The 144179-nt window shown below is 35.4% G+C and overlaps 5 protein-coding genes across 9 annotated transcripts in view; 2 read left to right on the top strand and 3 right to left on the bottom strand.

Moving 5' to 3' along the window:
• The window catches only part of LOC119085127 (calpain-11-like), a 42280-nt gene extending 18169 nt beyond the window's left edge, over positions 1-24111 (bottom strand). The window contains exons 1-2 of one of the 3 annotated variants that reach the window (XM_037195395.1): positions 23748-24111; positions 18630-18862 (exon numbers count right to left, since the gene is read on the bottom strand). In XM_037195395.1, the coding sequence (XP_037051290.1) occupies positions 18630-18684 (55 nt within the window). In that variant the 5' untranslated portion in view covers positions 18685-18862; positions 23748-24111. The remainder of the gene's footprint in view (positions 1-18629; positions 18863-23747) is intronic. The other 2 variants (XM_037195396.1, XM_037195397.1) reach the window with 2 other exon arrangements.
• On the bottom strand, positions 3419-4336 carry LOC119085128. The gene is made up of 2 exons (XM_037195398.1): positions 3806-4336; positions 3419-3742 (listed from the first exon to the last, which is right to left on the bottom strand). The coding sequence occupies exons 1-2, from the start codon at positions 4296-4298 to the stop codon at positions 3435-3437; spliced, it is 801 nt and encodes a 266-aa protein (XP_037051293.1). The 5' UTR covers positions 4299-4336; the 3' UTR covers positions 3419-3434.
• Positions 24112-33350: 9239 nt separating the features above from the next.
• On the top strand, positions 33351-47496 carry LOC119085126. Of its 2 annotated transcripts, none has more exons than XM_037195394.1 (9): positions 33351-33910; positions 43961-44655; positions 44719-45272; positions 45331-45806; positions 45871-46053; positions 46116-46258; positions 46342-46734; positions 46793-47030; positions 47101-47496. In XM_037195394.1, exons 2-9 carry the CDS (start codon positions 44037-44039, stop codon positions 47159-47161), a joined length of 2667 nt encoding a protein of 888 aa, XP_037051289.1. In that variant the 5' UTR covers positions 33351-33910; positions 43961-44036; the 3' UTR covers positions 47162-47496. The 2 variants fall into 2 exon arrangements, with proteins under 2 accessions (XP_037051289.1, XP_037051288.1); XM_037195393.1 differs by having other exon boundaries at positions 33351-33914.
• Positions 47497-54447: 6951 nt separating this feature from the next.
• On the top strand, positions 54448-56385 carry LOC119085125. Its single transcript, XM_037195392.1, has 2 exons — positions 54448-54716; positions 54797-56385. Exons 1-2 carry the CDS (start codon positions 54582-54584, stop codon positions 56213-56215), a joined length of 1554 nt encoding a protein of 517 aa, XP_037051287.1. The 5' UTR covers positions 54448-54581; the 3' UTR covers positions 56216-56385.
• A 22370-nt stretch (positions 56386-78755) lies between these two features.
• Positions 78756-141392, bottom strand: LOC119085124 (RNA-binding protein fusilli). 2 transcript variants are annotated; one of them, XM_037195389.1, is made up of 15 exons: positions 141102-141392; positions 139332-139682; positions 122090-122299; positions 111023-111320; positions 106070-106159; positions 105940-105994; positions 96655-96765; positions 94244-94514; positions 93959-94174; positions 93689-93784; positions 93482-93628; positions 93211-93421; positions 80064-80269; positions 79098-79619; positions 78756-79059 (listed from the first exon to the last, which is right to left on the bottom strand). In XM_037195389.1, exons 2-14 carry the CDS (start codon positions 139458-139460, stop codon positions 79176-79178), a joined length of 2484 nt encoding a protein of 827 aa, XP_037051284.1. In that variant the 5' UTR covers positions 139461-139682; positions 141102-141392; the 3' UTR covers positions 78756-79059; positions 79098-79175. The 2 variants fall into 2 exon arrangements, with proteins under 2 accessions (XP_037051284.1, XP_037051285.1); XM_037195390.1 differs by lacking the exons at positions 78756-79059; positions 79098-79619; positions 80064-80269; positions 141102-141392 and adding an exon at positions 141001-141018 and having other exon boundaries at positions 91833-93421.
• Positions 141393-144179: the final 2787 nt, after the last annotated feature.

Genomic DNA, 144179 nt, shown 5'->3' with positions numbered 1-144179 from the left:
TGAGATGCAACCTTTTACTATTGGTCATCTGTTATTGACAGCGACGTCATCAGAGAATGATGACCTCCAGCTGGGGTTATTATAGCAAATCTTATAGTAAAACTAAAGAAGTACAAGATTTGGCGCCGAAATGATTGGGAGTAACAGATTGAACGGGTGAAGCGGTCACTGAAACTGTAACATGGGGAGGGAGTCTGATAATGGCTCAAATATATTTGATTTGTTTAGAGACCTCACAAACAGACTCTTACGGCCACACACAAGTGCAGTTTGGACCAACGGATAAACGTGACTTCCGAAACACGCCTCAAAGTATGCAAATATTCTTTGAAAAAAGTTAGGTGCTAATTGATGTTACGTCTAAATGTAGGCTAGAAATATGAAATCGGATCATTTTGGTGGAAGGCTAGTACGTAACCACTGAGCCATCCCGTCGATCGATTCATGAAAAGGGAAAGACTCAACAAAAATCTTTGCAATGTACTGTGTTGCTACTCAAAACTATAAGTAGAAATCCTCGTATGCAATGAACTTCTACCTAATTGATGCTTTGTTGAACGAATTTTTTGTTCGGTAATTCACACTAAAGCTAACTCATTAACTTTAATTAGAAGAAGCGGTAGTTAGCCGAGCAGTTTCTTTCGTTAAAAATGAATTTGTCCCTAATTCCATAATTTAATCGCCAACTAAACCTATACCGGAACGCATTCACTTTAATGCGCTAAGTGAAAATTGAAATACGGTGAGTCATTGCGCTGAACAATGCATGGTGTAAAAATTCATTATTTAGATCGAGATGTCGACAATCAACGTACAACATAGGACTATAATGGATTCTATAAACCGTATAATATCTGGTATCACAAGTAGGAGGTATATTGTGTATGGATACGTATTTTCACATCGCATGTGAATGCATACATTTCCATATTGGTTGCATTCAGTTTTGATTCAAGTAATATTACAGTACAGTGCGCATATAGATGTTGTTTACCTATATCCATTCAACATTCAACATGAGCTTGTAATCTTGAACATCAAACATCATAGCAATTCTCCTTCAACAAAACTATTTTTTTCTATTTCTTCAATACATGTTGTATATATCCATACATATGTAGTCCGCGCGACTGCGACATACTGCACTATCTTGATATATAAATATTTTCTAGCTCGTAAATAATGAATATTTAAAATGTCATAACCGGCATCATGTTATTATACCAATAATAGGCAAAGACTATGATTGTAAAAAAAAAGAACTGGCGAACATATTCGTTTTTTGTTGGCTTCGTTCGACACAAAGGTATTTGCATCGTAAAATATGTGTAAAACCTTTTTAGGCAACTTGTTTGACGAAAGAAGAGACATTTATTCACTTATCCGATTGAGTGGTGTAATTCGTTGATTGATTACGTCTACGATACATATGGAGTTAAAGTATGGAGTACAGCTATTCATTTTAAATAAACAATATCATGTAATAACGGAAAAAGCGCCATAATGGCATTTCGTAGAAGTAGAAATATTCCCCAGACTACATTGTTCCACCCTTTTAAAATCGCTTTGCATTTGTTGTCGATAACCACATGACAAAGTTGGAAAACTATCGACCCATAAGTCTCTTATCAACACTCTACAAGTTGTTCATGAAAATAGTTACGAAGAGGAACACCAAGAAGCTCGACTTCTACCAACCTGTTGAACAAGCTGCATTTAGATCAGGATTCAGCACAAACGACCACTTACATGTGATGAGAACGCTAATTGAGAAATGCAATGAATACAAGATTGCTGTGGTCTTGATATTCATAGACTTTGAAAAAGCTTTTGATTCAGTGGAAACCTGGTCGATATTGGACTCATTAGACGAGTGCAGAGTAGACTCAAGATACTCCAACACAATTCGATACGTTTATAAAAACGCTACGTCGTGTATAAAACTTCATAAAAGCACTGAAAAATTCAGAATCGGCCGAGGTGTACGACAGGGTGACACCACCTAAGTCACCTAAGTTATTCACATCGATTCTGGAGAGTGTTTTTAAGAAATTAGACTGGAGTGAAATGGGTATCAACATAAATGGAGAGTACCTGAGTAATCTCCGTTTCGCAGATGACATCTCCCTGATGGCAGCTGATCTATATCATGCGCAAATTATGTTGCAACAGCTGAATGAGGAGTCAAACAAAGTCGGCCTCAAGATGAATTTGTCAAAAACGAAAATCATGACAAACATTGACGACGACAGAGACATTAAAATCGGTGATACTGTCATTGAACGAGTCGACAGTTATGTGTACCTAGGTCACAAATTGAAGTTGGGTCTAGACAACCAAAGAAGTAAAACGTAGAATTGGTCTTGCATGGGCAGCGTTCGGAAAACTCAGGCTAATTTTCAAAAGCAAAATGAACAATAGTCTGAAACGTAAAGTGTTCGATACGTGTGTCCTTCCTGTGCTCACATATGGAGCGGAAACGTTAACGTTAACAAAAGCTTCCGAAAATAAATTAAGAGTGGCACAAAGAGCTATGGAACGAAGAATACTTGGAATTACGCTCAGAGATAGAATGACAAATCAATGGATTCGACAACAAACAAAAGTCGTTGATGTCATGGAAAGAATAGCATCTTTAAAGTGGAGCTGGGCGGGACATATTGCAAGAAGGACGGACGAACGTTGGACCAAAAAGATCATGAACTGGAGACCACCTAAAACACGACCTAGAGGTAGACCACCAGAGAGATGGAGTAATGGTATAAAGAGAATTGCAGGCGCAAATTGGCAACAAGTGGCAACTAATCGTTCGGAATGGAAAAGTATTGGGGAGGCCTACGTCCAGCAGTGGACAGAAACAGGCTGAAAAAGAAGAAGAAGAACCACATGACAATGTATAAACGATGAGCTCTCGCTAGAGTGCTATATATAGCAAATTATATGCCATAACAAATGAAGTAGCAGATCAAACAGTAGTCGACGAGGTAACAGATTCAATGAATTCGTATTTGTAGTAACTTTGTCCAAGGTAGTTGTTTTTCAAAGCGTCAGTTTTTTACATTTAGCGACTTATATGGAGACGAAAATCCTTTTGCAGGAAAATATTTTTTTTATTTTCTTGGACAGAGACTCTCCAAACTGTCAGATCAACAAAAAAACGATCGGGCCTTTTGGGCTTAGACAAGCATTTTGAATTGCACTGGTGTTAAAAAATTTGCATAATAATCAGATAAATGATAACAGATGGCACTGATGTGGCAACAATGCCATCTGGTATCATTTCTCTGATAATAATTTGAAAATGTGATTCAAATGGAAAACGGAGAATGAATTTGCTAGCAGTACCTTCTGCTATCAGTTCTGCAACTCGTTCAACAGCGTGCTCTGTATCGCTTATTTTAAAATAAAACAGTTTGACACATCAGAAGTGTACACTACACTTGTATTTTATCTAAAGCTCTCCAGCCAGATCTTACAGCACCAATTACCGAAAAAACGGTTGTTACCGCAGCAATTGCGTACAGTGAATATTCCACTTCAATCGAATCGAATGCACCATGGTCTGCACCATACGGATAGCCGAAACACAAACTTATCATACCGAAAACAAAACATAATAGCGCTACGAGATTGTGCAAGAACCGGCTAGTGACTGGCTTCATGTACGTGCGTAAATCATAGGCAAAATATGCCCACACTCCTTGCAGTATTGTCATAGCCAACAGTATCATCGAGATTAGACCTTAAAGAGTAATTCGTTTAATGCATTCTGACAAAACGGTGATCATGCATCTTGCATGCAAACCTGCAACAGAATGAATTGATAGATTTCCGTAGTGATTGGTGAAGTGGGGCGTTGTCCTTATAACGCTGATCAGTACATTTCCGGAGATTATGAAAATGGCACCGATCGTATGCAATATCCAGTGTAAATGTCTTTTCACTTTGTACGAAAGGAAATATGACCACGAATTTGGTGCGTAGTATACGAGTATTGCTTCGGCCATAAATACCTGGTAGCCGATAGTGCATAGCCATGCATGCAACGGAAATGTGTCATTCGTGCTTGGCCAATCATTTCGTACTTCCCGTATGAGGTAAAGAGTCATTACACAAGCAACGACCCCGTTTAAAATGTGGACAACCGTATTGAAATAGCTTTGCACTTTAAAGGATGTTGTGTAGTTTTTCGTTGGCCTTTTAGATTCGATTTCGGTTACTTTTTCTTCCTCGAAGTCCGTCCCATTTTCTGGCTCGATTTGTGTTACTTTTTCTGCTCCAAGTTCTACTTCAGTCATAGTTCAACAGATGTTGGGGACGTACACGAACAAACTGAAGTAAATCATTTCAAAACCGACCTGCAATAGCTTTATCTTATCATTTTGTAAATAACTCCAATTTATGATCTGCCTTATTCGAATCGGATGAGATTTTCCCAGCGTTGTGTAACAAGTATCGATCCATATCTCTAACCACAATCGACTACGGCTAATACCGTTCCTCGTTGTACAATTTTGGTTGGTCTGCCTCGTTTACGAGGCTAATCGTAGTCACAATTCCATACCTTAGTCGTTCGGGCCCAACATAGCAATACAAGCACTTTACAATGAATTAAATCCAATTCAATTTGTTGAAGATAAGTGTGTAATTACTCGATTATTTTCCACTATAAACTCGAATATTATAGATATGTGATTGTATATCAGAGACACGACAGATAAAAAAACCTGTCCGATAAGAGTGGACCACAACAATGCTATAGCCAAGCGAACAATAATCACAAATTTCATGAGTATTCAATATGTTTTGCACACGACCCCAATGAAGAGAGCCAGCTCAAAGCCAATTAAATGCCTCTGTTGTTTTAGTGCGAATTGTTGCAGACGGCACCAGCAATTTTAAACGAAATTTTGCTAGGGAGGTTGCGATTTTCACTCATGTATTCGACGTATAACTTGAAAATTATCGATTACAGTAAAAATTAGAATTTCCATTTATGCAAAAACGTGAGGTAAAGTTAACTTTACTGCACGGATCCAAAACTTTACCTCAAGTTTTTGAATAAAATACCTTACAATGGGGTAAATGATGGAAATGGTACTTCTTGTGCGAAATTTACCGATCGAGGCGACCAAACGACTCCAGTTATTTTCATGCAAAATAACCAAACGAAAACTATTTCACTCTCTTGCAAAAAGAATCTAACCGATTCCTGTCACCCACAGTCTGAGAACCTATCATAGACATAGCAATAGGTACCATTTCCATCTTTTGCCCCATTGGTAAGTAATGTACTATTAATATGTTTGATACAAAATCTTGTACTTCATTTAACATAAACGTTGAGATTAGAACTTTCAGCCCACGCGAAAATTGAACATTACATAGTCCCATGCGAAAATGATCGATTACATGTGGAATAATTTTGGTTCATTTTCGTGAATTTGTATCAATAATTTAACTTTTGTAAGTGGTAGGCAGTAAAACGGAATACATTGGATACTCATAATTGGGAATTCAATAATTCGGAAACAGATTCGTGATACTCGTGTATTTTGTGCAACTTGTTTCGGTAACTCTGAAACAAACTATACTAGGCAAACTCTAATCTTGTCGAAAAGCAGTGCCTATTTTAAGGAATTATAAGGAATTCCAAAAAAATCCATAAAATTTCCAATCATTCATTCATTTAAAAAATGTTGAATCTTAAGGAATTTTCTGGAATTTAATTCCCTAATATAGGCCCCGATTTTCGAAAAGTTTATATTTTGACTGTCCGAGCCGAAGGCGAGTTGCCAAAACAAGTTACAACAAAAAATACACGAGTTTACGAGTACCACGAATCTCCTTTAAGATGAACGAATTTTCCTAAAGAAAAGTAAGATATTTTATGCAACAAAGCAAGAAACCCGAACAAAAAAATTTGGCAGAACGACGTAATGTACTTTTTACCTCCCTAACGTCACACTGCGGTGTATAATATTGCTTACGTCACCGAGTGATAATAGTATATTACTGCACAAGGGAAGGAATTTGATATTTCGTATCCAGATGAGTAAAAGTGTCCGAGGGCTTTAGCCCATAATTTTTCTTTACAATGTAGGGAAAGACTTTTCCCTAGGGACGGAAAGTCCATTTTCCCTCCCTAGTAAAGAAAAAGCTTTTTTAGGCGCTAGATGCATAGATGTGACAATACACTTCGTGTGCCTAAAAATTATAGATGTACATGCCATACTAGGCATGGCTTATTCTTCAAAATCTGTCGATTTATCTTGAACGCACTGATTATTTTTGGATACTAATAAACGACCGATAAATTAATTCAAAACTACCGATAGAAAATAATAAATTATCGATAGACAAATTCACAAGTACCGATGAAAATATTCAAAACTACCGATAACTTTTTACCGATGCGAAAAAAAAGACTGCTCGCATACGGCGCAGTCAATAAAAAAACGATCTTTTCAATCAACAAATATTACAATAAATAAAAATCATCCGCTCTATTACTTCCTAAAGTTCCAAGAATACATGCCGCATTGCCTCTTTGTATAGCAATAGAAATTTTCTGCAACAGATAATCTTTGGAACGTGGCTCCCCTGATGCTCTCTTCATCAACGATCCCAACTTGTCAATAAATTTCCTTGTTTCTGGACCCATGCAACCTAATGATTCAAAGGCAAAATAAATAGTTTTCTTTAAGACGTATATAATGATTATGCTTAAATCTCTCCGCTTTATCTGCAATAGACCCTGCTTTCTTAGAGGATTCACTGATGTATGAAGGAGCCAAAGTATCACGTATTGTTACATCCCATAAAAGTGATTTTCCATGACTCCACGGAACTACTGTCATACCATCAGGTCTTTTACCGTCGTCTCTAGAAATACCAGGTGGTTGCAAAATATTGGGAAATCCTGCAGAGGAAAATGCATGACCAAAAACATTATTGACAGAATCGTGTTTAGCAATAATCCCTATCTTTAATTTGCACGATAAACCATGCAAACCGTCCTTCTTAACCACAGCACCACAATTACACTTGTACTCTTCACACAACTGGGATCCTAAACGAAGACCAACAGCAATTCTCGCTGCATTGTTATCTAATAGTAAACCTAGTTGACTCGATGGGACAACCTGCAGCCACTTTGAAGATTCTTTTGTAGATGACGCAAGTAGTCTAGCACGAGTAACAGGTTCACTAGAATCTAACATCTCGCTAAAACTGCTCCTAATTTTATCGATAAAAAATACTAAAGTACCGATAAACTGGTCGTTTTATCGATCATTTATCATTTACTATCGGTAGTTTATTACTTTCTATCTATCATTCATTATTTTTTATCGGTAGTTTATTACTTTTTATCGGTAATTCATTATTTTCTATCTGTAGTTTATTATCAGTCAAAAAACCCCTAAAGGGTAAATGTGACGCAAGGCCTTCATCTTACTTACAAAATAACTGATATCATTGTGCGCCGTACGCAAAAGTTTTATCAACAAAAAATTGACACAAAAAATTTGAGAAAGAAAATTTTACAAAAAGAAGTTTGCGTCACAAGTGGCACATGATTCGGTTTTCTTCCGTTTAAATTTCATGTCGAAAATAACCCAAATCCATCAAAAAATCCGATAGAAGTTAGGAAGTTTCAGAGGAATCATCTGTCGTCCCAAAATTTAGGAACCAACCTTGGAACACCTCTAGCTCCCAAAAACGCTTGCGTACCCCCATTTTTCCACAGTTTTCCGATCGAAAACAACAATTGACCATTAACGTTATGTATTATAAACTGCCGATAGAAAAAATAAAAGTACTGATAGAAAATTATGAATTACCGATAGAAAATAATGAACTACCGATAGAAAGTAATAAACTACCGATAGAAAATAATGAATGATCGATAGAACGTAATAAACTACCAATCGAAAATGATAAATGATCGATAAAACGACCAGTTTATCGGTACTTTAGTACTTTTTATCGGTAAAAAGTTATCGGTAGTTTTAAATATTTGTATCGGTACTTGTGAATTTCGCTATCGGTAATTTACTATTTTTTATCGGTAGCGAGTTTATTTAAAATAATATGAAAATGGGTGAGCTAGAATCTGTTTTTAAAATTGTTATTTCCTCCGAGGTGACATTAGACTATACCTGGGTGTTTTATATAGATTGCCTAAAAAAACCATTTATCACCGAGTTGCATACAACATTTTTCTCAAAAAAAAAAAAAAAAAAAAAATGGAAAAGCTCTACTCGCTCTACTTCTCGTCATTGAGTTGAGAAATAGTTTTTTGTGCTTGAAGACTGGAATTCGACGGATTTTGAGACTCAAACTATGATCGAAAAGTTCAATTTTTCTGTACTTCTCAGAGAGAGGTATTTCGGCCAAGAAAGTACTTTCTCGGCCGCACTCTCCTGTGGTCAACCTACGCAGATTTTGCAGTAGTTTGGAACTCGTGATGAAAGCGGAATTTTTAGGCCACGTAAGCTTTTCACCACTCGTAACGAAAAATACTATTTATATGTTCTTGAACGGTAAGGTACGGTACACCTTATACATTAAATAGATACATCATTTCCAACCTGACCTGATTTCACATACAAACTTGACTAAGCCCTAAAAACGACACAGCTAAATTATCGTATTCTAAACCTATCGTATAGTGCGACAAAAGCCACTGCTACTCACAACTCTCAATTAAAAGCGTAAAACATAATTCCAATCCGTTAAAAATGTTATTTTATTTGTACAGTTGCCCACATTTTCAGGAATTTCATTCTATGCGTATGGTGTTTTGAAATTCTTATGTCTATATACAACGCTCATATAAACATGCGAATCATCATTAAGTTGAAACGTAACGTTACATCCTCATTTGTCTTGAAGATTTAACTTCTAATAATTATTGACATGCACATTTCGAAAAGGTTTCTCTAAATATTGGTTTTGTAATTATGTTAAAACGTTCAATTACAAGTCGTGCTTTTTTCTCTCTCGACCTATGCAAACACGTGCTACATGCAGAGTCTAAATTTAAGTACTTCACATATAGGCATTGGATGATAATTACTTCGAAATTCAATGATAATAATTAGACGGAAAGAAGTATATTTTAACAGGCGATGTACTGGATGCACTTTGCGAAGAACACGAAAAATAAATAAATAAAACAAAACGAAAAATTTTATGTAATCAGCCTTGACTGAGCAAGTTATCTTTAATTCATGAACATCGGCAGAATGAAAATGTATATTAATATTAAGCTGCAGATAAAAGATATGCATGATGTGAATATTAAACACGAATTAGAAGAAAAATAGAATCAAATAAATACAACGAGAAATACCTTTGCATTAGACTGCATAAACATAATCTAGGCATTTGGAGACGGAGTGTATATATACAATAATATACGTATAAATGTATAGATATATAGAGACGGAATATGGATGGCTGTGTTGTTAGTTAGTTGTTTGTTTGTTGGTTTGATAGTATAATATGTTGTTGCATTACAGCTGGTTTTCTTAAATGGTAAATGTTATCTCAAAGATAAATCCAAATGAAATGGGAAACGAACTAAAAATAACATTAAATTCCAAACAATTTATTAAATGAAAAGAACCGCTATGATTCACCTGTATTTTATTGTATGTTTTCGCTGGAAGTGCAATTCATTGTCCACCATTCGAAGTGTTAACAGAAACTTATGTAATGTATGGCAAAAGGTTTTACAGTTGGAATTTAATTAATTTAATTTTGATAGGAAAATAACTCTAGTCTAATAGGTTCTGAAATTATAAGCTTCGGCTTATCATTTTTCAGACCAACAAATAGTTTTTTTATGTATTAATCAAGATCGCCTGACAACGCATATCATTGTCACAAAACACAAATGTATAATAATGGAGTAAAACAGGGTCGATAGACGATATTGACCCCTGGATACCGACTCATTTGTACATTTTGTCTAAAGGAACATTATCTAAAATAGTCTCTTGGAAGTTAGATTTATCAGTTTTGGACGACCAGTGAAGATTATCAAGAAAAAACAACCCCTCAACCTCAACTGTTTTAAACTGTTCGAAAAAATTTGAAGACGTATGCTTATAACAGTTTGCAACAGTTGAGACGGTGCTTTTCATCGATGACTTTCTTAATTTCCAAGATCCCTTGAAGAAATGAGTTGCTATCCAGAAGTCAGTATCTTCTAGCTATGGCCCTGGTAAAAGATTTTCCATCGCTTCGTTAAAAGCTAATAATAGATCCGGTAATCATAATTGTGAAATTTAAATTTCTAAACGTTTGCTTGTCATCTGTAAAAGATTCAACAAATTGTTGTCAAATTGAGTTCAGGAATTTACGGTCTACTTGAAGAACCAAGCAATTTCATCAGTAGAACTCGCTACAGATTCCATCAATGAACTGTAAACATAAAAAAATTCATCCGAAAATGAATTCTATACAGGCCATTGCTGGAATCCCTTAGCTCTTATTAAAGTTCCGTAAACTTTGCGTCAAAATAGATTCATGTGGTCTTGTTGTTTCACCTTGTCAAGGGGATGTATATAATTGCATAGAACCAAGCTATAATTTTCACTTTTAATAAGTACAGTCTCTATTGTATAATTTGCATATAATTCTGTTGGCTCAATTATGTGCCCTCCGCTCCTTTACCTGACAAAAAATCATTCTAAGCGGTCCCATTGGCAATTGACAATTTCAAACCAAATTATATGATTTCTACACCAATGAAAGTCTAGAACAGGTATGGTCGATCGGCGAATTCGTCTTAAACGCACTCACATTTTATGTCAAAATAATATGAAAATGAGTGCGTTTAAGTACGAAAATCAATTTTTTATGTCCTCCGGGCGGACAATAGACCACACTTGTTTTACACTTTCATTGTTCTACACGAACTCCGTTTGCTTTGCATAGAACTGACAAATGTCACATTATAAGTTGATCGAAAATCTAGTACTTCATAAATTTTGACAGACATTTCGCTTGATATAAAACCACATAACCAGAGTTTTTCGCTTATTTGTGTCATCACTGCCGATGGCAGATGGACAGATAAACTGAAAAAATGAATTCTGGTCTCACCCAGGCAGAGAAATTAACCAGGCAGTAGCGCTGATTTGACTAGGGACCTGAATAATCTAGTACTTCAATATTTTTTAGCGAATAAAATTTTTTATACAGTGTATTAGGTCCCTTATTTGACGTTTCGTAAATGAATCGCTCCTGCCTGGTTTATTTTACTCTGCCGTGGTCTCACTCAACTACGATTTTTTACAAAGCTTTTTTACAAGCTGTCTCAAAAAGTGTTGGTGGAATAGTAAACTTTCTTCCCGCGACCAAAATAACCATTAAAATTTAAAATATTGGTCGCCTTCGGCGAACCCAAATTTCACATGTTTCATGGTTTTACAAACAAATTGAAGATCTGATCTAAGTAATGACACAGACATGATAATGTATTGGATTGTATGTTAGTGTGTGGACGGAAAAATAAAAATTAAATTCTATCGTCTCGTCATTCTGTCACAAAGTATATAGAAATTCTTTTCTACATAAATTTCTAATGTACATTCACTCATAATTTCATATCCGATATACCTTTCTAAACGCGTCGAACGGAAACAATAATCGTTTAAATATAAGCCCATCGTAACTGCGAGTTGCATATTAATTACAAATTATGCCGGTCCAAAAGCAGAATTTAAAAAAAAAATGTTTCGAATTAAAAGTATGTGTTCCAGTCTATAGGTTATTATCACGTTGCGTTTTGAGTGATTTGAAAGTTACCATTTTGAAATGAAATTGATTTACTTGATTGAAGATTATAACAAAAATCTGATTTTTTTTTTCCTCATAGTTATGTAAGACGAAGCATTACTGAAAAAAAAATCTTTGAAAATATTTTCATTTGGAATTTCATAGTTTTGAAGTGAGCCAAAAATCTGTGCATGAAATGAATCATTTTTGCCTAATACTAAATGCACGAATTTTTCAAGACATTTGTCATTCAAATAAGATAAATCTAACGACTGCATTACGAAAAACCCAAAAAAAAAATCATTTCGCCATATGCGTCCTAATTCGGCTAAAAACTTCGGAATTATTCATATTTTTATGGAAGTTGTGATGCTCTTTGCACGAAATCCTATCAAGAAGTGAATGAAACGTTTACAGCGGAAAGAAATCCAAACTGCTAATCATCTGTTATCAACAACGGCAACAAAATGAGCGATCACCTCTTACAATCTTGCATGTATAGTAAAATGTATGTTAAATCAAATGAAGTAGTAGATGATCAAAGATTAGACACAATAAACAAAAGAGCAAAAGATTCAATGTAAACTTTTAACGATTCATTTGCTGTTTCCGAAAAGGTTAATCTCAGTTCAATTCAAATCCCGTGCCTTGTCGTTTATCACCACTTGTACAGTATGCAACGCTACATCCAAGAAATATTCTGAATTAAATTCAATTAACACATTTAATCGAATCTATAACGAGGTGTGAAAAGACAATACTGTTCACCAAAACATGTCATTAGGATCTCATGCATAACTATTTGTGAGCCAAACTTTACCTATAGATTGCTCTAAATCTAAAAGAGATTGCAGTTTTTCGAGAAGATGAGTCAAAGATAATAACAATTTCTCATACAGTAAAACACAGTCGGTTAGTTCCCCTACATCAGACTTCAAATTTGAAGGTTCGGTTCGTTCGGTTCCACAAAAATCGTGTACAGAACGGGCCGTACGTACTTATGACGACCGTAACACTGATCCAAGTACAAGATTTTTTAAGGGGAGTAGTCAAAATTTCTTATAAACATTAACTGTGTAAGGTTGGTATAATTCTACTGCTTCGCAATTTTATATATAAGGGGTCGATTTTCCGTTAAAAAATCTATTCTTGTGCTTAGTTCAGCGCTATGAAACTATTAATCGAATACTAAAATAAATGGCATGATGAGACGAACTTCCATAAAAAATAGAGCTAACCACAGCGATACCAAAAATTAAACAAAAGAAAATGAATTTTTAATTGTTTCGAGATGTTAATCACAATTTAAATCTTCAAGGATCGTAATTAGTCACGAAAAATTGCAATAATCGGAGTATCTGTTAACCTATAGTCTTGTTACTTGAATATCTAGAAAATCCTAACAGCAAATTGAACCATTTGATTCCCTTAAAATTACCTAAAATATATGCCCTAGATGAAGTCGGTGAGTCATCAACATTTTCTGCCACAATCTACATTTTTTTTTCAAATTCACACACAGAGAGTCCACATATTCATACAGTAAGGTCGGGTAGGAAGTTTTCTTAGCATGAAAAAATCTTTCATAACATAAAAGAATCTTCAAAACACTTGCTGTTTTGTAAAATAGAGTAGACCTTAAGTAGAGTAAAATGTTATTTGATCAACTGTGTTAATAAGTTGACGCCATAAACTATAACGAAACAAGAAAAAACACAGGCCTGTAAGTGCAAACTTTGTTAAGTAGTATGTTCGGTATGTTACACAATATTTTAAGCGAGATTATCAAACTTATTAGCAATTCATAATCATTGAATATAACTAGAAATTTCCATTCCACTTCTGTAAAAATCTACACTGCAATCTGCTATCAATAATGAGATGTTTCAATGTTGCAATATAAAATTTAAAGAAGAAGAATGGAAGAATATAGCGACACTTTTCGAAATTATCTGGCATGTAATAACCTAACTTTGTAGACTTTTATTCCTTGGCATCCATTCTAATATCCTCTGATCTCATTTCTGTTTTCGAGTTATGCTTTCGTATTTTTAACAATCACAAATTTATAACAAAATCATGACTATGTTGCGATAAATACGATAAAATCGACCAAACATTACACAGAGCAGAGATATGTTGGTTTTTTCTTTCTTCATTTCATTCATGCTGTTCTACCTATATGAACTCATAAATTTTCATAAAGTGATTTAATAGATCACTTTGTATAAAATTCGTTTCCTTTCAGAACCGTACAAAGTAATAAAATAAAATGAAACTTTAAACTGACATCGCATCATACTTTCTATAGATCATGATCACGATTAGAATTTATTATCATTAAACGGAATGGCGAGATCTCATCTTTGGAAAAAAATTTATTATTTTAAAATATTCTACTCCCAGAAGCTCCGATCCATCAAAATACACATTTTTATTTGCGGACACAAGTTTTCGGTCAGCAAATTTGTGGTCGGTGGAATTTTTGGTCTATGTGGTTTCGTCTGTTAGGAATCAATGGAAATAAAACCAAAATTGAACACTTGTCTTGTCCATTTTAGACATTATTTGTATGACGGGTCGTCTGTCAATGGAAGGGTCTAAATTCTTTGATGAACAATGGATGTCATTGATGGTCGTTCTCTTAGTCCTCAGTTGAGACATTATGTAAAATGTGGAATATAAATTGTGGAATGTGGAATATAAATTGTGGAATATGAATTTTGGAATGTGGAATATAATTTATGGAATATAAATTGTGGAATGTGGAATATAATTTGTGGAATATAAATTGTGGAATGTGGAATATAATTTGTGGAATATAAATTTTGGAATGTGGAATATAAATTTTGGAATGTGGAATATAATTTGTGGAATATAAATTGTGGAATGTGGAATATAATTTGTGAAATAGAAATTGTGGAATGTGAAATATAAATTGTGCAATAAGAATTGTGGAATTTGGAATCTAATTTGTAAAATGTGGAATAATTTTTGGACTGTGAAATATAAACGTTTGGAATGTGAAATTGGCTACGCAAAAAATCGTCCTATTAAACATGTATGTAAGGACAATATGTAGGCTTATCGCAATGAATTAATCATTAACTCTTCTACTTCTTTGTTCAAAGTGCTGTCTACCCCTTCATACAGAATCTATTACTTTACTGGTTTTAACATCAATTTTTCTATATTACCACACAGTACCTAGAGACATCGCCTATTTTCGTCGACGTTGTCGATAACATATGAATGGCAGTAGTTTCGAAATATAAAAAAAATTAAATTCAATTACTGTCCGAAAAGTACATGCTATTACATTTCCATCATATTTTTTTTTCTGTTGCATTAACTTATTTTTTCTGCTCTTGAAATATTTCGATGTAATGCGAAATGCCCATTACATGTTAAAACTTAATGATTTGTTTGTGTATGCCTTCATTTGAAACCACTGTTAACCGTATTTTCTTCTTTGCTCATTTTTTGTTACTTCCACATTTCTTAATTAGAATATAAATTACACGATTTATTATATTATTATATAGATCGTGAATTTATTCTACATCATATGGTACACACAATATAATAAGTGAATTTCTTTTAGATATGCCTTGGATGGATGTATATATATGGTTCTTCATAATTCTTTTTTTTTGCTGCCACAGAAAGAAGAGGAAAAAAACGTTCGAACATTTCTATTTTTATATATAGAAGTTCCAGTATACAGTGTATGTGAATATATACTGTAATGTAGGTAAAACACTCATATAGATACCCAAAACAATTACATGGCATGAGAGAAAATTCATCTTCTTTATAGCATAATAACCGGTTCAAAAACCTAATTGTTTTTTTAACGATTCTCATGAATTAATTAGAAATATGTAGTTCAAGTTGTTCGAGTTAGACAAAATATCTTATTGTGTTAAACACATACAACATTCGTAATCTCATGTTGACGATGAAAAATAACTTCCTTGAACGTACAAAAATTATCAAATTTTACATAAACTAGCAATGTAAATAATTAGTAAGCCAAAATTGCTAAAGAATTTGCGGCAATATTTTCTGCAAGACACGTTTAGATCTGTTTCTGTTACTATTTCGATTAACATTTAAGACGAAAAATATTGTTTCATTAGCATCGTGTATCGCTTGTTATCATTCATTTTGCTATTGAAGATACCGAGAAATCGATTCATGTTTCATTTTACGGTTCGTAATAAATCCATCGGTAATATGAGAATCACATCCAATGATTGTTAGACATGGATTTATGTAATAAGATGATTTTAATTGACAAACAAAAATATTTTGTTTCCAATTACAATCACGTAACAGGGAGAAGGAGCTGCCATATCTATCAGCAGCATCTTAGGTTTTACCTAGAGACAGATGAAATTACCGGTTAAATGTAAAATTTGTGGATCAGATTTTGTCAGTCATGTAAATCTGTGGAAAATATGGATTCCATCAATGTCTGAGGCCGTTACCACTGGAGGCTAGTGTATCATTACCTGATGTGTACTAGGAGCACAGGTGCCAAATGTTACTTCTGTAGTTACGAAGTAAACCCATCATCTATCGCACTATGGCCTGAACAGAAGACGAGCTTGACGATACATGTAATCGATGGAAATCAGCTAATGAGTCACGATTCCCTCTAAACTTTTACAGACGGCAATTTCATCTGTTAACTACCCGACAACAGAGTGGGTAATGTCATTTTTATGACGAAATCTGTACTAGGTGGCTCTGCTAGGTGTAGTGAAGTATATATCTGTTGAAAGGAAAATATATGACAATCACCAGTATAAGTGCTGGCCTCTGTGAAAAGTTAATTGAGATACTATCGTAGGAGTTTTGATCGCGTTATTAATAAGCAAAGTTCTACTCGAACAGTCCTTTAATGGTTTTCCCCATAAGTTGATAGTTGCATAGCATAACATAGGTGTCATTTTAGTGGAAAATTAAACTGTTTTTTGAAAAACATTCTTATTTTCTTGAATTTTTCGACATCTTTCTTAATTTTCCTAAAAAATTATTTTGGGAAAACTTGGAAAAATTTAGGAAAATTCTGAAAAATTTCGAAAAAGTATGGGAAACCACAGGAAAACGTTTTCCAAAAAAAACAGGTGACAGGTTAACCTGACACATACGGCCATTCATCTGTTATCGATAACGACGACAAAAATAATGACAAGGTCTGGGTGATATGGTCCTTTATATAGTAAAATGCATGTCAAAAAAATTGAAGTACAAGATTTGAAAAACAGATTAAAGCTACTTTGATCGATGGAAGTACATAATCTGCGGCAAAACTCAGAAAGAAAAAAGAAATTTGTCTTGAGCTATTCCGACAACCTGAATATTCACTAATCAGCTCACAAAAAATTGAAATTGTCACAGTCGGTTAAGGCCGGTCATTGGGAAATGACAGGACAGTTTTCCGAAAATAGAATGAATGTTTGCTGTGTTCACTTCGGCTGTAAAATATTTTCATTCGTCGGACATAAAGTGTCGGACATATTATAAAAATCATCAAACAGTTGACAAAAGGTAGCGTATACAGTTAATAATGCTCATCGACCATTTTTTAAAGCTTTACGAGAGCTCAGCGGACATTCTTTCAACGATGGGAGAGCATTTATTAAAAATTTAGCCTCTCGTAAGACTGCACTGAGCGTAAATAAATGTTCGTTCCTCTTTAGTAAGCTAAGAAGACTTCGCAAAGTCTAATTATGCCACCTCTTTGAATGAAAATATCGGCTGAGTTCTAATAACTCTTCGCTGAGCTCTTATGATTCTTCGCTGAGCTTTAACAAACCTCCGCTGAGCTCTAATAATTCTCCGCTTGGCTTCAGGAAGTGTCCGTTAGGCCTAAGCAAGTTGCAGGAAGGCTTAATGGAGCAAATCGGACACTCAGCGGAGATCTGCCAAAGCTAAGTGGAGTCTTATTAAATCATAGCAACAATTATTAGGTATCCGCTGATGCTTATTGAGTGTTCGCTTAGCTTCATTGCCATACTACAACGTGCTAAGGTCTGACGGACTCTTACTGAAGCCTAGCTGAGAATTATTAGAGCTCATTAGAGGTTTGTCAAAGCTTAGCGGAGAATATTAGACCTCAGCGGAGGTTTGTTAAAGCTCAGCGGAGAATTATTCGGCCTCAGCCGATATTTTTATTCAAAGAGTTGACATAATTGGACTCAGCGAAGTCTTGTTAGCTTACTAAAGAAGTGGGAGAGGTTACAATTTTAATAAATGTCTACCATCGTTGAAGTGTCGGACACTTTTTTGAATGAAAATATTTTACCGCCGAAGTGAACACAGCAAACATTCATTCTAGTACTTATAATAGCGGAGTGTCACAGTTGTGTCGAAATATTTCCTGTGTTTTTGTCGCGACAAAACAAAAAAAAACTTTTTGTTTTTGCATCGAGTAAAAAGTGTTTAGTGTTCAAATATGCCTTGGCGACCTAAAGAGACTTTGTCCGAATACAATGGAAAGCATAAGACGTAAGTCTCTTTAAATTTTTTCGGTGAATTTTTGTGATAGAATTTTCCATACATTTTCGGGAAACTGTCCTGTCATTTCCCAATGACGGGCCTTAAAAGTATGATGAGATCAGTATAGAAAACGTTGAAAATTCAAAAATTGTATATTTGAAGTACTAGACTTTGAGTAGCCATCTAAATTACTGCACATTTTCGGTGCATACTTTAGACCATGTTTTTACTGAGAATGAAGAGTTGCATCGTTTAAAAAAACACGAAAATATCGGTCGTGGAACATTACGACATATATAATTCCCTAAAATTAATATTTTACTTACTCAGGTGATTTTGTGGTGATTTTAATCCTCCGTTTTGTCTGTATCCAGTTGGCATCTTTTTCTATTTTTCTATTATGTTATCAACACTTCACTTATACAGTTATGTCCTGTCGAACAGTTCAATGAATATTCATTTTTAACTTCCACAGTCACACTACACACAACCGTTAAGAATTGTCTCCTATTTTTTATCGGCTAACGCATTTTTTGTGTTCATTTTCATCATAATTCATCTAATTGGCGTACATCGATTGAAGGTTTTTTTTTGATTATTATTTTTTTGTTATTGTAATGAAATTAACATATGTGATATTCAAATTACCCGCTGATTTTTTAATATCTTGAACCACAGTTATTTTTTAATAATAATTTGTTGTTTTTTTTGGGAGAACAATAAATAATAAAATTATTGCAAAATAACGACAATAATTCAACCCAACCATCATTCAAGTTCAGTTACCTATTTCTAACTATGAAGAATTTATTAGAGGTTTTTTTGTTGCCTTCCTTATTATATTGAGTGTATCTTATATAAAGTTGGATTGAAATTACACCTATATGACGAAAATCAATCATAAGAACAACTGCTATTTTTGTAATTCAAGCGGAACAATCCGATAAAACTGATCATCATAAGGCATTTTTTTGAGTGAATTGTTGGAGTTGTTGTTGTTGGTTTTTTTTGTATTGTTAGACTATATATATTTCAAGTCATTCGTCATAGTCGCTTAACTATATATTCATTTTGCATGCAAACCTAAAAGTTGGGTGAGCAAAAAAATAAATCATTTAATATAATTTGCTTTGTATATCGAATGGTTTTGGTTTCTGTTAATGTATACAAACAACATTGTTAAGTTTATTAGATTTCTAAAAAAAAGAGAAAAAATTTATAGCAGAAAATTGAAAATTTCTTCAGATAAGTGATGTGCTTCAACACAACACCATATTGAATACTACACTTTATTCGCAATAATAATACAAAAAAAAAGATAGAAAAGTTCAAGGAACTAAAACATATTATTGTTACACTGTCGAATAAACCACATCAGTTTTTAGATTTTTATTTTAACCCATAATGTACGTTATGTAATACATATATCTACGAACGGTGTTACTACCTTTTTGTATTATATATAAATATTCTGCTGGTGTGGGCATTGCAGCGCATTAAATACTATATTTTTGTTGTGTGCCAAAGAAGCATAAAGCATAATGATCGCTTTAATTATTTAATCATGATACGGCGTATATTTTCAATTAAAATTATTTCAAACGTTATTCAGTAGTCACATAAAAGCATTTCTTTCAATTTTAAAGTTAAAGAAAAAAAAACATAAAGAAACAGTTCAGAATGTAGCAGATGCTACGACTTTACGGCCCCGTACGAGCCCATATAGCACGAATTTAATGTGAGTGCTTGCGTAGATCCTACGTAATATACTAGGGGTCGTTCTCACTAAGTGCAAATAGTGCAAAATGTACACATATTGCTGTAAAATATCAGAGAACTGATAACAGATGGCGTTGCTGTCGCATCACTAGTAGCAACGCCATCTATTATCATTTCTCTTGAAAATATTTACAAAACTATGGCGCCATTAAGAGAATCTGTACGAAGTGCTGCAATTTATGAAATAAAACTAAAAATCAAAAAACTAAACACTTTTCCAGCATAGGTCATTTTAGGTCATTTTTGTTATAGACAAAGTACATTTCGTACCAAGGACTAAAAGTCTTTTTTAGCGTGTTTCGCCTTCGGCTCTGTCTGGAATCGAATACGCTAAAAAAGACTTTTAGTCCGTGGTACGAATAGTATTTTTCATATTAGGCCCCTTAGGCCCCTTCGGGTCCTAGGTATGAAAAAAATTATAACTGTCCCTTCGGAGCCAATTCTCCATGGGCCATACTTAAATTTACTAGATTTACATGCAAAAACATGCTAGTAGCACTTCTGTGTCCAGCTGCTAAAATAACGCATCGTATTTGTGTCTCTGCTTTTGGGAAGCTTTGAGCTTCCTTCCACTGAAATCTTCCGAAAATATATTTGAAATCTGCACTCAAGTTATGTCTTTTACACTGTAAAATTTACAGACAGTTATTTTTGAGAAAGTGGTATCTACAGGCCGGTCTAAGCGTATGCCTTTGCTCTTACTAGCCTATATGACTATGGGGTTTCACACTATGTGATGACTATTTGTGAAAAAACATTTTTCATATTTTCCAACATTTTTTCGACTTTTCCTCCATTTTTTGATTTCTTCCAAATAAATGTTTTTTTGGGAAAATTAAGGAAGATTCAAGAAAATATGAGAAATGTGTTCCCTGCATATAGTAACCATTAGTACCATTCGTACTGGTCTAAAAATTATTTTAATTATTAAATCAAAAATCAATTCGGCGAACAAAATGCAAGGATCCCGGGATCCATACAAGGATTATAAATCAATCGCCCGATACTCTTCCTGTTTAATTTATGGCCGTTTCTGGAACTGCCAAGTTCATCCATATCAGAACAATTCCTTAAAAATGCTAAGTGGAAACGAGTTTTTATTTAACAGTTTTTGGAATGACATTAATTAAACAAACTTTTGGATTGAAGAAAAATGTTTGACTCGATTAATATGCGTCAATGTAATTAAAATAATGTAAAGTTTATTCAAATTTCGATTATAATTCTCGTAGAGAAAAAACAACGAATTGTATAATCAACCAATTAGTAACTTCAATTTTATCGATATCGTTTGTGAGCGTGGGTGTCAACAAAGGAAACCTTTTCATTATTTTCGGATTAATCAAATTGTTTGACACTCTTACTCTAGCAAATTACCGAATGGATGAATGCTTTTGAAAATGAGGTATTTCTATCCAACTGATATCGGTGGAGTATCAAACGGCTGTAATAGAGCAGCAATTACGACGAACCTTCTTGTGGGTGAAGTTATATCACAACTTACAACTCACTCAAGAAAACATACTGTTTCAAGCTCCAGAAATTTTTTAACCTGTTACAGACGGCAAGCATACGAACAGTATTATTATCGGGTCTATTACTTCCATCGATCATAGTATTTTTAATCTGTCGATTTCAAATCTTGTACTTCAATTTTTTGAACATGCATTTAACATGTACATACATACATAACGGACCATATTACTTAGATCTTGTCATTATTTTTGTCGTCTTTATCGATAACAGATGAATAGCGGTATGTAATAGATTAAAGTTTTTATCAATGCGCTATTTTATAGTTAAAATTCTTGAAAGTCCTGGAAAGTACTGGTCGTCGCTTCAATTGATTTTTTTTTCTGAGAAATTCTTTTAAAAACAGCCTGCCGAAATCGGACTCATTTTCCAGTGGAATTTTTTATATGTGAAAGGTTTAATCATTTTCGTTTCTTTCGACCTCAATATCAGGGCTTATTTTGGAGAATTTTAATTCCGAAAAATTCTGAAAAAATTCAAAAAAATTTCTGAAAAAAGTTCCGAAAACAATTCTTCCGAATTTTTCGGAATTTTTTCGGATATTTTCTCAACTTTCAGAATTTTTCGGAATTAAAATTCTTCAAAATAAGCCCTGCTCAATATAGATCTCCACATATTTTTCTACGATTTACGTAACATTGCCAAATAATATTCAAAGTTTTCGTTCCACCAGATGGAATTTTTAACCTTTCACAAGCAAACAATAACCGTCTTTCGATCTAGGCTTTTTATAAACAACAATGTACAATGTAACAATGTAACAATGTAACACAATCTATTACTTCATTAGGGTTAACATGGAATTGATCAGACCATAAGTGATATTTCATAACCAGACTACCGATATCGGACAGAAGGTATTCCACCCTAGAAATTAAAATCCAATAAAAAAAACCTCGACTCTTGTGTGTCTTGAAGACCGAAAAGATTCACTTTTCTTATGGAAATTTCTCCAGATATGCTAAACGTACAGGTTCGTATGTGGTGTATATGGATAATTACATGTTCTTTCAGGGGAAATAAGGTCTTATGGAGGCTTGGAAGCATCGACGAAGAATTATGAGCACTTAGACACATCAACTTCTCATAGTTCATATTAGATACAATAAGACCATAATTTCCCAGGAAGTGTATGAAATTACCGTTCTAATGACGCTCCACACGACCATTTATGTTTTTTGTACATCGAGAAATTTTCATAAGAGAAACACATATTTTCGGTGGACTTTGAGGATTTTAATTTTTTTTTTTTTGAAAGTGGTAGTTGCTTTCAGGGTAGAATACCTTTCTTGACACATATAAAACAAAAGTCCACTGGAAAATGCCTTCGACTTCCATTGGATCCCTCATGGTCGCTTCAAAATACAAGTTAAGCCTGATGAAGTAATAGATGTAGCTTAAATGTTTACAAAAATCCTAGACCAAAAGAAGTAGCAGACGGCTATTGATTGCTGGCGAACCATTAAGAATTCCATCTGGTGACAACCAAATCTTTAAAAATTCCTCGATAATGTTTCGTAAATCGTAGAAAAATATGTGGAGGTCTATATGGACTATGGAGGTCCACGCTCGAACGAAACGAAAATGATTAAATTTCGATTAAATCATAAATGGTGCAACCTATATATATTTTACAATACGGACAGTCTAAATCTGACTTCCCCGGCACACCAATAAATTATTCAGTTGGAATGTTCAAAATAATAATAAGTACAAAAAAAGGCAACAATCTTATACAACGAATTTTTTTTTTGTTCAGATCGTTCGTTCGTTCATATTTCATTGTTATAAATTCCATATTCCATTTGAAGTCGATATTATCTTCATCATTACATTATACCAAACCTACTATTATAAGATAAATTTTCGTTCCGAGAGGTTCAGCGAATGTAAATAGAAATTACACAACAAATGGACATTTTCGTTTCATGAGTATATATGAATAACACATCTTCTCTCAATACGAAAAACCCATTCGAAAGCACTTCCACTTTATCTTATGGGATTGTTTTAATTCAATTTTTCTATTTATTTTTATTAGGTTTTTATACTCCAAAAAACTGACAAATGGCCACAGTCAGCGACAAAATTCTATTTAAATTTGTCAAACATTTTAAACAACAAAACATCACCATGAGTAAAACTGAATGTTGAAACGAAATTTCGGTCGTTGTTGCATTCATTTAATACTCTACTGGTCCATTCAGTTAATATTTTATCTATTCCCAGCAATTCCGTGCGTTTTAACTTAACAACAAAATTGTGTCTTATGGACATTTGCACTTTACACACAATTCATACCGTCCGTACCGTAATCCAATTTTGTAATTAAAATTTTTGTGTGTGATTTACAACAATCTCGTGAATGTGGTAAGTAAGTAACCAGAATATGTTAGAGAAATAAACAAAAAAAAAACTACAAAATTGACTGCGCGCACGGCAATCATGCACATATATTATCCACACACACAACAGTGTAGTTATCGCTTCAAAGACTTCAAACGAACTGATGAGACTGAATTGAAAATTCAGCGCAAATGGATTTAACAATTTTCTCCTCTATTCTATCATTTTTGTATATAATTCTTTCGATTGACTCACGCTCACCTTAAAAGACAGGTATGTACTTGTAAAATATATATGTACGCGGAGTGGAGAGCTCATTCAGTTATTACGAATGCACTCGTTATTGTTATTATAGACGAATTATTGTTGAAGCAGACGAATGTCCAGACTTTGTTACGAAGAGGTTTTGGCTTGTCTAATTTGTGTGGTGGGAATGAGTATCGTGCTCTTTGGTATATTCACCTGGTTTGAGGAGAATGTTTGGTATGAATGATAAGTAACTGAAATTCTTTTCGTTTTTTTTTTCGTTTTTCCTAGGAAATTTATCAATAGAGTAAATATATGTTGGAGTATCTATATGGATGTAATGAGAACGTCATTATCAAATAGGTCGGAAAGACGACATTTTATGCTAAGAGAATTATTTGAGTCTAGGTCGAAGATTTTGATTTTTCTTAATGTTATTTTTATTTTTATTTTATTTTTCAACGTTTTACGACCAACTAACAGGCCGAAGCCCAATAGCAAGTCAGTCGAACATAAGTTAAAACTAAAATCATACAAATCAGTTAACAGAGAATAGAATAATCCGATACAACAAGCCAAAAATCGCATTTCAAAAAAGAAAGATTAGTTACAAAAGAAGACGTTTCACCATTCAAAATTCAAAGTAGTCTCGGACCAGCTTTTTGTAGGAGTGCAGGGTCGATCCAGTAACCTCCAGTTCACGGAAATAGACATCATGGTTCAGTTGAATTCTGTTCAGTGGAGCATTCCTTTGGTAGTTTGCCGTCATTTTCGGTAGGTAAAATGTCGATCCTTGTCTCGTCGACCTCGTTGGACGGTGGAATGAAAGCATGCGGCAGAGCGGCGTATCAACGTGATTGTGGACACTTTTGTACAGCATAATTTCATCATTTTCTAATCGTCGGGTCTCGAGTGAATGCATCTTCAAATGTTTAAGTCTTTGATCATATTCGGGACGGGGATGAGCAATGCGAAATTTGTAATACAGCAACCTTGTAAATTTTTTTTGAACTCTCTCGATTTGGTCACACGCATTGGCATAGAAGGGGTTCCAGACCGTCGAGCAGTATTCAAGTCGGCTCCTGGCTAGTGATGCAAAAAGTAGACGCATTGTAGATTCCTTTGAGAAGTACTTTCCACAACGGAAAATAAATCCAATCAATGTGGTTCATAAACGACAGCTTATCATCAATGATAACTCCAAGATCTTTTTTAAAGTCTACCCTCTTCAACACTTGGTTCTCAACGTTGTACTGGAACAGCACTTTGTTCCGGCTATGGGTCGTCGACATCACTGCACACTTATCAATGTTGAGGAACATATTGTTACTTTTACACCAATCAACTACCTTCGTGACATCATCTTGGAGTAGCTGACAGTCGTATACACCGTTAATAGCCCTATATAGTTTTAAGTCATCCGCGAAGCCAGAGCAAGACGTGAGCGATGCCATCAGGTTGTTTATAAAGATTGTGGTAAGTCTTTCTAGAATATTTTAACACCACGCTTAAGTAGGTAAGAAACTGATTCTAGTAAGGATTGTGGTCAAGTTGAGTCCTTGAAGTCCTTTAATTTTCAGTATTTAATGCTGCATCCACAATAGACGGATTACACCTTTTTTAGCTCAGTACGAACCATATAAGGATCTGTAGATCGTGAGTGGGCGCTAGAAGTTAAAGGCTGCTTTGTACCATTTGACTTTGTCAATTATTTGTAAAATAAATGAATAACGAACAGAATGTGGTCAATTTTCTTTTTTTTGAATTTGTGCCTCCGGACACAGGCACCTACTCGGCTGTAAGTCCTTTTTGTTAATTTTTGAAAAGGCACTTCGTACGGTAGACTTATACGGGTAATGGAGTCAAAAGTATGTATTAGGGTTAAGACACACCAAGTTTACGGACGCACTAGGATCACCTAACGCAATAGATATATGGATACGTGTACTACGTCCTCCACTTGTTTTAAAGTATACTTTCAGTAAAACAATTAATTTATTTTAATAATTCCAGTTTTGAATTCATTGATGACAAAAAAAATTGTATTTGTTCACGATAATAAACTAGTAGGGTGTAACGATCTGAGTTTATCATATTTTTTTTAAATTTTAAATGGCTTATTCTAAAATCAATTAAGGTCTGATCTAATTTTTTTTTAATAACCTGAACGAAAAAACCGTGGGCCGTCATTAAATCTATTACTTCTGTTGTCTAGATTTCGACACAAAGTCTTTTAGTTCAAAGTTTTAAGATAAGTGTTTCTATATAAGCAAATAATAGCCAGATCTGATCGTTTTTTTGTCGTCGCTTTCGATAACAGATGGGAATCTAAATCAGCCAGAATTCCCTCTGTGAATTCTTTTTTTTTTGCTAAATATCATATACTAGGAATCACGTAATTGACTAAGGAACGTCGAAGACTTTTAAAACTACAAAAATGTGTTTTCTAAAAATTTTCATGAAATGTCCAATCTTTTATATTTAGATATCAAACTTGTTATGCCAAACCGAATCTTGTCCTTCAATCCAAATCTATCTATTCACTAAACATGCGTTACCACCTTGGTTACCAAACTATGACACTTACTGGTGTTTATGTAACGGTTATATCACATGTGGAATGCACAGTATGCACTGAAGTGAAATTGTGCTCTCGAAATTAAAGAATCGTAAAACTTACTGCAGCAACACACACAGCAACGCGAAAGAGTCCTAATTCAAATCTATTCTTTGCTCTTCTGCCACATTTGACAGTAAAACAAAGGATAAATTTGAATGAGGTCTCTTTCGCCTTGCTATGTGTAGCTGGAGTTAATGTCTTATTGCCACCACCTTTTTGATGACTTTCCACCAATTGAAAAATTGATTTCCTAAATCTGGGATTTTTTTAGCAAAAGGAAAATTTAGGAAGTTTTCAGCTTGGTTTTGGAAAATTTTTGCAAATCAATTTTCTATAAATAGGCTCTGGCCATGATCGAGTGATTCAGCAAGTAACACTTTCCGTCACTAGTTTTTTTTAGTTTTAATGAAATAATAAATTATCGATAAACCTTGCCTCAAGGTGGTACTATATTTCAACCCAGGTGTCTTGAGACTTAACTTATGACACTGATCGATTTTTTACGTGTCAATATAACTCACGAGGAATAAACGTTTTCATGCAATTTTTCATTTACAATTTTCTTCCTGGAGCGACCTCAGATCGTCCATTTAAAAATGTAATTACCAAATTGCTGCACCCTAAACATTAAAATTTGTTATTTAAAAATTCATAAATTATTCATAAACAATAGCTTCAAATTTTGCTGCTCAATCGAGCATATCGTCAATCTTCATTCACTTTATATTCGTGTGTGACTCATCATCCAGAAGATTCATACATTTGTGATCTATACGTCTGCTAACCATATGCTGTACGGTGTAATATGAATGCTTAAAAAGTGCAAACCTACCCCACGATTCACTTTATTTAGGTCATGATGTTTTATGCATTCAACTAAAAGCGCACATATAGTGTGATATTGAACTTGAAATCTCTGTTGGTGTTGGTGTTCGTCAGCTTTCCATAAGAGATTCGTTCAACAATATAGCTTCTCCCTAGAAATCTATTTGTTATTTTGAGTGTGTATATAAGTATAGTGGAAGCCCGTGTCGATGTAACGTTACAGTCTCATCAACATTTCAAATAAAAGGACTGTTAATTTGGAGTATGCGCATCTCGCCATTTACGGTCACATTCACTTTAATATTGAGATGTATTGACACAAACATTGACCCGATTTTTGGTGTAATTTCGATAAAACCAATTTCGTGTGAGATAAGTTTCTGAGTTTGGAAAATAAAACGACGAAAAAAAGTTTTAATTCAATTTTTTTTCGAGTAAACAATACCTTTGTTCGACAATGTGCTTTGTAGATGCCAAGCCTCAATCGTAAATGTTTGTTTTGTTTAGTAAATGGTCCATGAAAATTGTAGAAATAAAACGTTCATAAACCAAATCTAGGTATTGTTATGTGAACACAGGGTGTTCCGATTCAAGATAATGAAATTGAAGGCAGGTCAGTTACTTTTGGTAATTGGTTTTAATGTCGAGAAGTCAAGATGATTTTTCAAGAACATTCCATCGAATGAAGTATTAATTAGGGAGTATCAGCTGCTAATGTCAGTAAATTAGTAGTTTTCCGAATTGAAAAGATGAAACATCTTCCGCAACACAAGAAAATACGACTGAGCGATTTTGGTTAAACAGAAACATGTTACATGTTACGAGTGATATCGCCAAATCTTCAGGTGATTGGGAAACAAGCGGTCTCCGATTTTAATGAGTGATAGCTCGTTGGATTCGTCTTTCAATTCTAGGAAACACGTGTCTTTCACTTTTTCTTTAAAAAAAATTGTTTTCTGTGAAAAGCGCTCAAAAGTGAAGACATGTCAGAGGGTACCGAAAACAGTTTTTCGGCAATAACTCAACAAAAAAATATTTTAAATTGTTGTAATGTTGTACGATTGTCGGCCTTGAAAAGACCTACAGGTGGAGTATACGCACCGCTTGGTGCTAGTTGATCCACTAGAGTTATGACTAGAAATATAGTGAATGTTCGGAGAGTCCGCCTTTTCTGCAGCTTCGATGTACCACGGAGTTGAGTATGGGGTGTTGTAGCTGGCCTCACCCACTATCGTTGCACATATAAATGAACCCAGTACTTTTGGGCTGCAAGCCTACAGAAGTCTTGAAAAAAAAGTTGGTGCCAAAATGTAGATTTTTTCCTTCTTTCTGAGGGCCCAACTGCCAGAAGAGCATCTGGAACGGTACTACGGCAATCATTTTTTATTGTCTACTATTCTTTCACCTTATCAATAGAAAAACGCTTCGCTATGTCGCGAATATATCAGATCCACTATTAGTAATATTAAGAGAAAAATCATTAAAGTTTTCTCCGAGGATTTTAGTCAAATAAAGTGTTAGCGTATAGCAAATGACCTCAGGACTACGGAACAGTAATTAGTTTTTCAATTGGACCAATATTTGCTACGTGACAGGAGTTTGGAAAACCGTTTGCTCCCACTTGATCGTTTCGTTTTTCCAAACTCCTGGAAACTGGATATGTTGTAACGACCTATATTCGAGTCAAAGTGAAGCGTATACGGTAAGGGAATAGTAGACGATACAAAATTACTCACGTAGAACCGTTCCAGACGCTGTTCTGGCAGTTGGGCCCTCAGACAGAAGGAAAAAATCTGCATTTTGGCACCAACTTTTTTTTCAAGACTTCTGTAGGCTTGCAGCCCAAAAGTACTGGATTCATTTATATGTGCAACGATAGTGGGTGAGGCCAGCTACAACACCCCATACTCAACTCCGTGGTACATCGAAGCTGCAGAAAAGGCGGACTCTCCGAACATTCACTATATTTCTAGTCATAACTCTAGTGGATCAACTAGCACCAAGCGGTGCGTATACTCCACCTGTAGGTCTTTTCAAGGCCGACAATCGTACAACATTACAACAATTTAAAATATTTTTTTGTTGAGTTATTGCCGAAAAACTGTTTTCGGTACCCTCTGACATGTCTTCACTTTTGAGCGCTTTTCACAGAAAACAATTTTTTTTAAAGAAAAAGTGAAAGACACGTGTTTCCTAGAATTGAAAGACGAATCCAACGAGCTATCACTCATTAAAATCGGAGACCGCTTGTTTCCAAAGTTAAAAAAATCACCTGAAGATTTGGCGATATCACTCTTACATATTGAAAAATTTCATAAGAAGCGGCTATAGTCATTATTTGTTATTGACAACAACTACAAAAATAAACGATGAGCTCTGTCTAGTGTTCTCTTATAAAGCGAAACGTATAGTCAAAGTAAGGAAGTAATAGATTTTGTGTCTAAAATCTGGTGAAGATTTAAACAAATGGAGTAACAGATTTAATCGTAATGTGGAACTACGCTTTCCAGTAATAAAAGGCTTAAAGCGTTCACTACCAGAAACTACTTATCCCAGCCCAGCAAACATTTACTAATCAATATTTGAGGTAAATGACTCAAAAATATTCCTTTAAAAAAATCTTGAAAATTATCTGTATTTTATAACCTTTCTGGTTCTTCAATCATAAGAAGCTTCATTCAAAGTTATGCCACAAATACCAGCGCACTAACACGTGAGCCTCGACGTTAGTGAAAAACCAAAACGATTTTATATTTACCGACGCATTTTTTCACTTTGTTCTTTTCTTTGTTAATCTATTCAATGCAGAAGGTTAAAAGGTGCATAAGTTCGAACTATTTTCGTCCATACACGTGTTACCTGGATATTCAACATAATTCTTTGACGACACCAGCCTCACTTCCTTGACCCAAATAACACGGTATAATCACAAATACGATTCATATTCATATCGCTGCTATTTGAAGTATTTCAATGACCTGACATGAGAAAAGGCAATCGGAGACGCGCGTTTTATTCATTACAAAAATATGTTGCGTTGATCTTCAAAGATATTGTCAATGAAGAATATTGAAAGAATTTTTATTTACCTTTTGAAGAAGGCACATAACATAGTGAGTAACAAATTTGTCAAAGAAAATACTTTTCAACAAATCGGAAAATGAGCTTTCGTGTACCATATAAATAAAACTAGGTGTCACCTTTCGGGTGGGTCAGGTCCCTTGACTGAGTAATTTTCTCGTTAGATTTTTGCAATTCTTACAAACGAACCATAAAATGGTTTTATTTTATCATTAATCAAAACAAATTTTCGCGATAAACAAAGCGAACTTATTCTTACATTTGCAAACGAGAGTTGCTTAAACCTTGTCGTCGTTAAGGCACTGAAAAGAGGGCGTGTTTCTTGTTTACATCTCGAATAGACTTGTGTTAATTACAGCACTTGCTTCGTTCTGATCGCAAAGTGCACACTCGTTGAAATTTTCTATTTTGTGTACCTAAAAAAAGCATTTATCACCGAGTTTCATGCAACGTTTTTCTAAAAACGCTAACGAAATTTTCACTGAATTGACAAAAAAACTATTTTTCTTTCATAGAAACCAAAAAAATTATATTCGGAGGAACCACGGCAAAGTAAAATAAACCAGGCAGGAGCGGTTCAATTTCGAAACGTCAAATAATGGACCAAATACACTGTATGAAAATGAACTCAAATGAACACTGATGTAAATTGAAAAATTTTATTCGCAAAAAATGTAGGGCTACTAGATTATTCAGGTCCCTAGTCAAACAAGCGCTCCTGCCTGGTTAACTTTACTCTGTCGTGGGAGGAACTCGTAGATACTCTGATACCCAAAAAAAAAGTTCTACGTTTCAATCGCCCAAAAACACGATAAGACCAATGGTTTACTTATCCGCACTCCATGTACATTTAAAACGTACAGCAAATGTCAGACAGGCAATGACGTTGAAATGTTTATTTAAGAATAAATGCAACTTAATTGATGATTCGTCATATCCACGGCAGAGTAAAGTTAACCAGTCAGGAGCGCTGATTTGACTCGGGACCTGAATAATCTAGTAGCCCTACATTTTTTGCGAATAAAATTTTTTCAATTTATGTCAGTGTTCATTTGTGTTCATTTTCATGCAGTGTATTAGGTCCCTTATTTGACGTTTCGAAAAAGAACCGCTCCTGCCTGGTTTATTTTACTCTGCCGTGGTCATATCACATCATCTGCTTTTATGGTTTTTGACGAGAAAATAAGCAAAAATAAATAAATAAAAAAGTTTGCACTGGATTTGAACCCGTTACCTCTTACTTGCCAGGCTCAGACGTACTAGCTGAACTAACGGGCCACTGAGAAGAGTGAATGTAATTTCGAACAGCTTATAATGTACGGTTGAAAGGCATAGTGAACCATGGGCCAGTAACATGGATGTGTGTTTTAAGTTTCAGTTTCTAATTATCAAAATGTTTGTCGATTTTTTAAAAAAAATTTTAAAGTCATATTCTCCAATTGAATTTTTCCCAACTAATCAAACATATAATTACCGATCGAGGTCGGCCAAATCTATAAAAAAGAAACGTTTATATTGATTGGCAGTCTTCAGCCAGCAAATAGTTTTTACTTAACAAATCTAAGCATTGGCTAACCACATCAAAATTAACTTGTTTGAGGATATACAGTGTCGTAGGCGTCTCACGTGTCTAATGTAGAAATCACAACTGTAACCTGAGAAGTATGAATTAACCGTACAGCAGTGTACGGATCAAGTGTACATCGATGTACGGATAAAACTCCCAAAAACACGATAAGACCAATGGTTTACTCATCAGTAAATTGGACATTAAAAACGTACTTTCTACGAGTTACTCGTTTTATGGGTGTATTTTCCAATAACGGATTTCCAAGGAATTTCAGTACTCGTCGAATAACAGAAGTTTTTGGAAATCCGTTTAAAATTACTCGAGTTATTGTGTTGTCAAGCGATGAAACCAAAATTCTTTGGGAAATATCTCTAAGATCACTAGTCCGTTACAGCCCATCTTCGAACTTAACTTCAGGAATTTCATTACACCTCGAATTAAAAATTTGTATTTGGAAAACCGTTGAGAATTACTCGTGCTTAAAAGGAGCCAGACAAAGATTCTTTTGAAAATAACTTCCAGATTGTAAGTCAAATATCGCCCGCCGTGCCACCAAGTGTGACCTCAGGAACTTCATTCCTTGTCTAATAAAAAAAAAGTTTGTGAAAATCTGTCGAGAACTGACAAGGTTCAGCAAAAAATTTTCATACAAATTATATGACAAAGATTTTCGAGTGATTTGTCGGTGTAAGACCCACGGCTTACAGTCAAGGGAATATATTATTTTCTCGATATTATCATATCATTGCCATGATAAATACAATATATACATAATGTACACACAAAATGTGTCTACCACCCCAACACCGTGCCAGAATCAAAACCCCACTCCCCCATAAATAAGAATGCAATATGTGTGCTACTGTTATATATACATAGTAGGATGTGTATAACAAACGGGAAAAAAAAGTATTTCCCTTATGTATATATAACACACACTATTTCACAGAGAGGTATCTACCCACCACAATATTTTATATATACGTACAACAACCCAAACAGTTGATCCCCAGTCGCACGGAAAATATTTTCCAGACAGTTTGAGTGAAGCTTTCCGAACGAAAAGTTGTGCTAAGAAAACGTTTCTTTGGAAAACGGTTTCACCATATAAAATCAGAATTGGTCTGTTCTTCCCAAAAACTTAATTACGGCGTCGTCCTATTAATAAGAAAAGAAATTTTGAAATCAAAATTAATGTAAATGAAATATTAATTCAACTTATCGATTTTTCGATATCCTTTTTTTCCTGGTAAAGACAATGGAAAGTTTGAATTGAATGTGCAGTATTGTGTTGATAAATAATTGGTTTTTAGTTAACATACCATACAGTCGATAAAGGAACTGAAGCAGAACCGAAAAAATATGTTTGTTTAACGGTGTGTAATTTACTGTTTATTCAAAGTGCTTGAGGAATATAATTCCGAGTTTATTTGTGTCGATTTATAGTTTGCATTAAGGGAAGAAATATCTAAAAATAATCCATCGAGGGTTTAACGGAATAGAATTATTTGAAGTTTACTGAGGCTTACCTAAATCGTAAGACTGTGCGGTTAATGAAGGGATTCTGAGTTAACGGAAAGGCATTGCGTAGACAAACTCCATCGAGTGTAAGTAAATAAATGTTCCTGTAGCAAAATTTCATTTTTTTTTATTCCCTTATCGAAACGTTTGATATTGATTTTATATACATTGCGTGACACGCAATTAGGGAATTAGAGGGATAATTGCTAAGTTTCTATACCCGTATTCCAGTTCCATATTATACGCAGTAAAATTGATTGTTCGTATAATAGGTATATTGTAACTGTACACAGCTGTGTATACACATCGCTGTTATATTGTTATGTATTTATGTACCTGAAATTCATATCGCTGTGCGAGACACATTTCTTAAACTGTTTTTTCTTATGTGCATGCCATGTAACGACGAAGTTCTGCGTCTACAAAACCGTCGACGATTGAATGGTACAATTTTATGAGTTTATGCAAATTTTTGGTTTCTTGATAAAGTTTAGAGAAATACTCCAATATTACAGTATTGTTAGACATCGGTGCCATGCAGTAAAGAAGATATTGCTAATGACACGGTGTGGGGGATATGATATGCATTGCATTGGAAATGAAAAGTTTTTGCTTCGGTTATTGTTTTACTTTCTGTTCTGCGGTTAAATTTTCTAATTTGATTTTTCTCAGTCACCAACCCCTCTTAGTGATGATAAAATAATAATTTCACATTTAAGATTCTACGACGCAAATGGTTTTTTTCTGTCTTACTAACGGTAATAGTCGAATCTGTTGAGTCTTTTCATCCAAAAATATGTGTCGAACAGTTCGATACAAAATCTTTTACTTCATTTTTTCTAACATTAGCTTGCAAAGCAAAAAGGTTATTTATTTTTTAAGGCCTGGGGTTGATCGTTTCGTAATCAACCAATAAAAAAAAGTTCAAACTTTCCGTTCGCACACATGAAAACTGAGTTATAGGTACCGTGTGGCATTTTATGGTGTTTTCTCCTAGATCTCGGCTTGAAAATTACTCCTATAGACTCTGGCTTTAATTTTGTATACTTTACTGTTCTAAAAGATTTTGTCCTGCCACGGAAAAATATCGAAAAGTGTGCCCGACTCTGACTTTTCCAAAATTTTGACACTTCGTCGTTTCTATGAATGAAAAGTAAAAACATCGTATTACAGCTCGTTTTGTAGGGAATTCTAAGAGCTATCAAACGAATTTATGATTGATGAAAAATATTGTGAGGGATTCTTTTGAAAAACGACCTGCCGAAATCGGACCCATTTTTCAGTGGTATTTTTTATAAATGCCTCAATAGGTATTGGTCTCTAGAAGCCAAAATATTTTTTTTGAAAATTCTTCGATGCTTGTGTGGACAGCGAGAGCTGATCGAAAACCGAAAACATGCACTTTTCATCTGGAAATTTCTCCGGCTACACCAAACGTACAAGGTCGTGTGAGGGATCATTAGGAAGGTAATTGCATGTACTTTCGGGGCAAATAGTCGATCATGGGGAGTAAAATGCAACCCTGAGGAGTTACGAGCAGTTGAAAGTATGGGTAAAAGTTTGATTATTTGGGCGAACTTCGGACGGTTCCTGTGCATTCGAAAAGCAACAAAAACATCAAAAAACTGTTTTCCCTAATTAATACTGGTCTTAGCTTTCAATTGACACCAAACATGCATCGATGATTGTGGCTTGAAAATATAAGTTTGAGGTTTTGTTCCGCAACTCGAACAATTCAGTTCACAGAAAAAATTTGATCAAAAAATATTGATTTTGCTTCCAGAAAATAGTTTTCTAAAATTCCCATTTTTTTGCACATTTGATTAATTAGATAAGGCCTATACTGCCGACTGTAACGCAAGAATGCAAGAAAGTGATAATCACTATTATATTTCTTCCTTCTAAAGCGTACTTCTACTACTGTGTAGTTCTTAAGAAATCTTTTACTTCAAAAGTTTAAACATATATTTTGCTGTATAAGAGGACACAGGACACAATAGACTATGCCAAAATGACTTTTTTTCTCAATTTTTTTGCATAAAGTAGCTAGAAATTGAAAATAAAGATACCCGTGTCTCGTCTTTTGACGAAAAAACTTGAAACCGGAAAGATTTTTCACTTTATAAATTCCTGAAATATGTGATTTGCGCCATTTTCCACCCAAATTCCTAAGGTCTTAAGTTTGCCACTTTACAATTACAGTAGTATTGTTCACTCAGTTCACCCAGTTTTGACTGATTCACTGAATTTTGTTTTGATGAAATGTCAAATCGCCACAGTAAATTATTAATCTCAAACAAGTTTGTGTCGAAAATTTGTAGTATTTCGCGTAAAACTTAGTGATTCAGTTTAAATTTCGTCCAGAAAATAGTTCCGAGGGTGCTTTTTCTATTGTTTTAAACATAATGTAGGACAAATTTTCCGAAATAATTTTAAAGACAAATTAATTTGGTCAAACATTGTGGGTGTTGTGAAAATCTCATTTTTAAAGGCAATTTGGTGTCGATTATGCAATTCAGTGTTCAATTCCTTAATTTTATGTGCCTAGAAATTCCCTGCAATACGTTTCGTGCTAATTCAGTCGGTAAAATGTGAAGAAAACATGCAAAAATATGTTGCCATTCAGATAAACAAAAATTATTGACATGTCTGTAGTGAAGTTAGTTGTAAGTGACACCGCAAAACTGAAATTATTTTGACCGTTAATTTAAAAAACGATTTTTTGGCGGAAATGATTTTATTTGAATGTGTGCATGTTTCCGGTAAAATAAAATAGAGATAAAGTCACCACTATTGAGGACCTTTAAAATGGCATCATTGGTTAAGGTTGATTGGCATAGTCTATTATTCAACCATTTTCATAATTTCTTTGGATAACAGGTGACTGGTTATGGTATGGTTAATAATGGTTTATGTTTCTGTCTCTGTGTGATTCCGATGAGATTTTATTTTGTTTGAACTTTTATGCAAGCACAGCATTATTGTTCGAATTTGAATATTTTGGTAATTGTCCTTTGAATTGAATGGATACCACAATGGTTTCTAACAGTCATTCGCCTATGAATCCATCAGACGTATCTATACACGATTTTCCGTATATTTGATACATTTTTCACATGGGGACTTTATTCAGTTGTTTGTTCCTTTTGTAAATTATTAAGATTCGAATCGATTCACATGAATAAATGAATGAAAGTATATTTTCGCTTGACTTCGAATGATCCCTTTTACACATTCGAAAGCATATTACACAGTATACTCCTAAAACTACCATTCCATGTGAAAAAAAATGGGAAATCACAAAAAGCGCTTTTTATAACTGCTGTAATGTTTCGTGTTGAACGTAATTAAATTAGATTTTGAATTCCTTATTCCAGATAGAAAACCATTTACTTTGCGAGTAAGGCGGTTATCGTTCGAAAGAAAAGTTTTGTTTTTTATTACTAATGTTTTTATCTAATCGAGGAATGGGTGTAAGTTTGAATTAAGCGTTCACAACTTCGGTAAATGAAGTAAATTAACTTTTAATTAGGATATTGGGTTGCGTTATTTATAGGCTGCGATTGGATTTTCTATTTGGTGTGATTTAATACCTAGCTATTGTTCCTGTTTTATTCGTTTATTCAATTGAACCCAAACATCGACGAGCATTTCCCGTTTGTGGTTACTAAAATGTCGTTGTACATTTTAGGTTGTGCTTCTACATTAGTCTTTTCACTCAATTAGTAAGTATTGGTTAAGGATAGTTTGTCATGGAAAAGTGTGTGTTTTCGTCAGTTGGAAACAATTCGTATTTTCAATTTGGAATGGATGTTTATGAAGATTTATATTCAATAAAGCAAAGTGTAAATGGTCAATGATGTGCGCCCGTTTTTAAGGAAATTAAATTCTCTAAGTTTTTACACGTTTTTTTTACTAATTCACTTTTGATGCTAGATATTAGAAAATTCCCAGGCTTTTTAGTTGTTCTTCTTTCGCCCACCGTCAATTAATGTTAAATTGTATTTCTTAAGATTTACAAGCAAATATACGGATTTTCGGGACTTGAAAGAATTTACGGAAGAAATTTCCAAAAATTTAAGGAATTGTTCTCAATTAGTACGAAAACGACAGTAAAAAATCGCTGAAATAGCAACATTTCTTGTCACTTTAACTTTATTCACAAACGATGGTAAGAAATAAGATAAGACCAATCTGTTATCGACAGCGACGATCAAAATAAACCATCAGTTCCAGTTAATTTTGTTTTATTTAGCAAAATTTATGTAAAAGCTGTTGAAGTAGTAGATTTTTGTTTAAAAAAATTGAAAAATACTATCAACAAAAGAAGTAGCAGACTGCACAAATATGTTGTTGTTCACTGAGAAATCAATAAATTTTCGAAACTTTCCTCAAAACTCTTCAAACTTATTCGCACACAGTAGTTATTTCAAATTTAATGTAGATAACATTCACGTATAGTTTTAGTTTAGCCACATTATACTATGCCAACCGTTCATAACCGTTGGGATGGGTCAGGTGCATTGACTGGGTTATTTTTTCAATAGAATTTTGTAATTTAATCTAAATGATTCATTAATTCTAGTCTTAGTTCACTGTACTGTAAGTTCTGGGACTTATAGCAGAAAATACACCGTACGTAACAAGACCATGATTAATAACGTAAAGAGCTGAAAGTGACCCATTTATCAAGATAATTTGTTTGGGCTAGCAGTTCTGATGTTTGTAACTCAATGTTATAAGCAATCATACAATCAAATAAAAAAATTACTAAACTTCGTTAAGCCATTAAGGGCCGTTCAAAAATTGCGTGGCGCAAAAATCAGGATTTTTGAGACCTACCTGTCACGCAAAATATATAAGAATTAAAAAAAAAAATGTTTGTACAGTCACTCAAGACTTGTACCTCCTCTCTACTCTTGGGTTACGTAATTTATGAACAACCCCTTAAGTGAGTAATATTATGATTGTGACATATGAGCTTTAAACGTTAAATGAGTAATGTGTGTGCGTTGTATTATCCCCCTTCACGACATAAATAATGTCTCAAAAAAAAACATTGATTATGAGACCAAGAGAACATCTTAGTTTAAAACGAGCTTCGACCTGAACGGCGTTTAATGACTCTGCCATACAAATTTGATAATAAAAATTAATTTGAAGCAAAAACAAAAAAATGAAGTTCTTCATCTTCTTTTTGGCTACCTTCTCCTTCGTTATTAGCTCAATTTTTGCTGGTTCGTTAATAACTTCAAAAGATTTTGAGTCGCCAATTAAAATGTTTTTTTTTGTCATACAGCTCCGCAATATGATCCTGATTGTGATCCCCGTCTAGATATGTATTGCAATCCACCACTTGCGACTCAACCACCACAGAAACCACCACTTTACCCTGTTATGCCTATGTTATATTGAAAAATTGTGGAAATGTTAAATTGTTGCTGTCTGTGAACTATTGTGTGTTAATCCATTAAAATACGTTTTTATGTTAAGGGGACAAGTGGGTTGGCCTGTAGAGGCGCAACATTTTTTTCATAGTACTTCATTCTCTGCGGCTTATTTTCATGTGAACCAACTTCACATTTGTCATTACAGAACAGATGTCACCATATATGAAGTTGGTTCACATGAAAATAATCGCAGTGACAGCAGTAATTTTATGACAGAATGTACTAAAATATGGAAAAACTCTATTACATTTCTTCTTAGTTTCTAAACATCATTCTCCTAGTTCTTAGCAAGTGCTTTATTTCGCCGATTATAATGTTAATTATCTTGTCTATTGCAGCTATGAAGTTCGCATGAGGAGCTTACTAGGAATTGTAGGCAGCCAAATTATTTCGTTAGTTTTTAGTTCGCAACAAATTTGAGATTTTTTAATGTTTTAAAAGTCATCGATGTTCCCAGTCAACAGAGTGTTTCCAGGTTATGATTTGGCACTAAATTTGAAGATCTCTTAGCGAATTCGAATTTCCCGCCAAAATATCATAGACTGGGAAGCACTTAATTGATTGGCAACATTGGTGACTTAAAAACTCTGGTAATCTAAAATTGTGTTTTCTAAAGATAAATTACACAAAATATTCCGACAGCGGAATCGGAATGTACTTAAATAATTTCATTCATCGAAATTCATCGTTCATTTGTCATCTCGAAAATATGAAAAGTGAAAAAATGGAAATGGCGCAAAATTTTAAAGTGCCCGTTGCGCCCAAAAGCCTTTTAAATGTGGAATTTTTAGATTGTGACAAACGTTAAGTGAGTAATGTGTGTGCGTTTCCACGCCATAAACTGTTTCACAAGATCCAACAGAGTTAGTTTAAAGCGAACAGTCGACCTAAGCGTATAACGACTCTACCATACAAGTTTGATTATAAGATTTAATTCGAAGCAAAACAAAAAAATGAAGTCAATCATCTTCTTTTTGGCTATCTTCTCCTTCATTATTGGCTCAATTTTTGCTGGTTGGTTCACATTTTAAAACATTGAGTCGCCAATTTAAAATTAACAGTTTTTGTGTTCACTTAGCACCGCAATATGATCCTGATTGTGATCCTCGCCTAGATATGTATTGCAATCCACCACTTGCGACTCGACCACCTCAACAACCACCACCTTATGCGCCTGTCATTGTCGTATAAACGTTTTTGAATTATGTGGAATATTAAATTGTTGCTGTCTGTTGTGATAGTAATGGTTAATAGTAAATTATTGAACATGTCGGTGCCTGGTTCATTCAATAAATCTTTGTTTTTATACAAGAATACAATACAGAACAATTACTTATAGGCCGAGGCGAGGGGGTAATCACTTTCTCATATAATCCCATATAATCCTTGTCATAAAATCAGTGATTTACCCCTCGGGCCGAGCCGAACCCGAACTATAACCCGAAAGATATAAAAATGCGTGCATGTGATGAGTTAACTACTTTAGTTTGGGATGTTCTCAAACCTTCTTAAATTCGAGTAAGGTCAAATATATGTTGTCCTGACGAACGATACACGGAAATTAGTTCAAATAAAAGAAAAGAAAAATATTAGGGGTAAACCAATATGCTTCGAACATTACGCGCGGAATAAAATCTGTTTGTGAATGCAAGCTGGTGAATGGTGAAGGTGAGAAAATCTCTCCAATTCTCTATCCTGTAACGCAGTTACTGTCATTAAACATACGCGTTCTATAGGATTGTTCCAACTGACTGTAAAATAGAAAATACTCCAACTTTTACGCAACGAACAAAAGGGCTTTCTTGCCAAAGAAACTACATAACCACAATAAAAATGATTTCCTTTTCTTATTTCTTCGTTAAAACAGTTCGTTCAAATATTTATATGGCTTCGTATGGTTCCAACAAATCTATCTCATGAAGTACTGGTAACTTAAGCTGTAATCGCGCTTACTCCCTTTAGCTCTTTACTTTACTTTTTAACAATGAGAACTTCCATTGTTCTTTCGTAAACTGAGAGCAAACCGGCGTAGGTTAGTGAACACATTTAAATTTTTTTTCTGCTTACTGAAGGTGCGAAGAGATCGATGTCGCAAATCAAAAGTTCATTAATGCTAGTGAGGGCGACAAGCGAAAGTGCCTAAAATATACCGTCCACAACAGATGCGTATGGAACTTTTCATGTAAGATACCGAAAACCCGAGAAAATTTCTGCAAATCCCTCGCTTTCGAAGACTGTCTGATGCACTGTTCCACTACGCGTCCAAAATTGTTATCAATTCATGTATAATTCCAAAGTAAGATGAGCCTCTACGTGTTAAGTTCAACTTACATATCTACGCACTGTATAATATAGTAAATAGTATGTCCTACTCACTTGTTAAAATTAAAATGGGTCCATGCTGAAATTATGATGTCGACATTAAACAATTAAGGCTAATACACAGTTGGAGAAAAATCTTTAGTTCAAACAAAAAATTTCGTGGAACGTGCCCATTGATCACAATATTTTTTCGGGCTACCAGTTCTTGTGTTTGTTACTCAATGATAGAAGCAATCATGCAATCAAATCGAAAATAACAGATTACTAAATGTAATGTAACTTCGTTAAGCGATTAAGTGATAATTTTTTTTTATTGTGACAAATGTGCTTTTAACTTCTCCATCGTAGCACTTAAAGGTATAACGGCACTCAAAGGGGAAATTAATTCGAAAAACAGAGCGCAATGACTTTGGCTTATCCTCATTGTTTTTTGTCTTCTGATACTAATAGATCATTTTCATTATACGGTACTTGTCAACGTAACCCCACTCAATTTTTCGTAAAGTAGTCCTTAACCTCAATCAAAAGTTTAGGGATGTATCGGCACAGCGCCATGACTTTCCGGAGCTGTTTTCCCCTCGTATAACCGTTAAGTAAGTAATGTGTATTCCCTTCAGAGCATAAAATGTTTTAATAAAACATTCGTAGGCCCGAAGAGAACATCTCAGTTTAAAACGAACAATTGACCCAAGACTAACGATTTCACCATACAAGTTTGATTTAATTCGAAGCAAAAACAAAAAAATGAAGTTCTTCATCTACTTTTTGGCTATCTTCCCCTTCGTTATTGGCTCAATTTTTGCTGGTTCGTTCACAATTTCAAAAGATTTTGAGTCGCCAATTTAATTTAAAAAAAATTCTTTTGGTTGTCACATAGCACCGCAATATGATCCTGACTGTAATCCTCGACTAGACATGTATTGCAATCCACCACTCGCGACTCAACCACCCCAACAACAGCAACCAAACTACCAAAGAACACAAGTGTACTCTGGAACTAGTATTTTTAAGGGATAAGGGTATTAAGGAGAGCAGTTCAACGATCAGTACGAAGAATAGATTTGTGGATGTATCTCATGAATGAGGATAAAATTTTTCAATAAAAAGTATACTTTAATCTGTAACAGACGGCAAGCATATGACCAGTATATTGTTATCTGGTCTATTACTTCCATCGATCAAAGTATTTTTAATCTGTTGATTTCGAATCTTGTACTTCACTTTTTTTTAACATCCATTTTACTAGATAAAGGACCATATTACCCAGAGCTTGTCATTGTTTTTGTCGTCGTTATCGATAACAGATGAACAACCGTATGCGACAGGTTAAATATCCAAATAAATTCCTTATTCTCAACATCGTGAAGAGCATTTAAATTGTGGGAGACAGAAATTATTTTTAAAATGATTGAAATGATGCTGCACACGAACCTAAATTTCCCAGCACTCACTTTTCTGTGAGGCAACTTTTGACCCTTGGGGTGTCGATATTCCTATGCAGCAAATCATTTTCTTTAGCCACTGATAGAGTTTTCACACAGCTTTCTTTGTCTATAAATGGATGTTCTGTGCTACCAACAATCTGGAGTAATTCTCAAAAGAAGCCTCGTCAGTTCGCTGTTAACACAATAACTGAAGTAATTCTCATCCAATTTAAGAAGTTTTTTTTGACGAAGAATGGAATGCCTGAGGTTAGATTCCAGGATTAGTCTAACGATATAGCTGCTGTCGCTAAACTAATCTTTGTGTCTACTTCAATAGATTCTTTGATTTTGACTTGTTAATAAAACAGCGAAGAAAAATAAAATAGGTTGAAGTTTGTGACCAGAGCGAAGCGAGGGCCGTATTTTACAGGAATTTAATTTTTAATGAAGACATATGCAATTTTTTAACCGGAGCATAAGACATTCAGACAAAAAATTCTGTACAAGTAGTGTCCATCCTGGTCGGTCCAGGGCCGAAATTCTCCATTCACTGACGCCCAACATTCGCGAATTTCACACCATCCAAACATCTCTTCTGGGGTCTTCCTCTCACTCTGATGTTGTCATTTTGTCAGATCGCTTATCAAAAGCTTTTTTGAGTACTCGGTTTTCGTCCATTCGACCTGCCAATCGTAGTCTGGCTGACTTGGCCGCTCCAAATATTGTCTACTCTCCAATTCGGTTAGTTCTCTGTTGGTTCTTATTATTGGTCCTTAAATTGATCACAATGCCTTACGCTCCAATCAAATTGAACTCAGCGTTACGAAGTGATTTTCTATCATAAGACCCTGACTTTCAGTCAAAGGAATAAATCATTTCCTGCTGTATAACTAAGCTATCAAAATTAAAAATTGAAATAATTTCTGTTCTCCCGTTACAGAAACATTATACAATTGCAACATAAGCTCAAGTCCCCGGATGGATATCATAGTAAATAAAACAGATGGTGACCATCAATGGACCATAATATTCACTGTTCTACGCGGGAACATTGCCCATTAGAGCATGCATCATCGGCGTTTCAATCATTCGATACGGTACGAGCGTTACATCAAAGTGTGTTATGCTTACGTGCAGCATTAGAAAATGCGCATAAAGAAATTGATACTTTGAAGAAACAAATATCTGTACAAACCGACGTGAAAGAAGGGAAAATATTCCGTGAAACGCTAGGCGTACAAACTGAGAATACAGAAGGAAAGGAAAATTTAACTAATATTAAAAAAGCCGATGTGAACACCATACCTGAGCGAAAAACAGAGGTAGAAACGCAGAAGACTGACGAAGTAATTGTAGAAGACGAACAGAAAACCGAAGACACCAAACCAGATCACTCGTTAAGGGCTAAAAGAAGGACTCGCAGAGATTATCATAAAAGCGAAAAACGTACGGAGCAATATGATTTCTCTAAGTCGACTTTCGTTCCTGACATAAGGATTGTTACAAATCCATCTGCTTCCAATAAAAGTCGCAAGCAAATGGCTTCAAAAATCGACGTAAAAATTAAATTATCTTCGAATGTGAACGTAGACAGTACCAGTTCAGGAACTGCCGAAGATAGTAACTCCAACTCAGGCAAGTATCTCAGAACGATCAAGACCACTACAGATCATGACTAACGTTTCATTTCCATTCTAGGAAGCGATTCAGCACCTGATTCCGAACTTCCTGACGAACAACCAGAGAACCTAGAGTCACTGAATATTACTGAACAAACAACGAACGTCTCCACAAACACTCCAGCCCACGATATTGAAGTAATTGCTCCAGAGGAAGAAGCTAGTAAACCGAACTGTGAGGAAACCTTAGAAAATCAAACCAAACAATCAGAAGACATATCTACGGAAGAGCAAGTTAGAAACTCAACTGTCATTGCCAGAAGTCTTAGACATAGCACGACATCGTCAGAAGCGAACGAAGAGGTTGACGACATTGAATTGATCTTTTCTTCGGACGATAAGGAACATCTTCAAGAAGATTTAGTTTCAATATCAGACTTCGAACCTTGGGAAAAAGCTGGTTCGACAGGTACACCGATCCTAGTCAATTTCAACGCGTTGTCGTCCAGTGAAGAACTGAATAATAAATCGAAGAACAAGAAATCAGTTGGGATGAGTATGGAAACGGATGAGGAAGGCCTAGAAAACCAGTCCGATATGAAAAGAGATGAGAGCGTCGACGCATTTGAACAGGTAACTAACAAGAATCTTTCTCCAGCCTCCAGAGCGTTACCGACATATTCATTTATAGGTCGAAAACACTGCAGTCACAACTGGACTGGGCAGGAGATGGACGAATCACAATGTTTTAATTGAAACAGACATTTCAAAGTGTGGCATAGCTGAGGACACTGTAATAGACATGGGTCGACGAAATACATGTCCAAATCCACCATCATACCGTCCTCTCATGCATCGTGAAACATTGGCTCAAGCACAGGCTCAAAGTAGACATTCGTCAACTAGATGTCCTTTGGCTGTAAAATTTTCTCGCAACAGTCGTACCCACTACCATCACAGCAACCGATCTGCCCGGCCAATATTGCAAGAGAGCAATAAATGCGAACCGAAGCGAAGCAGTTCAGCTCAAACAGAAATATCGGCGTTGCCCGAACACTGGCAATCCGAAAGTAATTTGATTTCTGGTCGATATGGTGATGGATTCTACACGTTGCCATCGAAATTCGTACCACCGCCAAGTATGGGAAAGAACCGGCGACCATCACAGTAAGAATTTGTTTTTTTTTGTCGGACTTAACTAACGAGACATTGACACACGTCTTCCTCATAGAATGACTGACAAGACACAAGATGCGAGGCGTGTAATGCTAAGCGACATTAACTTCACCAGCATGGTACCTGAACTATCTCGATCAGCCGATCATTTATGTCAAGACGATGAATATAATGGAAATGGAAACGAATCGTCGTACTACAAAGGGAATCATCTGCAAACTCCAGACTACAGCAAAGGGTACGACAGGAAATTGCTTTGATTTAACTGTGATTGATCGTAAATTTTTACCTGTCCCGTAGCATCACTCCAAGTGCTAGCATGACATCACCGGGAGTATCGCAATGGACAGTCAATGAAAATAGTTTTGGCACACAGACAACACAAACCGATAATTTTTGGAACAATTGCGATTCGTTTGATTCCAGCAAGAGCTACACGATGGGTAAGTAACTTTGATAAATTGTGGAGAGCATATCCATGACGACCACAGCTACAATTCGATTAATTGATCTCGTTTGTCTATAGGATCAAGATTCTCGACGATTCTGAATAAGTCCCATCGGTCTCGAAGTGTTCCATCAATTCAGTGTTCGATCTGCAAACAGAACCATGGACGGATTCGCGCATCGGAGAGTATGCACTACACTCCGAGAGTCACATTCAGGGAACCGACTAGCACCAATTCAGTTCGTGGTTCGTTGCCTGACCTTCGCAACGAATGTACGTGTATGCATCGAAGAACATGTGGCCGTCCATCATTGCTACGATTGCATACATATTCCAGTGGTTCAACCGAAAGTCTTCTAGATGAGGCCGACGATTATTTAAACAAATCCGTTGACGGCATGTCGAATTTCAAGGAGGACCGGAAAACGAGTGAAGTCAACCGAAGACGGTCTGAGAACGACATAAAAAGAGGTAACCTCCAGATGCAGCCAAATTGTTTAGGTCACTCCAAATAGCTTCTTGATTTCAGACTACAGTCCATCGAAACAATCACTACCATTTTTGCCAAAATCTCCAAAATGTCTGAAATTAGGGCATTTGGCCAAAGTCATTACAAAATCGGGTCGGGTTGTGATAGGTAGAGTTCGTTACATTGGACCGTTGGCGTCTACTCAATTCGGTGAGGATGAATGTTTTGTAGGACTGCAACTGCCCAACAGTTTGGGTGACTGTGATGGGACGATCGAGGGACGAAAATTCTTTGACTGGTAAGCAAATTCAGTCAGTTAAGACAATATGAGTGGAAGTGGTCAATGATTGATATGTTTTTGTGTGTAGTGAACCCCAACATGGCATTTTCGTTCCGTTTCACAAAATTGTTATGGCCTGGACTGCATAAAACAATAGTCTGCATGGAAGTCATAGACATGGAACTGAAAACATTTCTGTGCAAAATTGGAGTGATGTAGCGGCAAATGAATTGAATGAAGCGAAAAATTCCATCCTGATAATGGACGAGACCCTATTTGGTTTACTTTATGTTTGGTGACCCATTTCTTTTTCTATTTAATTTACTTTAAGTAGCAAATTTCGTGATGCAATGAGTAGAACTTGTCGACTGTTCGTGGCTAATAAACTGAGAGCTTACAATGATGGAAAATGGTACAGTCAAAGGCAGTCAATTTTCAGCATAAATTAGCTTCAGCTGTTTTTCAGCTGATCCATACAAACAATCACAACCGTTTATACGTCTTTATACGGTTTTACCACTATCATGCGCGTGCGTGTAGCAGCTTCAACCGTATGAACAAGGAAAAACAGTTTTGATTGTATGTGTGGATCAGCTGAAAAACAGCTGAAGCAAATTTATGCTGAAAATTGACTGCCTTTGACTGTATTGCAAATATCGGTGCAATGTATGCAATGTATGTTACAAGTCAATCGTTTTGAAAATGTGCACACTAGGCCGAAAACACACGAGTATTACATTATTGATGGGATCGACAAGTATTCTGCGTGGTGAAAATCGGAATACAATGATTTTCTCCACCTGCTAAACAATAGGAAACGCAGCAAAGTGAAACTTGCTCGTGTGTCTTCGGCCCAAGCGAATGTCCTTGCTAAGTCTGAAAACACACGACGCAGCATAATTGTGATGGTACACGAATGTAGCGACAACGTAAAATTTTTTACGATTCTGGTATCGTCGACACTTCATTTCGTATGTTTTTCAACAAAAGTGTTTTTACGGCTTTAAATGGTTTTACCACTAGCACGTACATACGTGCAAGTTAAGCTGTGTAACTATTTCATCCGGGCAAACAAGTCCAAGCACTTTTGATTGTATGAGTGCATCAGATGAAAAACAGCTGAAACAAAATGAGTCGCTTACTTCAAAGTCACCGACTGTACCAAATGTTATCGTTATTTCGTTGCAATTCACCACAAAGTTGCCATAAAGTCACTACCTAGAAAGCAATGAGGGCTAGTGCTAGTGCTAGTGCTAGACGAATAAAGTGAAAGAATTTGGATCAATATTTTGACATTTCATAGATCGAAAGGAGTACATACCGGACTCGACGGTTAAATTTGAGAAATTATGGAAAAACCTTAAAAATTTTACGAAAGAAAATAATCAAGAAAGTCCAAAAAATCATACAAAATCCTTTAAAAAGCTGAAGAAAATCAAATCAGAAGAAAATACTTAAAAATGGAAAAAAATTCTTTCAAAATCTATCCGGAATTAGCAAAATATTCCTTAAAAATCCTTAAAAATCCTCAGAGTATTGTCTTTTTGAAAAACCTTTGTCAACGAAATTTACAAATCTCTATTGAGTTGGTAATAGGTGCCGCGGCATGCCGTCTGTGAAAGGTTAAAATTGAATTCGACAATTTTCGGTAGATTAGAAAACGACATACGCCGAGATGCTCACTTGAATCGGGCTTGCAACTATCTTCATCTTTCCATATTTGTTTGTTTGTGAAAGAACGAAACGTCGTAATAAAAGGTTACATCGGATGCTGCGAAAGTAATTCATTACATGACATTTCGGAAAGTGTAGAGTTTGTATATCCGAGTGAGTTTTTGAGTGCCACAAATGTGTTTCCGAAGTAATGAGGTACGTTACAGCATCCAATGTATTCTTATTTACTATCTGTCCCATGCAAAATTTGATTTCAATACATCCACATGTAATGGATGATTTTCGCAGGGTGCGAATTGCTATGTAACGATCAACTTTCCCATGGGGTAGGTAGTAATAGTTTATTTCATTGCAAAACCGATACAAAGAACAGGGTATACTGAAGAGCCTAAGACGAATATTTTCTTAAAAAATTAAAATTTTGTAAAAATGTTCCAAACGACTTGAACTCATCATTTGTGAAGATCAGCCTAATTTTTAGGGTAATTTTTCATTTAAACTACAGGCTTTAACATTTCAAATGTCTCACTGTCATTTTTTTCAAAGAATGTCATTGTGAATTCGCAATGACACAATGAAATTCTCAGAAAAATTTGACAGTGAGACATTTGAAATGTCGAAGACTGTACAGAGGACTATCGAAGTTATGGCGCGCCGTTTTCATTTTTTCTTATTCGAAATTTAACCAAAATGTCCACGGTAGCAATGAGTGGAAAAGTCTCGGTAGCTTACAAAAATATCATAAAATGAAGGTGGTGCAACTTAGTGTGAAGTAATTTATCGGAGATATCATTACTAAATACAGTTCGACTAAATTAAAAATCAGAATCAAAAATATTTATGCAAATTTAGACTACTAAAAAAATTGCTTTAACCGACCATTTAAGGATTATGCTGAAACTAATGCCAAAATAAAGTAAACAATAAATTACTTGTAACTAGACCCTGATGATAGTACAGATAGAAATACTATCCATCATCGTAGAACAAACTATGTTGTGTAATAATATTGGTGTGTCTCCAACCAAACCGATATAGACTGTGCAACTGGAGGGCAAATATCGTCCTGACTAAAGTGTTCTCGGGAACTCGAGCCAAAGTCGGCCTAATATTTAACCTTATTTTCTCAGCTCAAAAGGCCATAATGTTCTGTTGACGTCCTGTCTGATGACAGTGGACAAAATGTCGATTTTATTGCCTCTACTTTTGACAGAAAAGAAAATAAAAATTTTCTCATCGAACTGTCATCTTTGTTTATGTTTTGAAAAATTGATTAACAAATTGCTGTTTTTCGTGAAGAAAAACGGTAAACCTTGCACATATGAAAAACATTGTGTTCACCTCTGGAAGAAACTGGAAGAAATCTTAACTCGAACTCTTGTTTGAATTTCCCTCATTTCTTCCCTTGATAAACAAATTACTATTAATCCAAACACGTGTTAGAAAAGAAATGTACTCTGTGGTTGCACAATCTAGTCTATCTGACGAAGCGGGCAGTAAAGATCACTTTACCTTTATCTGCTGGCAGTTAACTAAATTTGGTGTGTATGTCAATATAACTGAAAAAAATTAACTTTAACTCCTCGTTGTAAAAAAAAACAGGATCCCTCTTAAGTTTTAATTGGAATGGAAACAAGGAATTGATACACAATTTTTAAGAAAAATTTACTTACACAAAGTCACTCAATGGAATTGATGAAACAAACTTTATTTTCCTGTACTAATGTAAATCGTGTCCACTATTAAGAAAATTGTCTATTGGTACAAATAAAACGTATAAATATCCTAATCACAATTAATGTAAATTGAATTTATGTTCAAATATGGATGAAGAAGATGAAGATGGACCTATTTATTTAATAAAATGAATTAAAGGAAATACTGTTTTTATTATGCTACATTAATAGGCTCCTCTCCTACCGATTAAGTATAGTAGCCTTCTAAAGAATATTTGATTTCACTAAAAAAATCATGGGCCTACGTTAGTGAAGGGTCGTGACGCAAGTCCGTTCACACTGAAAAATTTGACAAAATTTTTTTTCCGTAGAACTGAGGAACATCATGGCCCTACGTTAGTGAAGGGCCGTGATGCAAGTCCGTTTACACTGAAAAATTTGACAAAAAAAATTCCGTAGGACTGAGGAACATATATACACAACTTTTTTGACTTTTTCCCCTGCGCTCCTACTACCCCCTCCCACTTATTTTATTTGTAATCTGGGCGAGTTCAATAGCTCACACGCCTCATAAGGTTAAGATTTGGCCGAGATATTAGGAATGAATTTCGCGTGTGCAAATAATGTTTTTTTCCCGGTATCCAAAATCGGATTTCCCGAATTTACCGGTATTCTTAAAATTTAGCTAGATTTCCCGATATAAAAGTTCTGATTTCCCGGTAAACGTTTTCTCATTTCCCGGTAAATGTAAAATTTTTTATTCTTTTTCAATTAAGTTTGATCAAGTACTGTCATGACAAACATGAATTATGTTATAAAACGTCGAAAGCCAAAGTCTCGCATTCCAAATGTTTTCGTTATTTATTTATGTCAGATTTATAATATTTTTCGTTTCATACTCTCAGCTATTGTAGTGCCTGCCTAATGATTCCAGCTGCATAGGCCCGCGACATTTGAGAAGTTACTGAATGGTCGTGAGCGGAGCAAGCGAAAAATTGTAGCGATTTATACTTTGAAAATATTCTATTCTCTGACTATAACCCTATATTTATGACGTTCAGCGTATGTAATTTTTGATAAGGTAGTAATTGATCGTGAGCGGAGCGAATTTTTCAATTTTCTATTTTGTACATTCTATTTCGGAGTTCTCGGTGATATATTTGTCAGGACTCAGCGCGTGTGAAATTTTAGAAGAAAGGGAACAATCGCGAGCGGGGCGAGTGAGAAAATTTTGCGATTTTATAATTTCAAAACATTCTATTTCTGACTTCTCAGCCATTTCGATTTGATTTCCCGTTTTAATCGATTTCCTGTTTTTTTTTCCTGTAAGTTTGATTTCTCGTCTATTTTGATGGCCCGTTTTTATCGACTTCCCTTTTTTTTCGATTTCCCATCAATTACGATTTCCCGTCAATTTCGATTTCCCGGTGAGTTCGATTTCTCGGTCAGTATGATTTCCCATCAATTTCGATTTCCCGGTGAATTCCATTTCCCGGTGAGTTCGATTTCCCGGTGAGCTGAATTTCCCGGTGAGTTCAATTTCTCTGTCAGTATGATTTACCATCAATTTCAATTACCCCTGGCTTCCCGATTCACGGTAAAATCTTCTTTTGGTGGATTTCCCGGTATTCCGGTTTTCGGCCAAAAAATTTCCTGGTATCCCAGATACCAAGGATACACATTATTTGCACACGCGATGAATTTGCGAAAACTTCATCCAGCTTATATGAAAATGAAATTATTCAAGCCACATCCGATCCGAATGATCGATGGCTCTATAGAATCGTTAGTCTCCCCTGACAATTATGTGGAACATCTCTTTTATGGTTGTCTTTTGTTTTTGGCAGTAGAATTGTAAAGGTGATCTGTGACACATGTTGAAAAATATTTCTTTTAAAAGACTTGCGTCACACCTCCACTGTAAGTGGTTTTGGGCGATTACATATACCTCATGTAGAGGCGCTTTGTCAGTACTTCCTTATTTACTCTTCTCTCTTCTTCTTTCTTCTCATCGTAGCTACAATGCTAGTATACCCTGTTTTTTCAAAGTCTGAGTTAAAATGGACCTTATCACAACAATTTAGCTGCACGTTGGTTATACACTGATAGAAAAGTTAACGCGCTGGACGTGTACTGTACGTAGTGGACGTGTAAATTGGCTGGCAGACAGCTATTTTTGGATCGAACTTCGGGAACGTTTAGTACACGTGCACTGCGTCAGTAAACGTCCAGTACGTTTGCTCTGGTATCCGAAATAAAATGAAATTTTGATGTACATTATTTCGTCAAATTTCGTTCTTTTCAATTTTAATTTTTTTATTTTTCGTGTGTTTATTCATTTATATCGTAACTTTTTCTTAGATAAAAATTTTCTCCATGTTTGGTGCTGGGTTTGAACTGGGGACCTCTTGATCTCAAAGCGGCGCTTCAACCAATGTTGCAATTAAGACATACTACATTGATAGTTGTATTGTGAAGCGTTGGTAGAAGTAGGTAAACGTGGAGCACGTTTATACACACAAAGTACTTATACATGCTATACGTTTACTTACATGACACACATATTAAACTTTGAAAATATTTTTTTCAATTCTAATTAGAACTATGGTATATGACAATGACCTAATATCGAGAATCGTAATCGTAATTCCTTCTTCTTCTTTTTGCGTAATATTTCGATATTTCAACAGTATGAGATTGGAACTCAGGGAATAAAACGTTTTGAAATTTAAATGACTGAATTTCATATTTCTGTTTTTAAGTGAATCCTAAAATCCTGATACAGATACATTCATCTCATGTACGTAAAGGACTTGACAAAGTTGCTATTAATATAAAATGCACAGTGTACGAATGTTAACGCACAACAAGTACGATCTTTTGACATCATACTTACCATGCGTATACAAACATCCTAAACGTGTGCTTTTCTCAAACGTGTTGGGCGTATGAGGTAATTTTGCGATGAAGTTACACATACCAAAATTTTACACATGTCCTACGTCGACTACACGCGTGAGATGTATGGCACACATATCGTACGTAAACTTACATACGACAGGTTTGCCATACATACCCGACGCATACTATGCATAACAGAAGTATATCATACATATCCGAAGTACACCGCCAAAATCTTTTTTATCAGTGTAGCTTCCCTAGAGCTATGAATTTTTAAAGAATTTAATTGCCATTGACTCGAGCTACAATCTACCCTCAAAACCCATTTTTCAGTTTTACTCGTTGCAGAGATCTCTACTAACCTGTCGCATATTAATGGCAAGCTGTTAATTTAGAAGTTTTACTATTCAAACTATTACCTCATTTGATCGAAGATTTTCAAAGACTTGTTTCAGAAATCTTTTACTTCATTTGTTTTCAACATGTTTTTTTGCTATATAAGACCTCATTAGTCATTCCTCCTCGTTTAATGTCCTGCCTGGTACGTATCGTTTGGACTTCTGGATTGAATCAGTTCAACGCACTTCAAGCAAAAGTGCTATTAATGACAGCTGTCAAATATAGTACTATTTTGTATGAAATTTTATCCCCACACTTTTTACAGTGTAAAATTTTGTATGGAGCACTGTCAAGTTCCAGTACCCTATTTAGAGTACCACTTTTGCTTGAAGTGCGTTGATCAGATCAATGAACGTCAATACCAATGAATGTCAACACAAGGTATGGTCGAATGTCAAACTTTGTATGGAGCAGAGGACATAGCGTTTTCATATAAAGAAACTCACCTCTCATGGTAGTGGGAGTTGAATTTGTTTATATGAAATCGCTGAGTCCTCCGGTTTGTATGAACAGACCATACCTGGTTTATACTTTCATTGGTCAACACAAGGTTTGGTCGAATGTCAAACTTTGTATGGAGCGGAGGACATAGCAATTTCATATAAACAAACTCACCTCTCATGAAATCGCCATGTCTTCCGGCCATGTCTACCTGGTTTGTACATTCATTGAATCAGTTGGTCTCTAGAACGTGTTTTAATGTTGCGCCATATATGCATTATGCTGTCATCGCGAAGTGAAGTACGCACAACAACCCAACAGAATTACAGACAGAAAAACATCGCAAAATGACAGCATTTTTTTCGTCATCATTCTAAATCGACCTGAGGACTTGAGCATTGAACGTTTGGCGGGTACAGCAGCATTTTTATGACCAGCTTACAACTTGAATAATATTTTAATTCCGTAAAATCGTGAAATGCCATTTTTAACAGACGGTATCAATAGCAAATTCATCGACGAAATTGAATATGTTGGGAAATATTTGAACGGACGTTATGTCATTGCCCGAAAATTGTATGTTTGTGTGGAACCTCAGCTTCCTGCTGGCAATGTAAGTTTATTTTCTTGATTTCTACAAATATGTCAGAAGCCCTCACTGGATACAAGTTCTCGTTTTCTCTTTTCCCTCAGTATTTACAAAGTCGTTTCGAGAAGTATGGGCAAATAGAATCGACCGAAGTGTTGAAAAGCGGAAAAGAGGGTTATGTCACATTTTCATACGATCTCGATGCATGCTTGGCTTATCACAGAGAAAAAGACTACGGTGTCGACGTAGCTTACCCTTGGCATCAACCATCAACTGTAACTGAGCCCCAAAGTGAAGATGAACACGATGCCGTGATTGATGGAGGATCGCCATTACTGCTGCTAAATGATGACTGTTTCTATGGACTGTTTAATTACTTGGACAATGAAACTCTCGTCCATTTATCAGAGACGTGCACACAACTCTACAGATTGCTCGCATACACATATACGTTTCCTAACCGCGAGTTTAAGCTGGACGGAGGCACCAGCACCGGTACACCAATGCCACTCGCCATGGTACGAAACATTTTTCGTCTAATGGGATCGTATTTCCAAGTTATGGATATCGATGTCACATGCATGAGAGACACAGATGTTTTGAGTTACTTACAAACAATGCTGAAGTATTGTGAACACAATACGCGCATGCGTACGATGAAATTTGCAGCTATGGCTTGGAAGGTCGAATTTGACGCTTTAATATTGGCATTTGCTGGTAGCTTGGAAAGATTGGATTTATGTTCGTTAAACGGACATTTTTGTCCAGATGTCATCACTATATGTCCGAAATTGAAGGCCTTAACTACACACCATGTTTACAATTTTGCGACAACGACAGACAGACCGGGCCTGCCGACTTTTCCGGTCAAAAATCTGCAAATCAGAAAATTCAAAACTTCGCTAACGGACGCGATATATTTTCAAACTTTAGCTCTTCGATTGCCGAACGTTGAAAAATTGAGTTTGATACTGTTCCAAGTGACATTGGACGATTTTAGACATTTGACGAATCTCAAATTGATAAAATTAAAATTGAAATTTGACCTAGTTCGCGGCACGTTTGCCAATTTACTGTGTGGAATGTTTGAAATTTTGCAAGGAGTTGGCAGCCTCATGGAATTAAAGCTGTACTTGACACCAACTGCATTGCCGATGGAACCGGATGAAATCGATCGATTGGTAATGCATCTGGCTGCAAAGCTTCCACATCTCAAACGCGTAGACTTGGTAGGTTTCACTGGAATAAACGAATCGACCGTTTTGAATTTCATTTGGCAATCCAAAAATCTTGGATCGTTCCACTTGCATAGATCGCCTAATTTTCGTACTGAATCGTTCATCGTACAGCTCGTATCAGATCGTAAATGTCTACCCCCAAGGAAATTGAACTTGTACCTGGATGCTGATGAAGATGGTGCTGTTGTCGATCTCAATTCCATCGATATGGACCCGTATCTAACCATACAATATAAGTGTTCACATAATGAGCCACTGAAGTTTCAATCGAAACATTTTCAATAGCAAAAATGTTCGATTTTCCTCAGATGAAATTTTTAAATTTTTTAACGAAAATCAATCACGTCAATCATTGTTCGTTTGTTTAGTATTTTTGTTAATTGTAAGAAAATTGTAATTGTGCGCTTGATTTATACCGAAAATATTTCCAGCATTAAAGAAAAAACCGTTTAACTACATCGATATCATCTTTGAATTTAGTTTCAATTTGGCTCTATGCAAAGCTGGTAAAATTTCGTCCACTGGGACCGAACAATTTTCAAAAAAGACTAGTTCTATCTCTAACTGTGCTTTCAACATTACTATACACTTCTAGGCCTAAATTTTTAACAAAATGTCCATTATTGTCCAGGTCCTTATGTCGCCTTTTACTTACTTACTTTACCGGCACTACAACCCATTAAGGGTCTTGGCCTTCTCCAACATGCTTCTCCAACCGGACCTATTCGCGGCTAACGATTCCCAACGAGTGACACCGATTGTTTGAAGATTTGAGAGGACTGCATCGAACCATCTGGCCTTTGGTCGACCTGCATTCCTCTTCCCTTCAGGTTTGGTTTTCAATATTTTCTTCGAAATACGATTTTCCTCCATCCGTTCCACATGACCGAGCCACTGAAGTCTATTCAGTTTGATGATCCTGACTATGTCTGGCTCTCCATAAAGCTGTTTTAGCTCAAAGTTGAATCGTCTGCGCCATCTGTTTTGATTCGGATCCAGAATCGGTCCGAATATTGTACGCAGGACTTTCCTTTCAAACGTGAGTAGCGTCTGTTCTTCTCTTTGTGTCATGCACCACGACTCCGAGCCGTATGTTACAACCAGTCTTATTACCGATCTGTACAATGTGCACTTAGAAAATCTGCTAACTGACTTGGACCTGAGGATGTTCAACAGACTATAATAGCTTCTGTTTCCTAAAGTTATTCGCCGTTTGATTTCGTCCATGATACTGTTGTCGGTATTTAGCTGAGATCCCAGGTACACGAATTCGTTCACCACCTTGAAAGTGTGAGCGTTGATTTGTACATTCTGCTCGCGCGGTCGGTTCGAATGGGTGATGATCCGTACGCCTTTTAAGCTCTTTAAAAATTTCCTTTGTTCCAACTTTGCCGTGAAAAGTTTTTTTTTCCGAAAACGGAAAATTTCAACCGGAAAACCCATTTATATGAAAACCATGAAAGTTGAGCGTCTACGAAACTAAAACATTTTTTTGAAAAAATGTCTTCTATTCTGGAAAGTGTGACTCATTACCGATACTTCATGGAAGAACTTTTTATTGGTGGAGTCGGAATGGAGTAGGTATGAGAATTCCCCCAACCATTGTCCCAATCCATTTTTCATAAAAGGTGTCATCCGAATGCTACATTCAAGCTCACGCACTTCTGATTTCTGCCTGAGATTTCGTTCAGGATCCTGAGATATTGCCTGGGAATCGTATGTATGTCCCAATACGGTATAAGTTTAAGGTCAATAAAGGGTACGTATAGCTTTAATTTGGGATACTAGTTCTAGAGTTTCTTGCGCTGACATTTCATCACTATTGTATCCCCCTCTCATTCATTTCTGTTAAAGGATTATGGAAAGATCAATTTTTGGGATGTTTTTGACGAGTTTCCATTCAAAAATTACAATTTCCTTTTACGAAAGCTTTTTCGTTTCGTGTGTCATAACTATTGATCCCGTTCCCTGATAATAGTAGATTACAGCAGAGCCTATGTAAATGAGTAATACATGTGTGCGATGTTTGTGGCGTGTGAGCCGAAGGCGAACCGCCTAATTTCGCACACATGTATTACTCATTCACATAGGCTCTTCTGTACTGTTCTTTAATGTGTAGGCATCCTGTGCGTTGTATTTACATTGTCTAAGATGAAAACTACGAAACAATTTTGCATAAAACAGCATTTCGGAACCTTTCCACTTCTAACCATTTTGAACTAAAATTTTATTTTCATTTAGTAGGCATCGGTTGTGCACGCCATTTCGGCTATATTTAATTGACTTCTTTGTTGTTGTCATTCTCAGTTTCAGTGCAAAATTTTTGATTTTGTTGTTTTAAACTATAAATTTAGTGGTGATTTTAGTGTTTTCTTAATGTTATCGATGGCAGGTGTACCAAAAAATAGTTCTGCCTGTGTAGATTCTAATTTATGTCGTGGTTTGTGTGAAGTGAAAACATAAACAAAATCATCGAAAAATTTCCGACCAGTGCATGTAAATGATCGCGCATAGCATGTAAATCATCGAAAAACCTAACATGTAAGTTTCATTTACATTCTCATCGCAGACAATGTAAATACAACGTACAGGATGCCTACACATTAAATAATACACACAAACCACGACATAAATTAGAATCTACACAGGCAGAACTATTTTTTGGTACACCTGCCATCGATAACATTAAGAAAACACTAAAATCACACTGAATTATAGTTTAAAACAACAAAATCAAAAATTTTGCACTGAAACTGAGAATGACAACAACAAAGAAGTCAATTAAATATAGCCGAAATGGCGTGCACAACCGATGCCTACTAAATGAAAATAAAATTTTAGTTCAAAATGGTTAGAAGTGGAAAGGTTCCGAAATGCTGTTTTATGCAAAATTGTTTCGTAGTTTTCATCTTAGACAATGTAAATGGCATGTTCTTTTGTAACATTTTCGTGCATGGTGTTTTTTCAATACAAAATAAAGATATTGCAAACATTGGAAATGATTTGAAAACTGTTTCTTAATGATAAATGAGGATGAATCTTCATATTAAGACAAAAAAATCTAAATTTTTATGCAAAATCTGCCAAGTACAACAAAATCAATCGTCGTTCCGAACGTTTCTAAAGTGAGAAAAATTGTATGCAGTCATCGACGGCAAAGGTGTTTTCTTATAGTTTCATAATTAAATTTGAACCATTACTTAATTTAAAAATAAGAAGAAGGGCAAAACTTCATTTTAATCACAGATTTAGTTAAATTTGATTGAAAAATTAATATAAAATAATTAAAAATATCACCGTTCCGAACGTTTCCTTAGTAAAAAAATCCAAAACATCATACCGATAGGCAAACATTTTTCGAACAAACCGCTACTAAAGTGCATTAAATTGGTATACAAATAGAGCTTTGCGCGCTATTTTACATTGAAAACAAAAGATTAATGACGCCAAATACCGGTATACCGTTAGTAGAAGATAATTCAACATAATTGAATCCTGGCTTTTTTTACGTTACGATTTGGCAACGGGCTGAGGATACATACACAAAGCTCAGGACGATCACAAATACTATAATGCCTGCCTATGAAATCTAATCTAAGAGCTGAAATGCCTAAGAAATCAAAGTCTAGATCTCAAATGCTCAAAATAAAATTCTGATTGCTGAAATACCTACAATCTCAAAGCTCAGATCAAAATCAATTTAAAGCAAACCATTCGTCCAATACAATATGACACAATATAATGCCATAAGGAAAATAATCAAATTAAGGAAAACATTCGATCAACACAACATAATGCCATAAGGAACAATACGAATTCAGGCTTCTTTTACGTTACGATTTGGTAACGGGCTGCAAATACACACATGAAGCTCGGACGAGGACAACTAAGACCTGTAATACCTACAAAGCAATCTAAAAATTAAGGAAGTAATTGTAAATCAACGAACAGAGCTTCGCTCTTCCCTTTCCCATGGTTCGCGTGAAGCGAATCAAAGAAGAACAAATCTGTTTCGACCTCCGGATCCAGTGGCGGTCAGTGGTTAGCGTGGTCTAACCATCATCAGTCGCTTCCACTGGTCCGTTACACGAGACAGCAGTAAACCATTCGGTTGAACAAGTAATAGAATCGTTTACATAGAGGAAATGCCATCTTCTGATGGAAACAATGAATCATAATGGGATGCTGCTCTGAAAACCCTAACGCAGCAGAAACATAAGAAAATCAAGAAAAATCACATACGAACGCATACAACAAACTCAATGAAATTGAAATTTCAAGCAGACTCACACTCAACCAGTCAGCAAACTCTGCGCCTCAAAACGTCGCTTTGTCTGAACACTTAAACTCAAACATGAAAATTTTGTCACGGGGAAACACTCAGTATCACTTAAACGTTAAAACTCAAAACCAGCGATCGACAGGAAAACAAAAACAGCGAACAAAACATCCAATGACTTGAATTTCCACATTCAAAGGCAACTCAGATCCAAAAATTAAATTTCCTTCTCCAGAGATAGTTCACACCACCAAACCGAGCAAGAAATCCCTTTCACTCACATTGAACCAAAAACTCGCATATATCGAGCCGAGCCGTAGCGAAAACATTTTCTTGATTTTATAGAATTGAAATTCCTGTGCAGATCAAACGTTGCGTCCTTATACAGGACGTTTGGAATCACTAAATTAACTACAGAGACTTCGGATATGTATGAACAGCCGAAACACAGATAATCATCATTAGTAGAAGATAATTCAACATAATTGAATCCTGGCTTTTTTTACGTTACGATTTGGCAACGGGCTGAGGATACATACACAAAGCTCAGGACGATCACAAATACTATAATGCCTGCCTATGAAATCTAATCTAAGAGCTGAAATGCCTAAGAAATCAAAGTCTAGATCTCAAATGCTCAAAATAAAATTCTGATTGCTGAAATACCTACAATCTCAAAGCTCAGATCAAAATCAATTTAAAGCAAACCATTCGTCCAATACAATATGACACAATATAATGCCATAAGGAAAATAATCAAATTAAGGAAAACATTCGATCAACACAACATAATGCCATAAGGAACAATACGAATTCAGGCTTCTTTTACGTTACGATTTGGTAACGGGCTGCAAATACACACATGAAGCTCGGACGAGGACAACTAAGACCTGTAATACCTACAAAGCAATCTAAAAATTAAGGAAGTAATTGTAAATCAACGAACAGAGCTTCGCTCTTCCCTTTCCCATGGTTCGCGTGAAGCGAATCAAAGAAGAACAAATCTGTTTCGACCTCCGGATCCAGTGGCGGTCAGTGGTTAGCGTGGTCTAACCATCATCAGTCGCTTCCACTGGTCCGTTACACGAGACAGCAGTAAACCATTCGGTTGAACAAGTAATAGAATCGTTTACATAGAGGAAATGCCATCTTCTGATGGAAACAATGAATCATAATGGGATGCTGCTCTGAAAACCCTAACGCAGCAGAAACATAAGAAAATCAAGAAAAATCACATACGAACGCATACAACAAACTCAATGAAATTGAAATTTCAAGCAGACTCACACTCAACCAGTCAGCAAACTCTGCGCCTCAAAACGTCGCTTTGTCTGAACACTTAAACTCAAACATGAAAATTTTGTCACGGGGAAACACTCAGTATCACTTAAACGTTAAAACTCAAAACCAGCGATCGACAGGAAAACAAAAACAGCGAACAAAACATCCAATGACTTGAATTTCCACATTCAAAGGCAACTCAGATCCAAAAATTAAATTTCCTTCTCCAGAGATAGTTCACACCACCAAACCGAGCAAGAAATCCCTTTCACTCACATTGAACCAAAAACTCGCATATATCGAGCCGAGCCGTAGCGAAAACATTTTCTTGATTTTATAGAATTGAAATTCCTGTGCAGATCAAACGTTGCGTCCTTATACAGGACGTTTGGAATCACTAAATTAACTACAGAGACTTCGGATATGTATGAACAGCCGAAACACAGATAATCATCATTAGTAGAAGATAATTCAACATAATTGAATCCTGGCTTTTTTTACGTTACGATTTGGCAACGGGCTGAGGATACATACACAAAGCTCAGGACGATCACAAATACTATAATGCCTGCCTATGAAATCTAATCTAAGAGCTGAAATGCCTAAGAAATCAAAGTCTAGATCTCAAATGCTCAAAATAAAATTCTGATTGCTGAAATACCTACAATCTCAAAGCTCAGATCAAAATCAATTTAAAGCAAACCATTCGTCCAATACAATATGACACAATATAATGCCATAAGGAAAATAATCAAATTAAGGAAAACATTCGATCAACACAACATAATGCCATAAGGAACAATACGAATTCAGGCTTCTTTTACGTTACGATTTGGTAACGGGCTGCAAATACACACATGAAGCTCGGACGAGGACAACTAAGACCTGTAATACCTACAAAGCAATCTAAAAATTAAGGAAGTAATTGTAAATCAACGAACAGAGCTTCGCTCTTCCCTTTCCCATGGTTCGCGTGAAGCGAATCAAAGAAGAACAAATCTGTTTCGACCTCCGGATCCAGTGGCGGTCAGTGGTTAGCGTGGTCTAACCATCATCAGTCGCTTCCACTGGTCCGTTACACGAGACAGCAGTAAACCATTCGGTTGAACAAGTAATAGAATCGTTTACATAGAGGAAATGCCATCTTCTGATGGAAACAATGAATCATAATGGGATGCTGCTCTGAAAACCCTAACGCAGCAGAAACATAAGAAAATCAAGAAAAATCACATACGAACGCATACAACAAACTCAATGAAATTGAAATTTCAAGCAGACTCACACTCAACCAGTCAGCAAACTCTGCGCCTCAAAACGTCGCTTTGTCTGAACACTTAAACTCAAACATGAAAATTTTGTCACGGGGAAACACTCAGTATCACTTAAACGTTAAAACTCAAAACCAGCGATCGACAGGAAAACAAAAACAGCGAACAAAACATCCAATGACTTGAATTTCCACATTCAAAGGCAACTCAGATCCAAAAATTAAATTTCCTTCTCCAGAGATAGTTCACACCACCAAACCGAGCAAGAAATCCCTTTCACTCACATTGAACCAAAAACTCGCATATATCGAGCCGAGCCGTAGCGAAAACATTTTCTTGATTTTATAGAATTGAAATTCCTGTGCAGATCAAACGTTGCGTCCTTATACAGGACGTTTGGAATCACTAAATTAACTACAGAGACTTCGGATATGTATGAACAGCCGAAACACAGATAATCATCATTAGTAGAAGATAATTCAACATAATTGAATCCTGGCTTTTTTTACGTTACGATTTGGCAACGGGCTGAGGATACATACACAAAGCTCAGGACGATCACAAATACTATAATGCCTGCCTATGAAATCTAATCTAAGAGCTGAAATGCCTAAGAAATCAAAGTCTAGATCTCAAATGCTCAAAATAAAATTCTGATTGCTGAAATACCTACAATCTCAAAGCTCAGATCAAAATCAATTTAAAGCAAACCATTCGTCCAATACAATATGACACAATATAATGCCATAAGGAAAATAATCAAATTAAGGAAAACATTCGATCAACACAACATAATGCCATAAGGAACAATACGAATTCAGGCTTCTTTTACGTTACGATTTGGTAACGGGCTGCAAATACACACATGAAGCTCGGACGAGGACAACTAAGACCTGTAATACCTACAAAGCAATCTAAAAATTAAGGAAGTAATTGTAAATCAACGAACAGAGCTTCGCTCTTCCCTTTCCCATGGTTCGCGTGAAGCGAATCAAAGAAGAACAAATCTGTTTCGACCTCCGGATCCAGTGGCGGTCAGTGGTTAGCGTGGTCTAACCATCATCAGTCGCTTCCACTGGTCCGTTACACGAGACAGCAGTAAACCATTCGGTTGAACAAGTAATAGAATCGTTTACATAGAGGAAATGCCATCTTCTGATGGAAACAATGAATCATAATGGGATGCTGCTCTGAAAACCCTAACGCAGCAGAAACATAAGAAAATCAAGAAAAATCACATACGAACGCATACAACAAACTCAATGAAATTGAAATTTCAAGCAGACTCACACTCAACCAGTCAGCAAACTCTGCGCCTCAAAACGTCGCTTTGTCTGAACACTTAAACTCAAACATGAAAATTTTGTCACGGGGAAACACTCAGTATCACTTAAACGTTAAAACTCAAAACCAGCGATCGACAGGAAAACAAAAACAGCGAACAAAACATCCAATGACTTGAATTTCCACATTCAAAGGCAACTCAGATCCAAAAATTAAATTTCCTTCTCCAGAGATAGTTCACACCACCAAACCGAGCAAGAAATCCCTTTCACTCACATTGAACCAAAAACTCGCATATATCGAGCCGAGCCGTAGCGAAAACATTTTCTTGATTTTATAGAATTGAAATTCCTGTGCAGATCAAACGTTGCGTCCTTATACAGGACGTTTGGAATCACTAAATTAACTACAGAGACTTCGGATATGTATGAACAGCCGAAACACAGATAATCATCATTAGTAGAAGATAATTCAACATAATTGAATCCTGGCTTTTTTTACGTTACGATTTGGCAACGGGCTGAGGATACATACACAAAGCTCAGGACGATCACAAATACTATAATGCCTGCCTATGAAATCTAATCTAAGAGCTGAAATGCCTAAGAAATCAAAGTCTAGATCTCAAATGCTCAAAATAAAATTCTGATTGCTGAAATACCTACAATCTCAAAGCTCAGATCAAAATCAATTTAAAGCAAACCATTCGTCCAATACAATATGACACAATATAATGCCATAAGGAAAATAATCAAATTAAGGAAAACATTCGATCAACACAACATAATGCCATAAGGAACAATACGAATTCAGGCTTCTTTTACGTTACGATTTGGTAACGGGCTGCAAATACACACATGAAGCTCGGACGAGGACAACTAAGACCTGTAATACCTACAAAGCAATCTAAAAATTAAGGAAGTAATTGTAAATCAACGAACAGAGCTTCGCTCTTCCCTTTCCCATGGTTCGCGTGAAGCGAATCAAAGAAGAACAAATCTGTTTCGACCTCCGGATCCAGTGGCGGTCAGTGGTTAGCGTGGTCTAACCATCATCAGTCGCTTCCACTGGTCCGTTACACGAGACAGCAGTAAACCATTCGGTTGAACAAGTAATAGAATCGTTTACATAGAGGAAATGCCATCTTCTGATGGAAACAATGAATCATAATGGGATGCTGCTCTGAAAACCCTAACGCAGCAGAAACATAAGAAAATCAAGAAAAATCACATACGAACGCATACAACAAACTCAATGAAATTGAAATTTCAAGCAGACTCACACTCAACCAGTCAGCAAACTCTGCGCCTCAAAACGTCGCTTTGTCTGAACACTTAAACTCAAACATGAAAATTTTGTCACGGGGAAACACTCAGTATCACTTAAACGTTAAAACTCAAAACCAGCGATCGACAGGAAAACAAAAACAGCGAACAAAACATCCAATGACTTGAATTTCCACATTCAAAGGCAACTCAGATCCAAAAATTAAATTTCCTTCTCCAGAGATAGTTCACACCACCAAACCGAGCAAGAAATCCCTTTCACTCACATTGAACCAAAAACTCGCATATATCGAGCCGAGCCGTAGCGAAAACATTTTCTTGATTTTATAGAATTGAAATTCCTGTGCAGATCAAACGTTGCGTCCTTATACAGGACGTTTGGAATCACTAAATTAACTACAGAGACTTCGGATATGTATGAACAGCCGAAACACAGATAATCATCATTAGTAGAAGATAATTCAACATAATTGAATCCTGGCTTTTTTTTACGTTACGATTTGGCAACGGGCTGAGGATACATACACAAAGCTCAGGACGATCACAAATACTATAATGCCTGCCTATGAAATCTAATCTAAGAGCTGAAATGCCTAAGAAATCAAAGTCTAGATCTCAAATGCTCAAAATAAAATTCTGATTGCTGAAATACCTACAATCTCAAAGCTCAGATCAAAATCAATTTAAAGCAAACCATTCGTCCAATACAATATGACACAATATAATGCCATAAGGAAAATAATCAAATTAAGGAAAACATTCGATCAACACAACATAATGCCATAAGGAACAATACGAATTCAGGCTTAGTAGAAGATAATTCAACATAATTGAATCCTGGCTTTTTTTACGTTACGATTTGGCAACGGGCTGAGGATACATACACAAAGCTCAGGACGATCACAAATACTATAATGCCTGCCTATGAAATCTAATCTAAGAGCTGAAATGCCTAAGAAATCAAAGTCTAGATCTCAAATGCTCAAAATAAAATTCTGATTGCTGAAATACCTACAATCTCAATACCTACAAGTGATACTGAGTGTTTCCCCGTGACAAAATTTTCATGTTTGAGTTTAAGTGTTCAGACAAAGCGACGTTTTGAGGCGCAGAGTTTGCTGACTGGTTGAGTGTGAGTCTGCTTGAAATTTCAATTTCATTGAGTTTGTTGTATGCGTTCGTATGTGATTTTTCTTGATTTTCTTATGTTTCTGCTGCGTTAGGGTTTTCAGAGCAGCATCCCATTATGATTCATTGTTTCCATCAGAAGATGGCATTTCCTCTATGTAAACGATTCTATTACTTGTTCAACCGAATGGTTTACTGCTGTCTCGTGTAACGGACCAGTGGAAGCGACTGATGATGGTTAGACCACGCTAACCACTGACCGCCACTGGATCCGGAGGTCGAAACAGATTTGTTCTTCTTTGATTCGCTTCACGCGAACCATGGGAAAGGGAAGAGCGAAGCTCTGTTCGTTGATTTACAATTACTTCCTTAATTTTTAGATTGCTTTGTAGGTATTACAGGTCTTAGTTGTCCTCGTCCGAGCTTCATGTGTGTATTTGCAGCCCGTTACCAAATCGTAACGTAAAAGAAGCCTGAATTCGTATTGTTCCTTATGGCATTATGTTGTGTTGATCGAATGTTTTCCTTAATTTGATTATTTTCCTTATGGCATTATATTGTGTCATATTGTATTGGACGAATGGTTTGCTTTAAATTGATTTTGATCTGAGCTTTGAGATTGTAGGTATTTCAGCAATCAGAATTTTATTTTGAGCATTTGAGATCTAGACTTTGATTTCTTAGGCATTTCAGCTCTTAGATTAGATTTCATAGGCAGGCATTATAGTATTTGTGATCGTCCTGAGCTTTGTGTATGTATCCTCAGCCCGTTGCCAAATCGTAACGTAAAAAAAGCCAGGATTCAATTATGTTGAATTATCTTCTACTAATGATGATTATCTGTGTTTCGGCTGTTCATACATATCCGAAGTCTCTGTAGTTAATTTAGTGATTCCAAACGTCCTGTATAAGGACGCAACGTTTGATCTGCACAGGAATTTCAATTCTATAAAATCAAGAAAATGTTTTCGCTACGGCTCGGCTCGATATATGCGAGTTTTTGGTTCAATGTGAGTGAAAGGGATTTCTTGCTCGGTTTGGTGGTGTGAACTATCTCTGGAGAAGGAAATTTAATTTTTGGATCTGAGTTGCCTTTGAATGTGGAAATTCAAGTCATTGGATGTTTTGTTCGCTGTTTTTGTTTTCCTGTCGATCGCTGGTTTTGAGTTTTAACGTTTAAGTGATACTGAGTGTTTCCCCGTGACAAAATTTTCATGTTTGAGTTTAAGTGTTCAGACAAAGCGACGTTTTGAGGCGCAGAGTTTGCTGACTGGTTGAGTGTGAGTCTGCTTGAAATTTCAATTTCATTGAGTTTGTTGTATGCGTTCGTATGTGATTTTTCTTGATTTTCTTATGTTTCTGCTGCGTTAGGGTTTTCAGAGCAGCATCCCATTATGATTCATTGTTTCCATCAGAAGATGGCATTTCCTCTATGTAAACGATTCTATTACTTGTTCAACCGAATGGTTTACTGCTGTCTCGTGTAACGGACCAGTGGAAGCGACTGATGATGGTTAGACCACGCTAACCACTGACCGCCACTGGATCCGGAGGTCGAAACAGATTTGTTCTTCTTTGATTCGCTTCACGCGAACCATGGGAAAGGGAAGAGCGAAGCTCTGTTCGTTGATTTACAATTACTTCCTTAATTTTTAGATTGCTTTGTAGGTATTACAGGTCTTAGTTGTCCTCGTCCGAGCTTCATGTGTGTATTTGCAGCCCGTTACCAAATCGTAACGTAAAAGAAGCCTGAATTCGTATTGTTCCTTATGGCATTATGTTGTGTTGATCGAATGTTTTCCTTAATTTGATTATTTTCCTTATGGCATTATATTGTGTCATATTGTATTGGACGAATGGTTTGCTTTAAATTGATTTTGATCTGAGCTTTGAGATTGTAGGTATTTCAGCAATCAGAATTTTATTTTGAGCATTTGAGATCTAGACTTTGATTTCTTAGGCATTTCAGCTCTTAGATTAGATTTCATAGGCAGGCATTATAGTATTTGTGATCGTCCTGAGCTTTGTGTATGTATCCTCAGCCCGTTGCCAAATCGTAACGTAAAAAAAGCCAGGATTCAATTATGTTGAATTATCTTCTACTAATGATGATTATCTGTGTTTCGGCTGTTCATACATATCCGAAGTCTCTGTAGTTAATTTAGTGATTCCAAACGTCCTGTATAAGGACGCAACGTTTGATCTGCACAGGAATTTCAATTCTATAAAATCAAGAAAATGTTTTCGCTACGGCTCGGCTCGATATATGCGAGTTTTTGGTTCAATGTGAGTGAAAGGGATTTCTTGCTCGGTTTGGTGGTGTGAACTATCTCTGGAGAAGGAAATTTAATTTTTGGATCTGAGTTGCCTTTGAATGTGGAAATTCAAGTCATTGGATGTTTTGTTCGCTGTTTTTGTTTTCCTGTCGATCGCTGGTTTTGAGTTTTAACGTTTAAGTGATACTGAGTGTTTCCCCGTGACAAAATTTTCATGTTTGAGTTTAAGTGTTCAGACAAAGCGACGTTTTGAGGCGCAGAGTTTGCTGACTGGTTGAGTGTGAGTCTGCTTGAAATTTCAATTTCATTGAGTTTGTTGTATGCGTTCGTATGTGATTTTTCTTGATTTTCTTATGTTTCTGCTGCGTTAGGGTTTTCAGAGCAGCATCCCATTATGATTCATTGTTTCCATCAGAAGATGGCATTTCCTCTATGTAAACGATTCTATTACTTGTTCAACCGAATGGTTTACTGCTGTCTCGTGTAACGGACCAGTGGAAGCGACTGATGATGGTTAGACCACGCTAACCACTGACCGCCACTGGATCCGGAGGTCGAAACAGATTTGTTCTTCTTTGATTCGCTTCACGCGAACCATGGGAAAGGGAAGAGCGAAGCTCTGTTCGTTGATTTACAATTACTTCCTTAATTTTTAGATTGCTTTGTAGGTATTACAGGTCTTAGTTGTCCTCGTCCGAGCTTCATGTGTGTATTTGCAGCCCGTTACCAAATCGTAACGTAAAAGAAGCCTGAATTCGTATTGTTCCTTATGGCATTATGTTGTGTTGATCGAATGTTTTCCTTAATTTGATTATTTTCCTTATGGCATTATATTGTGTCATATTGTATTGGACGAATGGTTTGCTTTAAATTGATTTTGATCTGAGCTTTGAGATTGTAGGTATTTCAGCAATCAGAATTTTATTTTGAGCATTTGAGATCTAGACTTTGATTTCTTAGGCATTTCAGCTCTTAGATTAGATTTCATAGGCAGGCATTATAGTATTTGTGATCGTCCTGAGCTTTGTGTATGTATCCTCAGCCCGTTGCCAAATCGTAACGTAAAAAAAGCCAGGATTCAATTATGTTGAATTATCTTCTACTAGCAACCAAAAATCCGCTACAAATTTCTGTAAAATACCGGTAAATGTATATTTTTAACACTAGTACGACAGTCCCTGTGTGTTAGTACAAATTGTGAATTCTCACTGAGCGTGGAAACTGCCAAATACAACGCACAGGATGCCTACACATTAAAGAACAGTACAGAAGAGCCTATGTGAATGAGTAATACATGTGTGCGAAATTAGGCGGTTCGCCTTCGGCTCACACGCCACAAACATCGCACACATGTATTACTCATTTACATAGGCTCTGCTGTAATCTACTATTACTGTACTAGTAATGTGGCTATTCCCTCACTAGTGAAAACCTTTTCCCTCGCTCGTAAAGTAAAACGTTATACTTTACACGTGAAATAATTTGATATCTCGTATCACGATGAGTAAAAGTACCTCGGGCTGAAGCACTCGGATACTATTACTCATCTGGTTACGAGATATCAAATTACTTCACTGGTATAGTAATGTACTATTTTCTGACTGTTTAATGAGTAAATCATCCGAAATAATGTCGTGTCTTGACGTTCCTACTGCTTCTTGGTTCTAGACACTAGACATTTCTTACCTTTTTGGCAATTTTTTCGGCTAAAGTTCGGACATCTAACAAGTTTGAAATAACCAGAGATGAGTTACTAAAAATAAGACACCGCTTCATAGTCCACTGTCTGAGAAAAATTGGTTTGTGGATGATAACTTATTCCACCTGGAGCAGAGATTGAAAAGTGTGCGGTGAAAATGGACGGTCGTGTTTTTCTTTTCGCTCCGCAATTTTTGTGAATTTCTCGGTTTATTTGGGGTGAAAATTGTTTCCGAGGGATGTGAGTACGATTTAAAGTTAGCTGGAACTGTACCGTGTGTGAATAATGTGAAGTGTGAGCGTGAGTGCTGCGTGAATAGCCGGTTGAGTCGGTCTTTGGCGCCGTGACAATGCGATGCAAAATGAGTGAACTGCACAATGCTAAACGCTGAGATTGCTACGGTATGGTATACGTTCGCCCATGGCATCGAAGCGAGATGCTGACGGATGTTTTGTGGAAGGAGGAATGATCTTTCTAACATGTATATTGTATGAAAACTGACCCCTCGACCCTACGTAAGAATCATCTCGAGCAAAGGCTCCGGCGAGCGGTTCATCTCCCTGCTGCCAATCTTCGGGTCTACGAACGTTGTTATTACCGTACCCGTAGGCCCGTCGTTGGCTAGAACAGTCGGCTTTATAAACGGACTCAGGTAACTGGACGAATACAGGTAATTTAATGAATGCAGTGGGATGACAAAGCAGGTAACAGGTAAATTTTCCTTGCGGCATTATATTGTGTCGGACTGTATTGCAAGCCTATGAATGATATATGCAAAAGTAGCTAGTCCAGTCACTTAGTCCGGCGACGGTGATTGTTGTTAGTCTTAAGTTTAACACATTTCGGATGGCGGTCCGGCGCTGTTCAATACATCGATACGATGTACACACAGAGTAACAAAGTATTGAACAAGGAGGGCAAAAAGGGGGATCCAAGTGGGTCATTCCACTGTGAGTGATTCAACGTTCAAGCTCTTCCGGAAAGACCACAGGGTCCTATTCGAAATGTGCAAGGTCAAGGTCAAGGTCAAGATAACTTATTCCACCTGGAGAAACCTTTGCAAATGTGTAAATTTATGTGTTTTGCAAAGCATCTTCAAATGGGTTAAGTTAACTACCACAAGCCAATTTTTCCCTTGAAAGTAACACATTTTTGCATGCTTTAATGGTTTTACTATTTCAAAAAAAGATTTCGGTTCAGAGAAACCAATATTTTTGCGCACAAATGTAGGCTAAAAATTTGGGGTGAGCACTCTTAACAATTTTCATGTCCAAACTGATGAAGGATGAAGTACTAGACGTTTTTTCAAAAATGTAAACGTAGTTACGGAAACAGGAGTCACAGACTGAATAATTCTACTGCAATTCTCTTTGTGAATGGGCAAATAAATAGAAACAATTAGTACGTGCAGCACACACTCATAAAACATCATAGGTTGTGAGGAATAAAAACGATTAAATTTTTTGTAAAGTATCAGTAGATTTTGATTTTATTAATTGATTCAATTTTTGCTAAAAATAAATTTTCTTTTGCTAAACATTTATTGATTTAAATTAATCTAATAATTTATTCGTCAGGTTCTCAGAGCCTGTTAGTGTGTATATTTATATAATTAACATCTTGCCGGTGAATTGAGCTTTTAATGTTTCTTTCTACTAAACCTATTGTGTCTTAACGCTGTACATTTGACATTCACTTTTACTTAAAGTATCATCTCGTTAAAATTACGTTAAATATTACAAAAGGCAACAACAATTATGTACGGTTCACAATATTAAAAAATTTAATTCTTTTAAATTCAATTATTGCTCTTTCATTGTGCTCGTAATCAATTTTGTTTAATAATAATTTGTCCAACAAGAATTTAGGAAAATTTCTCCACAATTTTAATGGGTTTAACCTTTACGTTACGTTATAAACGTTTCAATATATTTAAATGGAAAACCTTCAATAAGAAGTGCTAATAAAATTTAATTGTAGTTCCATTGGTTTGTATTTAAGGTAAACTCAATGCAAAGCTTTCGTAGAATAGTGAGAAGGTGGTATTTTCGAGGGTTTTGGTTGGGAATAGGAAAGAATAGAAAGATTAATTTCAAAATGGTTTTACTTCACGATTCTTGGTATTTCAATGTACATGTACGTTACAAATTCCTGTCATTGTATAGCATAGCAAGGAATACTTTCACGAAATCATTTCCTGTAAATTTCTAAAATTTCTTTATTTGTTTTTGTTGAATTTCTAGGAAAAGAAATTCCAAGATGTTCGATGCATTCAAGAAATTTCAGGAAATAATTTCTCGAAACTAGGCACTGGTGAAAATCAAAAAAAAGTTGAAGACAATAGCTTAAGGCTAGCTCGCTTAGCTTATGTTTATCACGTAGGTGGAAAAACGGGTCTTCAGGAGGCATACTATACCAATGCATGTGTGTCAACTTGTAAAAATAAAAAATCAAAACCCACCGATGACAAGGTGGCGACTAGCTTGACGAATGAATAATGCGAGAACAAATTCCTTATTCTATCAAGAAAATCAAGAAATTACGATAAATTCAAGAAATTTTTTCTCATTCCACTGCTTCTTCTCTGGCTTTTTATTTGACTTACGTTACAGTTAGCTTAGGTGCAAGAGAGAAGAGAGCATTGTTCATTTACAGACATTTAAGATTTTTTTCATCAACCCTTTCCTGAGAATGTGCTTCGAAGGTTATACAGAGAGGTATTGAAGGTGTCTTACGACTCTTTACGATTCATGCAAAAGTATTGGCATAATTCATTCTTTTTCCGGAACTGCAAAAGTTTGGAATACAGTTAGTGCCAACCAGAGTTGTGTCTAAGTTTGCATCAGCTGTTATATCAGATCGTTCACTTATACAAACACAGTGCTTGCATATCTGTATACGGGTTTCATAGTCACACGCATAGGTGTGGTAAAAAACAGCTGAAGCGAACTTATCGACAAATTCGGCTGGCCTTAACTGTACGTATCGTATTGGTGCATATATTGGTCATAATCACCTCTCGTCAGCCGGAAATACTAATTTGTTTTCACGATTGGAAATTGTTTTATTGAAACGTTTATTACGATCCCATTTCTATTTCATTTGAATATCAAAACTCTGGCATTCTGGCATTCTGGTCACATTTTCTGTATATTTGGTTTTATGTTAAGATTAAAATTCCATATTTTACGTCTAACTGACTGGTTAAGATTTATGAAATTTCTACATATTACTATACGGTATGCTACTACTAGTGCAATGTAAATCTATGCTAATAACTAAGCGCGCTGATGCTGCTTCTCTTTTCCTAAACAGTACATATCTATGCGACATTTTGGCTGTCGCTGAATTTCCAACGAAACAACAAATAGATTTTGCCCAGATTTCGTTTTGAGATAACAAAAATATTTAGTGGAAAAGTTTAGCAGACAGTTGAGCAGACAGTACAATCGCCACAATAACTTTGCGGTCGACAATACAATAAAACGTTTAACTGCATATTTGGAAAATAACGAGTAAGGGTCGATGGGAGTCATTTACTTTAACTGGATGTTAGAAATGAAAACGCTCCGAATAACTTTGTTACAATCAAGAAATAAAATAAAAATAAGTGATTGCATTGCTATTGCAATGACTATTGTGTTCTCAAAGAACATTTCTCTCGAGCAAATCGAACTTGCACGCTATCAGGGACGAAAATAAGGTAATTCTGGATTTTTTTTCTCGATATTTCCTCCTTTGCATAAATAGTTGTAAATATGTCTGTTTGGGACGGTTGATTTTATGCACTTCTACATGTAGCCCTTCGTTCGGGACAAAATCCTTTATAAAGCCAATCGTCCAGAGCAGATACGTAAAAAACTATTGCGACAGTGTCGAATTGCATGAGTGCCAATACGACTAAATTGTTCATATTTTGTTCAAATTATCAGTTTGCAATGAAAGGCACTCTAATTTAATGGGTTTTCGCTGTATGTCTGCAATTTTTATCATTTAACAGGTACAGGTGCTTGGCTAAAATTGTAGCCTACATTTGCGTGTTTCGTATTTCATTTTTGTTAATATCTTTTCATCAGAATCCTTTTTGAAAAATGTACGACCGCAATTCCGACCACGAATGTGCTAGCTTTAAATCAAAATTAGTTTTGGTTATAGTCGTCCGACCAGCTCTGAGAAAAGTGAGCAGTTTAACGAAATTTTCATAAACTGCTCATTGTTCTCAGAGCTGGTCAAACTGCTACAACCAAATCTATTTTCTGTTGAAAGCTAACACATTCGTGGTCGGAATTGCGGTCGTACATTTTTGAAAAAGGGTTCTGGTGGAAAGATATCATCAAAAATAAACAAAAACCATTATTTTAAAATCCGCCCTAATGTAGGCTATTCACCAAAGTGTCGGTGCCTCTTACTGTGACTTCTTCTGTAATCTTCTGATTAAAAATTGTTTTGCCCGGAAATCTAGAAGACGTGGCTTAAACGTTGACTTGAAATCGTCAATGAGTGAAAAAGTGAGAATGTTAGGAATTGCTGAAGTTACCTGAGCTTCCAACGGTCTAATATAGATCTTGAGCGTTCAGAAACTGAAAGAAATGCCAACTCCATAGAAAATTGTAATGAATATGAAGCAGAGTCGATTTTCTCGAATGACTTATATAACTTAGTGCTAAATTTTTGGCCGAGACATTCGTTAAACCTATTTTTACCTTGAAGCCATGTTGCCTTCTGCATTTTTTTTACATTTTAACCAAAATTTGCTTCATGGTAAAAGAATTATTTAAATAATGTCCCGGCCGAAAATATGACACAAAGGTCTATGGGTCAAGACTCGGAACCTGAATTTCAGGTCGAATATATTTGAATCTGAACTGACATCTGACCTGAATTTACGTGAAATCTGAAAATCAGGAAAAGTTCAAGTAAGTCAGGTCAGATTTCAGTTATATGCCTGATTTACCTGAACTTTTACTAATTTTCAGATTTCAGGTCAATTCAGTTCATTTATAAATTTTCTCTTCAGACTAAGCACTAATCGGATTCAGATAATCTGAGCTTTAGGCATTGTCTGACCTGTTCCGTACCTTTCTAAAAATATTTTTTTTATAATTTTTGGAAATTGTAGAAAGTTCTAGAAATTTCAGAAAAAGTGTTCCAGAAAATCTACCCTGGAACCGAGTGGTCCCTTTTGTTAAATTTTAACACAACTTGGCTGGCGCCCGATCCGTTTTCTAAAAACGAATACAATCCAATTCATGTTATTCAAACCACATGCGATCTACATATACATTAAGGCCTTCCCGCAATGTCAAAATGTTTAGCCGGTTTAGCCACAAAATATTTTTGCTGTGAAGATCTTGAGAATTCTTATTTAATTAAAAAAATTTAAATGTGACCTTGATTGATTGATTTCGCTGTGGGGTAGTTACCTTAATCTGTGCGCACAGAGGCCATCTTTGTTGTTTCGAAAATTCAAAAACTTTTATGGCCTACGTCGGAGCCATTGATGAAATTTTTGGAGCTTGGCTCCTTCACTAAACTAACCAAATAGTATTTTTGTCTCCAAGTCACTTTTAAAAACGACAACAGAGACACCATATTGACAATAAATTGGATTTTTGGCACAGCTACTCCTCACCATTGCTTAAAAATTCCCTTAACTATCTTGATCGAAGTTGATTGAAGTTGAATGTAGGTAAGTTACCGATGCACAGTTTTTAGTACACAAATATGGTGTAGCCAACGACAAATTTAATAATAAAAATAAAAATTATTTTGTATTTAAAACCACACACAATGCTTAATATCGATTGGAAGACATTTTGTGACACGTTGTTTGTTTCGTTCAACTTTTTTTTCTCGAAAATTTCTAAAACAGCAATAATTTGAATTAAAATGATAACAAAAATTATAAAAAAAATTACATTTTTCACACGAAAATAAAATTAATAAAATTTAAAAAAAAAATTAAACATTTTTCATAATGAATAAACTTGAAAAATTAACGATAGTCTATGGTCATACGAATTAATTATTAATAATAAAAAAAAAACAGAGCTAACTACATCATTGCAATTGAATCAATCGATCAATTATATTTTGAATATATTCAAAATCAATCGATTCATCACAATAAATCTACAAATTTTTATAAATAGAAAATTATATTAGGTAAAACGTTCGACTTATAAATGAAACGAAGTGGAAATACGAAAATTAATTTAATTATTTGGCTAATCAAGTTTTTTTAAAGATTTTTTGCTTTCTTATAAAATATACGTCGACTCGTACAATGACTGGTAAGCATAAACATATTTCGTCCTAATCTTGCACCAATTTTTATTTCTATTTTGGTAAATTTATTTACCGAAGTTTACCGAAAATTTACCGAAATTTACCGAAAATTTGCCGAAATTTATCGAGTTTATCGATAAATTCAGAAAATTTTCGGTAAATTTTGGTAGACTTCGGTAAACATGGTAAATAAATTTACCAGTAATTGGCCGTGTAACCAAATGATCAAAAGAAAATCCTGAGTCTTTAAGGATTTACCTTTAACACAATTATTTTTGGCCCATTTGTTTCGGTTTTTCGAGAAAGAGTGCCCATTCGATGCCCTAATGAGTATACTCAAATGGAAAAACATCCAGAAACTTCAAAGAATTGGTGGAAAATATTTCTTTTGTTAGAAATATAATTTCCCCGACCTTGACCTTGTCCACAAATTCGTAAACATTTCTTTAAAGTCCTTTCAAAAAACTTTACCATTGTTCAACCGAATTGTATCAATGCCTTGGCATCAGGTTGTTTATTTTCCAATGAAAACTTTACGAACGAATTACTACAAAAAAAGTTTCAAAGTTTCAACAATTTTTCATCGTCATAAAAGAATAATTTATTCGCACAACCTTTTCCACAGATCTCAATACAACAAAAAGTCTCCTTGAATAGTTACGATAACAAAACGTTCACCACACAGCACAGTTTTCATTTCTATTCTTTCTTTACATAAGCTATGACGCATGAACCGTATTTAGAACGGTATATGGTAATGCAGCCATATAAAACCGATTCAATGAAAAGGTTTTTCTATGTTGTGTCGTATAAACCAGGCAAGACCTCGGGCTAAACTATTTTGCCCCAAGCTAGCTCCATATTTTTCATATTTATCCGAAATTGCTTTAGATGCAGAGAGAGAATTCATGCAGTTCACTTTATTTGAGGTGTTGCCGTTACTATACATCCACATACGTGTCGCGACATGTCGTAAAGTTATTCTCATGTAGTAACAACGCATATTATATACAAAATTGGATTACTTTCATCGGTTCCCTATCAGCGTTTTCGCATTTTAATTTTGTGTAATGGAATTGCATGGAATGTATGAGTTGTCTCAGTCATAACTAGCTGTAGCAATTGTTGACAAATTAGAATTGAGGCCCGAATGTGAGTACGACAATGGTCATTTACATTATTAGATCTAGAACACTTTTCGTGTGCTGTTTGTTGATTCGAGGCGATGACGAGGTCGATAATCACACGTAAATGTGACATTTAAACGATTGATCACGATTAATATATAGAATTTTAGGATAAGTGCGCGAACTTATGCACCTAGGACAGGGCTTATTTTAGAGAATTTTAATTCTGAAAATTCCGAAAATTCTGAAAAAATTCCGAAAAACTTCTGAAAAATTCCGAAAAATTCTGAAATAACTTTTTCGGAATTTTTTCAGAATTTTCAGAATTAAAATTCTCTAAAGTAAGCCCTGACCTAGGAACCTAGGCCGATGATGGTCCTGTCTTGTTGCACAAAACTTTAGACAAAAAGTAGCTTAAAGACATATTTCAAGATCCATTACATCTAGGAATGAAAAGACGAGTCGAGTCTTCGTGTGATCCGTGATGATTCGAGGCGAAGCCGAGGTTAATAAACACACGAAAACGAAACTTTTCATTTTTATCCCGACTTAAGTAATAGATTTTATATACAAAAGAGCATCGAAAGTTGTGCTTGAAACAAGCGCAAGAAAATTAAAGTTTTCAACGAAATTTTGAAATTAGACTTCATTCGAAAAGGCTTTCAGAAAAGCTTCATTTGTTTTATTTTCGAAGCTTTTCGGAAGTCCGATGCGAGAACTGTTTCTAAGTGGACTTGAGGTACACCAGAAACACCGACATCATGCTTTCCTGATCCACGAAATTTGTCTAATTAAATCGAACGGACTTCAACATGTTTTTAAAGAACTTAACACATTGTACGAGTCTCTCTAATGGTTGACAATCGAGAGTGTAGTCAATCATATCACCTCTTGGATTTGTTTTGTTTCTTTCTTTAAAATAATTTATTAGTAAAAAATATCGAATCACATTTACGGAGCAAAACACAAGAAGAATTGTAAATAATAAAACAAAATCAACAAAAATTAAAATATTTTCTTAAAACTTAAATTACAAAATAAGTAGAATCATCAGAGAATTGATATCATTTTCTTAAAACGACACTGTCCAAAAATAAACAATTTTAATTTAAAAAAATTAATAATTTCGGCTACTGTACACAGTTAAAACAATTTACTCTTGCACTTTTAGAGAAGGAATAGTAACTTACGTCCTTGGAATTTTCCTTCCGATGTTCTAAAAAATAAAATTTTAAATAGAAAAACAACTAAATTCAGTATACGCACGCACACTATAGACACTAAACACTTATAGTAAAAGTGTCACGGAAACAAACTGATCCGGAAACACTACACGATAAACAATTCCACATATTGATTATGAAGTACTGTATTGGCAGCCGTCGCGGCTGTTTTCATTAACCGTTGTGTAACAACTTTCTCATTGATAGGTGATGTGTTCGATGGTTCTAATGCGAGTAAATGTGTTGTTTGTGGTGCTGATACAATTCCGGTTGTATAATTCGCCGCCACACTCAGTGTGGGAGAATGACGAAATTGTAGGGCAGGTGGTGAGTGATGTTGTTGTTGTTGTTGCTGTGATTGCTGTTGTTGCTGCTGTTGATGATGATGCCGTTGTATGACGGTCAATTGTGTTTGGTTATTTGTTTGAATTGGCGATATCTGCAGTGGTTGCAGGGCGTGTTGAGGAAGCATTGGAGATAGCGGTGGTGGAGGAATGTGTTGAGGTTGCTGTGACTGTCGCTGCTGTTGTGTTAGAAGATCAATGGGAAACTGTGTAAATATATTAAAAATAACTGTCAATTGGAACCTGAGGAATCAAAAAGAGAAAAGAAACAATGACAAAAGGTTAATAATCAACGTACCGAAAAGATGATTGAGTGTTAGTGAAATAAAAAATAAAATAAATTGAAATGACAATGGATGCTTATGTTCTATAAACTACGAATCGTATACAAAAGACTCCCCACACTCTTTCCAAAAAGTTGGACTCACGCTTCTTATTTAGTCAAATAACATAGTCTACCCCTTTCAAAACCCTTTCGTTTCGAGTCCTTATGTACGATCGCATAGTCACCACAACACACAATCTTCGTAGTCTAATATATGTCAACTGGGAACAAGTCATAAATCGAGTTCCTCATTCTTAACTGTCTACCTGCACCATCCACAATCCACCAAAAATTATCGAACAAACAGCAAACAGTGTTTACTCACCAAAGCGGTTTGATGTTGTGGTCCTAGATTTGGAGCAACATGTTGCGGTGGAGGAGGTCCATAATATGTTGGCGAAACTGGTGGACTAGGATAGCCCCAATACAGAATCGGTTGGGGATAAAAGGCTGGATGGCCACGCGGCGGCATGACAGCTGGCGAAGCTGTGAACTGTGTGTATCCACTGAATGCTGGACCAACCATGCCACCTGGTTTGAATTTATTAGTTAATACAAATTTCAAATGTTTTTCTTTTGTCGGATTTTTGTTTTGCTTGGTTCTTCCATTTTTCATTGCTTTATTCGGTGATGAGTGAAGTTATAATCTCGTTTAAATTAGTTTTTACAGCCCAAAACAGCTTTAAGTTTGAATAAATAATAAATTCAATACATGCACACTGATAGGTCCGTAAATAATATGTAGACGACAAAACAAACAGTGATTTACTATCAAATGTTCCAGCTGATAGAATAATTTTAAATGGAAACGTTCTCAATTTTCTGTCGCTTTCCCAATACATTTTAATGAACACTGTCAACAATCATACGTATGACTTTAGCTTTGACTCTAGAAAGTTTTCTGTCAATTTCAAAGTTTTAGACACTCTCATGTCACGGTGCGATTGAATGGAATTTAATTGAATTTGGAATGCACTTTTCATGTTTTTAGATATTAATAATCAGCTCGGATCGATTTTTTTACTTTTTGACCACATAATTTGGTGTAGCGTCACCCATGCCACCCAAGGATGCAGAAGGCGTAAAAGTGATTGGGAATTCAATCGTTAGAGGCTGAAATTCCGCATACAATGCTACAAAAAGACGGCATAGCCCTGTTAGAAAATGTTTTTCACTGAACGTCTGGCGTGTACATATTACCAGTCTATTTCTATTTAGTCTAAGGTGTCCAACCGTTTAATTCCGACACAGGAAGTAATTTTTTGTACCATTGAATGCAGAATCCCTATCGATTGACATCCCAATTACTTTTCTGACACGCCCACTGGATCCTTGACTGCCATGGATACCGCTGCATCAAATTATACGGTTAAAAATTAAAAATTCTTGTGGATTTTTGTTTGGGGTTCCGATCTGATTAATAACATACAAAGTGTACTTTATGGTCAATTAAATTCCACTCAACCGCACCGTCTTTAAACAAGTCGTGATAGAAAATGCAAGGATCACCAGTTCAATAAAAATCAAATGAACGTCAAAAGTCTAATATCGACCAATTTGGATATAATTTGAGTTTGTGACTTGTTAAAAGACAAATGAGTTTGCTGATTCCGACAAATTGAGGATTTCATATTCATTAATCGTATCATAGATCACAGTAGAAACAATTTATTTTGAGTTATGTTTTAATGATGGAGTCGATAGTATCGCTAAAGCTACTTACTCTTACTTTACAACACATAAAAAGATCTATTACTGTGACAGTGATAAAGCTTGTATAGTTGTACAGTATTTAGACGGATAATAATATAAGAAAAGGTGAAGAAATTCATAAAAGAAATCAATAATAAAGACAAAACACTCACCATTATATAAAATACACCACAGCCCCAAACACCGAAAATGAATTTTTTTTTTGGCTTTTTATTTTCTTTTTTAATTTGCAATAAAAGTAGTTTTCACCGCACCAACAACAGTAGTTTTTGTATTGCCTTGTTTTTATTATAAAAAAAACCCGATAACCACACATAAAAATTGATTAAAATGACGTCCACTTCCAGTAAAATGTAATACATTTCCTTTGCTCTAAATTATGTTGTAAGTTTTGATAATATCATAAGGTGGGCTTTATCTAGGTGAGACCTTGGGTGAGTCAACAGTTTTTTTATCGTTTCGCCTTGTGTCTGTTTGTTAGTTGCACATATATATTGAATCGATAAAAACTTAATTTTTCCGAAAGATCTCTTAAACAGAACGAAATTATGCATTTGATTGCGTGCGATTCCATATATATCTTACCAACGGTCTGCTGCTTCAATAATGAAAAAAGTGTTAGTCTGTTGTGTTAAGCTAAAATGTCCTAGCAAATATAAGTCAATGAAATGACCACTACATTTATCGAAAGTTTTTCATAACAATTTGTTAACTGAGCATTTGAACCGAGTGGAAATCTATTGAAGGAAATCATTTCGCTGTAACTGTCGATACCATTCAGCTGTTGCATAATTTTCATTTATATGTCTCGAATAGTACGACAATAAATACTGGGTTTGATTAGGGATGGGAGACGTTCAAAATTATCGATAATATCAATCGAAAGAAATTATCGATAATTGATTAATCATATCGTTATCGATAATTTAATAATTATCGATAATTATCAAAATATTGAAATTCGATAATTATCAAAATATCGATATTTTGATATTTATTTGAAAATTCATGATAATATACCGATATATCGGAATATATCGATAAATATCGGATTTTCGGACCGAAATATCGATATATCGAATTATCGATATCTTGATAATTATCAAAATATCAATAATTATCGATTATCGATATTTTTTTGATAATTTTCGATAAAAAAAGTCGATAATTATCGATTATCGATAATCGATAATTATCGATAATCATTATCATTATCGCCCATGCCTAGATCTGATTATTGGTAATTTAATTTACCAAATTTACTGAAATTTACCGACAACGTTTTTCGATAAATTCAGATTTTGGTAAATAAAGTTACCAATAATAAGCCCTCATTAATACCAACTTTGCACTAAATAACCAACTGAGGAAAGAAGCTGTTACAAGCAAGCCATATTATTGGTAAATGCATTTAAGAATTTATAAACATTTACCGAAATTCCACTAGATTTACTAAAAATCTACTAAATTTACCGACAATCAAATTCGGAAAGTTTTCCAGAATTTTCAGTAAATTTCGATAAATATTGGTAAACTTTGGCAGGTATCAGTAAATTCGGTAAATGAATTTACCAATAAAAGGCCCTGCTTATACGCCATTTTTACCTTAATATAGACCACAGGTTCTAAACCTCATAATTGCAAAAAGTTTTAGAAAAAATTTCAATTTAATTTTACATCTTGAGAGTGTTGATGATTGAATATTATACTCTGTGTAGTAGAACTGAACGTCGGACCTAACTATCGTTCCTTTTCATTGTAAGTCATCACACACATTAGAAATAAGCGATAGTGAAGAAAATATGACGACAATTTTCTGAAGATTTTCTATCTCTAATTTAGTAGTTTAACATCCATTCCACGACTTAGGAGTAGTTTCTGTTACAAGCAGAGCGTTTTATTCAGAACTAATATTCCTGAGAGTAAATCCTGACCTCTTTCAAAGTCTCAACGAAAATTTGTGACATTTTTCATTGAGAATTTTTTGATAATTTTGAGATACAGTTAACGACAATCAATTCTGTGCCGAAGTTTTCATAGACCAGCTGGCACTTATCTCTGCACATTCTTACTAACGTATGTGGGTATATATACTACCAGTTAGTGAGTACAGTGAGTGCAGCTGTGTAACTTAGAGTATTTATTGAGTTCAGCTGAAGAAACCTTCGATACAAAAACGATTGATGCCAGCTTTATTTAAGGAAGATTTAGGATATTATCCAGGAATTTTAATCCAGAATATGAAGATCTGTTTTCAAGCTTAACACATACAAGTACTAACACGAAATATATTGTTTTTACGATCTGTGTGCAAGGGACTAAAAGAGAACAGATATTCGATTAAAAAAATGTTTGTTTTTGTTGTTTTAAACCAAAACCACCTTATTATCATCCAACATAAATATATAAGTGTTCGCAAACCAGTATGTCTTTTCTACACAGCAACACTTTCGGTAATTGTTTTTTCTTTTTTGTTTTAGACCATTTTGATTAACGATTCACCCAGAGCAAAAGCAGTTGAACAAATTATTAACGAAAATACATAAGTGAATAGCGAAATAAAATAATTTTTTTTTTGTTTATTTAAAACCATAAATAGATTAGGCTGGAAAAATATTTTTTTTTTAAATTTCAATAATTTTGTTACGTGAAAAATGACCTCTTTTTGTATCGTTGATTATGCTATAGTTTCTACGATAAATTCTCCGAAAACAAAAATGTCTAGAAAAATGTAATGATAAAGCGAATTGAACAAAATCCATTCATGACAAATTTTTTTGTATAAATTTTAAAAACTATTATCCTTACGATGGTATTACATACCGTTAATGCAAAGTTACATTTATGTTAATTTCATTTAAAGTTATTTAATCCCGACAGGTGCGGCACCCTTCAAATCCAGTCAAATCTCAAAAAGAATGCCTAGACTCTGCAGGCAATAAATTGATGTCAAATCTATTTGATCGATTGAGATTGGACTGTTGTATACTATGGTACCGAGTTCTCACTCGGGTTGTAGTTTTCTGCAAATTTGTTTTGTTTACAGATCAGGGCTTGTTTCTGGGAATTGTAATTCTGAAAGATTCGGAAAAATACTCCGAAAAATCCCTAAATTTTTTTTTTCATAATTTTAGGAAATTCATAAAAAAAAATTAAAATTCCCAACAATATGCTCTGTTACAAACTGGCAGAACACTATGCAAGAGAATATATTGCGAACCTCAGTAATATTTTTGTGATAATAAAGTTTGGGGCATTGAGAGTATGGGAAGTTATCAGTTATCAGTCTTCAGATGCACTCTTTAAGTGTTAGGAAATTTTAACATTTGAAAGTTCCTGTATCACGAAGAGTGAGGACAAATTTAGCACAGTGAAACATCATTTGTTACAGGGCTTTGAGGGATTCTTTTGAAAAACAGCCTGCCCAAATCGGACGCATTTTCTAGTGGATTTTTTGATATGTGGCTAGATAGGTATTGGTCTCTAGAAGTCAAAAATACTTTCAAAAAAATTCGTCTAAGCTTGTGTGGCTGGTGAGAGGTGACCAAAAGCCTAAAACATGTACTTTTCTTATGGAAATTTCTCGTAGGCCACGAAACGTACAAGGTCGTGTGGGGTGTCATTAGAAAGGTGTTTTCCCCATATGATACTGGTCTTAGCTTTCCAATAATACCAAACATGCATGGGTAGTGTTTCGATGAATGTAGTTTTGGAATGAAAATTTGATGCTCAGTATCGCTACTTAAAGAATTTCAAAACCACATTCATCGAAACACTACCCATGCATGTTTGGTATTATTGGAAAGCTAAGACCAGTATCATATGGGGAAAACAGTTTTTTTATTTTTCTGTTGCTTTTCGGATGCATGGGAACCGTTAGAAGTTCGCCGAAATTATCCATTTTTAACCCATACTTTCAACTGCTCATAACTCAGTGTAGATGAATTTTAAACCCAACAAGACCCAATCTGCCCCGAAAGTACATGCAATTACCTTTCTAATGACACCCCACACGACCTTGTACGTTTCGCGGCATACGAGAAATTTCCTTAAGAAAAGTTCATGTTTTAGGTTTTCGGTCACCTCTCACTAGCCACACAAGCTTGGACGAATTTTTTTGAAAGTGGTTTTGGCTTCTAGAGACTAATAACTATCTAGGGACATATCAAAAAATCCACTAGAAAATGCGTCCGATTTGGGCAGGCTGTTTTTCAAAAGAATCCCTCTTTATGAATGGATATTTCGTATCGTGGTAAAGGTGCTCACGATACAATCGATCAAGGTAATCAAGTAATTCCTTAAATTACTTTACTAAGGAAAATAATTACAAATTTTACAGAAAATCTTACTCCGAAGCCCTTTAAAGTCCTTGCAAATTTACTAAAAAAAAAATGTGAAAATTCACTGACAACTCATGATCAATAATGGTCCTAAATTTCACCAGGTATATTATGATAATATATGCAAATCACAGAGGTTTGTGTAATAGGTTTTAGTTTATCGAATTTCAAAAATGCGTGGAATCAAAATCATAATCTTATTTGATAGATACATAAAAACCAAGACCCATATACATCCCTAGTCCCATGTTCTAAATGTTGAATGTCATTAATAAAAAAAGAGTCATACAGCTGAAGCATACCTGGCAAATAAAGAGGGTTTTACAGTCTGTAAAGCTAATGTTGTTGTTGTTTGTTTTCGTATTAATTGAAAAAATTCTGTTAACCCTACGTTATGCACATTTATGCAACAAAGCAATGCACCACACTACACAAAAAATTGATTATTATCACAAGAAAATATTACCTCAGCTACAACACCACCAAAATTTGTTTGTCTTTTTTTATGTCAATTTTTGTTTAATTAAATTAAATCTTAACTAAACCTAGAGCTAAATGAATTAAAATTAAAATTAATGGACGAATACAACAGACATGTATATGATTATATCATTGATATTAGAATTTTATTACAACTTGCTGTTTTGTCAGTACGGAGTAAAAGAATTTTGTTTTTTTTTAATGTCACCACGCAAATTGATTAGGTTAAATAACTAGTGCCGATGCCGTACTGTAAACCATTGATTGAGTCAAAACATATATAAATGAACCGGTAAGTGTAGGTAAAATTATCTGATTTTAGCAAATGGGATAGGTCTGTTGAAAGCAAGAACTATTTTTTGGAAAACATTTTCCAACATTTTCTTGATATTTTCACACATTTTCCTAGATTTTCCTTAATTTTCCATTAAAATATTTGGAAAATTCGAGTAGTGAGACTACTTGCACCTTAAAGGTGTAAATCGTATGGGACTAAATGGGACTAGTCCCACTCTCGGATGTCTGGCTTGAATTTAGTTCACCTAAATACCATATGATTTAGGCCAATTTAGTCCCACTTAGATCCATTTATTCAGATTTAGTATATTCTGTCCGAAAAATGCGGCAGCACTCATGAAAATTTCAAAAAAATGTAAGAAAAATCTTGAAAATTTAGAAAAATGAGGTAAAATGTTTTCTAAAAAATAGAACCTGGTTGAGAGACAGAGAGACAATTATTCAATCGGAAGCTCAATTAAATACATTTTCGTCATTTGAAATTGTTATAAAGTAGAAATGTCTAAGAATTCAAGCTTGTGAAGCACCACCTTGTGTCACAATGCTTGTGAACATGAATTGGAAATAATCTTCTAAAATTCTCTCTATTCTCCCATGTCCAAAGTCCAATGTCTTGGGTTCAATGTGAAAAAGACCTAAACATCAAATTTGCCTTAGGTGCACAATGCTTGTGAACATGAATTGGAAATAATCTTCTAAAATTCTCTCTATTCTCCCATGTCCAAAGTCCAATGTCTTGGGTTCAATGTGAAAAAGACCTAAACATCAAATTTGCCTTAGGTGCACAATGCTTGTGAACATGAATTGGAAATAATCTTCTAAAATTCTCTCTATTCTCCCATATCCAAAGTCCAATGTCTTGGGTTCAATGTGAAAAAGACCTAAACATCAAATTTGCCTTAGGTGCACAATGCTTGTGAACATGAATTGGAAATAATCTTCTAAAATTCTCTCTATTCTCCCATGTCCAAAGTCCAATGTCTTGGGTTCAATGTGAAAAAGACCTAAACATCAAATTTGCCTTAGGTGCACAATGCTTGTGAACATGAATTGGAAATAATCTTCTAAAATTCTCTCTATTCTCCCATATCCAAAGTCCAATGTCTTGGGTTCAATGTGAAAAAGACCTAAACATCAAATTTGCCTTAGGTGCACAATGCTTGTGAACATGAATTGGAAATAATCTTCTAAAATTCTCTCTATTCTCCCATGTCCAAAGTCCAATGTCTTGGGTTCAATGTGAGCAAGACCTAAACATCAAATTTTCCATAGGTGCTTCTGATATAATGTTAATGACCAGAGGAAACGTTAGGTCACAACGATAATTCCGAAAGTCTATTCAATACGCATAAGCTACCACATGAGTAGAATATTATGATACGTCCGAATGTGCATGCATAGTAACAGCAAAATTGAATTTGAATTTGTCGAAAATTACGCGTTTGTATTTCGACTTTTGTTGTGACTCTAAAGTAAAAGTGTTGCATTAGACAAGTATTTTGTCAGCAAAGGGATTCTTTTGAAAAACAGAATCTTGACATCGGACGCATTTTCCATTGGAGTTTTTTATATGTGCCTAGATTGGTATTGGTCCTTAGAACCTAAAACTACTTTAAAAAAAAAAAATTTCGAAGCTTGTGTGGCTAGTGTGAGGTGATCAAAAACCATGAACTTACACTTTTCTTACAAAAATTTCTCCAGTTACACGAGCCGTACAAGGTTGTGTAGGGTGTCATTAGAAAGGTAATTGCATGTACTTTCGGGACGAATAGGGTCTTGTTGGGTTTAAAATTCATCCACACTGAGATATGTGCAGTTGACGTTTTCAACCGAAAAAAGACTGAAAACTTACACTTTTCTTACAGATATTTCCCGAGTTACACGAAACGTTCATGGTCGTGTGGGGTGTCATATGAAAGGTAATTGCATGTTCTTTCAGGAAAAGTAGAGCTTACGGAAGTTTGGTAGCATCTACGATGAATTATGTGAAGTTGAAATGTTAAAGTGCTTATATTGTATCACACTTTAGCCACACAAGCTTCGAAGAAGTTTTTTGAAAGTAATTTTAAGTTCTAGGGACCAATACCAAACTAGGCACATATGAAAAAGTCTAATGGAAAATGCGTCCGATTTCAAGATTCGGTTTTTCAAAAGAATCCCTCAGCATTGATTCGAAAGGCGTGAAATGAAGGAAACTATGAATTGTTACAAATATGCGGACAGGCGACCACTTCAAAAATCAGATAATTTTCTGAATAACATTTTCCATTTCTGTGTTCCCCAAAACATGACCATTTTTTCACAATATCAATTCAATAAATTTTATAATTCAAATACAAAATATAAAAAAAGAAGGGAGAAAAAGGTAAAAATTAAAAACTAAATGTTCAACAACAATCAAAAAAACAAAGAAGAAAGACATTAATTAATAGACCATCATAATATGTAATTCTAAAGCTAAAAAAAATATGTTTTGTGTAAAAAACGTTCCTCTATAATAATAATAAAAACAAATGGAATGATCAATGAAATGATTCGTTTAATTGTTGCAATTTTCGTTTTCTTTTTTCTCATTTTAATGTTTCACCATCAATTATTTATAATAAAAAATGTTCCCCAACACCTTTGAAAATTTGATTTTCCTTTCGATTAATTTGGTGGTGTTAAACAAAACGGATCGTCCGAAAAGAAAGGAAAATAAAATCGTTCCAAGCTTGTTATTTGCAATGAATTGTGGAATGTTTGTTTACTCCCTATAATTTATATCGATGAGCGCAGACAAAATAAAGGGAAGTGGATATGTACAGCACGAATATTTCGATATCAAAAACCAATGGAAAATTTCCTAGGTTCATTCAGAATATGAACAACTACTCACTACTCTTGTCGCGACTCGACACATAATGGTTTTCACAGAACCTTCAAAATGTTTGTATCTGATGCAACAGACACAATTTTAATTTTCTTCCCATATAGTTGAAGTAAGATGTCAATCAGGACAAGTGTTACTATTGTTGGGACTACTTTAGGGGAAACGTTTTTCCAAATTTTCTCAATTTTCTTACATTTGGAAAAATGGAAAAATTAGATAAATAAACTGATAAAATTTGGAAAAATGTTTCCCAAAAAATAGACCATGCTATTCAAGTGCAAAGAACTTGCGCATCAGGCTCAATTTTCTATGAATAAAGTCTTATTCACGAAGTCATCTATCTTTTCGAGAGAAACACAGTTCCTTCTGTGATTTCATCAGCCTTCGAATATTTCCTATGTTCCTGCTAGAAACAGTGGTCTGGCAAAGAAGAAAACTTTGCGAAATCTGTGAATGAAATGCTCAATCCACGGTAGCGTGGGCAACAAAGCTGTGAACTTTTACTAATATCTCGAGAAATTTAGAAGCTAAAAAAATGTCAGGCCCCAGTTTTGTTACTAAGTTAGCTATTCCCTACAACTTTGTAGAACATCAAAGAGCTGTAGGACTAGCAGGAACCGAGAAATTTGTTGCCCACGCTACAAGATTTTCCACTTTTAAATGGATTGAGCCCATGCTAACAGAAATTGTGTGGCAACAGCCTCTGTTTCCACCTTCGATTTCTAGTCTGCATAAGCCAAATTCACGAATTATCTAATTTTTATGAAGGTTCGGAATGTGTCGATTTTGACATGACCTGAACCTGGAATCCCAAGTAGCATTTCAGAAAAAATAACTTATTCGTTAAAATAACGTTGTAGCAACGTTGTCACAACGGTTGTGCAACCGTTGTTGCCCGGTTATAGTTTAACCTACGTCAATTAACCGTTGGATAACCGTTAAACAACGAAAAAGTTAATAGTACATTTTCTACCTTGGTGTATATTTCGAGAATAACTTCGTATGTACAATTGTATATAACGAGCGCCAGCGAGTGTATATACAATTGTACATAAGAAGTGATTCGAGAAATATACACCAAGGTAGAACAATGTTTTATCTCCTGCAAGCTGATATTTCATACATTAGCGAAATAACCACAAAAATTTGGATTTAAAATTAATTAATTAAGCATGTTGTTTTAAAACGCATTCACAACAAAAAAAACATCATACAGAGAATCCTTTATTTACTTACTCACACACATATACTATCCACCTAAACATTTCGTTCAAATAACATCATTCCGACTACTCTGATTACTTGATCGATGTAGAAGTGACTAACGAACCACTACCGACACCAATTGCATCGCGTTATGTGATTTGTTGGCGTAGTGGTCAGCATGTTTGGTTGATATGCTGCTGGTCCCGTGTTCGCTTCCGCCGTTCGGCGTTTTTTTTTTTTTTTCAAATATGTAGATGGAAAGTAAATTTACCCTAGGTGGGTTATGTGTGAATTATCCAATCGTATAGGCTGTGGTTATGTATGTGTTTCTGTTTATATGCAGAAACGCGTAATGTATGAAATATCAGCTTGCAGGAGATAAAAATTATAGTTGCTCTACCTTAAATTTTTAACTTTTTCGTTGTTTAACTGTTATCCAACGGTTAATTGACGTAGGTTAAACTATAACCGGGCAACAACGGTTGCACAACCGTTGTGACAACGTTGCTACAACGTTATTCTAACGAATAAGTTATTTTTTCTGAAATGCTACTATATAGTCGACCTAAAACGTTTTAAGTTAGCTTTCCCATTAAAATTAACCAAACCCGACAAGACCTGATTCAACATTGACCTGACGTGATTTAACCTGACAACCTGACTTGACCGGAGGTAAATTTTTGTAAAATGTAAAATGACAATTTTTTTACATAAAACCTGCCAGGTCAGGTCAGGTTATTCTCCTTCAGGTCGAACCAGAGGTCGGGTTCGTCTTGGACCATTTTTTGCACATAAAATACGCTACAGTATAGCGGCTATACTGTTTTCGTAGGATAAGATACTATCACTGGACGTTCCAGAGTAAGTTGTCGTTCATATTCACACTTTTAACTGACATTTCCACTTCCCCAGAAAAATGATCTTGCCGTTACTCAATTTCGCTGTTAGTCTTTAAATCGGTAAAATTTGAACCAAAATTAAGTGAACTAATCTAATAGCTGCTTTTAATGCCATATAAAAAAGGATGGATTTTGAATTGTCTTAAAATTTATTAATTTCGCCAGTCAAGTTCCGAAATCCGAGCGGAACGAACCCGATCGCGGGAAAATATTTCTTTTTTTCTTTATAATTCAGAAACTCAGGATATTTTCTAGCGAATGATAATTTAAATGCATTTTGCGTCACGTACACGTAAAAGAATATTACTGTGGTCAAACGGGACAGCAAGCCCAAATTCATAGATCGATAAATTGAATCACATTTTTCATCTAAAACGCTTCAAATTCGGCTTGTCAAAGGAAGAACAATCTTATCACAACTCCAGGCATTACAATGTTATTGCTAAGAAATGTAGGGCATGTGGGAATGTATCTCTCTTACAATATAATGTGCCTGTTCGTCTAGTCTATTGACTGTGTGTGTAGAAAAATGTTAGTTTTACAAGATAATAAAGAATTTTATAAAATTTAAACCTAAAATTCATTGTCATGATACTAAAACTGAGGGATAGAGAGAGAATGAGTGGATGAGAGAGAGAGAGAGAGGAAAGAAAATATCGCGTGAAAGTTAAATTGTAATTGTAATCAATAAAATCAAATATTATAATTCAATGGAAAAATTCAATAAAACTCACTTCACATTGGAAGGGAAAAAAAAGAAGAATCGTTGAATGTGTCTAAGAAGCAAGAGTCTCTATATAAGTATATAATAGTCACGATTAAATTATAATAGCTCAGCGCATAAATAAAAATATATTATTTCTGTTCCAGGTAGGTGTATAATATAGAAAATCTAACTATAAATTGAGTTACAAAAAAACAATTGAAATAATTATTTAAACTTATTAAAGTACGCGTTGAATTGCGCTAAATTAGAATATATATTGCGTTAATTGCCCCTTGTATCATTTTCGTTTTGTTTTTTCTTCTCCTCATTTAATTCACAACGATAATTTGCCAATTTAACAGAAATTTATTCTCGTAACAAATCAACTCACATTGTTGGCGGATAGAATGGTGAATAGAAGCTTTGTGGGGGCGGCGGTCGCATAAAGTGTCTTTTCGGTGCACTAACTCCCGCCGACGGATCATGCTGAAAGGCACTTTCGTACGACCGTTTAATGCTCGTTGTCAATTGTGGCGTAACCGTTACAGCCGGTGTCATTGTGGGTGGCGGAAGAGCCGAAGCCAATGAATAGGCCGGCTGAGTCATCGGATGTGGCATCAGACCGAGTGGAAATTGCGGATGATGCGAACGCGGCATAAAAACGAATTGCGGCGCATACGAATACGAAGGAAATGAGTGACTTTGCTGGGCCGGCGGATGGGGAAGCAAAGGTAAATTCGGCAGATAATATTGCTGTTCCGATTGAGCGGCTGCAGCCGCTGCTGCAGCTGCTTGCTGACGAGCGAGTAAATTTTGTTGGGCTATGAATTGGGCTTGCTGTTGTGCTAGTAGAGCAGGATTGGGCGGTGGAATGGAAAGGGTTAGTGGAGGAGGAATACCCATTGGAATACCCGAGGAAGATGGTGGTGATGCGGCTTGTTGAGCTTGTGTTAACATACCGGGTGATAATAATGCAGGTTTTGTTGGATTCGATGGCGAGTGCAGACCACCGTTTAGCACCAAATTCATATCGTCACCGGAACATTGGAAGACCTCGATGTAACGGTACTTTTTGCCAAATATCATGTACTTGTTGTGCTTTAATTGAGCTGACGCACGGGCTGATTCTTCGGAGTCCATTTGAATAAATGCTTCACCGCTAGGCTGACCCTGGAAATGAGTGAAAGGAATGAGCCTGGATGCTGGCGCGTATTTCATTTCGATTTGTACTTGAGCATTGTACACCATGTGTACACCTTGGTAGATGATGTTGTTAGCAAAATCGGCCAAGAAATGTAAAATGTGTTCCACTCGGGCTTCATACGGAAGTCCACGTAATCGGATACAGCTTTTCGATGTTCCGCTTGTGATAACATGCTGAAATTGTGGTCGGGTAAATTTTGCACTTGGCAACCTTTAGAGTATCGTCGGACTTACTTGTGGTAAAAGTGGCATTTGTACGGGTTGTATTTGTGTTATGAGAGGTGGCTGTGCGGGTTCGTAAGTCTTTGGATCCATTGATCGATTCAACACCTTGAAAATTCAAAAATTTGTCACATTTACAGTAAAACAAGGTTATGGCACAGAAATTGCAATTCAAATATCCTCTCACCAACGACAATCCACTTTAAATGTTTGCATTTTAGTTATGGAAGAAATAAACTCAACCGAATCCAAGGAACTGGTTATACAAAAACATCAACTAACCTGTTGTACTTCAGCAGTTGTCGATCTAAATAGCTCGATGTAACGTTGTCCAATCGACTCTCTATGGCGTGACAAGGCCTTAGACGAGTCAGATTCATTTGCAAAAAGTACAAAAGCATCACCAGTCGATCGCCCGTCCGGTTTCTTAACAAACAAAATGCCATCCACACCATCTAAAACATTGCACGGTTCGCTACCAGTAGCAAAAAAATCCAGCTAGACATTGAGTGAAACATTAGCGACCCTGTCCGACGGTACGTTCCATTTCTAACAGTTAAAACTTACCACTTGCTTAGCAGTACAGTCATAGGGTAAGCCACGCATTCGAATTATCACCTGCGCACCTTTCGACAAAAAGGCTTGCGCTTCATTGTGAGCGCCACCAGCCACGTTAAGAAAATCTTCACCAGATGCCCGATAAACTTCAATGTATCGATTGCCGATGTGATGTTTATGTCTCTTTAATGCCATATCTCTATGTTCTTGTGACATAAATCTAACTAAAGCTTCGCCGTTACGACGACCTTGCGCTGACAAACACAAAGCTACACCACCTCTGCAATGAGAAACAAAATGTTGCGATTACAATGGGTACAGCCACAAGTTATCGATTATCGCTGATCACGATCACATATCACTGGAGGGCTACACGTCCCAAACAGGTACACATGTGAATTTTCATGCAAAGGGCAGAAAACCCGAGAAAATTTGAAAAATTGTCCTCATTTTCGGCCCCGAAGCATGAAAATAAGATGTGTCAGTTAGTGTTCGTAAGATTTATTATTTCTTCCTTAATCCATCTCGATCTCAGTGCATTGTAAGAACTAATTAATTCTCTGAGACTCACAATATTTCCATTTCCTGGAAAATCGCTCCCTGTAACCGAGACCGAGACCTTTGACTCATCGAAAATTTCGTTAGTCACGGACCTGACTTCGAACGGAAGTCTGACCTTTTTCCAATTGTTATACACTCCTAGATTACATTAGTGTTTTGGGGAACCCAGATCAAAGATTCTTTGTTCCCTAGTCCCATGACCTTACTACTTATATCAGGGAAATTTCCCTGTTTTCGATAAGACGTCATTAAAGCATTCGCCAGCTAATGATGGTACATCCTCATCTTGCAGTTCATAATACCTGAAGGTGCGACACCTGATATTGGTGTAAACTTTACTGTAAAGTGCACAGTTCCTAAGGATATGTATATCAGTGTCTCCCGACCACAAGAACAGATAGGGTCGATGCACATGCTAAGACGACCGAAGACGCACCAACGACTTGTCTTATTTCCGATCTCGTTAGTTTAAGAAGTTCATTACTCCAGGATTTCGACACAACAGGTCGGAATAGCTTTGTGTGAATTTCTCTTTGGAAAGCTGTCCATAGTTGTTGATGTTCTTGTAGCAGTCATTGTGCAGCCAGAGTTTTCTTAGCTTCCTTTGATAGTCCGAGCTTCGGATCCAGTCCTATAAAATCCGATTTTAGATTGGCAATCTCATCAGGCTTTTCATTCCGAAGAATCCCACTATGCCCTGGTACCCAGATACGGTCACACGGTTAAGATTATCAAGTTCGTTCATCACGTCTTTACATTCTTTGACCAGACGTGACTCAAGACAACTGGTCAAAGAATGACGCTCCTACAACACGAATAATATCTCATATGTAGGATCAACCACTAGGATGAATCAATATCAATGAATCATACATTGAGTTTTCGGTAATCTTAATCCACCTACAATTGTTAAAGACTTTCTTTTAGAAGAGAGTCTACTCTCCCTCACCGTTTCAAAGGTCTCAAAAATCACTTTAGCGGCTAAAAACCTCTCGATTAAGTTTCCAAGTAAAAAATTCACGTAAAATGTACGTGCTGAGGAAAAAGTCAAGAAAAAACTCGTCAAATTATCAATTTTTTTAAAGATCAGAAAATTCTTTAAAAAAAAAAATTGTTTTAGTGAACAAGCACCAGTTCTACTGTTATTTATATCGCCTAACATTTTAATCGCTGTAAATTTACAGTGATTTCTGTTCCAAGCAAGATTAGATTATGTATTGTTAACACCAAAAATTGGTTGTCTACAACTACTCGGCGGAGATTATCATTAATGTGTAGCTAAAGATAAAACCGAACGACATCATCTCACAATAAAAAAATATTCAATTTTGATAGAATTCTAAAAATGTATCTTATGCATAAGACCGAGTGTTTGTAACCGAATTATTCATGAGGTTTTCTTATCATGTGTACAATGTAAAATGGATTTAAGCCAAAGTGAAAAACTTTATTACGAAAAGACTGTGTTCTACCACGTTGATTGCAAATATTATTGTACATTGCACCTCCCGACCTGTTGTTATCAATGCAATAAACAAAGACACGTAATAGGCATATAAAAACAACGCGACATGAAAAAAAACCCGAATGGCATTTCCTCAAAAAAATGTGTTACAATTGTGATTACGTTATTGCAATAGTTGCACGTAAATCATGACGATTTCAAAGTGCTTGCCCGTCGCATATATTACAATATGCTACACATAGACTTGTATGTAATAGCAAAAAAAAACAATTCGTGATATTGAATTTCGATCTATATATTAAACGTCTAGCGTCGACAACGTTGTTTTATGTTTTGTCGTGATAATTTCAAGAACAAATTAAAATATTTAGAATAAAGAAAATCATCAACTTACTTTGCCACATTGAGTCCTCGAAAAAATTTCGCAATATCTTGATCGCTACTCTGCCATGGAAGTCCTCGCGCTCTGACTATACACTGTCCATCAATTTCTTCGTCTATTGAGCTAAAAATGAAATTTAAGAAGAGAAACAACAGTTAGGTCCACAGATTCATTCACTTTCTTTTCGTTTAAATTCGTCAAATCAAAAGAATGCCTCCTTAGATGCCACGGGCCTGACACTAGATGCCCCCAAGTGTGTCATTATCTTCACTAATTTAGGTACTGTGTTGCAGGACATGTCAAACACAAAAAATAGTTATTTGTTTACCGAGAGGAAAAAAATATGAAATTGCAACAATGGCGGAATTTGTGGCCAGACCGAAGAGAGAGCCGCAATGTCGCTCAAGTTGGAATTGACTATTTCTCTCAGAAGTGAACGTAAAGTTACTTAAGGTTTCTCATATGTTTGAGGTGTGATTTACCGTTTTTATCCACGAAATAAAGAATATCAATTCACCATACCACTTTTGAAAACATAAACAAAGTGACAGTTCAAGTGAGAAAAGTTCTATTTTCTCCCCACGGGAAAGAAAGTGCTGTACTTTTATCACTAGAAATGTCATTCGCCAAAGCATCAACAATAGTTTTATTTACGTATCTATTGTAGACGATATATCTTAGGCGATTTCGCTTATTGTAGTCCGAACGAAGTGAGGGCAGCAAACGAAAGTTGCTTAAATAAACCGTCCACAACAGATGCTTGTACAACTTTTCATGTAAGGGGCCGATAACCCGAGAAAATTACCGACACATGAAAACATAACATGGCCTATTGAGTGGAGAAAATAGGTTAAATCAAGCCGTACATATGAAAAATATCTTCATCCGAACACATGAAACTTGTCACTCATCAAAAACTACTATGAGATGAGAAACGTGCTCGTTTAGTTTCACATACATTTTCAATGGCTTATCACAATGCGAACCTTGCCGTCGGAACAAAATATACTTTCGAACACTTAAAGAACAATATATAACTTCACAGCGTTCGAGTTCGAAGTTCAGTTATTAATTTGTTACAGAAAACGTATCCTGGTTCATCCTTACATTGAATAGATAGATGACACCGATGTTGACACGCTGTCAAAATTCTTATCAGAGACGAGTTATTGTACCGTTCGGTTTTGTCTTTCAAGTATTGTTAGTTCCAAACAAACAATCGACTTCAATTGTTAATGCTTATAAAAGCCACCTGCGGCACTTTTTTTCCGAATTTGCTATGTCAAGCACATTAACTGTATGCAACTAAGCAATAAAATTTGATTCGATATAGAGGAACTGTGCACTTTAATTATGCTATCACACTGCTTGCAGGTGAATTTGTATAAAATTCACTATTGTATTGCTTGTTATACGAACTGTGATATCGAAATGTTTGTAAAACAATGAACTATTATTGTTGATCCATCCGTTTACACTAGACTTCGTCCTCAATTGATAATCAAAATCTAACTGAAAAAGATTCGAAAATCGAAAACCATACAAACACACAAATTTCCAAACTGAACATAAAATGGAATTGTGTGAACTGTGAACCAATACAAGCAAATGACAAAAAGTTTTTTTTTATTTCAAAATTGTATATAAATAGTTAGATGACCATTTCGTTCTATATTAATTGTGTTCACAGTGTGATCAATACAATTATGAATTGAGTATTTTGCAGCATTGATTCGGTGCAAAAATTCATTTACACTCGCCAAACCATGAAAACACACGCGTCAAAAGCTATCGGAAACCACACTTTTTTAGCTCTCTCTTAGCAGACCTTGCAAACAGGTCTAGGGATCCAGGCGATGTTTTCCTTAATGGTGGAGTTTGTTTATGTTATTCGTCAAAGAGAGAAATTTGATAGGAAGGCGGAGCTTACTCTCCGTATCAACGAGTAGTGTGATGCACATCGAACGATCAACTCGTTCGGCTTTATATCGCGTATTTTCGGTTTCGTTTTTATTCTCATTCTTCTTCTATACATTCAAGTTCAACCTTGAACGGTGTGTATTATATTTGGTTTTGATGTTTGTACTGTGATTGAGTGTGTTCTCTTCATATGATTAACACAATTTTCTACGCTTTATGATACGAAAAACAGAAAAAACAAAAAGAGCAAAAGAAAGTGAGAGAGTTAGCTCCGCCTTCGTATACATCAATTCAAAACAGGTCGCATGCGAGTAAAACATCATCTATATCCCTAGACCTGTTTTCAAGGTCTGCTCAGTGAGAACACATTATATCTGTGAATTCGTATACCGAGAGAATAAGTTTCGTCGAGACGAAAACGTATACTGTAATTTCGTGGTTTCAATCCAAGTGATGCAAATAACTAATTCAATCTTTTGTTTCATTTTCACACTGAATTGTAATGCTTAACTGAACCCATGTTTTACGAACATTTGACCAAAGTTACTTCACTTTTCACCCTGTGTAACGGCATGTAATCGAATCAGCAATATACAATTACAGTCAATGTTCACATGTATATTATATGCTCGTACTGTTCTTGACGACCATAAAAATATATATTTGAAAAAGCTATTCAAAAGTTCGTAAGCAAATACTGATAAGAATTGGCCCCTTAGACATGCTTGAATACAACGTACGTACGTACATATATTTCGTTCAATATATTATTACTGTATCGAGTGCAGGTATACATCAGTACATTGATATCAAGAAGCTAGCATACATTACGCATGGTACTGCTAGGCTAAATAGAGCTGAAGATAATGTTCTTCAATGAATCACTTTTAAAACGTTTCAGATAGGGCTACAGAAACGTGGACAATGCTAAAGGGGTCATTCACAACGACCAGCGTTACAATAGTACCACTCTTTTAGTTCCACTTTTTTCGTAAAAGGAAAAAGTGGAACTATCTTCACGCCGCATATATGCAGCGTTACAATAGTTTCACTTTTTTAGTTCCACTTTCCTTTTTACGGAAAAAAGTGGAACTAAAAGAGTGGTACTATTGTAACGCTGGTTTCACAACGCACGGGAAAAATTACGGATTTTAGACCACTCTGGAAACTTGAGGACGGACTGGTAAAAAATTCGAAAATGTATGAATTGTACGGTTTTGTCAAGCAACTTCTCTCTCAACGAGGCATGCATATAATTTGTAAAAATGACCCACCAACATGACAGTAAAGCTTAGAGTAATTTTTGTATAAATTTTGAGAGAAATCTTAGAGAAAGCTTGAAGAATGAAGGGTATTTGATTCGATCTTACTGAATTCATCCTTAAAGGGATTATTCATAAATGGCGGGCGCTATTTACAGTGCTGCTAAGTAGACCACCTTATTGGGGGGTAGAACACACATCGGACTCCAGAAGCACTTGAAAAAGCAAACATCATTTACGAATGAGCCCCCATACAAATTGCGTACGGAAGGTGTTTGGTTTGTACCAATTGAATTTAGTGGCCTTTGACAAAATGCCACTATAAGGAACAGTGACGCTTTTAGCTTTTGGGCGCCATCGGGCAATTGGAAAAGCTAAATTTTTTTTTTGGGACCTTGGGCGCCATTTTTTTCTGCTCCACTTCGGGCGCCACGGGCATTTGCCCATTCGGCTATAAGGAACTGTCCATAATCGACGTCCAATTTTTTCAGTGTTGCCAGTACATTTCAATCATGAAATACTCGAAATATATACGTTCTATTAAGTCAACTATGTGCTCTTCTCCAATATTGGGAGTCTGTTGGGGGTCAGTCATACATTTCCCTCAATAAAAATGTGCTGTTCTCGAGTTATTAAAGATTTAAAACTGCTGACACCACTGAAAAAAGTGGGCATAGCTTCCCTTCGACCTTGATGAGATACTATTTTCTTCAGAAAGTCTTTCCATTCTAGCTTAGAATCTTTGAAAATCACTGATTGATTTAACACCAATTTTGAGAATAGCGTGAAAAGTCATTCAACACGGGTTAAGCTGTGACTGCTCACATAAAACAACAACAGAAGACAATCAATCGATTGAAAAAAGTAGATTTAGTACGTCAGAGATTAGATTCTAAACACTTGTTGCACTAGTAAGCATTTCAAACTTTAAGAAGGGGCGCTTCAAATTACATTTACGCTGACTGTTCCCATTCACCAACGATCAACGGTTTTCTGTCTTATCTCATACCATTTATAGTAAATAGACTGTGTATACGACAACAACGCCACTGGATTTCGGTGTTTATTTTCTACGAAGATAACGAAAATATTTCTGTTTCTTATTATTTGATTTTGATGTTGCTTATAACATGCAATAATACTGATTGATCTTCGGTTATATTATTGTTTATCAGGCGTTTTTACATGTCATTAATCATTGATAAGAGGATAAGACACAAGACTCAAATGATAGAGAGTCAGTTCGATTTTATGTAATTTTTTTGTATTTTAATCGAAAATTTTATAAGAAATGTTTATGACAGAATGGCCTCCTCCTTGGTGGAGGAAGCCGTATGCTGCATTTTACTAGAAGAATGTGAAAATGAATGGAACTCCAAATAATCTCAAAACATAGTGAATATGTTGTCATGTAACCATGATGCTCGGTATTTCGAAATATTTTCCCAGAAACTAATTCGATAAAATGTCTAATCAGCGAACTTTAACCCCAAGACGACGATTTCAAAATTAATACTCGGAAGAAATTCGAGGATCCAATGGCATACATTCTGATACGGAAAATAATATCAAATGTTTCAAAGTGAGAAATTGTATCTACGAGGTTCATCTCTTCGAACCCGCGCACACACAACATCATCACCCAGTCGCACACAATAAAATTATTTATGTTATCTTGTTTGGTCGGTTAAAAATGAAATGAAATGAAATTTTAACACGCTGTTTTATCAGCTATCATTCAATACACACAGTTTATGTTTTCCATATAAATATACTCAAATATTAATACTACACTTATTGAGGTTTCTTATTAATATTGGAATGATAAGACATTTTTATACTTCTGTCCCGAGAGGTTGTCAGAGTCAAAGTTGTATTTGTTTTCGATTCAGTGTTTTCTTTGTGGATTAATCGTGCGACTGAGAAGTAAATCTTAAACCAAATATTGGCAATTGTTCGCTGATGATGACTGGCTGATAGTCCAACATAGTCGTAGATGATTTGACACATTTTTCAAGTCTGTTGCACTAAGGTGCAAATAATAATAAATTGAGTAAATGTAACATTGTGTGATCAAACACAGTCGGAGATGGGAAGTGATGTGGATCGTAATAACTGCGAATAAAACAGCAGACCCACTGTCCTGTCCAGTCTAACTAATCTCTGAGTTTTCTTGAATTTAATTGCAATTCAGAAATTCAGAAAATATTTCCTTGAAAACTAGCCACGAACAAACAATTTGCATCAAAACGGTCAATCCACGAAACAGCTGGACATGTCGCGTAATCGTTGAAGTGTACCAATCAAATGTACACGTACACGTTCGAATTCTTATCGACATCTCCACCGATAAAACCGTCGATGAATCAATATCAATTTTGTGTTTCCTGCTCGATAATTGAGATTGTGTTAATGAAAAGACCGGCTATTCAACAACGTTGATGTGTCGGTGAACCCTCAAGATATGGTACCATAGAGTTTGACTGCTACCTTGGAAGGGTGCTACCGATTCCTCGACAGATCTTTTGACTAATATTAGTGCCAAGAGGAGCGATTATGCAGATTATTGGAATCGTGTCCACAAATTATTTTTAATAAGATGTCCAAGATGTCCAGGTCGATTTTGTCCTGATTTGAGCCTGAAACAGTCGAACTGAAAAGATTCAGATCAGGCTCAGGTTTATTGTTATTAAAATTACCTGAGCCTGACCTTATTTACCGTTGACCTGACGTGACCTGATCGAACCTGACATGGCTTGAGGTAAATTTTAATTAGAAAGTAAAATGGCAAATGTTAGGTCATGTCCGGTAATTATTCGTAAGGACGAATCAGATTTCTGATTAAATTCAGGTCAGGCTGAGATTAAACCAATCGGGTTCAGGATAAGTCCGGATCAGGTAGTCTGACTCCAGGTTGAAAACAACCTGACCTGATTTTTGAAACGTTTCATATTTACGTTGCTTGAGCGCCATTCACATTGTAGATTACATTCACTGAGAAAAAAGATTACGTCTGACACGTATAAAGTGTGGTAAGGTAGTTATACACCAGTCATGTATGCGTACATACACACGACACGAAGTTCCATACATAGTCATTGTATAATATACGATGACTAAGGTAAGAAACATGCCACTCGTATTTTATACTAGACGTATGTATAATAATACGTGTCGTACGTTAGCACGCATACGTGTCTGGCGTATAACTTCCTTACCACACTTTATACGTGTCAGACGTAATCTTTTTTCTCAGTGTTGATTCATGCGTTGGATGTTTTCTTTTTTAAAAACTTGATAGAATCCAACTTGAAATCGGAGAATTCTCGGAAAATCAGCACCTGTAGTGGTTTTAACCTGTCACTTATGACTATTCAATGAATAGTATTCATCTGTAATCGATAACGACGACAAAAATAATGACAAGCGCTGGGTAATATGGTCTTTTATACAGTAAAATACGAGTAAAGAAAATGAAGTACAAGATTTTAAATCAACAGATTAAAAATACTTCGCTTTTGATCGATGGGAGTAATAGACCCGATAATACCGTCTGTTTACGTGTTTAAAAATCTGGAAATAATTATTTGTTTACCAAGGGAAAAGAAGTTGAAAATTTCATTTCGAAGGTCTTGTTTGTGACCAAAGGCGTAGCGAGGGCCACAAGTCACCTGGAAAAATTATTTTTAATAGAAATCCTCTCAAATTTTTAGTTGAGGTGAGAAAATCACTATTTTTTCTCCTTCTGAAACTTCATGCCCTTCTAGTAAAGTTATGTTGACCTCTGGAAGAAAGTTGTGTTGATCTCGGGCAAAAAGTTTGAAATTTCATTGTCTCACAAAATGAAATTTTTAACTTTTTTCGCCTCGGTGAACAACTAAGTACTGCATGGTACTGCGTCTCCTACTCACTATTTCACTTCCAGATTTTGACAGACAAACCGTCGTCAATGGTACACTCTAATTCAATTGGAATAAAATTCGACTGCGTTAATTTGATCTAAATTAGCAAATTTTGTTTACAATTAATGGCAGCGAAATTTCAGCATTAATTTGCTTCAGCTGTTTTTCAGCTGATACACACACACACACACACAATCAAAACTGCTTGTACGTCTTTATAACGACCATTAAGCAGCTTCTACCATATAAACAAGTATAGAGTGTTTAAGTGAGAGAGATGGCGAAATGACAACCTATTGTTCCATGTCGGGGTCTGCTGTCAGATTCTTTTGTATTATCGATGACAGCAGACCCCGAGTTGATTTTCCATCTCGCTCTACTTAAACGCCGTATAAACGGTTTTGTTGGTATGTGTGGATCAGCTGAAGCTAAATGCTTCAATTTCACTGCTCTGACTGTACTGAAAATTATCAACATTCCGTTCGACAATTTTCGCTAAAAATTCGCTAAAATCTATAAAATCGAGGAAATGTAACTAACCAGTTATCATCATGACTCTTTCTTATACATTATTATTCAACAGCCCTAATGAAAATTCAAAAGCTTTGCTACTTAAGCAAAAGCACAGACAACAAAACGATGACACTGTCCAGTCGGTTTTTAGGTCTAGTCAGTTATAGGCCGATTTGAAATGCAATTCTGCAACAGTTTACTAATCTAATACATAAATTCGCTACTTACTGTGCATGGTAGTTAAATGTATTGTTTTCGCAATACACGATTTGCATCGAATTAATTATTAATTTTGTTTGTTACCTTGCATGATTTAAAAATAAAAATTTGCAAATAAATATTAAATTCGCGCAGTAATTTCATAAATCACGCAATTTTCATGCAGATTTAATCGAATCGCAGTGCAAGTTAAATATAATTTTTATGTTACACGTAGAACCTAATTTTTTTTTTTCTTTATTCGAATTTATTTCATTGCGTACAGAATGGCTTTAATTACTGGCTTTAAAATTGTATATATAAATGGCGTAAGAACTTAACAGGTTAATTAGTACTTGTATAAAGTCTGATATATGAAGGAAAATGCTTCGTATCAATTGCATATTTTGCTATCGAATGGTGTATCGTACCTCCATTTATTATGTTTACTTATTACTTATCTTCTATGATTACATAGTTCGAGAAAAATACCGGAAAAATGCTTGACAAATTTTCAGTTGTCATCGTAATCATACCACAATGTACTAATGCCATCTGTTTTATTTTCATCTACAATTCGTTCCACTTCAAAGGGTTTCCAAAACTTTTCTTTGACCTTGTCAAAGCTGAGCGGCTTCTTTTTTGAATGGAAATATTCCATATGTTCGATGAGTAGAATTGGACGGCCTAGCACACTTGATTCGGTAGAGTTTCTTCTATCATTTTTGTGGAATGATGTTTTCAGACTAATTACTTAATAGCACGTGACGGCGTACGTACGGCTCGGAACAGGTCAATTTCAGAGTTTTAAAATAAATTCGGTCGTCCTTTCAAGTGTGGATGTAAATGAATGTATTGCTTTCCGTTGTTCATGTATCTACGAGGTAAAAACGCACATCAAGTGAACGTCAAATGAAACCTGATATTTCAACCGAAAGTTGACCTGTTTACCAAGGCCGTGGTCGAGCTCACTAGAAAGACGATTGAATTTATTTTTCAAGACCTCGAAAATGAACGGTTACACCATGTACATACACATGGATCGGGCTTGTGACAATTTTGGAGAATCAAGAAAAACATTTTCGAGAAAATAAAATCGCAAACATTTAAATGGGCGGATTTTGACCCGAACTTGACATAAGCCCGAACCTGAACTTTTCCTGATTTTCAGGATGGATCAGGTCAAGTCCGGGTAACCCAAATTTTCCATAAAAATTTGTGATTTCTGGTGTAAACATTTCGGGTTACCCAAATTTGTCCATCATTTTGTCAGATTCGGGTCAAGCCACTTCAGACTCGGGTCGGGTTGAACCCGAATTCGAAAATTTAGGTTGAGGTCAAAATCGAGTGGAACCTCAAATCTTAGTTCAGGTTCGGGTTGAAATCGGTTTCGGGTCAACTTGAATTTTGAAACAGGTCAATTCGAACCCGATACAAGTCCTAATTCTCATTAAGAAACAGTCACCTTACTTATTACTTATTACTTTAATTAAATGACTTACCAAATACCAGGTTCTAGCGTTATATTTATCGTCTCTGTCGATTCAAATTTGTGACCTTTTTCCGAATACAAACGAATTTCAGTTGATTAAAAACAATCCCCCATAATGATGTTCATATAGTCGTACATACCTGTTGAAATCATTGCCTGAATTAGTGTTATCATGTCTCGTGATTCCTTTATGTAGAACTCAGCTTCTTGATAAGTTGGAAGGTCGAATTCTGAAATTTTAAACGTTAATTGTGAGTGAGGTTTACTTTGTTGAAACACCTGTTGTTAAAATACTGGACTGTATTACTCAACAGGTCGTAAGAGACGATTCAATTTACGAAACGATTGGAAATTGCTTTTCCCAATTTATTTTTTTTGTTTGACACAGAAACGACACAAATTAATAAGTTTGTTAGACCTTACGACATACAACGTCTTCAAGTTTATTAGAATTTAGTTTTTAATGAACAAAAATAACCGCAAACCAGCCAGAGCATCTATCTCGCAGACAAAACGTCCTCATTAAATTAAAAAAACATAAACAAAGCGAACGTACGAAACTCACATTGCTCACGATGATAATCAATGCAATTCAAATGTGAAATATTTCATCCAATACAATTGATGCCTTGAAATGATTCTCTCACCGCAGAACGTTTTTTTTGTCAAATTAGATTTCTCAACATATCTGACGTTCATGTGACATATAATTATAAGTTACCAAGGCACGACATTCCACTCAAAAATCCTTTTGTTTCTACAGTCTACTATCCGATACCATCAAGAATGTGTGACGCAGATCTTGAAACAATTTGTAGACATATGTAGGATGTAAATAAGCATGAAATGAATTATTGTGCACATTATCACCTGAAACTACAGTAGAGATAGACGGCTTACGCAAACTCTCTGTGCACACCTGTGCAATTTTGAAAGAAGCACCTAAGACAACAGCGAAACTGTAATTGAATTGAGTTAAAAATAAAATTCAATTTTTTTTGTGGAAAATACTTTTGTTTCCATCGATTTTGCTCTGCAAGGTCGATTTCCGACTTTGGCTTTCTTCTGCGGAAAAATTCGCAATGAAAATCTGTCGGTCAAAACTGCCGAAAATTTTAGTCAAATGGTCATATTATAGTCGTAGTAATGAACAAAATATTTCCTTCGAATGAGTTCCTGCAATTTTTCTGCCTTGGTACCGAATTTCGGAATTTTTCTCGTGATTCCGCCCCTTTGCATGAAATTTTGTGTGAGTATCTGTTGTGGATGGTTGATTTTAGGCATTTTCGTTAGCCTGGTTTGGGCTACAACTCGCAACTATTCCACGAGAAATATAAGCAATCCCAGCCTAAATTCTACAGAAAAAACGTCCGAATGCCTCTAATGTACTTTTGGTAAAAAGAAGTCGACACTATCCTCGGATAGAGCTATTTTCTGGCACACTTGGTATGTAAATCCCCGCAATTTAATTAGTGGTATCGGTGGTATGCAAAAGAGGTATAATGACTGCGTTTACAGTCAATGTGAGAAACCGGAAAACTAGATTCTGAATTTGAACCTGCATTCGGTCAGTTAAATACATTGATTGAAAATGATCGCGAATCATGTCCACACTGATCACATCTGATGTAAACAATCCATCTTCAACCAGCTGATAGCCGGTAGAAATCATTTCACGACATTGGTATAAACACGGTACTTCTTCCACACACTGAAAGGTTCTTTTAGTAACATTATAAAACTAAAACGAGCGTGCAGTGTACATCTACACTCATGTTGAACGATCGAAATGAAAAAGAGCGTAACTAATGCGGTATTTGGTTGTTGATATAACATAATCGAAGTCTTAGCGGTATACGGTTAAAAATATGTTGAGAGTGCAATTTGAGTCACTCGACGTTAGGCAGTATATTTCTAAGTTTAAACTCGGTATGTTTTAAGTGTGATATCGTCGAATCTTCAGGTGATTGGGAAACAAGCGGTCTCCGATTTTAATGAGTGATAGCTCGTTGAATTCGTCTTTCAATTCAGGGGAACACGTATCTTTCACTTTTACTTAAAAAAAAAAATTTGTTTTCTGTGAAAAGCGTTCAGCAGTGAAGACATGTCAGAGGGTACCGAAAACAGTTTTTCGACAATAACTAAAGAAAAAATTATTTCAAATTGTTGTAATGTTGTACGAATGTCGGCCTTGGGAAGACCTACAGGTAGAGTACACGCACCGCTTGGTGCTAGTAGATCCACAAGAGTTATGACTAAAAATATAGTGAATGTTCGGAGAGTCCGCCTTCTCTGCAGTTTGACAGGAGTTTGGAAACACGATATGATCAAGTGGGAGCAAACGGTTTTCCAAACTCCTGTCACGTAGCAAATATTGGTCCGATTGAAAAACTAATTACTGTTCCGGAGTCCTGAGGTCATGTGCTAAACGCTAACACTTTATTTGACTTAAATGCTCCTAGAAAAGTTTAATAATTGTTCTCTTGATATTACTAATAGTGAATCTGTTTTAACGACATATATTCGCGACATAGCGAAGCGTTTTGCTATTGATAAGGTAAAAGAATAGTAGACGATAAAAAATGACTGCTGTAGTACCATTCCAGGTTCTGTTCCAGCAGTTGGGCCCTCAGAAAGAAGGAAAAAATCTACATTTTGGCACCAACTTTTTTTTCCAAGACTTCTGTAGGCTTGCAGCACAAAAGTACTGGGTTCATTTATATGTGGAACGATAGTGGAAGAGGCCAGCTACAACACACCATACTCAGTTTAGTGGAACATCGAAGCTGCAGAGAAGGCGGACTCTCCGAACATTCACTATATTTTTAGTCATAACTCTTGTGGATCTACTAGCACCAAGCGGTGCGTGTACTCTACCTGTAGGTCTTTCCAAGGCCGACATTCGTACAACAATACAACAATTTGAAATAATTTTTTCTTGAGTTATTGCCGAAAAACTGTTGACGGTACCCTCTGGCATGTCTTCACTTTTGAACGCTTTTCACAGAAAACCAATTTTTTTTTTTTTAAGTAAAAGTGTAAGATCCAACGAGCTATCACTCATTAAAATCGGAGACTGCTTGTTCCCAAAGTTAAAAAAAAATCACCTGAAGATTTGGCGATATCACTCTTAAAGAGTAAATTTAAGGAACAATGTCGTTTAGCAAGGGATAGAAAGTTTAAAAATACAATTTATGCAACTCAGCATCATACTAAGCAAAATTTGCAAACTCTAGATGCCTCTGTGGCATAAAACGTTGAATGCAACTCGATGCAAAGTACTTAATTAGGCTCACGATTTATTATGACACACGGCCTGCGGCCTCTGTCCATAATTACACATCTGGAGCCTAAAAAAGTACTTTGCACCTCGATTGCATGAATAACTATTTCGTGTGAATTTTGTTCCCATGTTACGTAATGGATTCCGATTCGTAACATCTGATGACGTCTGGCTAACACGGTTTTAAATATATTAGCTTTGAAGTAATGAACCAGGCAATTGTGATTCAATAGAGATAGAAAAAAAATATTTAGATCGATTTGAATCTTCTGTAACTTCACTCATCACGGTGGGACTGAACGACTTTTAAATGTAAGTTTTCATCCCGGTTTTTTCATAAGTGATTTGGGGAAGAAAAGTGCTGTTCAAGTCAACAAGTTATAGCGAAATTCCCTTAGCTGTTTTTGAGAACCAGCACTAGTCTCAGTCAGGACTTGTGGAACAGGCTTACATTGGAATTGGTAGAGAGTAAAACTTTAAGTTTTACAATGTAAAAATTATTGCTCTCGTTCACTTCTTCGTGGAGCGAAACTTACATGTTCAACCGTGTCATCTGTTATCAACCATGACAGAAATAACCAATCTGCTGGAGATTATCTTCCCTTATGTATACCAAATGATTGTTTAAATTTATGAAGTAAAAGATTTTCTACCAAATACTTGGAAATGATTTCAATAGAAGAAGTAACAGATTTTGTGTTTATATAGCGATACGCTTGCCGTTTGTGAGAAGTTATTGAGAAATGACTAAATATGATGAATAGATTGTTTATCGACATGGCATTATAGGCAAGTTGTTTTCAAATCGACTTATAAATTGAAGATTATACAGTTAAGTCTTCTGGTCGTATATTTTAAATTTTAAATGGTAGGATGACGCCTTTTATTTGTGCGCCTATAATTTATAAGTGGTCTTCTAAACTGTAATACCTTTGCGCCACCTACCTTAATTATTTATCAAATATTTGTGATATTCAAATTAGAATTCTGAATTTTTAATCGCCAAACAAAATTTTAATAAGCCGCACTACTGTGCGGTACAAGTCAATTCGAATTGAAAGACCAACAATGTGTAATTAATGAAGCAATAAAAATTGTTTTAATATCTTTGTGTTGATTGTTAACAACGACAATTTACTTAAATATAAAACAAATTGGTGTAAAATTACAAAAAAGCCATTTAAGCGTTCGCTTAATTAACTTTTTTTTTCTTCTTCATCTCTGTCTTGATACTAAAGTGTTATTTGTATTCTTTTATGCAAATTACTTTGCATTATACTTGATTCCTGTCGTACCTATTAATTTTCTGAATAGTTTCTTCAATGCTGGACTAGCCAATTAAGTGCAAGCAAGTCAAAGTCGTTAAGAGTAATCATTCAGCCGCAACAGAACAGCAAAAAAAATCTCTCTCGTGAAATCAATAGTAATTTCAAAGGGAAAAAAAATTGTTGCACATATCATACGTAGCATACATGCACTTGATCTCTGCTAGTTTACAATATTTACTTTACATATATGTTACGTTTGAATATAAAAAGAATTGACAAGTCAGCATAATAAAATTATATTGAATAATGATAGTAAAAAAAAACAACGACTGCACGTGAACCGAGAGCATTATATAGCTACACCATGAAATTATATCTCTTGATTAATAATTGAAAAAAAAAACTTGTTTGCAATTAAATTGAGGAAAAAGGTCCAGAAAAGTGAAGGACATGCAAAGTTAAACATTTTGTGTTGTTAACCTATTAAAAAAACCAATAATATTGTATGCTAGCGCAGGAATGGCTTCTCCGTCTTCTCTTACCTTTTAACATATCAGCTATACAATGTGACAATGACACCGTCGGCATCGGCATATTTGGCAATTTCGATACGTCTTTTACAGGAATTAATGCTCGCGAGAGATCCGGCGTCGTTGACGATTTACATTTTACAAATTCTTTTTTCAGATCACTATACCTACAGTAATACGAAGGTAGATCAATATCTTTGGCACATGCTTCTGGATGTAGGCATTGTCGCAGTGGCAATGGACCATCTGTCACTAGTCGAAACGTAGGACTATCTGGATCGATGGATAGAGAGCGCACATATTGGTCGAACTGAAAGTAAAAGAAGAATTTTTTTTTTTTAAATAATTATCACATCAATCGGAAGCTCTGCTAAATATGTAGATGTTATTCGCCAAGAATATTATGAGAAACCAACGAACTGCAAACCAAGCACCAGAATCGTATTTAAATAAGGGACGTGCTCGAAACAGTAATTAGGATTTCTCTCAAATTTCAGGATCAGCACTTATAATTGTGAATTTTAACTCTGTAAATTACGAATAATTCTGATAAGCAAGACATTCAACCACTGTCTCAGTCTTAGAGAAAATTAAATACGTCTTTCGATGTTGTCTTTCGAACAATTGACTGTTGCGCTGGTCTGCAGAGCGTTGGAGACACTACAAATAGCAAATGGTCATTACAATTACTACCTGACCCAAGGACACTCTTATCGCAGCTTCTCTGAATATAGCAAGGAATATGGTTTTAAGAGTACACAAAAGTTCCCTGTAGCAGCGTGAAGTACTGTGGGAACCGAGTAGTTGGCACAGGTCAATTAACTATTCGAATGCAGATATCCTTTTGTTAACTAGAACAGTTGTTGACATGAGAGAGTATGATTGTTAATCAGTTTCAGGCGAACCGTAGATGAAGAAAGATTTAAATAAAATTTGATTCGTTTACGTTGAGAAAAGTCGGATGTTTTATTAGGCTACGGCCTTGCCTGATCCTATATGGGGGCTCAACCGCTTTTGGACCTTTAAGGGATGTAAATTGTGAGAAAAATTAAAAGACATTTGAGAAAATCCATTTAAAGTTTGCAAAGTGAATTGTGTAAAGACGATTTTGAACAATAGAAAACCGAAAGTAAATGAAAAGAAGCACGTGGAGAAAAGAATCGCAAAGAGTCCGGGTGAATGCTGAGTGGGTTTACGCCGAACAAATCGCAAAGAGTCCGGGTGAATGCTGAGTGGATTTACGCCGAACAAATCGCAAAGAGTCCGGGTGAATGCTGAGTGGGTTTACGCCGAACAAATCGCAAAGAGTCCGGGTGAATGCTGAGTGGATTTACGCCGAACAAATCGCAAAGAGTCCGGGTGAATGCTGAGTGAATTTACGCCGAACAAATCGAAATGAAGATAACAAACAACTGCTAAGAAGTAAAGACTGAGATGGGACGAAAAGAAGCTGAAAAGAAGCAACGCGACGGAAAAAGTAATTTTAAAGTTGGCATACGAACTTTGAAAGTTCCAGAAACATTGAATCGACAGCAACGTGGTGTATACAATTCGAAACAATAAGCAGGTCGGCGAGACAACAACAAAAAACAGATCGAACAGTGATTTGCAGTACAATTGTCGCTAATATGTTGAACTTCGATTTGGTTGGTAAATCGGAATCGTGCGGCAAGGCTGGTTGTATAATTTTCGGATCATACGATGCGACGACTTGGATAATTTTGAGTTTCGAATATACGAGGAATGTGGACGATTTTGATGTGAACATGAAACGTTGCAATGGCGATGAATATGGCAAAAGTGTTTGGATTTATCATTCGTTACATTTGTGAATTTACCATTCGTTATATTTGTAAAGAGGGGTGTGTGGTTGAACACATTTGAGGTCAAATGTTTTGTTAAGAGGGGGTTGTGTGGGAACCGAGTAGTTGGCCCAGGTCAATTAACTATTCGAATGCAGATATCCTTTTGTTAACTAGAACAGTTGTTGACATGAGAGAGTATTATTGTTAATCAGTTTCAGGCGAACCGTAGATGAAGAAAGATTTAAATAAAATTTGATTCATTTACATTGAGAAAAGTCGGATGTTTTATTAGGCTACGGCCTTGCCTGATCCTATAGTACTATGGTCTGGTCACTCAAGACTATGGAACTAAATGTTACTAAAGTCTCCAGAGTTGCAGATGATCTCTGATCACATTGTCCCGTCGTTCATATTCGTCAGCTTCTTTGAAGAAGTTATGATACCTGGCAGGAAAGATTGGGTGGCTTATTTAATTCTGTGAACAGAAGACTACTTAATCTGGTATACAGATAGTTCTAAAGTAAAGTCATCTGGAGCCGGAAGGTTTCTGCGGGCTTCAAGCTTGGAAAAGGAGCTATTCAAGGAGCAATCAAAGCCATACCGTCGTATAGATTAGCCTTTTCCCTAGCTCTAGAGTTTAGAGACAGACTACATCAAGTAACGGAAAAAATGAACTTGCTAGAGAAGGATCGAATAACATATGAATAAGTCCTGAACCACGAGTTGGAGTCAGGTCACTTAAAACTATTAGAATTCTGTTAAATTTAGGATCTGTAACTGGAGGGAATAACATCAACATTTACCATAATATCGCCATGGTAACTGAAAGTTACACCGACAATTTATTTCTGTTTCACTAACAATTCACAACAAGATGCTACAAAGTATGAGAATTATATTGAAAAGCATCGAACTGCATCACATCATACTTAGACCTGTAATTAAGAAAGTGTGTATGTAAATCGGAAATTCTTGAATTACGTTTAAATGCACCAATTAGGCATGCCGTAGATTAAAACGGGTAAATGTTATAGCAATTACTCAGCTATCAGGTCTGGCTTGGATTAACGTTCATCTATCTGGACTATTTGTCCAACAAAACAATTTGTACCGGTAAAGACATTGGACACCATTTTGTCATAACCAAGTTTCTACCATTTAAAAAATGTCTTTAAACATGGTTATTGCAAAATGCTGCTGAATATACCGAACGAAATCGGGTGAGTTAGTTGTACTACCATAAGTACCCCAACAGTATTTTCTATGAATTTCCTATAGAGGATTATTGGTCATCAGTCATTGAACTCATATTTAGTGTCGACTTAAAGTCTAGATTCCGATCCAGAGGAAACACCACTCCGCTACTTGTTAAAAAGGTACTGCTATTTTCCAGATGATGCCCAACAAAACCTTTCATTTATTGTTAATGTGGCATTAAAACAGCATAATCGAGCAAAAATATCATCCATCACTGCACTTAAATGCAAAGCAAAAATGCAAATTTTAAATCCTGTTATTTAGTTTTGAAAAAAACCAGATTTTATTACGAACTTTTTTTGTCCATTTTAAGGTTAATGTTGCCAGTGTAAAAGAAGTAATGTTAAAGCATTTTTGATATAATCCAACATGATCGTCGTACGTGGTGTACAAAGTGTTTGTACATGTACGGAGAAAAATGAGGTAACATTTTGTAATGTATGATTTTTCGAGAGAGAAAAAAGTATTTATGAAACACAAATGATATGTTAAAAAATTAAAATATTTTTATGTTTCAAACAGTGCGATTTCTAAGAATTTTTTTTTCTTCCATATTTCGGATATGTTTTATGGCTGTTAAACTTAAAACACATTTTTGAGTAGTAACATGTATTTTATGAACAATTGCGTTTTCATCGAGTGGTTCTTTTTTTTCATATTTACTTTCAGTGCTTAGACTGACATACATAAACCAGTACAGTACGGTTTGTATTATGATGACTAAATTGCTGTTATTCAACAGAAAAGCGTCAACGTTTTCATAAAATCGTATATTAAAATGAAACGTTCATTGTTACTCGCTCTTTATGCAATTATGATTCTAAAACGGTATTACCATCCAAAATGAAAATTTAAATATGATTTATGATGGGACGGGTAACACTTTATAGGTTAAAATGAAGAACTATGCTACGGACTTCTTATTTCGTAAATTATATTGGATATGTTGAATGTCAATTGAGTGTTCAGTGAGCTTCTGATTTTAGTGTTAACACTCGTATTTCGAACGTCAAAAAGACTCCAAATTTTGATACAAGCATGTACAGTACAATTTCATGTGTGTGAGACAACGTGATTCTCGTCTCACTATAAGAAATCACGGTGGGGTTGAACAAAAGTTAAATAGAGTCGCAACACCACCTCTGATTTTTCTTTTTAATGTTCTTATTGAGGGACTCGAGTACTATAAGGAACCACGTTCAGTTCGCGAATCCATCCAGCCGTTTCGGAGAACCGGCACTCATGGCTGTGCGGCACCGACGAGTCAATTTGAATACAGATTGTTGTCGAAACGGATCGAGAGACTAATTCGAAGCTGCAAACAAAACGTCGTAACAGATACTTGCTGTGAGCCTTGTATAGGATGTTTGGTATCGTTGTAAAGTTGAGACAACAGGCTGATCAGGCATTATTGTCTTGTTGCAAGAAGTGTCAATCTATGTATTATATAGGAGTTCAAGTATCGCCGGGGGATGGTGAAAATAAATTTTTTCAAATATTGTACAATTCAGACAAATTTTGTAAAATACATTCTCAACGTTTAATAGAGCAAGGAATCCTCTGCCAATATCGCCATTCAAAGAGTTTCAAACTTTTTTCGTCTCGGACATATCACTATTCAAAAATGTCAAAATTTCGACTTTAGCTGGCTGTGGCTACGTGGTCAGGTTGTCGAGGGAAGCCATTTTAACACGAATTAGCTTAGAATTAGTACCTATATCCGTTGCGATAACAATCTGTATTCAAATTGACTCGTCGGTCCCGCACGGCCATGAGTGCCGGTCCTCCAAAACGCCTGGATGGATTCGCGAACTGAATGTGGTTCCTTACAGTACTCGAGTCCCTCAATAATAACATGAAAAAAAATCAGAGGTGGTGTCGCGACTCTATTTAACTTTTGTTCGACCCCACCGTGAAATGCAGAGTCCGATACAGAGTTATGATTGCGTCAACCATCAACCTCCGAATATTTTTTGATGGTAATGCTAGGAGCGGTACTATGGCTCAAAATGAAAGAATTCGAGAATTTCGATGAAATATTATTTTAACGACAAACTAACTTAAAAGAAAATCCTGACGTGTATGAATGTTGTATTGCCTTCGATTCGACTTAGAATGCAATTGGGTATTGCGATGTATCGCCTATATTCGACAAAATGAAACTCCAAAAGTTGATGTGACCAAATAATTTAGCCTAGCTATCGACCATCTTCAAGATGAGTACCTTATTTTTTTGGGATAACTTCCGAATCTCTTTGATCCCACATGGTCCATCTTCGAACTTAGCCTCTGGAATTCGACTCGTTTTAAAAAGGAAATAATCAAAATCGGTCGATATTTCCTCAAGTTATCGTGTTGACAAGGAAAAATTGGGACAAACAATTACGTTTTTCATAACATTTCATAAGAGTTTTGAGACACACATTTTAGGGTATTTTCTTGCATAAGACCCTGACTTTCTGTTATCGACAGCTGTGACAAAAATAAGTGATCCGAACATTGTATCTTTATGTAGTAAATGTATGTGTATGTTCAAACAAATGAAGTAAAAGATTTCATGTCAAACACTAAACGACGATAGTAAATAATAGAAGTATCAGATTTAATGGTAAAAAACGTTACAACTGACAACGAATTTACCGAATTTACCGAATTTTTGTTATCCATCAACGCACTTCAAGCAAAAGTGGTACTTTAAATCAGGGCCTACTTTTTGGAAACTAATTTCTTGAATTTCTCGAAATTTCTCGAATTTTCTCGAAATTCTTAAAATTTCTCGAATTCGAGAAATTCGAGAAACTTCAAGAAACTCGAGAAATTAGTTTCTTGAAATTTCTCGAAGTTTCTCGAATTTCTTGAATTTTCTGGAATTTCTTGAAATTTCTCTAATTCGAGAAAATCAAGAAACTTTGAGAAATTCAAGAAATATTGACAGTGCTCCATACAAAATTTTACACTGTAAAAAGAGTGGGGATAAAATTGCATACAAAAAGTACTCCATTTGGCAGCTGTCATCAATAGCACTTTTGCTTGAAGTGCGTTGTATCCAATCATCTTCTTGTACTCCCATTTTTCGAGAAAAGTTTTCGTCAAAAAATTTTAAAATGTCAAAAAGAAATCGTGAATTGTTCTTATGAAAACTACGCAGATTTAAGCGGTTGATTTTATGCAATTTTGAATGTTTTAGATCGAGGGCAGCCTCAAGTCATCCATTAAAGACGAGTCCGTAAGTTGATAATTTTTTTTTAAACCGCACACTCCATCATACTCCTTGTCTCTGTAAAGGTTCTTACGCCACATTATAGTGCAGGATTTAATGTACAAACAAATATTGTATATAAATGCTAATGGCTCACAATAAAATCCGTAATTTGTTCTATTGTTTAACTCTTGAAATAAGCCAATTGAATGAAATTCAGAATAACTTTCGTAGTCCGTACAAACAATGTTGTTGCTTAGAATAACTTTGTCCATCAAATAATTTTCGTTCGTATTTTTCTTCGAGATGGGTCTTCTCTGCTAATTTCATGCTCCAGATGATATCTACCTTTACTTGTTCCTACTATCCCCATCAAATTATACAACTGAGTATGAACGAATCGAATAATAGTTGACTTAAGAAGATTGAAGTATAACTAAGAATTGTAACATGATTAATAGGTCGTTCAATCGTAGAAAATTATAATACCACGAACACTGCGTGAAACCACAAATGGGAAATAGATTGACTTAGTTCAGTTGGAAGCTGTTATCATCGCTATGTTCAAAATCATAATAGCTACCTTCCGCTCGATAAACCCATAGTATATAGAATGTCCTCCCAGTTCGGCTATTATGGTCATGTTGTCCACGTAACTAGGGTACTTATGAAAACATTTATAATGTTATGACTGTTTGAAAAACGAATGCGGACAATTTTTTTTTTCTGTTTTCGGTTGAGTAAATAAATACATGAGGAGATGCTACTTTGATTACAGGTGGAATTGATGTAATCATACACAACTAAACACAACTACCGGCAACTCATTACAGTCGAATATCATGCGACAATTTTATGGTTTCTAAAATTTGTCATTTAAAAAAAAATGTAAATTTATGGCTTTAGTAAACGCTTGATCAATGATGAGATATGCAATGTATTTACACACAAAAAACGAGCACATACATTTAAGCGAATAGTATGTTTTCATGCGCCACAAGGTAATATATAAATTATTCGAATATTCCAGTAAAAATTTTCGAGAAATGCAAGTTTATCACAATGAAAGTAACCCAGTCAAACGGCATCGGCAACCACACAGGTCTCTCAACAAGTGCAGCGAATACATACTTTTATGCATACGAATTAAATAAATGAATCGATTAATGACATCAGTCCATTTTCAATATGTTCTTGACAGTCCACATTAACTGTAATGTTAGACATAGCATGAAATGTTAGATATCGATCAGAGAATAATTTTACTGAGCTTGCGAAATCGACATAGAATTCTTGGACGATGAAATAACCACAAATCGACTTTGTCATGCGACTAGCCGATTTCATAACCGTTTTGCCATAATATGGAACTGATAGGTTTCACCTCGGGTTTCACTGGCAGTAGATGTACCACCAGCAGAATAATTCATTATTTCAATTCTTTCGATTCAAACATTAGATTGTGCCGGGCTGGCCATACTGTGAATTCGGGCGATTCCCGAAGGGTCCTTAGCATTTTTTTTATGAAAAAAGGGTTATTTTTCCATATTACGGACCTTTTCCGGTTTCCCTGAAGGGAATTTATGTAGCCAGCCTGGAACTGCATAAGAGATTGATGTTGAATCTATTACTTCATTCATGTTAACATTCATTTTGATACATTAGCAAGAGAGAATGGCTTGTTATGATCGTTGTTTTCGAACAGAAAATGGGGTTACCGTTGTACCTACACTAATGATATTCTTGACAATTCTTGGACACACTGACACAGTCTACAAATTTTAGGAAATGGACGACAGATCGGCAAATAACTGAAATTAAAAATCCAGACGTCTAAGCGAACATTTTTTTTTGCTTCATCATTTACGGAAGCCACCTGACAATTTGTGTTGTGAATGTAGACATGCAAACCGACGACTGATATCTATAATTTTGGTGATTTAATAAAAATTTTGTGAGAACATTTTGCGCGGCATACATTTCGAAAAATGATTCGACTGATTCGATCTATACCAAAATATATATCGAAGCAGGAAGTCAATATTTCGAATGTGCTGAGCCAACAACGTTTGATTCCTATACACAGATATTTTCAGAACAAGAACAAGAGAAACTTAAAGAAAGAGTGATATGTATAACACAAATCTCGATTATACCACTGCACTTTTACTCCATATGTTCAATGGAATAACGACGATGCATTCCGTTGCGGAGTGTTCCAACCAACACTCATAATAAATGCGGCGAAAGAAAGATGTGAATAGAAAATTGGAAGATAATTTCTTGTGTGACTGTACCCAAGGTCCTTGCCCGGTCAGCAACCGTGTTATGGTTGATTGTATTTATGGTTTTGTTTCTTACTTTTTTTTTAGTGTTTTGTACATTGCGCCACAACGGCAATCACAGCATTTTTTTCCATTTTTATGTCGGGAGAGCTTGGTAATTAGTTTTTTTTTTGTATGACGTGCTATGCTATTTGAAGACAGAGTGAAACATTAATTACGTTTCAGATGAGATGAATTGCATCATAAAAACATCGAACAGCATAAAATTGAAATCGACCGAGCGACGGACGGCTCAATATTTTTATGAAATAATTTGAAAGTTGATAAATAATAATAATATTAAAATCGCGAGATTTCAATGCAAATTAAAGTTGTATACATGTCATGCCAATTGAGAGACGATAAAAAAAGTGGTAATGATTGGCTGTTAACGGACGTACAAGATATCATTGTAGATAAATTGTAAAAATCTTGTATTTTATCTCACGAAATTGAAACTGACCATGCAGGAATTTCAGTATTCAACAGACAAACATTCAACAGAAATTTTTGAAGTGACACCATAAATTACAATATTGACAAGAAAAAAATGCAAATGAGACAATAGTATGACCTAATACGTGAGAGGGTAACCGATGGTTATCACCAAAACTAAAGTCGAGCCCCTTAATTAAGTTTTAGCCATTCTTCTGCGACTGTTCGTTCATTTAACTGTTCAAATTATAATTTTTTACCTTACACAGAGGACAATCATAACATTAGTACAAATAACGAGTATGTTATAACTTCTCTTGATCAAACAATTTTCAACGAACTGATGCAATAGTACATTACTATACCAGTGAAGTAATTTGATATCTCGTATCCAGATGAGTAAAAGTATCCGAGGGCTTCAGCCCGAGGTACTTTTACTCATCGTGATACGAGATATCAAATTATTTCACGTGTAAAGTATGGCGTTTTACTTTACGAGCGAGGGAAAGGGTCTTCACTAGTGAGGGAAAGGCCACATTACCTCACTAGTAAAGTAAAATCTTTTACTTTATTTGTTTGGTTTCATTTTGAATATAACACGTAGCGAAAACTTATCTACTTTTTTGAGTAAAGTAACTGGCACTTGAGTTGGACCTCGAGTGTGTTAGAACTACCAAAACGTATGAATAAAATAAGAACGTAAAAATGACATCTTTATTTGTCCTAATCCTCAGAACGAATGAAACAAGAAAAAATTTGTGATTACGTGGCCTAATATGATTACTTTGAATTTATGTATATACCTCCTTCAACAGAGTGTATATTGATCTCGACCTCGCCTCGAATTTACACACTTCACCATAAATACATTTCTATTAATAGGTTATTTCCGAACATTTTTATTATTAAACTGTTTATGTATCGCTACGTATCAGTCGATCGTTCATCTGTACTACATAATCAGTAGTATAACAGTTGAGGAATGAAACTTACGGCGGGAAATCTAGCACACGGCGTGAAAATAGACACATTTCAAGATCGATTTTTCACAATGTAGCAAATCCGTTTTCAATGTAACAAATCAATTGTTGCCCTTTCTAAACTTAATTTGGCCTTTTACGAAATTTGATATCAAGAAATTGAAGTTTTACAAAGTTAAAGAACTTGTCTATTTTCACGTCGTGTGCGAGGCTACCCTACCCCAATGGGCAGTAAAGCAAATGGTTTCCAAGCAACTAAGCTGGAAATGGGCCCTTAATCATTTTCGATTAGGAAGAACCGTTTGAGATCTGTCTGATACGGGACTCGAACCTGTGACATATAGGACGTGAGTCCGGGTGATGGCAGCCAAATATATTTTTTTCTGATTCAATTCATTGTATTGCTCCCAGGGCTTATTTCTTGGAATTTTAATTCTGAAAATTCTGACAAAATTCTGAAAATGTTTTGAGTCGATCACGTTTTACGTGTGGGTCGCAAATGCTACGTTTCGTACGTAGCATGTACATCGAAGTCGTAAAATTCTACGTCTACATCGTACAATAAACGGCTGAGTGAACCATTGGTTTTGTCCTCACTCAACTACAATGTACAAAACCAATGGTTCACTCAGTCGTTTATTGTACGATTTAGACGTAAAATTTCACGACTTCGATGTACATACTACGTAGGAGATGTAGTATTTGCGACTCTCACGTAAATCGTGATCGAATCAGACGTACATTGAAATTTTCCGTTTTTTCCGTGTAGATTTTTTCCTAATTTTTCGGAATTTTAAGAATTACAATTTCCAGAAATAAGCCCTGATTGCTTCACAAAATCATTTTACATTTTTATCGTTTGGTAAGACAAAAACGATCTTTTTGTAATGTGGGCTTATATGCAATAATATATGTTCCTAAAACTAATTAAGTAAAAGATTTGCGCACAGTTCATTAAAAACACGATAAATCACAAAAGAATTATAAGAACATTCGATTTGAAGATCGATCTGATAATTAGGTTCAAGTTCTTCTGGTGAACTTAACTGATTCATGTTAAGTTTTATTTGTACACTTACTTTATCAATTACTTCTCCTAGTGGTCGTCCAGCTATTTTCAATAGCGACTCATTTATTGAAAATTCCGGCGTTGAATTTGTTAAAGCTTCTGACGAGTCTGTTAATGTAGTTGATGAAACTAATGATGAATTCTTTTCGTCGTTTGAAATTGAGTTGTCTAAGTCATATGTTCCGACAGGTCGAACTAAATATTGTTGTACACCCATCACCTGAAATAAAAAAAAAGATTTTTTTAGAATAACAAAAAACTAATTTACGTCAATGCAATTGTATAAGAGGTGGAGTTGAAGAGTGTTTTTGCTCCTACTCCACTAACAGTAGAACATTCAACAGCCGATTGATTTGATTTTATTCGATGTGATTGGATTTCATATGATAAAAAGACCATGACCTCCAAATTAATTTCTACTACCGTTTTAGTTTGCATTGTGATTAGGAAAAAAAAATCGTTGTCTAGACGGTGTGCGCTTTGCTTTGGCATGGAGTATAAAGTAAAAACTGTGGATTCGATTAGTGATTGGTACGCAAACAAATTCGTTTTATTGGTTGAATATATTACAGCATCAAGAGACACAATATGTAATTGAAATAAAAACCATTCGATATTAAGCGTGCGGATTCAGGCACTGTAAGACTATTGAGCTAAACGCTTCAGTCGATTTTTTTTCCTTTTAATAATGTCTCTTCCATTAATTGTAAATTATTTGCATTTGCTAACTTAAGCCATAAAGTTAAACATTTTCAACTAAATAAAATGGGAAAATTTAAATAAATTTACATAAACAAATCATTCAATTCTTGACAAAAATAGTTACATAAACCATGCAAACAAGTGATACTGGAACGAAACGTTACACACCGAGAGGATGAGATGAAAAATGAATTCGAACAATTAACCATTTTCATTATCGACTTAAGATAGAAATATGAAAAAGAATTTATTTATTTGAATGCGGTCACACAGAAACACACAGTCTAATGGAAGCGTTGTTCATAAGTTGCAAAATATGAGTTATGGAAATAAGGTCAACTCGTTGCAAAGGCAAAAAGAATAGTTATTTCTTGAGTTATTTATGTCGCCGAGTTTTAATAGTGGATTATGTATCTATGTCCAAAATGTTTATTTTAATGAGTTGGAAGTTAATGAAATCCAAATCTATTTTATCCGTCGAGAACAGATATTTATCACAATTTTTCGATGTGAGTACATCGAGAAAGATAGTTTTGCACTAGAGGTGTAATAGTTTTTTATGCAACAAGTGTCGAAATGAGACTTTTTCGTCAATAGAAGTAATGTTATTAAACGAGCGAAGCGAGTGAAACTTAACAAAATGTCCACTACTATATTTGTTGGAGCCGCAGGCCGAGTGTGACAATACACATTGTTTGTCTAAAAGATCATTTACAACCTTTTTTTGTCAAAACAGGCAACGAAAGTTTTCCTCTTTCATTTCGTCACTGATTTTGAAAAAGCATTTATTACCGAGTTTTATGCAATCAACAATTTCTTAATTAAGCCAACGAAAGTTTAATTTTTCGTCACTGAGTTGAGAATAGTTGTTAACATAACAAGGGATACAAAGTTGAAAAATAGAGTTTTCGTGTGAATTTTGTTGATCCAAGGCGAAGCCGAGGTCGATATACACACGAAAACGAGACGTTTCACTTTTATCCCGAGTTATGTAATGGATTTTACATACTTTTGAAACCTAAACTAATTTTCTTGTTTTCCCTAGGTGTGTAATAAGCCACTTTCGACCCTAGGGAAAGCAAAATCATGTAAAATATTTTTTTTTTTTAATTCACTGAAATGAAATGTAAATGTAAATAAATTGTATGTGTGCACAGTGTTCACTGTGTAATGTTGGATACTGTAAGCACACGGCATTTATTGACAAAGTCAAAAAACAACTTGAAATTTTCATCTACAAAAAAAAAGACTTACATTAATCGGCAGTATTACAGTGCCGCTCTCGTCGAATAAGAAAATACGAAAAAAAAATCTTTCTTACAAAAATGTCTGACCTTGGTGGACCCAAACAAATATTATAATACTGAGATGTTTAAGAATTCTTTTTTAGAGTTTTATTGTATATATACTTCGCTACGTACTTCTATACCAACCAAGCATTTTATCGAATTTATAAATAAATATCTCGAAATTGTTTAATAACAATTTGATGACTTGATGAGTAAAGCCGTTTTTGTTTTCCCATTCATGTCTTGAATGAAACGAGAAAAAAAAAACTTTCATGTTTGCGTGTAGGAATAGAACTTTTATTACGTAAGTTTTGGCGTTTGCTTAGCCGTTTAGTTAGAAAAAAAAAACGAATAAACTATTATTATCCATAAACGATTTTGCCTTTAACAAAGTCTAATTTTTGACCAAAGTTAAACGGAGATAAAGATTTTTGAATTAAAAATTTAAACAAAAGCTTTCAAACAACTATGTTCAAACTCAAAAGATCGCTCTTGCATTGTCTTCAAACACCATTCAAAGATTCGTAGATAATAATATGACAAAGTCACAAGAAAATTGAGCTTTGAGAATATATGTTTCTTGGAAAAATGACAGGCGTCCCACTCAAGAAACGTGCTGATAATATTAGTGATCGCTGTGATCTTAAAACAATTTTTGGAAATTTTGCTACTTTGCTGAGGTAACCTTGAAGAGGAAGTGTCTAAAAGTTTTTTCCATTCATTATATTTAAGAATCAAGAGATTTCCGAGACAAACATGCTTCGAGAACTATTACAAATGATACTGAATTTAAGAAGGTACATCGAAGGGTTAATATTGGTAAATCTATTTACCGAATTTACTTAAATTTACCAAAATTTACCGATACATAAATTTCAGTAAATTTCACCATTTTTGATAGATTTTCGTAAAATTTTGTTGAATTTCGGTAAATTTCAGTAAATTTACCAATTAACCGCTAGAGTTCATCTGTAGTGTGGAAGAGTTCTGGAGATGCTATGTTTCAGAAATTTTATGGAATTTCAGAATGGATGGGACTACTGACATAAACAAAGACACGGAAGAACCCTAAGTGTTGCTAAACGTTTGAATGTATCTTGGTATTATGAGTGACCTACTATTATTGTTAAACTGCTACGTCACCATCATGTAAACCGCATTATAATATTTAGGCAGAGTGAGAAAATTGTGTTCTAAAATAATTTCGCTATTCAAATGAAGTTTTTCGATTTGAATTTCGAGTAAAAATGATAGAATAAATAACGTGGATGGTACATACATGTTGAAAATGCTGTAAAGGTGTCACACATTAAAAATGGGTTACGAGAGACGTTTTATATTTGGTGTCAAATACCGAAGCACATCTGAATCTCAATTAAAATTCCTTTCGTATATATGATATTGCTTGATGGAAGCATTTTATCACTGAAAAGATTCTATACTATATGCGCCGTCTATTACCAATGTACAAGTTTAACATTACCGGTTTTTCGAATAAAGTTTAAAACATTTTTTACATAAAACCGTTTTTTATGTAAATTTATAAATTTTTGACGAAATATTATTTTATATATAAATTCATGTGCTGTGCAGTTTACCAGTTGCACGCTGCTGACTGGAATTAGATATGACTATGGTATGTACTTGTGGAAGAATTTGAAAAAAGTATGGAATTTTATTAATGACTTGGAGTGGCGAAAAAAATGAGAAAGAATAATAATTAATTTTCCGTCCATATTTGCATTGAAATGTTTAGCATAATATTGTAGTATAAATTATAAAACATATTTTTCTTCTGTGCTGGCTGAACATTTATGACTAGTCCTGCTAGACTGAGTGAAAAAAAAACAAAGAATATTTACAACACGGGAAATAGGCTTTTAGATCGTAAAACCCCACACGAAATGTAGGCTTAGAGAATCAGGAACACCCTGCGAACCATTTGGTGTCGCAGGTCCCTGCGGTGTCATTGCACCAATCAATAACTGGTATCGAATAATAATTCAAATTTTTTTATAAAAATTAACTTTTCCAACGTGGGTAGTCTGTATATCACGTAAAATTTTGTATTCGTCAAAAATGGTAATCTTTCATTTTTCAAAAACAAGAAAATGTGGTCGCTATTTTCATGTAACTGTTTTCGTTTTGGCACCAGTTGTGGCAATAAATAAATCGTTTTGCCGCCTGGAGAGGTATTACGGCGTCAGCTCTCTTTTCTCTGTTCAATCAAAACTCTTCTGATAGAGAACGATTCACTCTTTCATTGAAAGATGTCGCTGCAACAAAACCATTGTCAACAGAAAAATAATTAATTTTTACTCGATGGATTTCAGTCAAATAAAATGCCATCGTATAGCTCATGATCTAAGGATTCCGGAACAGCAATCAGTTTTTCAGTCGGCTCTATATCGGCGACATCTTTCAGTGAAAGAGTGAATCGTTCCCTATCAGTAGAGTTTTGATTGGATAGAGAAAAGAGAACTGACGCCGTAATCCCTATCCAGTTGTGGCAATTTTAGCAATACATATTACGATAAATTTGTCTTCATAAAGCAGGGACTTTATTAAGAAAACGTTTTTCATTTTTTCCAATATTTTACCAATTTTCCCATTTTTTGTAAGAAATTTTTATCCCCGTACGAAGTACGAAGGGGCTTATAGGATTACGATGCCGTGTGTAATTGATGGAATTCAAAGCAGACGGTAAGGGCAAAGTGTTTGCCTATGTTCATAGATGACGAATCCGCAATAAAAATTTTGTCTGTCCGTCTGTCCGTCACGTCGATATCTTGAGTAAATCAAATCCGATTTCAAAATTTTCAAAATATTTCAAAATAGTGAGGCTAAGTTCGAAGATGGGCATATTTAGGTCGGCCCTTCGTGAGTTAGGGCCGCCTAAGTGCTTTAAGGTCTTTTGGTGATATGTATGGCAAAATAAACGATGGAAATGTGAATGACACGGCAAATGATAGGTATTGTTGATACCGATCCAGGAAAAAAAAGTTTATTAAAATCGGGTGAATGGCCCGTGAGTTAGGGCCCTAGAAGTGAAAGGCTACTCGGCCCTAAGTGTATTTTGCATAAAACTCGAGTAAATTTCATCCTTTTTTCGTGATTTTTGTTTCATTTGAAAGGTAATCGAAGCCCGAATATAATGTGGCGAAGAACGTTTTAAATTTGGGTCCTTGGACTGAGGCCGCTCCTCGGCCCTAAGTGTATTTTGCATATAAATCGAGTAAATCTCATCCAATTTTGCTAGTTTTTGTCTAATATGAAAGGTAATTGAATACCGAATAGAATGTGGTGAGAAAAATGTTTGAAATTTGGGTCCTTGGACTGAGGCCGCTCCTCGGCCCTAAGTGTATTTTGCATATAACTCGAGTAAATTTCATCCGTTTTTCCTAATTTTTTTTTCGTTTAAAAGGTAATTGAACATCGAATAGAATGTTGTTGAAAAAAAAAATTAAAATTTGGGTCCTTGGACTAAGGCCTCTCCACGGCCCTAAGTGTGTTTTGCATATAACTCGAGTAAATTTGATCCGATTTTCCTAAATTTTGTTTCATTTGAAAGGTAATCGAACACCAAATAGAATGTTGCTGGAAAAAAAAAATTAAATTTGGGTCCTTGGACTAAGCCCGCTACACGGCCCTAAGTGTATTTTGCATATATCTTGAGTAAATTTCGTCCGATTTTCCTAATTTTTGTTTTATTTGGAAGGTAATCGAAGGCCGAATATAATGATGTTGAAAAAAAATTAAATTTGGGTCGTTGGACTAAGGCCGTAACTAGGCCTTAGGCCTCTCAATAAATTAAAATTTTAGGTCAACTTGAAATTTGTGTTACATTTGAAAGGAACGTCGTACGGGGCTTCGTAATTGCGCCATGCGCAATTTGTAAGATGTACACATTTCATAATAATTTGACTTCAACTAGGGTGACAGACGCACTAGGGTCACGTGCGCAATAGATGTACGGGTTCGTACGGAGCCCAATCGCAGCAAACGCTCCGACTGTTCTGACGGCTCGTTTTAGGTAAAATAAAGAAAATTTTGAGGGAAATGTAGCAAAAATTATGGAAAAATTGAAAAACCGTTTTACCAAAAATAGTTACTGTCATCTAGACGTTATAAGAAGATGTAAAGGAGAATCTTTTAGTTCTATCTGAAGCATATGTGAAGAATATCACTAATAGTGATTCACTATTGACATAACACATAAGTACACAGCATTATAGCAGAATATGTGATGGCATGGCCCTAAGCATAAAGATTAATTGAGAATTGTGTTCATAAAATATTATAAAAGGTATCTGGAAAATAAAGATCGAACAGTAAAAATCAATCGTCGACGTAGATACATAAAAACAAACTTTTGTAGAACACGCAACAGCACAACATCATCCAATATTTACGAATTTCTACAATTTTATTTTCGATATTTTTAAGTTTCTGTCGAATTTCCAATGTGTATATCATTATAGCTAGGCCTGACATATGGACAAATTAATTAGCATACCGGCAAACATAAAATATACAACGAAAAAATTTCAGTTGACTTAATAATTGGTTCTAATTGTTAAGACATAATGACGCTAACAAAATTTCGGTTGATAAATTCGTTGACTTAACTTCGGTTTTAATTTACAGTCAATTTTGTTGCTCCAATTCTGTAAAAATTTCTTTTCTAAATTTTTATTGCTTTAAGATGCGTTAAAAGGACACGACCTTTTCTGTGTTACCTACTTTACTTAGTGTCTAAAAATCTACACAGCCCCAATCTGTATGGGAATAGCGAAACTACAGTGAGTACATTATTAATATAATCTGTGGCGCTGATCGCATTACAAATGCAAATTAAATGTCGTGTTGAACCTTTTTCATTCAATTTTAATGGGTAGAAAAGATAAAAACCGTTCAATGAACATTTTCATTTTCGTAATTGATTTGGTCGTAATTATTTTAATTTCAGAAAATTTTAATTTATTAAAACAGCAATATCGTCGCTTATAGAGGAATTTTATGTAAATCGGCCGTTCCGACAAATATCCGGTCGTGTATTGTTCAGTCTATTTCTTTAACAATTAAAAATTCATGAAGTTCAAAGTTCGTATATTTGAAACATTTATTTAACGTCAGCGATTTCCTTTTTTTTTCCACATATTTATTTCTTTTTCAATTTTCATTTACTCGATTCAACATTTACTGTTTTCGATATTTATCAGAAATAATTTTTGGAATAAGGTGATCGAGTTCAATAATCGGGTTTGTATGAATAATTCAGTCACCGTCGGATATGCTGTTGTTCTCACATAATTATTGATGTAATAGGTATTTAAGTTGTGAACTGTTTGCTAGTGCAATAAGTAATGTTAAATAGTCGGGATGGCCTTTTCGTTGGGAACGGAAACCCACGATAAAAGCTTTTCTTCTAGTTTTTAACAGAACCGGGCTTTAAATTAGTCAATCAACTAAATTGGTTTTTTTCTCAAACCTTGTATCTTTACACCCTTGTCTCGAGTCACTCGAGTTGAGTGGAATTTTTGGGACAGGCTAAGAGGGATTCTTTTGAAAAATAGCCTACAGATTTCGACGCATTTTCCAGTCGCCTAGAAAGGTACATTTCATACAAAAATTTCTCCAGTTACACGAGCCGTACAGGGTCGTGTGGGGTGTCATTAGAAAGGTAATCACATGTTCTATTGAGCCGAATAGATCTTATTGGTTTTAAAATTCATCCACACTGAGTTATGAGCAGTTAAAGTTTTCAACCGAAGACTTACACTGTTCAAGAAGTTCAAATGTTTAGGTGCACATATTTCATCATAGATGCATCAAAACCACATAATGCCCTATTTGGCCTAAAAGCACATTAAATTACTTGTCAAATGACACCCTATACGACCATGTACGTTTTCTGTACCACGAGAAATTTCAGTAAGAATAGTGTACTCAGGACTGCGGAACAGTAATTAGATTTTCAATCGGACCAATATTTGCTACGTGATAGCAGTTTGGAAAACTGTTCCCTCCCACTTGATCATATCGTTTTTCCAAACTCCTATCACGTAGCAAATATTGGTCCGATTGAAAAACTAATTACTGTTCCGGAGTCCTGTGGTCATTTGCTATACGCTAGCACTTTATTTGACTAAAATCCTCCGAGAAAAATTTGATAATTTTTCTCTTGATATTACTTACACTGGCATAGCTCGTGGCATAGCAACGCGTTTTTGTATTGATAACGTAAAAGAAAAGTTGACGATAAAAAATGACTGTCATAGTACCGTTCCAGATGCTGTTCCAGCTGTAGAGCCCCCGGAAAGAAGGAAAAAATCTGCATTTGGCACCAACTTTTTTTCCAACACTTCTGTGGGCTTGCAGCACAAAAGTACTGGGTTCATTTATATGGGGAACGATAGTGGGTGAGGCCAGCCACAACACCCCATTCTCAGTTTCGTGGAACATCGAAGCTGCAGAGAAGGCGGACTCTCCGAACGTTCACTACATTTTTAGTCGTAACTCTCGTGGATCTACTCGCACCAAGCGGTGCATATACTCTACCTGTAGGTTGTTCGAAGGCCGACATTCGTACAACATTACAACAATTTAAAATCATTTTTTCTTGAGTTATTGTCGAAAAACTGTTCTCGGTACCCTCTAACATGCCTTCACTTTTGAACGCTTTTCACAGAAAACAATTTTTTTTTAAATCCCAATCACCTGAAGATTTGGCGATATCGCTCTTAATGTAGAAGCATTTACTTCTGTGGAGTGCAATTAATAAACCTCATTTTGCTCGAGGACATCTACCAATATTGCCGTTGAACAGATTTTACCCTGCCGAATACTCACGGTTCAAGTGTACTGGCAATTACGTTTCTTGTTAAAAATAAATCTATTTGTAAAACTATAAACGTCTTTGACGTATGTAACACAATCATTTTACTTTTGTCGACATCACTCAATTCAATTTTCTACTTGAGTTTTTAATTACAGTACAAGACGGTCATTTGTACATAGATATGCCTAAAATAATTACAGACTGTGCTGCTCAATATAATATCGGAAGGTTTTTACTTTTTGTTAACAATTTAATTATTTCTAATTGATGTGTTTGTGACATTTTGCATATTTAACGACCAATGGTGTGGTAAAGACTTTTCGTTTTCTTCCATCGATAAACATACGTATCACAGGCAGTTAATGAGATATTATATGCGGATTTATGTTTGTTGAATGCGATTTTTTTTTCTCTCTCGCTGCGCTGCGTTTTGTCATTAAGTAAAATTCAATTGCCATAGCGACTATTCTCATTAAATAGCACGGTTGCATTTTCTTTAATATTATACCAACAACCAAAACAATTTTATTTTTTTTCTTGCTGCTTATGAACGGGCATGTGTGTATGTTAATTCACCATTTTATATTTTCCACAGTTTAAACCGAGAAATAGAGAAACCATTTCATATTCTTAATTAGTTGATTCGACAAATGCATGCGGTTCACTTATCACACAGCTAATATGCTATTGGTTTCGTGAATTTATGGGAGGTCATATAGTGGCTGTACCACTGTGACTTATAAGTTCAAACGGTTTATTCTGTAGCGTAACGCCCATTATGTTCCGTAATGTTAATAGTAGATTATTCACCTCTGTCCACATGTTTATTTAGACACTTGGGGAGTTATTGCATGAGCCGAAGGCGAATGTTATAACCCCAAGTGTCTAAATAAACATTTGGACAGAGGTGAATACGCTATTTTATCTACCGACTGCGAAATAATAGCACTTTTTCACTGCTATTATTTCACCTAGGTAGATAAAAAAAATTAAATTGCTTAAATCATAGCGATCGTTTCTAGAAAATTCGATGAGGATTCATTTGACTATTTTAGTTCTAACATTTTCTTGGTATTATCGAAAGACCTAGATTCGTAGTCTTCGGGGAGAAAATGATATAATTAGAAGTACCCAATATTACGACAAAAACAAAACCAGTCCATGGAAAGAACGGAAAAACCGAGTTGTTCGCGTTGCATTTTTATGTAAGAGATGACTGACTGCATGATGAGTGTTATATGTAAATGCATTCGGAATGTTATAACTTGATGCTGATTGTGTTTTTTTTTCGGAATATTCAGTCGGAGATAATAAAAGTTTGTTAGGCAACTAAGTGGGCAATATAAGTCGATAGTTATATTCCGTAGAAATAAAGCAATTTCTTAATAATAATTATGATGGAAATTATTTGCGCCATTAAATACGCATTTACGTATCCGACACATATACCTGGTCATTAATACATATGATGAAAATTTTAATTACTTGTAATAGCAACGGATAATTACCAGGTACCTCGTATGCGACATATTCGAGTTGTGTTTTTCGTTTTTGTTTCAAAAACATTTCGTATTTACAAACGATAAATGTTTCAACTATAATTTTTAAGCTGAAAAAAATACGATTAAAAGCGATTTAAGATGTACGTCCATTAATGGTATATCATTTCGGCGGTACAGTATGACAAATTAAGATAGTAAGGTCACTATCCATTCGAAAAAGCTTAGTGCTCATGATCCGATTGGAAGAGGAATTCGGTTGAACTGAATGAGAAAAATAATTGTGCGACCATGGCTGAACAGTTCTAATTTTCAGGGCTTATTGTTGGGAATTCAATTCGGAAAAATTCCGAATAATTAGGAGAAGTTCCGAAAACTTCCGAATTTCTTCGGAATTCTTTCAGAGCTATTCTGAATTTTATGAGTGATTCAGCTATTTTAATTAATATTTTAAATTTCTAAGTTTTTGTGCCACATCTTTACGAACTATTTACGCATTTTCGTAGTTCATACAAAATTGGAACAACAAATTAGTGTAAATTCATCGACTATGAAGTTATACTATTAAACTAGGTCCCACCTCTTGGGTGGGTCAGGTCCCTTGACTGGCTATTTTTTTCTATAATTCCAGCCTTAGTTTTCTAACCATTTTTAAATGAGGTGGTGTTTTTGAGATCACAAAAGTCACATGAAAAGGTGATGTCTCTTTTATTCTGAGAACAGCAGTCATCACATGCTTCATTTTACTCATATTTATTTAATTTCCTGAAGAAACCAAAAGAAGTATGAGTTGAAGGTCCAGCGAGCGATGTCTTACTCCTAAGTTGAGTCTCCTATATATAGTCTACTAAAAGCGCTGAACAGGCTTGCTTACCTCTTGAAAAAAAAACTCATGTGAATTACGGCTCTGGCAAAATTCACACTCGTGCAAACACTTTAGGAACGAAAAATTTCTTTTAAGAACTCGATTTCACGCAAAAATTGTCGTATATCGCAGATTACCAGTCCAATAAAGTCCAATGTTCGAATTTAACCACATGAATTACGATACTGGTCGAAAACACTTAATATTTTCAAATCTGCGATTTTCGAAGCCTCAGAGAATTACTCGAGTTATCGAGTTATCAAGCAAGCAAGATTGTTCTAGATTTCTAGATTGTTCGACCAGAAATCCAGATTCACTTACTCGTCGAATAATTTTTTTTTCTGGAAATCCGTTGCAAAAATGTCGCGGTAACAAGTTGTGTTTACAATTATACTCCAACCTCACTACTCCAATATTATCCATCTACGAACTTAAAATCGGGTAAAAATTACTTAAGTTATCACGATAACAAGGAAAAGCGTCTGAGTATAATTTGGCGTATTTCCTGCCTACCTCTTGAAAAAATATAACTCGTATGAATTACGGCCCTCGCTTCGCTCTGGCCACAAAGTTCACACTCGTTCAAACATTTTAGGAACGAAAAAAATTCTTTTAAGAATACGGATTTCACGCAAAAATTGTCGTATATCCCAGATTAATAGTCCAATTAAATTCCAATGTTCGAGTTTAACCACATGAATTACGCTACTGGTCGAAATTGATTTTTGAAGCCTCTGAGAATTACTCGAGCCATCGGTTTCTCAAGCAAGCAAAAACTCTTTTGGGAAGTACTTCTTAATTGTTAGACCAGAAATCCAGAATTTGTGTAGAATTTCTCCCATCTCGTTGTTCGAACATTATCCATCTGCAAACTCAGCCTCAAGATTTTCAATCTTCGTCGATTAAGACAAAATCTTTGAAAATCGGATAAGAATTATGGAAGCTATCGCGGTAACAAGTAAAAAAATCTCTTGAGAATTACTCCCATCTCATTACTCCAATATTGCCCATCTACGAACTTAACCTCATGATTTTCATTCTCCGTCGATTAAAACCTAAATTTTGCAAATCGGTAAAGAATTACTCGAGTTATTGAGTCCACAAGTGTACGGACGTTTTCTGTATTTAACGTTTTTTGCCAATGTAGAACATTTTCAAAATATCAAAGTGAACTTAGCGTTACGGACATTTAAGGGTATTTTCTTTCATAAGACCCTGACTTTCAGTCAAGGGAATAATGGGTTAGTCTTAACTCCGGTTTACACAAAGAAGTCGCTAAGTGATACAAAAGAAGTAAGAGATTTGAAGATTTTAATGGCGATACGTTTGCAATTCGTAAAACATTTCGTAGCACTACAGAGTATGTTCCTCAACAATTTCTGAATTATGACTAGGTACGCACTCGTAACAAGAATGAAATACTTTTAAAAAAATCTAGATTTTCGTTTGTTGACTCGTAAAACAGAAAACAGAAAACATGATGAATTTCACTTTTTTTAGCTCTGAACATCGAAAACTGTTAAAACTCTAATAAATCTAAAATTATGTTTTCTAAGGGTGAACAAACTGCAATGTAAATTAACCACCAATGTGGGTATGTTCCAAGGTTATTTCAACTGTCAAAACGTTATCCATAGTGTCATAACCAAAAAATGATTTTTGACGAAATGTTCGCAAAAGCGTTGACGCTGTGTGAATCATCTCGTTCGTTTTCTGGTTTTTCAAAACAGTACGACAGAACAGATCTATTGAAGCAAACCTACACGCATTGATTGAGAGCACACAATTTACAATTAACGGACAACATCTGTTATCGATTACGACTGCAAGAATAAATAACAAGCTCTGACTAATGTGATCTCTTTTATTAGCAAAAAGCATGTTTAAAAAATGAAGTAAAAGATTTGAAACAAAAATCTCTTGATAAAACCTTAATCAATCGAAGTAATAGATGAGACAGTAAAACTGATATGTTTGCCGTCTGTGAAAGATTGAACCTGTGAAAATGAAATTGTTGATGAAATAAATAACTAAAAAGGAATTCGATCCTCACAATTGGTGGCCTATTCAAAGGAGAAAATAGTGAAGGTGGATGGCATGTGTCACAGCTCTGCTACTAGAGTAGCAGTTCTATGCATGTGTGTATCTTTTTGCTGTGGACAAGGTTACAAGTAGACAATAAGGATTGATACCAACTTATCATGCTCATATTTGATATGAAATTATGCAAAAGAGATGGGACTTAAATCATATACAGCGAAAATATGAATTGTGCTTTAGCCAAAACTTAAGTTTTATTTTCAAAATCATCGTTATATCTGTACAAACTAATTTGTTAAACAGTGTCTGATACCAGTGCAAAGGGCTTCTCTGCAATGTAAGAAATAAATTCTGTTACAAAACGCAGTAACGTAAATTAATTCATCCATTCGTTGCTTAATATTCCTTAAAAAAACATTATTTTATGTCCTACTAATTAAAAGCGCAGTTTTTGTTTTGCAGAATCCAATTAAACATGACATTTGTTGCAGTAAGACAATGAAAATTATGGTGATTGGACTGAAAACGTGTTAGTTGAGTAAAGTTGAAAGACGTTACAAGAAATAAATTAATTAAATTGTAAAAAAGCAGTACCTTAATAGATCATACTTTTAATTGTGTAATTTAGAATCACTGCATGCAAAAGTAAAAACGATTTAACAAACAAAAAATTGAATTAAAATTGAAATTATACAAACCATTTCTATGATTTAATTGAATAAAACGTCTAGGAAACTTGATGGCTTTCAGAAAAAATTAAGTAGAAAAAAAAAGCGGCGTACGGGCTACGATTAGGTCAAATTCAAATTTACATTTTTGTTGTGCGTTATATTACGTGTTACGTTCGTAAATGCTATTTATGCAAGTCAACCTTTATAATAAGAATGTTTTAGCATGAAGCCTTGCTTTGACAATGCAATTATGTTAATCATTGAATTAAATGCGAGATTAAAATGTAATCGATTTGGTCGTTAAAACGGCGAAACTTTTTCAATGAGAACGATCCCTAGAGGGAACGAATTTTAGTGAGGGTCTGCTAAGAGTTTTGTGTGCCAGTTTAAAGGCTCATGACAGCTCACCTTCATTCATTCTAAATGTGTTTTAAGCAATAATGGTACCACTGAAATTACACTTGCTTGATTTGTGAACAACTTGCAAAGTGAACACGCAAATATAATGACGAATTTCAGATCTCATCTCATTTTGTAAGTCATTATCCATCCCTTAAAGACCTTATACGTAAGACCGTACAGATGGTTTTTCCTAGTGCGCTGATAAGATATTCGATTTTCCTGGTGGTAGAGTGAGGTTGCATACAATGTCAAAGGATTCCTCTGACGTTTGTGAGATGAAGCCCTTACTATTGGCAAGAGTTGTTAGCCGTACCTTCACGCAAAAAGGGGTTAAAATTGACCTATCCGAATTCGTTTTATGTCGTTTTCATCAAGCGAAATACAATGAGAGTCAATGCACTCACTACCCCTTGTAAATGGGAAGAAATAATCGAGGCTCTACTTTCATGTGAGACAATAACAAATAAAACGATGGAAACAAAACACATGAAAAGTAAAAACTTCCTTTGGGAATGCCGCTTTGTGACATGAAATGTTTTTAGTGGTTTTTGTAGAGAGCGGCACCACGAGTATCATAACAAGAAAATATTTCGATGGGAAAATTTTTAATTCGATTTTTCGTTTTTTTGGTACCTGCGGGAAGCTTCGAAGACTGTTTGTGACGTGTTTGATCACAAAAATATAGTTTCTGTTTAGCCTGAGGTCTGAGCTTTACAACGATACTAATCATGAGATTGTAAGAAAATTGCAAGTTTTCGGTTTTTGATCACCTTTCACCAGCCACACAAACTACGAAGAATTTTTTTGAAAGTGGTTTTGGCTTCTAAAGTCGAATACCTTTTTAGGCACATATAAAAAAGTCCACTGGAAAATGCCGCCGATTTCAGTATGCTGTTTTTCAAAAGAATCCCTCGAAGTGAAAAAATGAATTGAACTTTAAAGTGTTTAACTCAAGTACTTGTAGTTTTAGAGAATTACCCTGTTTGAAGAATCAGTTCCAACCATAGAGTAGTTTTACATGCATTTTTATGTGGAGAAATCAAAAAATCAATCAAAACACAGAAACTGAAGATGGTCGAAGATGTGCAACGACAGATATAAGCGACGACGCACAATTAATGCGATCTTATATGCAGTGAAATGAATGGTTAAACAAATGAAATATAAGATTTTGTACGAAAGACTAGGCGGAGTGAAAATGGCTGTAGTCGTGAAAATTTTTGCTCGTCAAATTTTTCAGTATTTTTGTGTGTTTTTATTGTTTTTTTGTTCGGTTTCTCTTGTTTTGTGATCTGATAGACTCGGAAGTGTGTTTAAGGTTGCGTGTATGCTGGTTTTTTGTTCCAATAGTTGCGAAATTTCGACGAAGATTGAAAGTGGAGAAAGAGCATCAAAATGTCAACGACGAAAGTGACTGAAGCAGTGTGAATGAGCAGAACCGCAAGCTGAGCAATTGTGATACGGGCCGTTGGAGGTCCATTATTCTAATGAGACCGTTGGAGGTCCCCGTGGCAGCTAATTGGAGGTCCCCGTGGCAGCTAACTGGAGGTCTCGTCTTTCGTCATTTACTGGCTCACCGTGGATTGTCTGTAGCTTGTGGTGAAATTTTGTGAATGCATTTTTGGTACGAAGGGCTGCTGTATTATGGCAGTTTCGTGTTCGAGGGCTATGGTGGGTAGTAGGTCAATTTAAGTAACGTTCCAGTGCAGGAAAGTGGCAGGATGGAAAGTGTCACGTTGAAGTTGCGCTGGACTGAATGAATGGTATGGTTTGTATGAATGGTGTTGCGTGAAAGCCGGAAGCACGGAAGCAGAGTAAAGTAGGATGAGCCGCGTACGTTTGAATGAGGGCGGATGCTGAGCTTGTTGGAATATGCAAAGGTTGAATGGAAATGCAGGAAGAACGTCACCAAACCGCGCAGATTGGAACAGACGAGCAGACAGCGACAAGGAAGGAACGCGAGGATGGCGGGTCGCTAAGTGTGTAGTAAGTGCACTGGCCAGAGAGGTAATTCGACTGACTATATTGACTAAATGAAAGATAACGTTTGTAGCTAGTCCGACTGTCAGACCGAGCGGCGGCAGTTGTTGTTAGTTACCTCTGTAACATACAGAGGTATATAAGTTCTAGCAACTTGAGTGGCGGCCCAGCGCTGCAGACCTTAGACTGGCCTGGGGAATTCTCGAGAGACAACCAGGTCAGTCTCTGGACAGCTTGAATGGCCGAAGAGTAACAGAAAACACGACGTGCTTTTCCCTTGCTGTTCTAAGAGAGCCTGACCGGGACCAGGGCCTGGTCCCCAGCTCAAGATGTGAAGTCTGAGTCTGAGTCTGAAAGACTAGGCGATGATTTAATCAAAAGAAGTAAAAGATTCAATAGTCACATGACGATGCGATGGTGATTTTTAACAATTTGCAACCATAAACTAAATGGTAAAGTTTAGCAGACCAGAACGTAAAGATTAAAATGAAGATCTTTACAGTTACATTATGGAAGAACCGAATAGTCTAACATCAAGGAATTTTGAGCTATGTATGCCCCAGCCCCATTAACTACAAGTAAATATCAGCGAAAATCTAAACTCTCAATTGTACAAAAATAAGCCTTTCGCGCGCACTCATTTAAACCACATAGGTATCAAAAACACCCTTAATTTGTGAATTTACCAATAATTCGAATAGAGTGACAACTTCCACTACGTATCAAAAGAAAGCCAATAGGCCGCTCACTTTTATCGGTCTCACGCCATTTTTCGACTTGTAGAGGCATAGCAGTAGCTAAACATTGACATTTTCTAGTGTGGCTACGGTTTTCACTGCTCAAGACGTCTCCAGGCCATCACCCACAAAAATAACTTCCGATTTTTGGACGTCAAAAATCCATCAATCCCTCAAAGAGTCAAAGGGAACTGATTGAAGTCAAATTGAATAAGCTAGAACTCACCTTATTGGTTGCAACATCAATGATGGCGAATACAAGTAAAATAATTTCTTTTTCGTCCGAACCCAACGATAATCCCGATGCTCCGCCAGTGGCCACATACATTGACACAACATGTCCAGGCACAAACATTTTCTCGTCACTTGTTGTTAAGCAGAAGCAATTCGGATAATATTTACTATCCTCAACACACAAGTTCACTCGGCGGTATTAAATTACAAGAAAAAAACTTTTCAACTTCGTTTAATGTGCCATCGAAAATTTATCGACATTCGGCGGAAAATTTAAAGTTCACAATTCACGGGATGCACACGTAATTCACAGTATTTGTAATGATGTCAACATTTCAGTTTTCTTTAGGTAAAATTGATTAGAATTGACAAAAAAAATCATAATTTATCGATCACAATATCAACGGGTATGAGAAGCCAAATTCTGGATTACTAATTACTGCATCTGCACCGAATGATCCGCATCCTTAAAATGTTATCGATAAAAGGTATTTACCAAGTAAATGAGCATTTAAAGAAGCGAAAAAAAAGGTTAAAAACCTGCCAACATTTTATTATCTTCCACACATATCGCTTCAATGTAAAATCAACAACAGGTGTGTACTGTGCACAGATATAATTTAACATTTTATGTTACAGTGTATGAGTGTGTAATGGCCAATAAATGAAGCTATGTCACAAACATATTTGACCACAATTTTGTATCGACATTTTTCGAATCATCTATGTTGTTGACCAGAGAGTCAATCAAATTGGTAAACTTCCACCACACAATCCATTTTCGTTGGATTTGGCTGTTCAATCCGATTGAATATATCTCAACAATTCCACCATTAAATTCTGTTGCTTTCGATTGGGAGTGTACGTACCGTACGTACGTACATATTTATATGCTGGTTTGAGGTGTATTCGGTTGCAACTGGTTGCTTTACACCGTAATTTGAAGTTAAATCGAAAAAAAGGGGTTACAATAATTACGATTTGTATTTTGTTAGGTTTTCTCTGTAAATAAAGCAGAAATGAAACGAACACGCATACGTACGCGAAGCAGTACTCTTTTAATCAGCCAGCATTTAATCGTATCACTTTACGATTTGTGATTTATGTTAGGAGATTACCTGACGCGAATGAAAGAAAAATATTGATCGAAGAAGAAATGTGTTTAATTTCCAAATGCCACTTAAATCGAAAGAAAACAAGAGAAGTATAATCAGCAAAGCCAACGTTCACATATATCCATATCAGTATATCAGAATTTCAGAATCAAAAGCTGGTTTTATGGTATTTTTTACGTGTATGAGTTGAAGGTAAAATCATTTTTTTTTTCTCTCTACATATTCTTTTGATCATCGTCCCGTTACGTAATGACGTAGACGTAGGCATAATTATTTAGGACAACAAAAACAGAGATCGACTCCATTCAAAATGTTTGAAGAACGTACAATTGATTAAAGATTTTGTCCGTTCTTTTTACACGTGTCACTCAAATGCAATGCAACAGGTTTCTCTACATTGACCGAACAAAATAAATAAAACGAAAAAAAAATTTTTGTTCCGTGAATGACTATGCATACGATGGACACTCTGGATATTGTTTTCGTTTTAAATTATCTGTTCATATCGAACGCAAATTTTTCATGTCACTTTATTCATTCAAATACCCGTTGAGCTTGTTTTCGATTCACTAAAAAAACCGAATTAAAATTGCAAGTAATTGCTCAAGTGTCAAACTCTGAGACCGTCCAGATTTGCGTTTATTTACCATTCATCGAGCAATATCACAAACAGTTTTTCTTCACTTTTTTTTCACGTCACCTAAAATTTTCGTACGATTTCAGTCTTTCTCCATTTAACGATTGTCTTAAATCAAACTGTTCAAAACAATTTCGCTCACAACGCTTGAGTATATCGATCAATAATTACAAAAATTAAAATTATTTAATTACAAAATAGAATCTAGAAATTATGGGGCACTTTTCAACGAATTTACGGCATTCACTCGAAGTAGTGACATCCCCTGCGAAGCTTAGCTGACGACTGACGACCACGAAGACATGATACAATTCAGTCAACCATCACCAGGTTGATCTGAGTGCGCATAATAAAAACGAACCGTACAGGTAAAAATTGTGTATACACAGAGAACGAAACAATTTTCAACCGTTTCGGCGTAATAGTTCTGGCAGGTACAAATTATATTTCGTGCGTTTTTATTCACATTTACATGTCTTTTGTATGGTTTGATGGCATAGTATATCTTGTGATGATGAATGAAAGCAGTCATCTATAGCAGATTTTTGGTTTGTTTTTGATTATTTATTGTTGAATTGCAGAGTCAAAGGATTAAGGCCGAAAATACAGAGTAATTTTGACTTGATCGACAATTATGATGCGTTTTCCATGGTTTAGCCTTTATGGTGAATATCGGATTGCTAAGGAAAACGCAACATAATTGTCGATCACACACAAAATTGCTCGTGAGTTTTTGTCTTAAGTGACTGACGGAACCAGTACTCTCTCTAGCAAACAAACTACTTTTATTAAGAGCGTACGGTGACAAGAACCAAAATTGCGCGAAAAATATGGCATGTTTAGGAACATAATTCTCAGGATGCAAGAGATGGAATACGACAAAAAATGGACGAACGGTTAATTTGAACCTTACTTAACGAAAATTTGTTTTCACACTTATAATATTGTTTCAATATTGTTTCATTTTCACGAATACTTTTGACAAATAAAACACGTCTGCAAGGCAAAATTTTTGTACACGCTTCATGATACGAAAACAGACGAAATCACGCGCCGAAAGTTATCGGAATACACAGTTTTTTAGTTCTCTCCGAGCAGACCTTGTAAACAGGTCTAGGGATATAGATGACGTTTTACTCGCAAGCGACCTGTTTTGAATTGTTGTATACGTAGGCGGAGCTAACTCTCTCACTTTCTTTTGCTCTTTTTGTTTTTTCTGTTTTTCGTATCATAAAGCGTATAAAATTGTGGTCATCATATGGAGAGAGCACACTCAATCACAGTAATTCTATCGGCATACGGTTATGATGAAAATAACTATTCCACTTTAGGTACATTTTTTCGGCTACAACATCGAGAATAATCACATAAGTTGCTATAGGAGAATGATGTTTAGAAACTAAGAAGAAATGTAATTGAGTTTCCCATATTTTAGTACATTTTGTCACAAAATTACTGCTGTCACTGCGCTTAGTTTCATGTAAACCCACTTCATGTGATGGCATTTGTTCTGTAATGACAAATGTGAAGTTGGTTCACATAAAAATAAGCCGCAGAGAATGAAGTACTATGAAAAAAAATGTGGAGCCTCTACAGGCCAACTCACTCGTCCCATATCAAAACAGTTTCTTATGACACGAACCACGAAATGTTTTCAATTTTTTGAAAAAAGTTTTTATTTTTAAGAAATTAACCAAAAACAGTTTGGTTTCTATCACGGCGGCCATTTTGTTTTCACTATATTTCTATGATGGGTGTCCTCGATGTTAGATTTTCTATTGTTATAGATCAAGTCCGAGTAACTGTAAATCCGAACACTGACAGCTGCACCGTCATCCATAGAGAACCCTAACCTCAACTCGGTGAAAAAAATCGAGATTATTGAGATGCCGTTTAATTTTTTGTTTTGTCTGGATCTACAGAAACGTTTAATTTAATAGATTATGATTGTTTCTTGTATGGCGTAAGCGTTTAAGCTCATTATTTTAAAAGAAAATCATGAAAAACATTTAAATATTTGTTTCTATTTTCAAACATGAGCAAAGTGGCTGCTCATTTTCACTGCACATACGTTGAGGGTAGGGTTCTCTGTGGATGATTTTTGACATTTCGAATAACCTTGGACTTGATTTAATAGACATAATACGAGTTTCATTTTAATTAAAAGAGATGACGCTATAGAATTTGGTTTTTGTCCGAAGCTAAACCCTTGTACGCTCTTAAGGTGCTGAAAGAATCAAGTAGCCTTTAGAATTTACATGTAAATTACAGCGTAGTCCATCAAAATGTAGAATAATGTTTGTAGAATACAATGAAGAAATAAGGTTTGAATTTGACACAGAGAACTGAGAGTTTGTTTGCCAGATAGAGTATTGACGCAACGCATATTCGTACGCTAATGTAAGCAGGAAAATTTTATTTAAATTTTCTTAACTCAATTATTCAATGAAGTGCTGTTTTCAGAGTCGAATAAGGAAACAGATTAGGAGTTGAATAGTTCAATTCGTAGAATAGATGACCTAAAACCAAAGCTGCATCTGCAGCGCCCTTAGCCATACAGCACTCTAGCGCCTCTTTTCTTGACCAACATAATTAGGCAAGTTATTTTGTGTTGAAAATTGTCTTTTTCCTTTACCCTCGATCATATTCCAGCGCGCTGGTCGTACTGTAAAGTAAGTTAGTAAGGCACTTCAAGCGAAAGTGATCATGGTCGACAGCTACCAAATAGAGTATTATTTTGTATGAAATGGTTTTTCATAATGTTTCACAGTTATGTGACACACTCTCAAGTTTCAGTACCCTACTTAGCGTACTATACTTATGCTTGAAGTGCGTTGATTTAACCTGTCACAGACGGCAAGCATATTAACAGTTTTATTGTTCAAACTATTACTTCATTTGATATAAGATTTTCAAAGATTGATTTCAGAAATCTTTTACTTCGTTTGTTTTCAACATGCTTTTTGCTATATGACCTTGGTCGTCAGAGTTTGTCGTTTATTATTACTGTCGTTGTCGATAACAGATGACAGCCATCTTTAACAGGTTAACCCGACAGTGGGTCTGTACCCTTCAGATTCAACACATT

The sequence above is a fragment of the Bradysia coprophila genome, unplaced genomic scaffold, assembly GCF_014529535.1.
Source record: "Bradysia coprophila strain Holo2 unplaced genomic scaffold, BU_Bcop_v1 contig_94, whole genome shotgun sequence".
Classification (NCBI taxonomy): domain Eukaryota; kingdom Metazoa; phylum Arthropoda; class Insecta; order Diptera; family Sciaridae; genus Bradysia; species Bradysia coprophila.
Note: the sequence above shows the minus strand (reverse complement) of the source record. Positions and strands in the feature narration are given on the sequence as shown.

Bases quoted from the DNA above. Each gene is read 5' to 3' on its own strand.
- LOC119085128 (XM_037195398.1), bottom strand. From the start codon at position 4,298: ATGACTGAAGTAGAACTTGGAGCAGAAAAAGTAACACAAATCGAGCCA. The intron at 3,743-3,805 runs GTTTGCATGCAA...TTACTCTTTAAG, and splicing joins ATCAATTCATTCTGTTGCAG to GTCTAATCTCGATGATACTG.
- LOC119085126 (XM_037195394.1), top strand. From the start codon at position 44,037: ATGGACCATAATATTCACTGTTCTACGCGGGAACATTGCCCATTAGAG. The intron at 46,054-46,115 runs GTACGACAGGAA...CCTGTCCCGTAG, and splicing joins ACTCCAGACTACAGCAAAGG to CATCACTCCAAGTGCTAGCA. The intron at 47,031-47,100 runs GTAAGCAAATTC...TTTTGTGTGTAG, and splicing joins GGACGAAAATTCTTTGACTG to TGAACCCCAACATGGCATTT.
- LOC119085124 (XM_037195389.1), bottom strand. From the start codon at position 139,460: ATGTTTGTGCCTGGACATGTTGTGTCAATGTATGTGGCCACTGGCGGA. The intron at 111,321-122,089 runs GTAAGTGTACAA...TTTTACTTTCAG, and splicing joins TAGGAGAAGTAATTGATAAA to TTCGACCAATATGTGCGCTC. The intron at 94,175-94,243 runs GTAAGTTTTAAC...CTCAATGTCTAG, and splicing joins ACTGTACTGCTAAGCAAGTG to CTGGATTTTTTTGCTACTGG.
- LOC119085125 (XM_037195392.1), top strand. From the start codon at position 54,582: ATGCCATTTTTAACAGACGGTATCAATAGCAAATTCATCGACGAAATT. The intron at 54,717-54,796 runs GTAAGTTTATTT...CTTTTCCCTCAG, and splicing joins CTCAGCTTCCTGCTGGCAAT to TATTTACAAAGTCGTTTCGA.